At 31.9% G+C, this 106,961-nt stretch overlaps 3 protein-coding genes and 1 long non-coding RNA gene across 6 annotated transcripts; 1 reads left to right on the forward strand and 3 right to left on the reverse strand.

Moving 5' to 3' along the window:
* The first annotated feature begins 4,586 nt into the window (after positions 1 to 4,586).
* LOC127720046 (pleckstrin homology domain-containing family M member 2-like) lies at positions 4,587 to 42,358 on the forward strand. Its single transcript, XM_052226452.1, has 16 exons — positions 4,587 to 4,712; positions 6,576 to 6,685; positions 7,125 to 7,234; positions 9,587 to 9,711; positions 10,578 to 10,640; positions 12,323 to 12,454; positions 13,763 to 14,850; positions 16,599 to 16,668; positions 18,212 to 18,367; positions 20,779 to 20,867; positions 21,213 to 21,339; positions 22,077 to 22,285; positions 24,041 to 24,275; positions 30,437 to 30,610; positions 33,225 to 33,344; positions 38,804 to 42,358. Exons 1-16 carry the CDS (start codon positions 4,641 to 4,643, stop codon positions 38,903 to 38,905), a joined length of 2,982 nt encoding a protein of 993 aa, XP_052082412.1. The 5' UTR covers positions 4,587 to 4,640; the 3' UTR covers positions 38,906 to 42,358.
* On the reverse strand, positions 30,771 to 32,768 carry LOC127720056 (uncharacterized). Of its 3 annotated transcripts, none has more exons than XR_007990600.1 (4): positions 32,473 to 32,768; positions 31,922 to 32,306; positions 31,587 to 31,754; positions 30,771 to 31,419 (listed from the first exon to the last, which is right to left on the reverse strand). It is a non-coding gene; the product is annotated as an uncharacterized LOC127720056 (long non-coding RNA). The 3 variants fall into 3 exon arrangements; XR_007990599.1 differs by having other exon boundaries at positions 31,922 to 32,089; positions 32,257 to 32,766; XR_007990598.1 differs by having other exon boundaries at positions 31,922 to 32,766.
* Positions 42,359 to 48,536: 6,178 nt separating the features above from the next.
* LOC127720066 (proteasome subunit beta type-6-like) lies at positions 48,537 to 58,469 on the reverse strand. Its single transcript, XM_052226462.1, has 6 exons — positions 58,367 to 58,469; positions 54,805 to 54,872; positions 53,863 to 53,994; positions 51,274 to 51,403; positions 49,321 to 49,465; positions 48,537 to 48,742 (listed from the first exon to the last, which is right to left on the reverse strand). Exons 1-6 carry the CDS (start codon positions 58,451 to 58,453, stop codon positions 48,612 to 48,614), a joined length of 693 nt encoding a protein of 230 aa, XP_052082422.1. The 5' UTR covers positions 58,454 to 58,469; the 3' UTR covers positions 48,537 to 48,611.
* A 3,826-nt stretch (positions 58,470 to 62,295) lies between these two features.
* Positions 62,296 to 78,120, reverse strand: LOC127720075 (uncharacterized). The gene is made up of 10 exons (XM_052226472.1): positions 77,747 to 78,120; positions 73,877 to 74,003; positions 72,598 to 73,166; positions 71,752 to 71,899; positions 70,340 to 70,441; positions 69,811 to 69,897; positions 67,746 to 67,885; positions 64,770 to 64,829; positions 63,497 to 63,659; positions 62,296 to 62,629 (listed from the first exon to the last, which is right to left on the reverse strand). The coding sequence occupies exons 1-10, from the start codon at positions 77,948 to 77,950 to the stop codon at positions 62,346 to 62,348; spliced, it is 1,884 nt and encodes a 627-aa protein (XP_052082432.1). The 5' UTR covers positions 77,951 to 78,120; the 3' UTR covers positions 62,296 to 62,345.
* Between the last annotated feature and the right edge of the window lie 28,841 nt (positions 78,121 to 106,961).

Raw genomic sequence — 106,961 nt, forward strand, 5'->3', positions numbered from 1 at the left:
AGACAATCCTGTCATTAAAATAACAGATAACCATGCAGAAATATTGTATTAATTTTAAACTAATCTAGTTTATATGTAACATATCTAAAGTTTTGTTGGATTGCTGTTGATATTGTTTTAACTGACTACATGTAACTGTCTGGTGAATTTTTATTGTACATATTTGAATAAAATTTTATCAAGAGAAAAAGTAGTCCAACTACAGTATCACTAGCCAGTCAACACTGTGGTTGTGAGTTCGAATCCTGCACGGGGCTGGTGCACTCGACTCCAATCTTAATTGACTAGGATTGTCAGTTTTCCTACCGACGGTCGGTGGTTCTCTCTGGGCTCTCCGGCTTCCTCTACCAATAAAAACTGACCGCCACGAAATAACACAATAGTGTTTAAGTGGCGTTAAACACCAATCAATCAATCTTTAAATGTAACCTTAAAATCAGTAATTATGATAGCTAAAACTGCTCTGTTGTTTGATACTTTCAATTGTTTAGGTTGTGAATATTTCATTCTATAAAGTGATTTCAGGCATTTTGTAAAATGTCTAATTCTTATATGCATTTTAGAGAATGCTTAAAGTTTTCAGGCATTTTACAAAATCCCTAAATTTAGAAAATGTCTTTAACATATATATTTATATAAATTGGAACCAGTAGCGCAGGAGTGGTCTGAAAAGAAGGAACAAAAAAGTCGCAAGCAAGCAAAAAAAAAAACTAACTATAGTCTGATGGTCTAGGAGTTAGCCAGTATCTTCTTTCATTTTCATGAAAAAAACTTGCCAAAAAGATGAGGGGAACATAGTTTGAAAGTGGGGGCATTAATTACTCCTGTCTTTTCGACACCCTGGCTCCTACGCCAGTTGGAACAGTGGGAACAAGAATGGTTAATGTCAATGTGAAATCATGCACATAACTAAAATACAAAAAAACTAAAATCTTTGAATATACATATACACCACAAAAGTATATGTTAAAATCTACAGACAAAGCAAAATATATTGGCATTATAATTACCATCACAAATGATCTAACACGGAACTCGCGTATAAATGATATCACAAATAAAGAAAATGCATAACTCAAGTATAAGATTTATCAAAAAGAATATTAATACCAACAGCATACATGACACCTTTTTTCATTTGTTGTTTTTATAACTATCTTATAAAACATATATCAGACTTAAATCAGAATAATGTAGTGTTGTCTGGGTCGATTCCTGGCATAAACAACAAATAATAGAAATGAAATGATCAAGAGAAGAGCAGCCAGGTATACATTAAATCAGAAGTCCATTACTAGAGCTCTAGTAATGGACTTCTGATTAAATCAATACAACTACGAAAGTAGTGTACGTGCCGTGCTTGAACATCTAAGCTGGCAAACATTTCAATAAAGAAGAAAAATTGCGACAGTCACTATGCTCTCCAAAATTCACCATCAACTAGTTTCATCTCAAACACTTTCAAAAGAACATAAGATAAGATAAGAAAATTTTATTTTGATTCGGCATTTATAAAACTGTACAACACAAGCTTAAAAGAGCGTTAATTTGTCTGAATATAAAAATATACAGACAACATAAAAACAATAATAACAACATGCATTACATACACAAAATTTTGCATTTATATGTGAAAGACTTAAGGAAGATTAACAGTATACCACCATGATCTTGGATTGGAAAAAAGCAGTACACGATCGGTCTAGTTTTTTGTTCAAATCTGAAAATTTTGAGGCAAATTGGCAATAAATGTGTAAAATATATATTTAAATAAGTGAAAATACATGATTTATTGCGTTATTTTGACTGTTTGACAAATAATAAATATATGTGTTTGTTCGAATCAGTTTTTCAACGTAGCCATTTAAGGGGAGATAATCCAAACAGTAATTCTTTTATACTGGAATGTTAAAGAAATTCTAATTTTTACTGGTAGCAAGAATACAAGATTGGTGACACAGTTTTTTATTTTTATTTTCTTAAAGCATATTATAAAACCTATCTTCTCATATTTTATTTCAAAACTCTATCTCATAGATTTCTTTTAATTCACAAAAAAGTGGTTTTTTTCATGAATAATCTATGCAAATTTAGGCAATTTTTCACGACTTGTACCATGAAAAATACTTTTTAGTATGGTTTTTAAAAAAGCATGGTAAAATCTACATTTTGGCAAAGTATAAGAATATTTTATCTGAGGAAATCTACACCGATCATCTACCTTAACATGTTTTAGCAAATTTGACGTAAGATAAAAGTGTACCTTCTAAAAAATTTGGAATATATGCACTAAGAAAATATTAAACTGTAAGCAAAGAGTCTGCAGTAAGCAAAGATTAAATATATGTATTAAGCGAAGCCAGACTACAAATTTGTGAACATTGAAAAAAATAGTGAGCTGAACATATATCCAAGCGGGGACCCATGTGGCAATCGCTTCTTTCAATCTCCGCTTAAAAAGCTATACACAGAGAAATCCGATGTTTTACAGTGTGACAGGAAGCAAACAGCAGATTTTAACTTTCTGCAGATTGAGCAACGGCACTTCGAACCATTCCAGGACTGAAGCAAACTCTTGAAATGAGAAAAAGTATGTTCAGTCCTGAAATGGTTTTGCAAGCTATTCCACAATGAAGCGGCTGCATATCTGAATAATCTCTTACCGCATGTATACTAGTTCTTATCGCTGGTATGTCCAGGATGTTACTATATGTAAAATTATATTTTGAGTCCTTTTGATTGACCAAGTCGCTCAAACACACTGGAGCTTTCCCGTTAAGAATTTTGTAAGCCTCAAGTGCTATTATCCTGATTCTTCTCAACTGCAAAGTTATAACCTTTGAAACATCCAGCAGGGTTTTATATGATGAGGTATAATCCTCAAATACAATACGGAGCGCTCTCTCTTGCGCTTTTTTCTAACTACTTAGAGTTAGTGCCCGTGCAGAAGTGACACGCTAGAGGACTAAAATTAAAATTACTTAAAATAGAAATATGGAATATGATCAGTTTACTAGTATTTTAGTCTCGTTAACATATATCCAAATCGTTTCAGTATATGCAGTTGTTGTGACGCCTTTCTGCACAAGCTACTGATTTGGGCATCACATTTCAGTTAATAATGGATATCAATACCAAGAAACTTGACAGTTTCCTCACAAGAAAGAACATTTTCTTAAATTTGAATGCTAGGATTTTTTACAAAGTTTTTTTTTCCGACGGCAATAACGTTAAATTTATCTGGATTGGCTGCATTTTGTTTACATTGAACCAGTCTATAAGCACACGAGACTCAGATTCAAGATGGATATAAGCGAATTGTAATCAGGACTGATGAAAGACAAGGTATTATCATCAGCATAATTATATAAAGAACTTTGTTTCACAAAAAAAAATCGTTTATGAAAACATTAAATAACAGAGAGTCTAAAGTTGAACCTTGATGTACACCTTTCCGGATGTCAGCTCAACTACTCAGAACACCATTGACATTAAAATTGTTGTTTTCTGTTAGAAAGATACGAAAGCAAGAGGGATACTGAATCATGTGAATGAGTAGATACGTCATAATCTAGTAATTTGTCTAGTAAAATATCGTGAGGTAACTCGGCAATCAAATTCCTTTGAAAGGTCCATGCGTACAGCTATAACAAAATGTGTTTTATCTAAAGCTTGGTGCCAGTCTTCTTGTAACTCTGAGCAGTGTAGTCTTACACCCGTGACCCTTCTGAAAGCACATACATATTGATTAAATATTGAATAAAAAATACATACAACTGTATCTCAAAACCTTTTCATACACTTTAGAAAAAAATGGATAAAACACTTACATAGCGATAATTTGATTTTGAAAGAGGACCATTCTTTTTATGCAGCGGTATAACGAGCTTTTTTAGTCTTTCTGTGAAAACACCTGTATCAACAGTCAAGTTTACTATCATAAGCCGTTTGTCAGCTGATTTACAATCTAAAATTTACTCTCCCTGAATATTTTCTCTGGTATACCGTCTGCACCCAATGCCTTTTTAATGTTGACCTTAATCACATTTTTTTTAAATTTATCCGGCGTCACTCTTTAAAAACTGAAGTTTGTATCTAGTATCTCATTACATACATTTGTGCAGCCATTATCTCCCCTAAAACACTATTCGTTTTCACTTTTTCCGAAGGCAAGTGGGATTCTTAGCCAAACCCTGTAGCCAGTAGCCTTATGTTGGTCCATAAAGTTATTGACAAAGAATGAAAATCATTGCACCTTCCGGGTTGGGACGTGTCCGGAACTTTAAGTATACTTTTAGTAAAACCTATTTCTGATAATATAGCTAAAGCCCAACTGTTGAAGATACTTGTAAGTCAGTATAAAGTAAGTAAATTTTGCATAAATTACCTGACAAAAATGTTTAAACTAGAATAAAGTTTGGAAATGAAATGCAACAAAAAATTTATTCTCTTACATAGTGAAAATAAAAATAGGATATTTAAAAAAAAAAAGTATTTGATATTTAACTTGATTTTGGGTAAATAGTCAAACTATTATATTGACTGGTTTATTTACATTTCATTAGTACTATTTTTGCCTTTTCCAATTTTATCGTACCAGAAAGTCAGCTGAGAAACTCAAACATGAAAGGGAAATTACGATGTCAATAACAGTCAATCGTTCTAGCTTTAAAGACAGAATTGTTGAAAATGTAGCAAAGGCAATAAAATCGGTTAGAAACACACACTTTAGATAGATATATCATATTGGTATTCTTTGCTCCAAGCAGCTTTAAATGGTTATGACTGCGGTATGGGTTTTGCTCATTGTTGAAGGCCGTACGGTGACTTGTAGTTGTTAACTTCTATGTCTGTTGGTCTATGGTGGAGAGTTGTTTCATTTGCAATCATACCACATCTTCCTATTCTTATAAATAGACAACTTTCACATATGTGCATTTCTAGTACATTTTCCAATGTTACGATGCTTAGTTTATCATGTCACAGTAAAAGCTGATTGATCAATCACATCATTTTCACACAATGACCTTGTAGGGTTTTCTTTTAGGTGAATAAAATTGAGAATGGAAATGGGGAATGTGTCAAAGAGACAACAACCCGACCAAAGAGCAAAAAACAGCCGAAGGCCACCAATGGGTCTTCAACACAGCGAGAAAATCCTGCATCTGGAGGCGTCCTTCAGCTTGGCCCTAAACAAAAATGTGTTCTAGTTCAGTGATAATGGACGTCATACTAAACTCCAAAACATATTTATGAATGAACTAAAATTCAAAATCATACAAGACTAACAAAGGCCAGAGGCTCCTGACTTGGGACAGGCGCAAAAATGTGGCAGGGTTAAACATGTTTTTTGAGATCTCAACCCTCCCCCTATACCTCTAGCCAATGTAAAAAAAACAAACACACAGCAATAGGCACATTAAAACTCAGTTTAAAAAAAGTCTGAGTCCGATGTCAGAATAGGTACATTTTGTAACAAAAGAAACTAAGCAAAATGACAATGATACATAAATTAACAAAGGACTACTAGCAGTTACTGACATGCCAGCTCCAGACCTCAATTAAATTGATTGAAAAGTTATGTCTTCATCATATGAAAATCAAGCACAATCCCTCACGTTAGGGGTTTAGTATCATACCATCATTAAATATATGAGAAGAACATAACCCGTATCATGCCAACAACTGGTTTTAGAATAAATGTGTTTATTTCCGATGCAAAGACCCTATGAGTGAATCAATATTAATACCAAACATGCCATCTTTAATGACCTGACAACAGTATCGTAACTATATCCCTTCTTAATAAGTCTGTTTAAAGGTTTGGTTAGCTTTTGAGGTGAATGCCGACATTTTTGTGCTTTATAAAGTATAATACCATAAAAGATTGGATGTGAAATACCTGAACATTTAAGAATACATGTTTCCTAGGCACATGATTTTTATTCTGGATGTGCCATTTTGTAAACCCCTGCATCAGCGTCGGAGATCCCTCGTCATTTATGCATGCTGAGCCTGTCATCATCAGAATTATCTCTCCACTATCAAAAAGTATTTGTAAACCTGATTCTGCTTTATGATAAATCCGAAGAGTCCAAATATAATTATAACTGAAGCTAGTGGGATAAAACATGTAAAAGCCAGGAAATATCTAAATCTGTGTACAAAAACACATCGTCAATCTGTTTACAGACAATAGGTGACAAAGAAGGCAATTAATTAACAAATAATTACAAACCAATATATTTAGATTGATAATCATTATGTAACACCAATGTTGTAGACGAAGAAGGGGATTAGGTCTAGTTTAATGCATATGACAGAAGAAATGTTTATAACAAGGGTAAACTACAAGATATTATGAAGTGAAAAAAATAATAAGTGCAATATATGCACTGACCTTGGTCAACTGGTGTAACTCATTCATGAAGCAAGATTTGAAAATTGAACTCTTATTTATCTGTCAATTTTTAACTTGTTTAGTTATATCATTGTAAAAAGAAAAAAGTATGGCCTCCTGAATTTGAAACTTTTATTTTTCATAATTTCTTTAATTACATATGTATATTTTTCAGATTCAAGAGATTCAGATTTACCATACATCAGATGAACCAGTGGTACTAACAAGCGACGACAGACCAGCCAGAAAACTATTAGAACATCTTGATCATGTTTTCTTACATGGGTAATATAATGTGGATTTAATGTACACTAAAAGAAACATAAATGATATTTTAAGTATGGGAAGAATGAAAAAAATAATTTCAAGTCTAATGAAGGTCTTGAAATTATCAAACATAACCCCATGCTGTAATAAATTGTTAAAATTGAGAATGGAAATGGGGAATGTGTCAAAGAGACAACAACCCGAACATAGAGCAGACAACAGCCGATCTACTTTACATGACCATATAAAGTTGTTTTTTCTTGAGCATACTTCATCAGGGTAGTTCCAGTTACACATGCCTTGTGAACTAAAGTTGAAAACACTAAACTCTTAAATACAAATTCAAACAACAGTTAGAAACACTGACAAGATTTAATGGACAGGAACATAATAATGATTAGATTATCTAAAGTTTTGTGGGTTCTCAACCATCCCCCTTTTTTCTTTTACTTTTTAGGTTGAGGCATATCACAAATGGATATTTGAAAATTGTATCAGAATTTAGTACTAAAAGTACAGTGAAAGATATTAAAAGATTGACTAATGTAGCCACTGATTTAGGGAGAGGTAAGATCTAGTATAAACATTATTTAGTTACTGTGACTTGATTGTAAATATATTTTTCATTGTCTTAAAGTTTATTTAATATTTTGTATGGGTCAATGATGTATGATTTGATAGGTCAGGTGACCTAATGTTTTGTTATGCTAATTTGTTTTTCGCGGGTTCGTGAAAAATAAAATTGTCTAGGTGGTTATTCTAGCCGTAGACATCGTACACTTAAAACTTCCTTTTTTGTATAAAAAATTGTTTTTTTATATAATCATGATCATGATGAAGTACGGCATCATTACCCAGAAACGGTTCTTGCATTGCTCCGTGACGCAGGTTTCCAAACTATATAAGTTGTTTTCATAATATGATATTTAACATTTGGAATGTTCTTGGAAGTTAATAGATATTTATTACTATTGTTACCGGAAGTATATTTTTTGGTTCACAAAGTTGTGTGTTAAATTACTTAGTATAGATACTATAACTGTGTTATCTATGATGTTTGCATATGTATATGAGATTATTGTATTGTATTGAATTACAAATTTGATTAAATGCTGGCTCCAGTCTGTCTGCACTGCAAAATGCATATTTGAGTTGAGTCTAATTTAGTTGGCCAAAATTATTGTGTAGTTAGGACATGTTTTTCTCCACATATTGCAGGTCATTCAAAATTCTGACCTAATTGCAATTTGTTTCTTTAAATCAATCTGTCCATCTGTCTGTATGTCCGTCCGTCGTCAACATGTCAGCCATTAATTCAAAAACGCTTTAACCAATATGCATGAAACTTTGGTGAATTGTTTATATTTATTGATGTGAGTTCCCTTTCGTTTTTTATAAATTTCAGATTTACCATTTCCGAGTTTTGGGGTTTTATTCATAAAAAAAAGGGGGGATTTTCCAGTTTTTGGACATTAACTCAAAAACAGTTTCACCAATTGCATGAAACTTTTGTGAATTGTTCATATCTATTGATGTGATCTCTTTTTTGTTTTTTATAAATTTAGGATTTTCTGTTTCCGAGTTTTGGGGTTTTATTCATTAAAAAAGGGGGGATTTTCCAGTTTTCGGACAATAACTCAAAAAAAATTTCACCAATTTGCAAGAGAAACTTTTGTGAGTTGTTCATATCTATTGATGTGAGCTCCCTTTCGTTTTTTATAAATTTCGGATTTACCGTTTTCGAGTTTTGGGTTTTTATTTATTAAAAAAGGGGGGATTTTCCACTTTTCAGACAATAACTCTAAAACAATTTCACCAATTTGCAAGAAAGTTTGGTGAATTGTTTATTTCTATCTTCATGAGCTCCCTTTTGATTTTTATAAATTTCGGACAATACGTTTCCGATTTATGGGGTTTTATTCATTACAAAAAAGGTGATTTTCCAGTTTTCGGACAATAACTCAAAAATGCTTTCAGCATTTTTTATGAAATTTTGGTAAATTGTTTATATCTATTTTTGTAAGCTCCCTTTTGATTTTTATAAATTTTAGATTTTTTGTTTCCGAGTTATAAGATTTTATTTGTTTAAAGTCTGACAACAGATTTTCTAAGTATTACGCAACAGCACAACAGCAAGAAATCTTTCATATAACCAATTTCAAGTTCTTTGACTACATTTATTCAGAAACCTATCATATATCAAATATTTAATTACAATCCAAATTCAGACCTGTATCAAACTTGAATATTGTGTCCATTTTTGCCCCAACTGTTCAGGGTTGGACCTTTGCGGGAGTATCCAGCTGCACTCAGCGAAGCAGTTTATTTCTCTTTTTTTTCTTTAAAATTTTCCATTTAAGTTGGTTATTTTTTATTTATATATAAAAGCAAATAATAATGATATGGTTTGATTTCATCAAAAATTGAAATATTGGGGTTCTTTGATATGCTGAATCTAACCGTGTATTTTGATTCTTAATTTTTGGTCCCGTTTTCAAATTGGTCTACATTAAGGTCTAAAGGGTCCAAAATTAAACTTAGTTTGATTTCAACAAAAATTGAATTCTTGGGGTTTTTTGATATGCTGAATCTAACTCTGTATGTATTTAGATTTTGGATATTGGACCATAATAGGTAAATTAAAAATTTTTAAGTTCTTAGACCACATTCATTCTGTGTCAGAAACCTATGCTGTGTCAAATATTTAATCACAATCCAAATTCAGAGCTGTATCAAGCTCGAATGTTGTGTCCATACTTGCCCCAACTGTTCAGGGTTTGACCTCTGCGGTCGTATCAAGCTGCTCCCAGCGAAGCAGTTTATTTTAACCCTTGTAGTAAAAATGTTTAATCTTAATAAATGTCCAGATGGGGGAGCATCAGTTGGCAGTGACAGCTTTATACTTGTTTTATGTTACAGGTAGAGCATGGCTGTCCATAGCTTTGAACGAAGGTCTGATGGAAAGTTATTTCAGATGCTTTGAAGGAAATATAAAACTAGTAAAGAGATCCTATGTGAGAGATGCCTTAGTTTTAGACCAACAGGTAAGTCAAGTAGTATAGGGCATTGTCATTCATTATCATATATAAATCTTGAAAAAATATACAAATAAGAATTAGAAGAAATTAATTCATTTGTTCTATTTCTTAGTGCATTTAAACCTGTTCTGACCAGTTTGACTACACATTAATGAAATCGTCTTTGTTTGATTACCCACCAAATCTTCTTTCAATATTATATATCATGTTTGCAGTTATTTATTTAATCATAAGAGAAACACATTCTACTAATGTAATCTATGATTAAGATTATTTTTAATTTTCGAATTATAGATTGTTTAGCAAGTATTACATTTTAAATTTTGAAATCTTACAAACATAGTGGATACAAATGAAATAAAATCAAGAATTGTGGTAGAATCTATAAACTGTTTTCATTTTCCTTAAATAATTTTTATTTAAACACATATTTAATAAAAAAAAAATCTTTTCCAAGCAAATGGTTCTGATACTTCACTTATAAAAAGTTGACAGTTCATTCAACTAATTGTATAACATGTTTTGGGCCAAAAATAAAAAGAAAAGCATTCGAAAAATGATATTATGAAGTTGTTCATCACTTATTTTCTTGGTTTACCAGCAGGTGTTCAAATTAGTGCGGGTCCAAGGTCCAGGACCTGTCTTTTCTAGGAGAGAACTTTTCATGGACCTACCATTCTTTACACTGATGCTTTATACATGACCATTGATTTCATATGGAGGACCTTTCACTCAAAATTTCAAATGGTCCTGGACCTTTCATTATTTAAAGCAAATTTGAACCCCTGTTACCAGTTTGTTTCCTCCGTACCTTGGTTGGAAGTTATATTTAACATGAATAACGCTGATTGTTTTAAATTCTCATCTTTCAGAGACTAAATGTGTTGATAACACTTATATCTGGTATTGAATTGGTAGTCTTCCAGTTAGATTATGTAAGTTTATCTGCAGTATAAATGATGTTAGAATTAAAATCTATATAAAGCTGTTTAAAAAAATGTCCAATTTTTAAGGAGAAAGGGAGAAAACTTTATTCATGTACTGGTATGTGTCCACTACTTTAATTCAACTGTGAGAGAGAAAGTTCTCAATATACAATTAAAAACCAATTGTTCAAAGAACAATTGAAGGTCTTTCCACATCAATTTTCTAAATAATTGATGAAAAGATAATTCTGGTTTACTCAAAGCTACTATTGGCGTCCAATCATAGGTTTCTTCATACTGATTCAATAAACATGGTTTCTATATACTTTTGCCTGAAATAAGGGAGATAATTGTCAACATCCGGTTTAGAAAATGTCACTTCCGGTCTCATATGATAGCTTTATTTACACTGATTCCAAAAATATATGGTTTATATATACTTTTGCCTGTAAAAAGGGAGATAATTGGCTACTTCTGGTTTAGAAAATGTCACTTCCGGTCTCATATGATAGATTTATTTACACTGATTCCAAAAATATATGGTTTATATATACTTTTGCCTGTAAAAAGGGAGATAATTGGCTACTTCCGGTTTAGAAAATGTCATTTTCGGTCTCATATGATAGCTTTATTTACACTGATTCCAAAAATATATGGTTTATATATACTTTTGCCTGTAAAAAGGGAGATAATATGCTACTTCCGGTTTAAAAAAATATCACTTCCGGTCTCAAATGATAGATTAATGTATGACCATTCAAAAAATATATGGTTTCTATGTACTTCTACATGAAATAAGTGCAAAAATAACTACTTCCAGTTCACTCAAGGTCACTTCCGGTTGACATTTTTCAAGGTCACATGTCACTTAACATTTCTAAAAGACCGTATTGCTTTATCATGTACCAATCTGAAGTAATAATCAATTTACCTAAAAATAAAACATTTCAGGGGCAATAACTCCAATAAGATGTCGCTGGATTGTCTCAGACCAAATGTATCATATCTTCATCACAATATAACAAACATTTTGCACTTGTTCTTTAATATATAACATTAAAAATATCGGAGAAAATGCAAAAACAAGCAAAAGACAAAATTCAGAGTATGACCTTGACCTTTGACCTTGACCTTATTTTCGAAGTTAGGATCCAAGGACCTTAAATAAAAAGACTATAGGTTTATACGGCTTACAGTTTATGAGTAACAAAAACATAACGACAAATTTATTTGATAAAGGTAGATAACTCCTATAAAATTTCATCGAATCGCTTCGATCCAAATTAGCCAAAAATTCCTGAGGATGTAACGAACAATTTGTAAAAAGAATTTTGTCGATATCTTTTTTTGTTACGAAGGAGATGCACACAGATGATAAACAGTGAATAGGGAGATAACTCTTACAAAGAAAATGGTTCGGCTTAGCAGGGTGAAATTTAAAAGCGCATAAACTATACGATACAATATGAGAAATATCTAAGCGACATATTGCGAAACAAACATTTATCGCAAGAACAAAATTTGGCGGAAGAAAAAAAAAAAAAATAATAATAATAATAATAATCAGAACAAATACGATAGGTCTTTCCACAGAAAAGTGGAAAGACCTAATAATTTTAGATATATAAGATACACAAAAAATTAATAAACGCTTGTAACATTTTTATACATGCTTTATAATTTTTCTATAGGATGTGCCATATCTTGACCTTGGAACAGCACCCCCTCAAAGTAGAAGTAGGGCAGACTCAGAGGAGTCTGAAAGTGACAGGTTATCACTTTGTAGTATGGACAGTGTTGCTTCCAATGCTAGTAAAAATATGGTAGGTACAAATGAATTATTTGTACTTTAATTATATATTCATTTAATATTCATGTCAGACATTCTGTTATATTTTGTCAAAGCTGTTTTTGCATTGATTGATTCGTATGACAATTAGTTTTATCATGATTTGTTGAGACATATGTATGCTATTCCAGTGTTGGTAACAGCAGAAACTATTTGCATAACGCTTTATATTTCATTTTCATGGAACACTGACATAAAAAAATCAATACTAAGTGTTTTTGTTTGGTTTGATAATAATTGGCAGTTAATATTGGTCAACTGTATTCAGTTTGGAGAATCTTTGAAAAATGTACATATTCATTTGACAGGGTTTACCTGACCTTGACTTTCAGGTTCAATCAATGATGTTAAGTTTTTATGTTTAGGTTTTCTTTTAGTTGCTATAAGATAAAGGTCCCTTATTGATGGTCTATTGAATCATTCTGACGTGTATTTATTAAAATAAGGAGATGTGGTATGATTGCCAATGAGACAACAATCTACCAGTGTCGTTATTACATAGATGTATGCATCTATAGGTCACTGTACAGCCTTCAACAATGAGCATATAGTCAGCTATTAAAGGATTAGACATGAAAAACCAGAAACAAAAAAACCAGCACCCTGATTTATGTACAAAACAAAAAGGAAAAAGTAAATAGGATAGACAGTAACCAGCTATAACCACTGAATTACAAGCTCCTTACGTGGGACAGGAACGTGCAGAATGTGGCAGGGGTTTACATGTTTGAGAGTACTCAACCCTCCTCCTTGCATGGGACAATGGTGTAACAGCACAATATAAGAACTAACTGTAAAAATCAGTTGAAAAAGTCTTGGCTCATCAGATCATTCATGTATTTGCAACAGTGGACACTTATACATAACCTCATATTCACGGTCCTCTGATCAAAGTATATTCGTCATGATTAGAACAGTTTCTTACTTGATAAGTAATATTTCAGCTATATTTGATGTATAGAAACATTTAAAGGGGAAGATGCTAATTTGATAAATCAAATGACCATGCACTTATTATAATGGTCAATTTATCAATGTTACATTGTAAGTTTTATGATTAGGTCTGTGTTTCAGTTAATTTTGAGTAACAATTGAACTTTATTTGGGTTTAGATTAGCTGTAAGATGGTGGTTTTGCAGGCTGGAGGGGGAGGGATACTTGTGATTACAAAATTCTTGTTTTGTTTTTTTATAATTACCAGTTATTTAACATTAGTGTTTACATTTTCAAGATGGCCAAGATTTATTACTAATATATTACTTGAAAGAAATTTATTTCTTAGATAATATCTCGAGACAGTCCCATCACAGTTGATGATGATAGAAGTTATAGCACACACATGAATGGGTATCTAGGACAGATCGATGAAAATATTGAGACCAAATTTGATAGATTGGACAGTGTAATAACAGAAGATATTGAACCTGAAGACACCAGTATAGAGGTCATACATGTAAAACGTGGAAGTGGTAAGGCAAAAAAACCAAAAGGTAAGAAAAACAAGAAGGAACCAGTTATAGGAACAGATGAACAAAGTACTACAATTTCAAATGTGAAAAGACCTAATGAGTTAGATTTGACCACTGGCGAAGTTCATGAACAATACCAACAAATTGAAAATTTAGAGAAAGATGTAAAGCCCTTCTACAAATTAGCCCATAGTGTGAAAGAAGATGACTTAGTAACACCGGATGAAACGAATCATTTAAAGTCAAATAGTTTAGTTAATGAAAATCCTCCTTCTGGTTTGCCAGATGAAGAAAAGACCGATTTCTATGATAAATCATTAGATGTTTCGGAAAAATCTGTGAGTGATGATGGTGATCATTTTATAGAAGATGATTACGTTCAGGAATTTACAAATCTAATTAAACCTTGTGATAATGATCAATTTGCAGAAAAAGTTATTAAAAAATTCCAAAATAAACACAATGTTACTCTTTCAATAAATGAGGATTTCTATAATAGTGGTAGTAAATTTGTAAATGAAGCAGACGGCATGAGGAATGATGTCGATGAACTTGATAATTATACTCATAAAAGTGCAATATTTGAACATCCTGGAAATGGAGATGTTCAGACTACATTTAAAGAACATTTAGTCCCACAAAACCAAGATATTAAATCAATCGATAATTATGAAAATGATAATGCAGTCAGTAAAAATGAAGTGCAACCTACCAAAGAGGAAACAGACCATTCAACCAATGAGAAGTCTTCTACTTCCCAAATGCAGGACCTTGTTGACAATATGATTAATAATCAATCAGATACTATGTTAAAGCATCACATGTATGAAGAAGAGCCAGAAGATACCAACCTAAATGACAACATGAACAATAGTAAAAGTTTAAGTGAAGGAGAACTTAAGTAAGTGTTCTTTTGTCATAAGTATAAATCATACAGAATGTGATGTCATGTGAAAGAAAACTTAGGATATAGTTTCTGAGTGCCTAGTGTTCCTAAAATGACCTTCATCAGGTATACTTATTTCCAAAAGTTTACAGGCTAAAAATATAAAAAGTTTTTGGACGTCGAACTGAAAGGCCCATGAAAGTTACGTAATGTAAACTTTTGCTTGAAATCCAGAGGTAACAGCCATATAATAATAAATGTGTAAATGTGGGTTGTGAACAAGGGAAACGTTGAGAGTATATACAGCCCGCTAAAGTTGATACAGTTTTATGATAAAATAATTCTTATTTTATTGAAAATAACAAGGTTTATCTCCCCCTTAATATAGTGATTTTGCTAGCATTGTCATTTTCGTCATTTACGAAAAAGTTTTCAAAATAACGAAAGTTTTTCAAATATTTTGCTAGCACTTGTCATTTTCTTCATTTACGAAAAAGTTTTCAAAATAAAGAAAGTTTTTCAAATCATTTTCGTCACTTAAATTTGAAAAGTGTAAAAATATTTTCGCATGAAAATACTATAATTCTACCAGTCTTCATGTTTTTGAAAAAATTATGACCCTCATCTAATTAACGTTTACAACAGGTGTTAATAGTTGTGATTACAGGTAATCCGCTTATCGCCATCGGCTGGGTATCTAATCCGTTAATTAATAAACCTCATAAATTATTGACCATCATAATTATTTTTCCCAGTAAAATCGGTCAGTTGGCATTTCAATTTCAATATTTCTCAAATGACCACAATTTGCAGTTCGTTTATCATAGTTTCATTATTTGAACAAAATGTTTTCCCCCGCATTTTAATATCAATTTTTCTCAAACGATCACATTTTGCAGTTTGTTTGTCGTAGTTTCGTCATATGTAGGAGTTTCCGTAATATTTTATATAACTTTCCATCAAAAACTTTCAACAATTTCGATTAAAGAGAAAGAACTTTATTCAAAACATTCAGAAATATTTCCACGAGTCAAGCAGGTGCTTCCTTTACTATATACTGCGCATGTGTGAAAGTATTCTTATAAATTAGACATTAAAAGGCAAAATAAGAAATTATTTAGTATATAAATAAACGAAGGAGACAAATATTTTTCTTACTAAGCAACTTGATTAAGAAATATGATAATTTCCTGCCTTTTATTAAAAACAAACCAATCTGTATATGAATCCGGATTCTTCTGAATTTATTATCCTCCAGTCACTTCCAATTTTCATTTCGTTTAAAAATCAAAACTAAATGTGATCTATTCTTGATTAATTTACAATAATGAATATGCAGTCATTAGAATCGTTCCATTAAGGATTTGTACAAATTTCCCAATTTTGAAACTTCAGCAGGAAGACATGTCACCCTTACCATGCTTACTAGACATATTATTCTGACTCAGAGCCAACCAGTTTTTCTCTTCCTCCTAAATGCCATGTGTTTAGCGGAGAAGCAGCAAATTTCAAGTCTTTGGTATCTATTTGCCAAAATCCTATCATACAATGCCTTAATAACATGAGAGAGATGTGCTTAAATATTAAAGAAAAAGTTATTGGCTTTTATTAGCTGCTCTATATTTATAGGCTTATGCATTTTATAATATAATTTTTTTTTCATATATCTATAAATATTTTTTACTTTACATTTAAATGATATCTTGATTTAAGAATGGACAAAAATGTCAATATAAATATGTAAATGAATTGTTATATTTCAGATTAGACAATAATACTCTGTTATATTTGATGTTAGATGTATTTGATACTTCTGAAGAACAGTTTGTCAAGGTATGTCACATATGTATCATATTAAATAAAATGCATGAGATAAGAATATATTATATTCTGTATTGCAAAAAAGAAGTTACTCAATTGAAAAAAAATTAGTAAAATGCAACAAAATAACATTATCAAAGGAATATTACATTTTCTTCATCTTGTATCTTGAACAAACAAGTAAAAGCATTTTTTAATATGTTGAATTCTTTTAAATTTTATCCATAACCTATAGCTATGCTCTTCAGTCTTAAAATTTAAGAAAATAAGAACAAAACACATTACAGAAAAAACTAAAGTTTGAACAATAGAAACTCTATAAAATATGCAGGTGAGCTGGGTTGCTCATGAAGGATAGCCAGTTCCTGCTAGTTTTACTCATATCATTACCAAAACTACATCAAACAAGCACATCATATTAGAACACAACCAGAAGTCTTATACAAAATTGATAAATTTTGGCTACAGATTAAGGAATTATCAGCCTTTCCCTTTATCAGATATCATAGGATTTCATAGAGCACAGTTAAATAGGATTATCCTAAAATCCAGATCTGGAAGAAACAATTTATAAATAGTTTATTTACTGAAAGGCAAATAAGAAAAAAGATTTCTTGAGATGCATGCATATGAAAACAAGACATTCTTTGATGTATCAAAATTTGATTAAAAGCTCATATAGATTTATCAGAGATTTTTTTTCTCAATGTTCTTTGAAATATATTTATCCTTATTTGCATAACAAATATAGTGTGCAGAAAGATTACTTGCTTTGCACATTACTTATAACATTAACATTTATAAAAAAAAATAATGCTCTCATGATAATAATGTTCCCTCTACATGCACTAGTTTTCAGTTGGGTGCACATATTGTTTAAATATAGATTCTACCACTGCATCGAGTGTGATACAATATTTATCCACTCGAGACAGTTAAATTTTCAAATTTAAAACGCGAGGCTCGCCAAGCGTTTTAAATATTTAAAATTTAACTGTCGAGAGTGGATAAATATCGTATTACACGAGATTTGGTGGTGGAATCTGTTTCTCTAATGATTTTCAAACAATACGCAGGCAAATTTATTCCTTCTTTTCGAATGATCTGCAAAAAGATGTGTTCTTTCTGTGTGACGTCATCAGGCATGGTCGCCTTTTTTCATGCCGTCACAATAGGAAATTCAGAGGAAAGCAAGAAAATTCGACGTCATAATGGGATTTTAACCAATGAAGAACTGAGATCAAACAAACCACACGTTGATTAAATTTTTTTTATACAATGGGTGCAGAAAGGGATGAATTGACGAAGAATTAGAGAAAGCTATTTATATCTCTCCCCATGGTCATCCTACAGCAATTGTACGTACCTTATTTAAAAATTTGCAGCAAGCTAAGGTAATGTCAAAAACTCTTGCTTTACTGGAAACAAAAGGCAACTTCTAATTGTGAATGGTGATTAATTACATTTGTTTTATACATGTTAGAATGTATTGTTACTGACCTACCTTTAAATAAAGTATCATGTTTCTGATACAATTTTATATCTTATTTTTCAGATATTTGCCACAACCCAAGGTCACACAGATGGAGAATGTATTCCGGTATTTTTAACACTCACAGACAGATCCATTTACTTTCTCAGTCAAAAACAGAGTGATCATAGATTTTACAAAGACATTTCTATACCATTTTCTTCAGTAGATTTTATCAATGTAAGTAACGATTCAGGGATATGTAACTTAGAATAGACACTGATTATTTTAATTTAATATCATATTTATATAGCATTGATTTTCAGCAAATAACAATCAATCAACCATGTACACATTTATATTATGTCATAAAAGAGAGACGAAAGATACCAAATGACATTCAAACTCATAAGTTGAAAATAAACTGACAACGCCACGGCAAAAGGGAAAAGAAACAAAATTTTTATTCCTGCTACTTAACACAATTGGTTATTAATAATTTAATTTCTAAAGTTCTAAATGAATGAATTTGTAGATTTTAAGGAAACTTGAGGCTCCAACTAAAAATATGGTAGTAAAGATTGTACATGATGTTCTTGTATTTGGAAATTTCTGCTTACATGTATAAATTTCTTTGTTTTTATTTGCAAATGCATTTTTGTTATCATTTTTGAATGCAAAATTCTTCCAACAGTACAATATTCTTCACTTCTGTGATGTCACAAATATTCATTCTAGGTATTTTGATGCAAAACAGATCCAATTGTGTATGAAATAGCAGTGAACAAGTAGATTAAACTTTAATATATTAAACATTATTCCCATAAAAAAAAAAAAAAAATTGATTCTGCTTTTATGAAATAAGTAAATATCATCATGATATTCCAATTCTCTCAAACAGATACATTGTCATGTCATCTGTAAGAATCTGGATAATTTTACCACAAATTCTCTTTCCCTGCTTCAGTCCCCACAACAAAATGTCAGAGGAGGGACCTCAAAGGGTGACTGGGGAATAGAAATATGGTTACTTTAGTCTTCTTCCGACTGGCAGTAAAACCCTCACCGAAGTCGAACATATGTTTGGCTGTTTTTTGGATGTACAAGTATGCAGCCACTTCCGGTCAGAATAAGGGAAGTTAGATCCAGTGTCTTGTGTAAAGAGAGTGCCACTTTATCTGCATTAAGAAACCTTGCAACAACTCTTTTAAGGTTCAATAGGTGACTTGTTGCAAGGAAAAATTTCTGTCCCAATCCAGTATACCTACATTTTCCAGTAGCAGTCCAAATTTCCACGATATTCATCCTGGACGGCCTCTTTTACAGGACCTACCTATTGTATTTATTGTTAATTTGTTTCGTCCTGAACATGCATGAAACATTTGCCACTGGACATAAAGCAATCAATCAAGAGGAGGGATATTTTGATCAATATTGAGGGTACATGATTTATCGGGTATTAAAATCCTCCTACAGTTTTCAAAATTGATCTTCTATATTTTGCAGAATGTTAGTATTTACTAAAGGTTTGGATATTATCTATATTTTTTTGTTGTTAAATTTTCCACAAATGACAGGATGTTGAGCTTTGTCAGTTTTGCTGAAATTATGCATGAAGTTACATGACTTGTCTTGATCAATATATTACAAATAAAGCAAATGACAGGATGAGGAGCTTAGTCATTTATATGCACCCGTGACAAACTAAGGTCCAGTAGTTTACCTTTGTTATTGCACAATGCCATAAAAGTGGATTTATGATGACTTTTCATCTGATGAATAGAATTTTCAGTTAGTGTTTTCACATTAGTCCCACATTTAACAAGAACATTTGGTTACTGGATATTGTGATTACCATGAACATTTTGAATTATTAACATTCACATTTTTATGCCCCACCTACGATAGTAGAGGGGCATTATGTTTTTCGGTCTGTGCATTCGTCCGTCCATCCGTTCGTCTGCTGTCCCGCTTCAGGTTAAAGTTCTTGATAAAGGTAGTTTCTGATGAAGTTGGAGTCCAACTTGAAACTTAGTACACATGTTCCCTATGATATGATCTTTCTAATTTTAATGCCAAATTAGAGTTTTGACCCCAATTTCAGTCCACTGAACATAAAAAATGATAGTGTGAGTGGGGCATCTGTGTACTATGGACTCATTCTTGTTTATCTCCTGTTATTAAAATTTGTTACTATACAAAACTTGAAGTTTTAAAGGACTAACAACAACATTAATTTTTCTTGCTTTACGGAATAAATAACTATGGTCAGAGAATCAAAGGAGTCTTTCAAAGACTTAACCATTTCAAGTTCTTCTTCAATATGATTACTGAATACGGTATGATGTACTCTAAATTCAGATATGATTGCGTGCATTTATTAATGCGATTTTTTTCATTTTAGACTAAAACATTTGTAAAATGCTATTTTAATTTTTGCGATATTGAAAAAAATCCTGTTTAATTCATATAAAAAATTTCAAAATGCGAGTTAAAATTATTGCGATTATAACCCTGTCTCATTTTTCACAATAATAAAAACATCGCAATAATTTTTGAATTTACAGTAATACAACGTAAATTCATGCATATGGCATGGGACATCATATTTGTCTTTTTAAAAAGTGTATGTAACATTTATTCCCCCACAGCTTGGTTTTAATGGTCAAAGTTTTCATGTGGTGTGTACAAATAGAAGAAACCAGTATTGGATTACAACAGGAAACCAGGTATTAACCAGGTAATTTTGTTAAAAAATAGTGTTGTATGAAATAAAATGTAAACACAAATACTAATTATTTGGTTTTAATTCCCTGTGATACCATGAAAAGACTTATTGGATAACTTTCCATCAAAGTCTCAAGGAATGAATCTTTATGACACAGTCAATAGATTTTCTTTTTAAATTATATGACTTTTGTAGAATATCAGTGGTTGACAAGATATTATGGTTTTAAGTCAGCTTATCAAGATTTTTCCAAAGTAACATTCAACATGTATTTTATACTAAACATTATATCTGTCAAATCATCCAGAATCTTCTTTTTTTTCAATGATTTATTTATACATGATTTGGTTTTTGTAGAGCCATTATAGACTGCATAACAACTATCTGCAACCAGAGTAGAATAACAGCAGTCACAGTTGATGATAATGCTACTACACAGAAAATAGCACTAAAGAAATATATTAACAAAGAGTGTCCAAATGAGGTACATGTAGGTCAATTTAAGCCAAAAAGTAAAGAGAGTTATCTCCCATGAACTTTCTGGTTACAGTTCTTTTAACACAGTTTAGATCTTTAGTTTGCAGGATACAAAAATATTTTTGGTTTGTTTCTTTTTGAAATTTCACCAAATGGGAATAGATATATACAGTGAATTGCTAAGTATGTGGAGGCAATTCCTGAAACAGAGTTTGAATAAAAATGAAAAAATAAGTTTAAGCTTAAATTCCTGAAAATGTTAATTTTAATGATACTTTGTTCCCATTGAAACTCAAGAAATTTGATGTGTACTTTTTGACTCGTTATTGTATTAAAGCCACTTTGGGGTTACATTCTTCAAAATGCTACATGTAGAAACTACCTTACTCTTTCAATTCTTTGTTTTGAACAGAAATCCTGACCAGGAAATGAGGGAATTTCACAGCAGTACCGTAAATTTAATGTGTGCATTTATTATTACAAATCCTTGACCTCTGGCAAAAATGTGAAATATAATTAAGGCGATTGCAAACATTTTATGACGGAAAATCACTACTTAAATTATGAATGTGAGTTTTTATTATTGCATCCTGATACTGTCGCATTTTTCGTATTAATAAAATCATTGCAATATTTTCTGAATTTACAGTTTATTAAAATCTTTTTTTTTTGTTAAAGTGGCGTTTTTAAACTGTCACCCTGGCTGTTGTGTCTAAATAAAATGATGATATTTTGCTCCAACAGGAAGCTACTATATGTTGCTATTCACTGGTCCATTGGGACACTCCTTCAACAAAGGGAAGTAACTCAGAGAAGTTACACAGAGAAGGACATTTATTGTACAAATTACATGAACCACCTGGAGGTTTTATGGCTATGGGTAGTCAGTATTTACAGAATCCAGTCTCACTTATCTATGGTCAGTCATGGAAACCAGCTTATGTTGAACTCAAGTTAGTATACATTTGCACCAAAACAGTTACTTAATTTATTAAATTTCTTAAATATATCATACGTATATGTAAACTTCATTTTTATAACTGAAAAAATCTACTATATGGCAGATAATTTGGGTAAGTAAAATTTTAGTTGTAAAACGTCAGAAAGTGGGAGCTAAAAATCCCAACCGTTTAGGAATAAGGGGCCAAAAATAGCATTTTTCTAGTTTCAGGACAATAACTTGTGTACAAGTATTTTGATTGCTCTGAAATTGTACCACAAGGTCCAATACCGCAAGTAGAAGGATGGGATTCATTTTGGGGGTAATTGCCTAAACTGTTCAGGAATTAGTGGCCAATAAGGGTCTAAAACAAGCATTTTTCTAGTTTTCAGACAATAACTTGTGTTTAAGTGTATGGATGTCTCTTAATTTGTACCACATTTTACAAAAAGAAAATTTCTTCAAAATTAATTTTTTGGAAATGGGGAGTAAATTTTTTTATTTTTTTTTGGGGGGGGGGGGGGGGGGTCAATTTTTTTCCTCAAAAGAAAATTCTCTTCAAATATTTTTTTTGGAGGGGGGTAAAAAAAAAATTTTTGTGGGGGGGGGGGGGGCAATTTTTTTTCCCTCAAGATTTAAGAAATTGTCAATTTTACAAAGATAAAATTGGGGGTCACAATTTATTTTGCTAATTCTTTGTATATAGTCTGAAAACAGATTTACTAAGTATTGCACAACAGCAAGAAATCTTCAATTGAATATAAATCATACAACCAATTTCAAGTTCTTTGACTACATTTATTCTGTGTCAGAAACCTATAATGTGTCAAATATTTAATTACAATCCAAATTCAGACCTGTATCAAGCGCGAATATTGTGTCCATTTTTGCCCCAACTGTTCAGGGTTGGACCTCTGCGGTGGTATCCAGCTGCGCTCGGCGAAGCAGTTTATTTCTTTATGAACAAGCACTATAAAGTTAATAATCATTCATTTGAGTATCTTAAGTATCAACAAATGTTACGTATTTTTGTAAGTCAAGAACTTCTTTAATATTGGCAGTAGAGAAATTTTTAATAAAGGTCACTGTAACTTAACTAAAATTTAATCAAACCACTCAAAAATCAGCTTATACTGTGGATTCATTCTTATTCACCACATTTTCGTGGATTTGATGGGATTGGTACACCACTAATTTTAATATTGAAGAAGTACAAATTTCTAATGGCTTGAATGCAGACTTGGCCAAAACCTTGAAAGCAAATATCAATGAAAATAATTTAGAAAATGGTATCCACAAAAATAAATAATTCCCCAGTACAAAATAACCAATTTTTTATGCCCCCGCTGCAGTGGAGGGGGCATTAAGTGTTACCCTTGTCTGTCTTGTCCGTACGTACGTCCTGAAATTGGTTTCCGTTCTCTAACTTTAGATTGCCTCAACCCAATATTATGAAATTATACACAATGTTAATCACCACAAAACACAGATTAAGTTTGAATTTGGGTGGTGTCACTTTTACCGTTCTTGAGTTATGCCCCTTTACAAATGGAAAATTTCTGAATTTTTTTATTCCATTCTCTTACAAGTTTGCCTCAACCATTTGTTATGAAACTTATGCACAATGCTTATTACCACAAAACTCAGATCAAGGACGAATTTGGATGGCATCACTTTTACTGTTCTTGAGTTATTCCCTTTATAATGTTATATACAAGCAGGGGCATCATCCATGGACACATTCTCCATTTATTTTACTTTATTCTAGGGATGGACTACTGTGTATTTACAATGACAAAAACGACAGTAAACCATTACTATTTGTACAAATCGGTGGGGAGGAATGTAGTGGATGTCGGAGAGCTACAGATACAGACAGGGATCATTGTATACAGGTCATCAAATCTGATGGATCATCCATACAGCTAGCTCTAGCATCAGGTCTAGAAGCCAGTGATTGGTTAATGAGCTTGTGTCAGGCAGTTGCTGAGGGCATTGATTCAGTTAGTTTTTTGGTATAATTTAATTTACATTGTATCATGATGAAGAATTCTCAACAGGTCTTGAAACCAGTGGTTGCTTAGAATGTTTCAGACATTATCTAACTTGTCTGATTGGATTATTCATGGCTTGTGTTTCAGCCCATTAACTACATTGGTTGCAATGAAATACTGTGTCTTCCGAGTTAAATAAAAACTGATAATTTCACATGTGAAATAAATCAGATAAATCACTCATCCAACAATGAGTGTTGTCAAGACATTGATGATGATGTTGCATCAAAACAAATTGGGATTCGTTGATTATTTATTCTATAATTAGTCCCCTACCGACAAAGTCAAAGGGGACTTTAGGTTTGCACTCTGTCTGTCTGTCTGTCTGTCTGTCTGTCTGTCTGTCTGTCTGTCTGTCTGTCTGTCTGTCTGTCCATCCATCCGTCAGTCTGGCAAATCAGTTTTCCACACTTTTTTTCTTCGTCCTTGAAGATATTGATTTGATATTTGGTCTACTGTTTTATCATGACAAGTTACAGATCAAGTTCGAATTTTGTTCCGGTCTGATGATTATGTGCAGAGTTATGGTTCTTTGACTTATTATTGTATAATTATGATATTTATATATATATAATTATATCAATGATATTTCACCATTACAGTAAACAACAATAGGTATATGTGGGTTCTACCATAATCAGCCTTGTAAAGTCCTCACTGGTACATTGTCCGCATCCCCCTTTTCGCCATGAGAATTCAGGAAAAAAACATTTTGCAACTGCTTGAAAACATCTAATGAATCTCTGGTAATTTCAAATCGTGTGTGATCATTTGAGGTATTTTCATGGTAAACCCTGTTTTCCATCAGAAAGTAGAAATTGAAAATGCTTGTAAATGATTCTAGACCACTCTACTATAAGTCAAAATCACGAATAAATAATTGGGAAAGTTGTGTTTCATATTAACTGGATGTTTGTATAACATGTGGGAAAAATAATTACGGTGAGAGTGTGCGGATAATCAGTACTTCATAGTTACTACTAGAATACGACTTTGAAACTAAAACTGTTCTGTTCTTTAGTTTAATACTATTTTAATATATCAATAAAATGAATGTTTAAATACTCTTCAGCTAAAATAAAACGCATGCGTCATTATGAAACACCAACATGGAACAAATAACCTATTACGTTTTGTAGTTTTTATCCTGCAATTGGGTATCGTATTATACAGATAAAGCCCAGCAGATATCGCTACGCTGTATCTGTATACTATAGAGATATCGCTTTATAGCTCTGCCCACTGCCGGACTACGTTTGTGTATTGCTGTGTTGTATGAACCTTCGTCACCTCAGAATGTGTATTGCAGTCGCATTCCAATGAAGTATGGCTTGACCTTATGTGAACTATAGATTAATTTACGTTCTGTCTGTTTTCAAGTGTTTTTTAGAGCAATATGAAATAAATACATTTTCTGCTAACAGACAAACATGAACAGCAGGATTAATTAGATATAAGAAGATGTGGTATGAGTGCCAATGAGACAACTCTCCATCCAAGTCAAAATTTAAAAAAGTAAACCTTTATAGGTCACTCCATTTTCTACGGTGCCAATCATCGAGTGAAACAATTGAATGTGTACATGTGTAACAGACAAAAAACCATGTGCAACAATGTCAATTTCAGCATGTTCAGTGAATGTCATGTTCAGTTAAAAATTTTGAAGCGTAGAACAAATCATACTCTTTTGTTTTAAATCGGACAATGTTTTGTTATTTATTTTAACTGTTGGAAGTAGTTGTTATGTTATGATAAGTAATTATTTACTTTGAGCGATGTATTATTGTTGACCATACAAGATTCTTTTCTGCGAACCCATCTTCAGCTGAATGTGTGATTTTAATATTACTAGGCGGGCCTCAAGGGATTTTAAATCGAAAATAAAGACAATAAATGTGAGTTTTCTGTCTTTCAAAGCAAAAACAAAATACTATATTAATTGCAGGATAAAGACAATAACTGTTTAGTGTCTTTAAATATCAGCTCGAAACAGGAGTAATAGCTCGCTAAAGCTCGCATTACACACGTTTCTCAGCCTCGTACTAATACAGCTGATATTTAAAGACAATAAACAGTTATTGTCTATATATATTGTAAAGCATAAGCTGGTTTCTGGCTGATTTATATACTTTTTATACGCCTGTTTATGGGACGTATTATGGTATACCTCTGTCCGTCAGTCTGTCCGTCCGTCGTCAACATGTCGGACATTAACTCAAAAACACTGTAACCAATTTGCATGAAACTTTGGCGAATTGTTTATATCTATTGACCAGAGCTCCCTTTTGTTTTTTATAAATTTTAGATTTGACATTTCCGAATTTGGGGTTTTATTCATTACAAAAAGGGGGATTGTCCAGCTTTTGGACAATAACTCAAAAACGCTTTCACCAATTTGCAAGAAACTTTAGTGAATTGTTTATATATACTGACATGAGCTCCCTTTTGGTTTTTATAAATTTTAGATTTTACCTTTTCGAGTTATGGGGTTTTATTCATTACAAAAAGGGGGATTTTCCAGTTATCTTATAATAACTCAAAAATGCTTTGAGCAGTTTTCCTTAAACTTTGGTGAATTGTTTATATCTATTGACTTAAGCTCCCATTTGATTTTTATAAATTTCAGATTTTACATTTACTAGTTATGGGGTTTTATTCATTAAAAAAAGGGGGATTTTCCAGGTTTTGAACAATAACTCAAAAATGCTTTCAGCAGTTTTCATGAAACTTTGGTAAATTGTTTATATCTATTGATGTAAGCTCCTTTTTGATTTTTATAAATTTCAGATGTTACGTTTACTAATTATGGGTTTTTATTCATTAAAAAAAGAGGGATTTTCCAGTTTTTGGACAATATCCTGCAAGTGCTTTGAGCTGTTTTCATTAAACATTGGTGACTGATTTATAACTATTAAGATAACCTCCCTTTAGTTTTTTTATAAATTTCTGATATGACATTGAGAAGTTATTGAACTTTATTCTTTGAAAATGTGACGGGCGTATCATGCTCTCATGGCGCAGCAGTTTATTTCATTCTGGTAAATACCAGCAGATTCCAGTTTATGTTATGCAATGCTAGGAAAAGAAACTAGTAATTTGTAATGAAACATTTAATTTTGACATTTATTGGTTAATATTGGATTTAGAATTAAATTACATATTAATATGGATTAGATAAATTATTAGTTTTGAAAATTAAATGGGCACCCTCTACATTTTCAGTGTTCCCGCCTGCCCTAAATAGAAGGGCAGCCCGCCCTTGGTGCCCTTACCCCCACCCTTCTGCCCTCCAAAGTAAAAGAATGCCCCCCTCTGCCTTTTCAAAAAAATAAAATTTCCAAATTTCATGCCTACCGGTAAAATTGTTACCGGATTGTGTAACACTAATTAACTGACAATGGGATTAAGTTAAATACCTAATACTTTGGCAGTTTTATCAACTTTGTTAATGATTGTTTACTGCTAATTAGTGGATTTAAGATAATTGAACAAATACTAGATATTTAATACAGAATGAAATGTCCACATGTTATCCATTTGTAATGTTTATGTTCAGCATGTGCACCTAAAAAAATTTATTTGAGTAGGCATAACATAAAAAAAAAATCTTAAACAATTTCAAAGGCATACATAGTTTTGACTTAATTGGTAAAAAAATGTTTTGTTTCATAACCATGAGTATAAAATTTAAAGAAGAATCAAAGAAATTTGTACTTTGAACATAACAAGATTCACTTCCTGTTTTACTTCTTGTATTTTATAATCCTCCTGACATAGGAGCACTCAACAAATTTCTTTTAACAATGATGGAGAAAAAAGTAACTGTTACCATTTTTTTCTTAAAAAGTCCTGTACCAAGTCAGGAAAATGGCCATTGTTATATTATAGTTTGTTTCTGTGTGTTACATTTTAATGTTGTGTTTTTGTTGTGTCGTTCTCCTCTTATATTTGATGCGTTTCCCTCAGTTTTAGTTTGTAACCCGGATTTGTTTTTATCTCTATCGATTTATGAGTTTCGAACAGCGGTATACTACTGTTGCCTTTATTTATACCTTCTGCAATATATTATTGCATCAATATGATATGATCATCTCCTGTCTTGTCACTGAATAGAAGTTCCTTCATAATATAAGTTCCAAATGGAAACAATATTCTGGAATATTATTTCCACTGGAATAAATATTACAGTAAATGTTCCTAACGGAATAAATGGTATAGAATATTTGTTCCAACAGGAACAAATATTATGACATTGTTTATAACAAAGTTTCCACTGGAACTTCTGTTAGGGGGAACAAATATATGTTGACAGTCTCACCTGTTATATTGATAAAACTCCTTACTGAGGAGCACTTTGGTGTGCACTTAAAAGTACTTTTTTGTAACAATTCAAATGATAATAAATAACTCTCAATAACATATATACTATATGTTTGAACAAGTAATTTAAATGTAGATAATTTAATTACATTAAACATTCAATTTTGCATGTATAACTCCATCTTTCAAAACTACTTGTTTATTTTGTATAAGTTATAAAACATTGAAATTTCTGATGATTATTTTCCTTACCAAATGTACAAGTTTGTTTAGATTAACATCAAAATGATATGCTTTGCTTCATGGTATGATAATTTGATAAAAAAACAAATTCTTACTGGAACCAACATAAAGAACACATTAATTTCTGAATATGGTTTAAATACAACTAATGTTCTCCAGCTGAGCCTAGCAATATTCAAGGTAATTTATACACTGTCCAACATTGCCCTTAAAATCTTGGTTATAACGCTAAATTTAGTGCCCTTTCAGACAACTAGCACCCTTCTGCCCTGAGATTCAAGCTGGAACACTGATTTTCAATAACAAACATGGCAGAACGGAAAGTAACCCCACAAAATCAAGTTTTTCTTTTATTTCTTTGCTTATCGTACTTTATAATCGCACCCCTACCTTGCAATTTTAATTTTGGAGAAAAAATGCAGACTATACAAGCCTCAATACGGTACATCAATGAGCCAACAACCCAGATATAACACAAAAAAGGCATTTAACATACAGTGCAACAATAGACAAGCGTCGATACAATATGTCAAGGTCTAAATGACAAATTCTAGAAAAGTTGTGAATGAATTTAACAGAGACAACCAAATATCTACCATAAAGCATTAAGTCAAACACTGACTTACTTGGAATAGGCACATGAACATGTGGCAAGGTTAAGGATGTACTTAGGTGAAATAAAACAAATCTAGAATTTAAAATTGATACTATAAGTCAGAAGAGCATTAGTTAAGGAACAAAATAAGCTAAAAATATTGATAGGTTATGGAGCTCCTTTTCGAGATATTTTATTTTTTTTAAATGGAGGGAAAAGGCTGACTCAGACTTTTACCTTATAGTTGCATTGGTATTATTTGGGTCTCAAATGGAAAGAAAAGAAATCTAGAGTCTGCTTAAATTTTGGTAAATGACCTTTTATGAGCTATTGAAGTCTTATATGAAAAGAAAAATGGGTGTTAAAATATTTTACCCTGTATCATAGGAAAAAAACCAAGGAGTCCAAACATCTGACAAAAATTCCTAAACCTGACCTAAGTACATCCTCAAACTACTTTTTGTGCATCCAAAGCACCCAATGCTATCTTAGTCATTAGAATAAACAAGGTGCAAAATTTAACATTGTTCATTAAGATTTGGGTCCGGCATCATGATTCCCATTTTATTCATCCTAACTCATTGTATAGATTTTATTTGTAACATTATATTGTGATAATTTTTCATCGCCACAGTCCAAATATATCACAATGTAGTTATAGTTTTACAGTGGAGTAACTTCAGTTAAGCCTTGTATTTAGGTCTATTTTTTTCAAAACCATGTTGATAATTAAATAAATCACATTAGAAAGTTCAGCTTGTATTGATAACTATTTCCAAATTTCATTGTTTTTGTAAATATTGCAAAAATCAATCTGTATTTGTTAGGTGGGTCTAGGTTAAAAGTGAAAAGATAGAAAGTCAATTTCCTCTTTAAAAGTTTATTTTACTGCATTAAACATGTGAACTTCAATTTAGGCTTTATGCAACCATTAATTGTATTATGTTTACAGAAAGATACAGAGAAGATGGGATGTATGGCATGTTGTCTAGTTATGTCACAACAAAAGTTACTCATGTGTCAGGAAGATCTACAATCTAGTTTTTACAGAACGCTTGGAAGTGCTAATGTTGTAGATGTAACATCTGTACTACAGGACCCTAATGTTAAAACTTACTGTGTTCTTGTAGGTATTTAAGTTAATGGATCAGCAGACTAATGGATCGGCAGAATAATGTAAACCATCTTAATTTAGCAGATACTTTATTTCGTGTTTAGCCATATTCAGCCCACTTTGCAATGATTTAATTTCAAAATTTTCAAGTTTACTTGATGTATTTAGATAAGGGAAAATACAAGTTTTACTATTGGCGATGATTTGAATTCGTGTTATTTTATATGCAAGAAAGTCACGAAAATTAGTTGGTTCACAGTATACGCTAATAGAGTAGAATATAAAAATAAGTAAATGTGGTATGATTGCCAATGAGACAACTATCCACCAAAGTTCAAATGAAGTGGATGTTACTTTAGCATTAGAACATTTCATGCACTTGTTCTAGTTATACCCCATGCAACGAGTTGCGGAGGGTATAATGTTTTTGACCCGTCCGTCTGTCCGTCCGTCTGTCCGTCCATCCTTCCGTCCGTCAGTCCTATTTCTTGTCATCGCAACTCCTCTCAAACCACACAACAGAATTTCACGAAACCTTTTTAGATAATAAGGACATACTATGTTGTTGTGCATATCAACAGGAAATTACGATTCAATTTTTTTCTAGGAGTTACGCCCCTTTGAACTTATTTACTTTAATGTACTACTGCAACCTTTTGTCATCGCAACTCCTCTCAAACCACACAACAGAATTTCATGAAACCTTTTCAGATAATAAGGACATACTACGTAGATGTGCATATCGACAGGAAATTACGATTCATTTTTTTTTCCAGGAGTTATGCCCCTTTGAACTTATTTGCCCAATATACTACTGCAACCTTTTGTCATTGCAACTCCTCTCAAACCACACAACAGAATTTCATGAAACTGTGTAGATAATAAGGACATACTATGTAGTTGTGCATATCGACAGGAAATTAGATTCAATTTTTTTTCTAGGAGTAACGCCCCTTTGAACTTATTTACTTTAATGTACTACTGCAACCTTTTGTCATCGCAACTCCTCTCAAACCACACAACAGAATTTCATGAAACCTTTTCAGATAATAAGGACATACTACGTAGATGTGCATATCGACAGGAAATTACGATTCATTTTTTTTTCCAGGAGTTATGCCCCTTTGAACTTATTTGCCCAATATACTACTGCAACCTTTTGTCATTGCAACTCCTCTCAAACCACACAACAGAATTTCATGAAACTGTGTAGATAATAAGGACATACTATGTAGTTGTGCATATCGACAGGAAATTAGATTCAATTTTTTTTCTAGGAGTAACGCCCCTTTGAACTTATTTACTTTAATGTACTACTGCAACCTTTTGTCATCGCAACTCCTCTCAAACCACACAACAGAATTTCATGAAACCTTTTCAGATAATAAGGACATACTACGTAGATGTGCATATCGACAGGAAATTACGATTCATTTTTTTTTCCAGGAGTTATGCCCCTTTGAACTTATTTGCCCAATATACTACTGCAACCTTTTGTCATTGCAACTCCTCTCAAACCACACAACAGAATTTCATGAAACTGTGTAGATAATAAGGACATACTATGTAGTTGTGCATATCGACAGGAAATTAGATTCAATTTTTTTTCTAGGAGTAACGCCCCTTTGAACTTATTTACTTTAATGTACTACTGCAACCTTTTGTCATCGCAACTCCTCTCAAACCACACAACAGAATTTCATGAAACCTTTTCAGATAATAAGGACATACTACGTAGATGTGCATATCGACAGGAAATTACGATTCATTTTTTTCCAGGAGTTATGCCCCTTTGAACTTATTTGCCAAATATACTACTGCAACCTTTTGTCATTGCAACTCCTCTCAAACCACACAACAGAATTTCATGAAACTGTGTAGATAATAAGGACATACTATGTAGATGTGCATATTGACAGGAAATTATGATTCAATTTTTTTTTCTGATACAATTTTTTTTTCTTACACTTGTTTTATTTCTCCAATGACAATGTGGGGACGTGGGGTATGTGAGCGCGCTCACTAAGGTTCTTTAATTTTTAATGCATACCCTTTGGACTTTCTTTGAATTATAAGATGTGGAGTATTCGTCAATAAGACAGCAACCCAACAATATAAAAACCCAAAGAGGTCAACATGATAACAAGCCATATTGATGATAATCTGATAGTGCAGTGCTCTCTGATGTTAACTTACAAAACTCTATTTATAATGTCAAAAATTTAAAGTTGTGTTAAACAGAAGATGGCTTAACAGTTATGCAGAATAAGAAATTACTTAATCATGTCTACATAACTCAGCTTTCACAATTAAAACCTAAAATTTTATGAAAATTGTTTTAGAATTGGCATCTGAATATTAAAAGTAAACAATATATAGGATATGAAACTTAGAGTAACATTTTAATTGTTATTTTCAATGTTACCATGGTACATTTTTCAGTAGTGTTTGTTTTTTATTAAAAAGTTTATTTCTTTCTAACATGTTCTAATGCAACCAAATTGTTTGCTTGGGATAAGAATTTGAATAATGAAAACCATTCTTTTAAATTTTTAAAACAGATGATTAGAATTTAATTTAATTGGTAAAACAGCTATTCTTTAAGACCTCTTAAAAATATTTTCAGGTTTTTGAATCCCATGACACTAATGTTAGTAATGAGCAGTGGGTTCTTCACTTTAACTCAGAACAGGAGAAGTTACGATTTATCAAATCGCTGTCAGATTGTTGGAAAACACATTTTGAGGTAATTTAAATGTAAAAAAAAAATTGATGGATAAGTCATGAAAGATTTTTCAAGCTAGTGTTCTGCAATCAGCTGAAAATTTAAAGTTCTTAATGAAGTTTTCAGATCAAAGAGATTACACACAGTTTCATGAACACTTTCTGGGCTTAAAGCCCAAATAGACTTAAAAAGTACCCTTGATATGGATAAAAGGCTATGCTGGGTTTCCATCAAATAACCGGGAGACCTCAACAATTAGTTCTCATTGGGTCAATTTGCACAATTTATTCCAGGTAATGGTAGCATTTTCTTTAATTCCTCTGAACATATCATTAACTTGGATATGTATGATGGCTTGTTTCGAAGCTGAGACATTTTCACTTATGAGGTTAAATTTTTTAGGTACAAAGTGTGTATAATTTTTCTGCAATTTTGCATACCCCAAAAAACTCTTTTTTCACAAAAAAGTTCTCTGAAAATTCAGTACTTGGCAAACATTTAATTACTCTTTAGTTTCTACACCATTATTCTATAATCCCGGCTCCTCAAACCATCACAGACCGCCTTTGTGGTCTTGAGGTAGCGTGTTTGCACTCAGCGTGTCAGTCTAGTACAAAGCAGGGTTAATATTCATATAACATTAACACGTTCTCGTCCTGAATATGCATATTAATTTGACGCTGGACATTAAGCAGCCATCCATCATCATCATCAAACCATCACAAATGTTTATGGTCAGTCACTTTTTAAAAATAGCAACATAGCGTCCATATCTTAGATACTATAAGCAATAGGTCTTCTATATTTGGTGTATGGAATGATTGTAAGGTGTATATGTCTGTCTGGCAGGTATCATCTGACCTTGACCTCATTTTCATGGTTCATTGGTCAATGTTAAGTTTTCATGGTTAAGTTTGTTTCTAAGATACTATTAGCAATATATCAACTATATTTAATGCATAGATTGATTGTAAGGTGTACATGTCTGTCTAGCATGGTTCATTTGACCTTGACTTCATTTTCATGGTTCATTGGTAAATGTTAAGTTTTCCTGGTTAAGTTCGTTTCTAAGAAACTAATAGGTCAACTATATTTGGTGTATGGAATGATTGTAAGGTGTACATGTATTTCCGGTTTGGTTTATCTGACCTTGACCTCATTTTCTTGGATCATATTTATGTGATACTTGTAGTAAAGCTTTATATTTAGGACTATCAACATAAAATCAATGGTCAGTAAAGCAGGCGAGACATTTTAGCGTGTGCACTCTTGTTATATTTCAAAAAGAAAAATTGAAAAATATGTTTACAAAAAATAATTTTCAAACTATTGGAACACAATTTATTTTGAGTTGGATGGTGGTCATTCCTGTCTTAGTCATGGGTACCAGTCAAGCTTAATGGGCTGTCTAAAGAGTCTTGTTTTCTAAAGATAGTAAGATTTGGCATTTGCCTACTTACAAGTTTTTCAATCAGCTAAACCACCAGATGATAATTATATTCATTGATATTTAAAATTATAATTTTTACCATAAAACATTTGGTATTTAATGTTCATCCTTCCAGAAATACAAGAAGACCATGTAGAAATTGGACTTTGAGGCTAATTTGTTGTTTTTGAGGAAGTCTTTCCTGTAAAATGAGGCATATATTTTTTCATTTACTTATCATTTTTTTTTTTTTTTCATTTGCACTTTAAGTATCCTTGAATTCTTACGGAGAGTCGTTAATTGTTTTGTAAAAAATCTGAAATGTCATTTGTTAATTATTAATACAAATTTTATTTCAAATAAAGTTATAGTTCAACTGTTTTATCATATTTTTTTAAGGTATGAAGCTTTGTGTTATATTTGTTATATTTAGATAAATCTTGTTTGATTTTACCATACATGTAGTTCACTTCAAATCAGTTCTTTAAAAGTGAACTCCTTTCAATAGAGATTGGTCAATTAAAACGTATCCAAATTATCCGATATGTTGACGTATACACATCTAGGGGAATATTCTAAAATAATTATCCCAATCGAATAAATTACTCGGTGTACTATTTTGAAGAAGTGGTAGACCCCCCTGTTTTCCTAAAACAACATCATCACCAATCTAGAAAAAACTGTATTTAATTGTTTTGGGTCCCCATGAAATAAAGATCTTTGAGATGCAACATTATGTACCCTTTTGTTGTTTCAATGCTAAATATAAAAAAGTTGTATATTAAGTTGAAGTGAGGCATTCAGAAATAAACAGATGCAAATTAATCAGTGCCACAAAGTTTGATTCTCGTTATTCTTCAAAATTGGTACATTGAGTAATACTGTCGATCAGGGTAATTATTTGAGCATATTCCCGCAGATGCGTATATGTCAACATATCGGATACTTTGGATCCGTTTTAAATTGACCGACCTCTAATACAAGCATCAGTCAGGAGCAATGTTCTTGAATGTATACTTAAATGTTATCCCTGAAATTTCGTTCATTAATAATCAAATGATAAACAATGAAAAGTTAATACATTTCTGTAAATGTGTTTGTCTGTTATATGTGCTAAGATGTAATCACTGAAAATGTGTTCAGTAATAACTAAATGACAGTTAAATGATATTTTAACAGTGTTTGTCTGATATATGTGTTAAAAAGAAATCACTAAAAACATGTGTTCATTAAAAATGAGATAAAAGATGAATCAAATGTGAATAGTTTTTAACAGTGTTTTTGATTGGTGTTTAGTTATAATTCAGTTCTCTTTATTTGTTTGTAATGACTTGAAAAAAATAGACTGATCTAGAAAATAATACTCATAACACCTTTTCACCTGTTTTCAACATGAACTGATCTGTTATGGAATAGACCATTTCGAACTATATTTACATATGGGTTCTTTTAAGTGGACTGAACTACGTGGGATAATCCATTTCATGTCAATGGATTCACCCTCTTTAAAATGAGTTTTTAAAAAAGGATTTAACAGTACAATGGAATAAACCACTTCTATCTAGATTTAGTATGGGTACTCTTAAAATGGACTGAACTATTATGGGATAATCCATTTAAAAATGGATTTGTCCTCTTTTTAATGAGTAAGACTACTATATGGAATAAACCATTATCTGCACTTTTAAAATTATAGTAAATTAAGGATAAGGAATTAAATTCCAATTATAAGAATACCGTTCATTTTTATATTGTATGACGTTGGCGTCGTCGTCGTCCGAAGACACATTGGTTTTCGCACAATAACTTTAGTTTAAGTGAATGGATCTCTATGAAATTTTACCATAAGGTTCAATACCACAAAAGAAGGTTAGGATTGCTTTTAAGGGATTATGGTACCAACAGTTAAGGAATTAGGGGCCAAAAATAAGCATTTTTGTAACTTCCAGACAACTTGTGTGTAAGTGTATTGATCTTTCTGACATTGTACCACAAGGTTCCATATCACAATGGGAAAGCTGGAACTGAGTTTGGGGGTAATTGCCCAAAATGTTTAGGAATAAGGGGCCAAAAATAAGCATTTTTCTAGTTTCCAGACAATAACTTGTGTTCAAGTGTATGGATCTCTCTGAAATTGTACTGCAAGGTACCATACCACAAAGGGAAGGCTGGGATTGATTTTGGGGGTAATTGCCTCAAAATTTTAGGAATTAGGGGCAAAAAACAAGCATTTTTCTAGTTTCAGGACAATTACTTGTGTGTAAGTGTATGGATCTTTATGAAATTGTACTACAAGGTTCCATATCACAAAGGAAAAGCTTGGTTTGAGTTTGGGGGTAATTGCCCTAAACATTTAGGAATTTGGGGCCAAAAAGTGGCCAAAAAACAAGCATTTTTACAGTTTCCAGACAATAACTTGTGTTCAAGTGTATGGATCTCTCTGAAATTGTACTGCAAGCTACCATACCACAAAGGGAAGGCTGGGATTGAGTTTGGGGGTGAAGAATCATAAGGGGGTTCAACAAATTTGGGGGGGGAATATTTTTTCCTTTTTTTCCTTTTTTTTTTTCTTTAAAATTTTCCATTTTAAGTTGGTTATTTTTAATTTATATATAAAAGCAAATAATAATGATATGGTTTGATTTCATCAAAAATTGTGAAAAATGGGGTTCTTTGATATGCTGAATTTAACCGTGTATTTAGATTCTTAATTTTTGGTCCCGTTTTCAAATTGGTCTGCATTAAGGTCCAAAGGGTCCAAAATTAGACTTAGTTTGATTTTAACAAAAATTAAATTCTTGGGGTTCTTTGACATGCTGAATCTAACCGTGTATGTATTTAGATTTTGGATATTGGACCATAATAGGTAAATTAAAATTTTTTAAGTTCTTAGACCACATTCATTCTGTGTCAGAAACCTATGCTGTGTCAAATATTTAATCACAATCCAAATTCAGAGCTGTATCAAGCTTGAATGTTGTGTCCATACTTGCCCCAACTGTTCAGGTTTGACCTCTGCGGTCGTATCAAGCTGATTCCAGCGGAACATTTTATTACAACATACATTTTAGATTCTATTGGGAAGGACAGCTTCACACATTACACCTTTATTCCAGGTTGAAGCTTTTGTAATAAGTCCCCAATTGTTGCCATTTCCATGAAAGATTGGTCAGTTTGAGAATGAAAGGACCGAAAATTTTGCATACATAATTTTGTTAGCTATATTGAAAGCCCTCTTACATGTACAGTTCTCATCAGATGTCAGTAAAGTCAAAGGTTTACATCAGCAAAAGAAAAGGACATTGTATTAAGCACTCTTGTGCCAATATTTCTCAATGAAGATAAACGAAATTTATGTAGAAGATTTATATTGTCAATATCTTTGATGAGTTATGTCCCTTTTAAGTGTAAATAATATGGAAAAGTGGAAAATCAACATTGTGACTGGTCTCATACCTACATTTCCCATTTCATTTGAGATTTATGAAATTTATGCAATTGGGTTTGTAAATCGAAGTTGATCAAATATTTTTTTAGGAGTAATGCTCCTGTGAAATGTAAATAATATGAACATTTAACATTGTAAGCACTCTCAAATCAATAGTTCTCATTGCAGTGGCGGATCCAGAAATTTTCATAAGTGGGGCCCACTGACTGCCTAAGAGGGGGCCCACTCCAGTCATGCTTCAGTGATTTCCTATATAATCAACCAAATTTTTCCCACAGAAGGGGGGCCATGGTTATCCTCAGCATTAAAAATATGTTAGAAAACTTCTTAAAGATGATCTGATTAAATATGTTTGCCCCTTTGAAATTTAAAGAATATGCAAATTTGTAATTTTTTGGAGTTATGGCCCTTGGATAGAAAATCAATGCGAAAATTCCTTTATATTGGAAAGGGGGATATATGGCAATGAGAACATTTTGTGTAAATGGTCTCATCTGAGTAGAATTAGGATGAAAATTGATAATTAATAAGATTATGTCATAATTGTAAACTATTAAATAGCAACAGAGTATTATATTTAATCTTTTGTTTTTTTCTTTATAGGTTGAAATTCCTGTTTTTCCTGTAGATGACTTTGCTCTTATGAAGATTTGTCAAGAAATGGCACTTTTACTCAGAAACAAATTGACTATAAAGAAGTCGTAATGCTTTAGAGAAAATGAATTATGTTGTTGACTGTGATATTACTCTTTTATGTCTTTAAAAATACCAAACTCTGACAAAGCAATATGTTTATAGGATAAAATACTGTATATGTACTAATTTTTGCTGTGTATTTATTTTTACGAATTTCGCGGTAGGTATATTTTCGCGAAAATAAATACACGCGAATTCGAATGCAGATTTCATGCATATAAAAACCATTGAATAAATATTGCTGGAATTCACAACTGTATATGCATGTTCACCTTGTTGTCTTCAGATAAACTCAATTGAACCATGAAACTGTTAAACAACACCAGTTATTTTTACAGAAATTTAATTAAGAATAAAAGGACAAAAGGTGAAAAATAATATCCCAAACTAAATATGACAGCTATATTAAGTAATTAACGACATAATCAGGTTACTGAACATCTATCAAAACACAGGACTGATTTTATGATTGAATAATCTTTGTTTATTTTGTTTCATATTGTTAAATAAATGAAGACCTAATTAATGAAAATTTTATGAATTTTAAGTCTGTATGTAATTTATGTTCTGATATTTTTGGAAATACCGCGAAATTAAGTACACGCAAATTCATCGACAACAAAATCGCGAAAATAAGTACTCGCGTAAAAAAGTACATATACAGTATATGAGCTGCATCAGATAGAAATCAATCTTATGCAAATGAATATCAATACATCTGTTTACCTATTTCGGGTTAAAAAAATTCTCTATGCAAAGTTTGTAACTGTTTGAAAATTGAGTTGATTAAAGAACCAGACCAAAATTTATCTTTTATTTCGTTTTTCAATGTTCCAAAATCAATCAAAGTCTTATGCATGTACAGGGATACATGCACTTGCTTAAGGTTGATTTCTATCTGATGCAGGTCATATGTTTATGTCTCTCATGCTAAGCTTTCAATATATATATGTAGTCCCTAAAGTATCATATTTAACAAATACAAGAAATACAATGAAAGTTGAACCATACAGCTAGGTCAGAATGCAATGGCCCTTCCAAATTGATTCTTGATGTTTTTATGCTCAACTGCTGAATTTCTAGTCAAACGTACTTGTCATTGACTGAAAGTTCACATAAATAAAAAAGCTTTCAACAGAAATTGTAATTTTTTAGCGGCATAAGTACCTTTATGTTTGCTTTTAATTCATAAAAAAATCATGCCATAAATTTAATAGAATTTTGCAGTACAAATGTACTTCTTTCTATGAGCCAAACAGTTTACCATCAGTGTTTTAGGTTAACATATTTGGTACCAGTAGAGTACCTAGACATTTTACGGATATATTATTTTATCAATGTTTGTTATTTTAATGATATTATTGAGCTTTGTAATTAATGGCTGATTAAGTTGATTTTATTTTAATCCATGGCATTTATTTTGAAAAATACTCTTACATACTTGCATACATGTTTTCATGTCAATTTAATGAATATAAAAAGCTTATACTATGTAGGTATATGCAAATAACTTTTTCATCTGAGTACATTTACAATATTTAGCACCATATTTATAAAACTAACCAATTATTAAGGCATAACCATTCAATCGTTCATGCAACATCATTTATTCTACTTTTTGAGATGAAAACAAGACAAAATTTCATTGATTTCATTGGCGACCTATATGACACGATAACCATTCAAACAAAACTTCTCGGAGTGTTTATACATCACTTTTACATTTTTCATTTTTGTTTGTTACCTTCATGTGGTTTAGGTTTTGCTCATTGTTGAAGGCCGTACATCATTTGGTCTCATTGGCAATAAGACCTCATCTTGTATTTATATTATACAGGGTCTTCAAATCATTAATCCTGTAATGTGCAAGAATATTTAGCCTTGTAGCTTCAGGTGAAGAATATTTAAAAATGCAATTCCTTCATCCCACATGTTATTTATTTATTTGTTAAAAGAAGGGTTTTTTTTTATAGGCTTCCGTAAATTTCACTTGTAATGTGTTTGTACACAAGCTAAGGTCAGTCAGGAGTACAAAAGTAATATTTTGATTTGGATACATAAAACAATAAAAATATAAGCTCTTAGCTTTTTAAAAGAAAAAGGCAGTCATATTGGCCAAGTAGTTTTAAAGAATAATATTAAACACTGGTTCAATGAAAACCTGTTGCATTCTGGGTATAACACCAGATGCTTCATTAATGTGAACTTTGTTTACTGCTGATACACAGAACTAACATTCTAAACCACTAAGGGTAGAATTGTTTGCAAAGGACTTATTGTATTCATGGTTGAAGTTTTGTATTTGTCTGCAAATATTTAATTAAGCTTATGATTGAGTTGATCTTTCTATGCAGAGCCCTTGGACAAATACTGATTTTTTTGCCAATGGTTTTCCTGTATTTTTATTTGTAAACCAAAACATTTACAATAGATAATTGTACTTATAAGTTTTTACAGCTATTTCACAAAATAACCTTGAAGTTCTAAACTGCAGTATGTACTTATTGTGAATGCTTTCATGTACTAATTTTGCATAATGTAAATCAATGAAGGTGGGACTTGGTAGAAAACTTTGTATTATGTTCAAATATTAATATTTTCATATGACTGACTTTTGACTTTTGAAATCAACTGTTTTCAAATGATTTTGTAGTGTATAGAAAACATAAACTATTTAATTTTTCCCAAATTGCACAGATTGTAAGCTTGATTTTATTTCTTTTAGTTGCTTTTACATTATCAAGCCAACCCTGCAAGGAATTTATAGCCAGTCAAGGTTGTTAAACACACCCATCATCATCATACTATCGAGTATCAAATTGTCCTACCACAGAGTATGTAACCTGTCAAAATTATATTCTCGAGAGTGAAAAGTCAGTAATATGAAAATAGTCTACTGTGGATTCATTATTATTCGTTGGATACCAATTTTTGTGAATTTCGTGGTTATAGGTTAACCACGAAATTAAATGTTCAACAAATGGCAAATTTACTAAAGGCTTGTATGCAGACATAGTCAAAACCACCAAATTAAATATCCACTAACATGTAAGTTTTCCTTAATCCACGAAAATTGGTACCCACGAAAATAAATGAATCCACAGTATTAGTTTTTAATTGAATTGTTACAAATTGAATATTAAAGCATAGCTGTTAACAACTTGCAACCTTTGAATCATAATTCTTAGATAGATTTAAAATAAAATATTTATTTTCCACAGCTAGAAGTGACATCATAGATATTACATAACAAAGAAATACACACGATACACAGTATGAACACACAACTTTATTGTCACAACAACATACCCACCCACCTGTGTGGCCATGCAATTTGATTGGTTTACATTATTCATACTTCTTATTTTTGTTTTTTATTTATTTATGTGTTCCAAAATATTTATTTTTAAATATTTAAAAAGATTACTATTTAATAAAAGTTCATGATTATGATTGAATTAATTTTAAGTGTTGAGTGGTTTTTTTCAAATGTACTTCTGAAATAGCAGAGTATTCTATTAAAACAAATTTACTTGCAACAGGTCAGATCAATTTGAACTTTATCCTAAACAGTATTTTTGTATGAGGAATTCTTAGAAAAGTTAACAATGGACAACGATGGACACTAGTTAATAGCAATAGCTCACATGGCTCATTTTAATACTTGTGAGCTATGATTTAAATGGACTCAATTGACTGGTTTGCACCACCTTTTTATTTAAGGCAGATTAATACAAAAAAAAATAGATCAAAGACTCAAATGGCAGGGTGGAGCAGAATGTTTCTTACACAATGGAAAATGCTCTATACTGAACATTTATAATATTTGGAATATGAAATGTAAAAATTCCTCAAACAATTCCTTATTAGCAGGTGCACAACTTCAACATGTGCAATCTTCCTGTGAAGTTTCAGGGATCTGTGCCAATGCTGATATAAATGCATAACAAATACCATTGACATGATACTAGTGGTTCCCCAAAAACTGACCTTATCACAAACTAATACATGTAAACTAAGCAAGAGTTTGGGAGTGGGGCCAAATTATCTCTATGGAAATGTGATGTGCCAATGCTAATACAACTGAATATCACAAACCGACCACTTGTGGTTCCCCATAAGCTGACCTAATCACAAACTAATACATTGTTGACACCAACGCGGCTGGAAACAGCACGCCCAAGTTTCTTTTTTCGACTTTGTTTAAATAAGACAATAACTTCAAACTAGAATGATGATGGTATTATATGTGCATCTGTTGTTCTCAATAGATTTTGTATGTGGAAAAAAAAATGTTATTAATTATCAACAATTCACGATCATTTTTGTCTCACCTGTATTATGAGAGACATAGGTATTACAATCCGGCAGCAATGGCATTAACTGAAATGAAATACTGTAAATTCAGAAATTATTGCGATGTTTTTATTATTGCGAAAAATGCGACAGTGTTATAATCGCAATAATTAAAACTCGCATTTTGAAATTTTTTATATGATTTAAACAGGATGTTTCTTATTATCGCAAAAATTAAAATCGCATTTTAGTCTAAAATGACAAAATCACAATAATAAATGCACGCAATAATTTCTGAACTTACAGTACTCACTTATGAGTTATAGGATAACTATATTTGGTATATGGGTTCCTTGACATGTCTATCAGGTAGTGGTCACCTGACCTCTGTCTATCGGGTAGTGTTCACCTGACCTCTGTCTATCAGGTAGTGTTCACCTGACCTCTGTCTATCATGTAGTGTTCACCTGACCTCTGTCTATCAGGTAGTGTTCACCTGACCTCTGTCTATCAGGTAGTGTTCACCTGACCTCTGTCTATCAGGTAGTGTTCACCTGACCTCTGTCTATCAGGTAGTGTTCACCTGACCTCTTCCTCATTTCATGGATTATTCATCAAGGTTAAAGTAACATGGTTAAGTCCACAATATTTGGTGTATGGAATGATTGTAAGGTGTAAATGTCCGTCTGGCAGGTTTCATCTGACCTTGACATTGGACAATGGACAATGTTTAGTTTTTGTGGTTTGGTCTATTTTTCAGATATATAAGCAATTGGTCAATTATATTTGGTGTATAGAACAATTGTAAGGTGTACATGTCTGTCTGGCAGGGTCAATATTACCTTGACATCATTTTCATTGTTCATTGGTCAATGATAAGTTTTCATAATTTTGTCAGTTTATCAGTTACTTTAAGTAATTGGTCAACTATATTTGGTATATGGAATGATTGTAAGGTGCACATGTCTGTTTGGCAGGGTTCATATGACCTTGACCTCATTTTCATGGTTCATTGGTCAATGTTAAGATTTTGTTGTTTGGTTTGTTTTGCAGGTACTAATAGGGATAGGACCACCATATTTGGTGTAAGGTGAAAATGTCTGTCTCTCATCGTTCATCTGACAGTGACCTCATTTCCAGAGAACATTGATAATTTTAAGTTTAGTGATACTTGTAGTAAAACCTTCATATTACAGACTTTCAATGATAAGTAAAACAGGAGAGACATTTCAGATGAGCACTCTTGTATTAGTATAGAGTGGTTTATTCCATGTATGGTCATAGTCATACTCATTCAAAAGTAGGTGAATCCATTTTCAAATGGACTTTCCCACATAGATCAGTCCATTAAGAAGGACCCAAAGCTAAATCTAGTTTATAATGGTTTATTCCAAAACAGTTCAGTTCATGTTAAAAACAGGTAAAAAAGGTCTATGAGTACTTTTTGATGGATCAGTCTATTTTTTTAAATCCTTTCTAACCTGTAAAGAAAACTGAACAATAACCAAGCACCAATCAGAAACACTGTTTAAAATTATTCACTTTTGATTCATCTTTTATTTAACTATTAATGAGCACATTTATAGTGATTACATTTTAACCCATATAACAGACAACCACTTACATAAAGTTACTCACTTTTGACATATTTATCATTTATTTATTTACAAACATATTTCAGTGATATCATTTCAGCACATATTATAGACTGATTCCTAATGAACATTTATTAGTGAGCATTGTTCTTGATTAATACTCATGATGAAAATAGGTCATTCTTAAGAAACTGAATGGAATTGAGAATGGAAATGGGGAATGTGTCAAAGAGACAACAACCCGACCATAGAACAGACAACAGCAGAAGGTCACCAACAGGTCTTCAATGTAGTGAGAAATTCCCGCACCCGGAGGCGTCCTTCAGCTGGCCCCTAAACAAATATATATACTAGTTCAGTGATAATGAACGCCATACTAAACTCCAAATTGTACACAAGAAACTAAAATTAAAAATAATACAAGACTAACAAAGGCTAGAGGCTCCTGACTTGGGACAGGCGCAAAAATGCGGCGGGGTTAAACATGTTTATGAGATCTCAACCCTCCCCCTATACCTCTAGCCAATGTAGAAAAGTAAACGCATAACAATACGCACATTAAAATTCAGTTCAAGAGAAGTCCGAGTCTGATGTCAGAAGATGTAACCAAAGAAAATAAACAAAATGACAATAATACATAAATAACAACAGACTACTAGCTGTTAACTGACATGCCAGCTCCAGACTTCAATTAAACTGATTGAAAGATTATGTCTTCATCATATGAATATCAGGCACAATCCTTCCCGTTAGGGGTTTAGTATCATACCATCATAACATATATGAGAAGAACATGGAAGTCGACTATGATAAATCAAAAAAGATTCATCTATTAAAAAGAAATTTCATTTGATTTAACTTTTGAACTATAGAATTATTTGAAATAGCATTTATATTTAATAAATAACATTTCACAGTATCTGTAAGAATTCAGACAATCTTTTTTTAGGATATTTTTTTCTATAATGAAAATCTTTTTAATGTAAATTGTTGCGGAGACGATTTGAATTGTGCAGTGGAGTAAATTGTTCATATGAAGTTCGACGATTTGGGATTTGGGAGTTCGACGATAATGTTATACCAATAGCATTATTATATCCATAACATATAACTAACTCGAATGTTTGCTAATAACTGCGTTTTAATCCAATATTTACAATATTTACAATCATTGCATATTACAATTTCACAACATTGTTTTTGATGTTAACTTATCGCATGATAAAGACGAACTGTTTACGTCTGAACATTAGACATAAAATTTCACACTAATTTAACCTGATTCCCAGAGATGATCAAAACAAAGTAATTAAATCGCCACAGCTGCATTTGCAGACGACTATTATTTGAACTCTAAATGACTAGACTGACCGACTGAAGGTGTCATAAAATTTAGGAATCCCGTTAAGATTAACAATTAACTTTCTACACTGTAATAAATTCTTTGGAAAATACTGTTATCTTTAACTAATCTTAGCAGACGAAAATGTAACTTTATTTCAACATAATTGTATTGAAAATTAACGATAAAAATAAACTTGCAAAAATATAAGTGCAATTAAAAAAAAAAAGAAATCTACTCTATTGAAAATCATAATTAAAAAACAATCATACTAATAAAAACTAATAAAAACTATTGTCTTCAATCCATAAATGAAAAAAATCCTCTTTAAATCTTTTCATATACGGCATCCAGAAATAGAAAAAGAACAAGATAAAAGTAGTTAATCTCATTGCTGATCAAAATTAATGTCAAGCTGAAGGTACCTGTAATCCTCACTATACAGCTACTCAGCAAATAATAAGCTCAATTTTGTGATGTATGACCAGAATAAGTGCTAATTACAATATTGTATTATTTCTTGCGGATTTTTTATGTGTCTCAAAATTTTGCTTTTATCTGCTGTTTTTGGAGATGTAGCATTGTTCTCAGAAAAACTTTTTTTAAGAAGTTCTTGTGTACATCCTTATGTTGTGTGTGTTTCAATCATGTTAGGAATTTGTAGTTTTGTCGATCTTGAATTTATGATAATTTTCTGCTGTTAACAGGTCCTGTCATATATATTTAATTTAAATTAAAAGGCAAAATGCTAAAGTTAGTCAAACATCCCAATTTAAGGAAAATAAATCATACAAGAAGTCAGATAATTTTAACATTATGAACATTCCTATCCCGTCAGATTTTTTGGTATCTATTTTTGTTTCCAAGATATAACTATTACTTTCATTTTACTTTGTGTGTTCCTTTTTTTGGCATGGTGGCCATGTTGTTTAATGGACCAAAATGTCAAGTTTTATTTAATTTGGTTTTACCATTTTGGAGGAGAAGATTTTTTTTAAATTTACACATTAGATAAAAGACACTTTGCCAAGCGAAAGCAAACGCCCACATGAGCTAAAATGAGTACACATGCTGAAATGTTGCCCATTTTACTTATTTATAATTGAATTAATTTTGGAATAAAATTGAGAATAGAAATGGGGAATGTAAGTCTGTCATATGAAGGATTAAATACATGTATCACATAAACTTGACACTACCAATGAGCGTTGTAAATGAGGTCAATGTCAGATGAACTATGCCAGACAGACATGTATACTTTACAATCATACCATACACCAAATACAGTTAACCTATTACTTATAGTATCTGAGAAACATACCTAATTGTGAAAATTGAACATTGCCCAATGAACCATAAAAATGAGGTCAAGGTCAGTAAACCCTGCCAGAAAACATGTACACCATGCACCAAATATAATTGACCTATTGCATACAGTATCTGAGAAACAGAAACAACCATGAAAAATTGATATTGACCAATGAACCATGAAAATGAGGTCAAGGTCAATGGACCTTGCCAGACAGACTGGTTCATGTCTGTTATATTTGTTTTTCATGAATTGTTTTGTTATAATTAAGTCCTTTAGTTTTCTCATTTGAATTGTTCAAGTCAGGGCTTTTTATTGCTGACTATACAGTATGGGTTTTTCTCATTGTTGAAGGCCGTACGGTTGCCTATAGTTGCTTACATCCACTTCATTTGAATTCTGACGGATAGTTGTCTTATTGGTAATCATACCACATCTCCTTATTATTATATTGTACACCATACAATCATTCCATACACCAAATATAGCTGTCTTATTGCTTATAGTATCTGAGAAACAGAACAAACCACAAAATTTTAACATTGAAAAACTAACCATGAAAATGAGGTCAAGGTCAGATGAAACCTGTCAGTCGGACATGAACAAGTTTCAATCATTCCATGCATCAAATATAGTTGACCTATTGCTTATAGTATCTGTAATAAGGACTTAACCTTGATCAACGATCCATGAAATAAGATAGAGATCAGATGTACCATGTCTGACGAAAATGCAGACCTTGCAAGGATCCTATATACCAAAAATAGTTTTCCTTTTACTCATAATAAGCAAGTATTTTAAATGACACAAAAACTATACATTTTTTTCTAGCAGTCGCTGAACCATGAAAATGAGGTCAAAGACAATGGCCGTATGATAGATAGAAACTTCATAACATAAGGCATCTACAAACATTTATGAAGCATACAGATACAGATTTTCTTCCTTCTGAAATATAAAGCTTCATACAAAAAGTATGCGCTGTTGCTGCTGCCGGACTGTAATCCCTTTGTCTTGCATTCTGCGACTTTCCTCACAAATGAAAGTAGCGGGTGAGACAAAAACTAAACTGAGGTAGTATGAAATAAACAAAAAAAATTACAAAGAAATGATGAAATTTAATATTAAATCATGAAACACAGCTAACATGACACTGTCATTATAATTATAACATTAGTAGGCATCAAAGACTTTAGGAATGTCCTTTCCTGTTAGTACAAATCTTTCCACACCTTCCTTGGTAATACACGCCATACGTATAACTCCACCACTAGATCCATCTCTACTCATGGCTAATGCAACACCTAAAATACAAATTGGTCAATTTATGAAGTGAAATATTGATATTTGTTGGTGTTTTAACACCTCTTTCAGCACTCTTGGGATATAAAATTGAAGCCAGTTTTATTGGTTGAAGGAGCCCAAGTATTCAGAGAGAACATACAACTTTCAGCAGGAATGAATAGAAAGAACTTCATATAAATTTATGGTTTGCATATAATCATAGAACTATTCTAAGTTAAACTTTTCAAATATAATTTGAGAAAATTGTCAAAATTTATCCTGTGATAGCATATGTGTAGCTTCTAGGCTTATGAAAAAAATCAATTTTCATAATGATGCTTCCTTATCCAAGCCAAATTATTGCCCCATATATTGTTACAATTGGATTTATTTCCAGGGAAGAGAAAACCAAACAGAAATTATTCATTGCAGTGAGGATTGATTTTTTGGTCAGCGTTGAAGGCCTCATTGTGACTTTGAGATGAAGAACAGCAATAAAACCAATATTACATTGATTAAGTTTTGTTAGGTGTGTATAGGTACCAGAATTTTGTTTCATGCATTAAATCACCACATTCCTTCTTTTATATAATTTTACCTCTAGAGATAAATTGTAAGCATTCGTCTTTCGACATATTTTCTTTGTAATGTGTGTCGACGTAACCATACACATATGTACTTCCAGATCCTCCTGTAGCAAATGGCATACGAGTCAACATTCCTCCTAGAGGTACAGTATATACCTGTAAAAAAATAAAGGAATAAGTATATGCATATATATCATGTTACAAAGTCCTCATTACCATGATTACAATAGAGAAATTTTGATCTTGAAAATACAGTTTGTAATTGTATAAACTTGCTTTAGTCAGAATTTCTAGGATATGTGCATGGGAGGTTTAGCAAGCTATAAAACCAGGTTAAACCCACCATTTTCTATGGAAAATACTTTTATCAAGTCAGGAATATTGTAACGAAATGTGGGTCCCCTGAAATGGAACTTGTTTCCCCTAAAATTGTGTGATGACGTTGTTTAAATCTTACCGATAATTGACTTTTCTTATTATATATTTCTTGTGTAACTATGTTTAAACATTGATAACTCTAAAACTTTTTATTATTCTTGACTATGTTTTTACATAGGAACACCTGTGTATTGTGTACTCAATATGACGTACAATGACATCAGTTCCGGTTTTGGTAATTTAGGTATTTTCCGAAATGGTAAATGGTAAACCAAAATGGTAAACGGTAAACCAAATCGGTAAATTGGTTTACCTAAGTATAAATACGGCGGAGAATACAGATAAGTCTTCAGCACGATTTTACCCTGGGCAAGTAACACTCGCTAATTCCAAGCTATTTTGATATACGTACAGATACCATGTACCATACCAAGTAGTAACCAGACAGCCAACACTATTACAATGTCCGAGGAGACGACGTCCGTATAATGTGGGTTTGTTAATTCCTTTACAAGTTACATTTAGGGAATAACTTCTTGAGAGAAACTTTATCTTTTGGCATTGAACTTGATTTACCATTTGCCGATTACCAAACTAATATTAGTAAACCTTCTGGGAATAATTTTCCGCTATCCATTTTCTTTATTTCACGATATTCTAAGGTTTATAAAGTATTTATTTGTTAGATTAAAATGCTGTTAAGTTATTTAATATTTATATGTATTGTTGATATTTAATGCATCTTAAAGTTAATACAAGTTGATTTTTATTCAACGAGTCTGTTATTCTTACAAACATCGAGAGTTACCATACAAAAACATATACTCCAATCTACCCTTTTATATCCGAGTCATTACCTTACAAGAGGAACCAGCCTTACCAGTATGTATTCAGAATACCAAAGTACCACACAGTACCATGATACCAGGGTACCACGATACCAGGGTACCACGCTACCAAAGAAGGGTCACCAGTTATAACTTTTATTTCTTATATACTTGTACATTCTAACAAAACACATTTTTATAGCAACGCACTAAGGGATAAACAATTATAGTTTAACACTTAGGCCCGACCGCTTGGTTTTCGTTACAATATGACAGTTGTTTCCCATTCTTTCCGTTGGTTGATATAGTCTAACATTTGATTTTGTGTCAGAGGTTTTATGAATTTACCTTGGAGTTTGGTTGTTTGTAAATACATTTTTTCCCACTTCTGGTCTGCGCAGATTTCTAGGGATTACATGAGCTTAAAAAAGGCCAATCCTGAAATTGTGTTGCATTATGGGAACATCACGATCACTGACGTTCTGAATGGTCCAGATGCTTTTTAAGAGGACATCCAGACTGCAATTCATCATACATTTTGTACAAGGACAGAAGATTGAAGATTTTTTCTAACAGAATTATTTCAGCATCTGACTTTACTGCAACTACCTGCTAGGCTGCTATAAATTTCATCCATTGGTGTTGTTTTATTAGTGGAAGCATTCAGAGTACCAATAAGACTGATTATTTTTTCTTTCATTCCAATAACTTATCAAACATTACAAGACCACCAAAACTGTTTGATATACAGCATCTCACCTGTCCTCCATTGACTTTATCCCAGCCAGCTACCAGTATACCTGCTGACACACTATCTCTGTTTTGATAACATAACTCTCTAAATACATTGGCTGCTACTTTCACCTCAGGTTCTTCTCCAAAATCCATTCTGAAAATCAAAATACAGGCAATTACATAATGATAATCTGGAAGGTCATTTTGGTCTCATTTTTAAAGTCCAAAAAATCAATAATTTAATTTTGGATGAAACATGTCTTCTGATTGGTTGAAAGTTTTTTGTCTGTCAGCTCATAGACATAATTTTGTCGTGTGACCGTGACGTCATCAACGTTTTTTCATGATTTACTCCTTAAAATGGAATTTAGAATTAAATTATAAGGAATGACTGTAATATTTTTTCTGTCTATTTGAAATAACCTCAAAAATGTGGTGCACACTTTTAAATACCCGCACAGACCGAAAAACATAATGCCCCTAGGTGGGGCATAAAAATTAAATAAACTAAAAACTGAAATTCTTGTAAGGAATATTAGTTTATCACTTTATACACATATACAGAGATCATGACATTTAGATAAGTGTGCTGCATAAAAAGGAAGGAAGGAAGCTAAGGATGTAAAATTTCTGCTCATTATTTGCATGCAATATCAGTCATGAGTCATTGCTTCCAAAACGGTTGTATTGTCCAAACTTTACCCCTAAATTATATTTTTGACTTCTTGTGCTGAGCCTGAACTGGACATATAACCTGGGTTTGCCATTTTAACAAAATTCAGATAACTATTGAAGTTTTAGTGATATTTTCGACCTCACCTTCTGCCTTCAACAGCCACACATTTCGAGTCATAAAAGTTACATGACGAATAAGTACTATCAAAACAAACCCTACTTTAATATTATCTCATTACAATCAAGGTTAATTATTTGTCTGACTGCTGGACATTGCTCAGTCTATTGAAAGTTATTGTCTTAAATTTCAGAGGTTTGCATCTAATTAATGTGGTCAAAAAGATTAAGTTTATCAGAAATACGTATATAAATATGATTTGATGAAAAATTTGAAACAGTAGTAATAAAGGTTTTACATGTTTTAAGTGAAAAATCGTCAGAACCACATTGTTTGAACTAATACACCATGTACACATGTGCGCAGGTGTGAGATTTAATTTTGCATCTGAATTCTTCAAAAATGCTAAAATTATCATTGATACCTTTATCTATGTTTCATTTCAAGTATTTTCTTGAAGAAATAACATGGACAGAGCTACCTAAACTCAATCATGCTTTCTTAACATACACGCATTGTACGCATCAGTCTCTGGTCCATGTTTTACCATTGTCAAGTCAACATCCGGTATTAGGAAAATTTGCTTTTTATAAACGAAAGTTAAGTTTTTGACAGCATAATTTTGCACAAATAAATAGTCTTAGGCAGATATTAGAACGCTGATGTTGCACACTTCGAATGATGCCCTGTCAATTTAACAGTTAACTTCAGAACATCAAATGTATCTCAAAATAATCAAAAGTCAAGTTAAATATCGTTTTTATGTCAATCATTATTGATGCCCAACTGATTATCATGATTGCCTTTTGTTATCATGTCATGAGGGATTAAAATCAAGATAAAACAACAAAAAAATATGGTCATGACTTGTGAAGTTCAAATAAAATAAATGTGGATAGCGTCCACTTGTGGACACAGATGATGCCCCCGCTTGCATATCATATGCTTTTAAACAAAGTATCAAGAAGTACTTAACACAGTCCTGATAAGATTATATTTTCTACAATGTATTTGTATATTCTTTTATTTTTATTTGTATTTGATTTTTTGACTACATGTACATCTTGAACAGCCTTATATCTTATCATGTTAGTAATATTACATTGAACTAATTGACTGTAAATTAACTTTGTGTAAATATCTGTTTTTGATTGTATTGTAATTTGTATGTGAGGGCCTCAGGGAAGATTAGTTTATTGTAACTAACTGAGTTTACCCTCTTTAAATAAAAGAATTTATATAGTTATAAAGGGACATAACTGAAGAACGGTAAAGTGACGCTACGCAAATTTGAACTTGATTTGAGTTTTGTGGTAATAAGCATTGTGTGTAAGTCTCATAACATTTGGTTGAGGCTAACTTAAGTAGAGAACAGAAACTAAAAATTCAGCAACTTTTCTATTTGTAAACACGCATAACTCTAGAATGGTTGTGTATAAGTTTCATAACATTTGGTTGAGGCAAACTAAAGTTAGAGAACGGAAACAAAAAATTCAGCAATTTTTCCATTTGTAAAGGGGCATAACTCCAGAACGGTAAAAGTGACGCCACCAAAATTCATACTTGATCTGTGTTTTGTGGTAATAAGCATTGTGTATAAGTTTCATAACATTTGGTTGAGGCAAACTAAAGTTAGAGAACGGAAACCAATTTTGGGACGTACGTACGTACGTACAAACGGACAAGGGTAAAACTTAATGCCCCCTCCGCTACGGCAGAGGCATAAAAATCAAAGGGTGTAGAAAAGCTGTCTAACAATCTGCCTATTACAAGTAAATATTCTGTGGTGATACATGATGTATATATATTCTTGTACTTACTTATAGAAGTTAAGATGATAGTTAACTATATCTGCTATTGCCTGTGTATCAGCTGCAGAACCAGATCGACAACAATATATTTTATCTGTTACTTTTGTCAGTTTGTCTGTTACTCTGTTAGCAATGTAAGATCTGAAAAAAATATTTGAAATCAGTCTAGATAAACCAAAAGTTTTGAATAACTAGATCAGTTTTCATTAATTAGAATCTCAGACAATACTTTTTTACCAGAAAATATTACTTACTGTCTAATAAAACTTCCAGAATTGCCATACATGTACAGTTGTATGAAACAATATAACATTTGAAATGAACAGAAAATTATGATGTCATCTTTCATAATATGATTGACAATATTTTATAGCTTTCTTTACTACATACATTGTATAAATATTCATGTATAAATACTGGCCTTACAGGTTTCAGCACTAAATAACCACAACAAGAGAAAATTTAAAGTATTTGCAGACATTTCTTAATCTGCACTACACGTTTGTGAAGCTGAATTAAATAGCCAATCTCTGCAGAGATTCTTGCAGTATGACATGTAGGATTTCAAAAATTCAATATCCCAGCACTTTTTAAAAGTCAATCTAAAATTACTGGAAGTTGACTACAAAATATATAAATTTAGAAAACTATAAAATCAAATTCAAATACACCAATGAATTAATCACACATATATATCATGTACAAATGATGTATATACATTGTATATAGGATTGATTTGTATTTCCACACTTTCAGTAACTTATATAGGAGGGATGTCATCCTGATTCTCAAAAAAATAATCATTAATTCCAGAGTCCTGTTTAAGGGTAAATCCTAGATTCCCGCCAAAAAATAAAGACCCAATCCCAAATTCCCTCTAAAATAAAAGCCTAATCCCCTTCATCCCAAAAAAGGTACTTCCGCCCCTCATACATTTGTGTTTACACTTACCCAGTGGTAGTTCTTGAATCTGCACCAATTACTACACCTCCATCAAATTCAACTGCCATAATTGTTGTCTGGAATTATAACATGCATCTTTTAAAATAATGTTGTTCAATTTAGTATTTAGATCCTTCAGAAATAATTGGGCATTATGGAAACAAATGGTTTAACCCCTAAAGATGACTGAAGGACACAAGCCAATTTAATGATGTTTAGATAAAATTGATATAGTTTCTTCTTTTGTTGCAAGATTGAAATGATTATGATATTTATCTCCTCCAAATAGTCAAATTTTGAAAATTTGCACAACAGATTGAGAATGTTTTCTCTCCTATGTTTTCAGTCCATTTCAAGTAAAAACCTGCTATCCAATTGGACAGCAATGGTGCTGTTGCCAGTGAATTATGTAATATCTGCTTATAGATTTGTACTATTATGAAAAGTCCATCACTTTTTTAACTGATTACTAAATATCACTCTCCTTTGTAAACACAAATAATGTGCAATATAAAAATTAAATCATAAATTTATTTCATAATTATTGCAAAAAACTGCAGACATTTCTGTATTTAATGAAAAAAAAATCATTCAATTTGGACAAGAAATATTGTCAGTCGAATTTTTATTAAAAATGTGTTTTTATATGAAGCAATAGGTGAATTTCCGATAGGTGAAACACTTTTGACCTAAGACTGTACATCAGTCATTCCCAAGGGTTAGGCCCATTGGACTTGGGCAGATAGGTAAAATGTTTTATTTTACAAAAAGTTTTATTCTTTTCCATTATTGGCATCAGAAAAAGGTTCCTAATCAAATCATTGATGTCCCACCCACTGCCTGATTCTTTACAGCAGATTCCATTGAGTGTGTAGCCAAAGGTAATATCTTTGGTTAGCTTGCTTGTTAGCTGAACCGTGAAGTCATTATTAGGTCAGGTATACTACCCTCCTTTCGAAGTAGCATAGTCCAACAGACAGATCGATTGGTTTTCTGTCGGACAAGTCTATTCTTAAAGTAGGGTAGTTTACCTAACCTAACAATGACTTCACGGTTCAGCTAACAAGCAAGCTAACCAAAGATATTACCTTTGGCTTCACACTCAATGGAATCTGCTGTAATATTACTAAGAATAAAACCTAAATCTTAACCTGTTTTATTTTCTGTTTTAGTTTTGAGTCAGAAATATGAAAATAAACTTTATGCAAATTTAATGCACTTCATAGGTCAAAATACAACAAATATGTTCTTGATAAATTATCTTAAACCAAATGGCAGTGAAAAATTATGGTATGTTATTATGTCATGTATGTAGGGCCTCTTTGAACCTAACAATTTAAATGACACACAGGATGTGTGTGAGAAGAATATTACCCCTTGAAAACATTGTGAACTGATGCTAAGCAGAGGTTGATTATGTTTTATTAAAGGGTTATACTCTAACCTTGCACCCTCTTTATCTAATTTAAAGAGATGTGTTTTGATGTTTGACAGAATGTGATCTTAAAGAGTGGGTAGTTCTGACAATATTAAAATTCCAGGTTTTGAGAAGAGTGAGAATGTGAAATCTTTGTCTTATTAATATATACTGGTCAAATAAATTGCAGATATAAATATGACATGACTTTTTCTTCCTTTTCTTGTATAAACTGTTATGAACCAGCCATAAATCAATTAATTAATTCAGTTAAATTGTACTTTTATTGAGTAAATATGATATATATATTTCTAAATTATAGACTTTATTATTTATACAAGAGTGCACACGCTGAAATGTCTCGCCTTCTTTACTAATCATTGATATTATGTTGATAGTCCTAAATATAAAGCTTAATTACAACTGCCACATAAACTTAACATTAACCAAGTAAACTAAACATTGACCAATGAACCATCAAAATGAGGTCAAGGTCAAATAAACCATGCAAGGCAGGCATGTACAGCTAACAAATCTTCCATACAAAAAATATAGTTGACCTATTGCTTATAGTTTAAGAAAAACAGACCAAAACACAAAAACTTAACACTGAGCAATGAACCTTGAAAATGAGGTCAAGGTCAAATAAAACCTGCGTGACTGACATATAGATCATAAAATATTTCCATACACCAAATATAGTTGAACTATTGCATATACAGTATTAGAACAAAAGACCAAAACTCAAAAACTTAACTTTGACCACTGAACCATGAAAATGAGGTCAAGGTCAGATGACACCTGCCAGCTAGACATGTACACCTTACAATCATTCCATACACCAAATATAGTAGACCTATTGCATACAGTATAAGAAAAACAGACCAAAACACAAAAACTTTACTATAACCAATGAACCATGAAAATGAGGTCAAGGTCAGATGACACCTGCCAGTTGGACATGTACACCTTACAATCATTCCATACACCAAATATAGTAGACCTATTGCATACAGTATAAGAAAAACAGACCAAAACACAAAAACTTAACTATAACCACTGAACCATGAAAATGAGGTCAAGGTCAGATGACACCTGCCAGTTGGACATGTACACCTTACAGTCCTTCCATACACCGAATATGCTAGACCTATTGCTTATAGTATCTGAGATATGGACTTGACCACCAAAATTTAACCTTGTTCACTGATCCATGAAATGAGGTCGAGGTCAAGTGAAAACTGTCTGACGGGCATGAGGACCTTGCAAGGTACGCACATACCAAATATAGTTATCCTATTACTTATAATAAGAGAGAATGTAACATTACAAAAAATCTTAACTTTTTTTTCAAGTAGTCACTGAACCATGAAAATGAGGTCAAGGACATTGGACATGTGACTGACGGAAACTTCATAACATGAGGCATCCATATACAAAGTATGAAGCATCCAGATCTTCTACCTTCTAAAATATAAAGCTTTTAAGAAGTTAGCTAACGCCGCTGCCGCTGTAGCCGGATCACTATCCCTATGACTATGTCGAGCTTTCTGCGACAAAAGTCGCCCGCTCGACAAAAAATAGTATTACTCAATATATATTAACATTTTCGTGTATATCACTATCTGTTCTCAGGTTCATATAATTTGAGTTTTTGGGAGTTCTCTGGAAATCGTTGTACTGGATCTTCTTTGTTTCAGTGACAGTGGGTTGCAATGCTGTCTTTACATCCTGAGGTTTCAGATTCAAATCCTGCTGATGGCTGTTACTATCTATTCCTTTTTATGAATACAGTAATGCCTATTTGGGATTCAAGGGAGAAAGCTGGTTTTTTTTCTGATTTTATTGTGTTGGTAGGCAGCAAAATTAATAAAAGTTCTTAATCCTAAAATTTAGATAATTTCACACCAATGAATCTCCTGATGTGTTTCAGACGAAACAAGGAGATAACTGCTGCTTCGTTAAGTGATGGGCTGTGTGAAAATGTTATATGGGGAAAATACAAAGCATTGGTCAACTTGAACTTGGTGTACAAGAAAAGAATTTTTGGAGAAACTGATCGACGGAACTGAGGCTTGTAACTTTTCGTATCAATGTGGACATAATTTGTTACCCTGATATAATCATGTTAACAAGGTAGCAAGTATCATTTACCCCTGTTTCATGCTCTGCATTCAGCCAGTCTGGAATAGAAGGCGAATACATTCCGGCCGGTGAAAAGTTGCTAGTCATCGTTGCCATTTTCTACAAATTTTAAAGGGAATTAACTACGGTTAGGCGAAACAGTTTAAGACCATTAAAAATATTGTGAAACCTAGTACAACAATGTACCAATAAATGATAAAAACTTGAAAAATCCTTTGTTTTGCAGTTTTTCTTTATATATAGTAATGAAGATAAAGTGTATGCAGTGATAAATTTTAGAAATAAAACAATCAAACTTGTCTCAAGTTTGTTTTGGTTATTTAAAGAAAATTTAAAATGGTTGTCTCCCTTGACACAATATGTTCTTTTTGTAAAAAAATATTTAAAGCAACTTGATCTATATTAAAGTTGCTTTCATACTTTTATTTCTTTTTAAATTTTACACATCAAATAATTATCTGCTCTAGACAATTATCTAAGCAACAATATTGTGAACACTTTAATGAGCACTTTGGAACTTTAGGAGTAATACCACCATTGTTTTTCCCCTATTAGTCTTTGTTAAATTGGCATTTTCCAAAAAATTGTGCAAAAAATTACCGGGGTGTCTTTGTTTCAAATAAAGAACTACTTGGCACGAGTAAAGTTTTATCCTGTCCATTACTACAGTGAAAATATCACATAACATTCATTGCATACCATAATAACTATCACTGGAAGTAAACCAAACAAATTTTCATCTCTTTTTTTCCTGTTTACAAGCTTTAGTAACCATGTCACATCAAGTTTCCAAAATATTTTATAGAAACACCAAATGAAAAAAAATGGTGTTTTGAAACACCCAAGATATATGTTTATGACTTAAATTTTTTTTACTGCAATGAAAAGTAGGATTTATTTCCTACAACTGTCAAACTCAAGGGAATATTTTTTTTTACCCTTTTTCGTATGAAATGGGATGTGATGTACTATGATTTGGTGGTATTACACCTGTAGCTGAATCCATTATTACCAACCCCAAATAAAACTTTGAATCACAAAAGAAAAAAGAGTTTATTGAAAGAAAAGTTTGTGACAACTATTTTGAATTTGATTATTTATCTCCAATAGAAGTCGTTGATGAACTATTAAAAGTCAAAATTAATAAATCAACTGGTCTTGATGCTGTTGGTCCTAAAATTCGTAAAATAAGTGCTCCAATAATTTATGAATCTTTTGCTCATATTTTTAATTTAAGCCTTTGCACATTTATTTTTCCCTCAACCTTAAATGTGCAAGACGTATCACCAATCCATTAAAGAAAGATATGAACAACTATAGACCAATATCCGTACTTTTTAATTTTATCAAAGATTCTTTATTCCCAAATTTACAAATATTTGATAAAACTTGATTTGATTTATAAGTTCCAGTCTTGGTTAAGACACTGCCATTCTTGTCACTCAGCTCTAAGGAAAATTGTTGAAGAACTGTTCATTAGTATGGATCGAGGAAATTACACTGGAGTTGTATTTTCAGATTTTAAAAAAGCTTTAAATATTGTAAATCACTGAATTTTATTATCAAAATTAGAGATGTACAAGTTTGATATTCTTTTTTTTTTAAATGATTTAAATCATATTTATCCATAAGATCTCAATCACATTTGTGCTCTGGCTAAAGTAATAGTTACCATAAGAACATTGTCAAGTAAAGTTCAATTTGAATTACCTTATGAAGAGTACAGCAATTTAGTTGATCTGCCTCTTGAAAAAAGAAATCAGAAAAATTTGTTGTATCAAGATGTCTTCTGTTTATTTGGCAATGCAAACAGTGTGTTCATTTAGGTAATAAAACAAGAAAATGTGTCAACATGATACTTGTGCCCTGCTGCTGATTATCACAATCATGTTCATTGAACCATGGAATCTGGGTCAAACCCTAATACATTTGGTATATGATTTGGAAAGTTAACATCATAATAAACATGTGTGCTAATTTTCATGTTAATGTTACCGCAACATCATAGTAAACTACCTAAATTCAAAACTATAACATTAGAATTATCAGATTTCAGACGATCACATTTCCATGTTCAGTGAACTGCTAAATCTGGCATCTAAGCACACTAATTTGGCATATATTTTTTAAATTTTATATCATAAGGAACATATGTACCAAGTTTCATACTAATGTGACTTAAAATTCACATCAAACTACCTTAAACCCGAACTTTGACCTGATAAGGAACGGAAGAAGTGCATGCAGACCAAAAAAACATTTGCAGACAAGGGCATAAACAAGATTTCAAACAGGTAAATATAGTTTTAAATATGGCAGATTTTACCATTTGGTGGATATTCCTCATGAAAATTAAGCTTGAAGAAAAGAATTGAGTTATTCTGGATTGTAAACTACTGTGTGTAGGACTTACTAAAAAAAGAGAAATTTTTGATGAAAAGAAAAACCTTTATTTTGCAATTGTGTTTCAGTAAAAAATCCAAAAATGAATAAAAGGAGATGTGGGGTAAACTAAATGACAACTAGAAGTCAACATACGGCCTTCAACAATAGACAAGTGTCTATACAACATGTCTAGCTCTAAATCACATATAGCCTAGATAAGATGTGAATAAATTTAACTAACTATCAAAAGTATGCCATCACCACCCAAATAAAGCTAGATTGAATAGTATATCCACTCTGACAGACCAATTCTTGTACATACCTCATCAAACTTAGTTTACAGGTTAATAACCTATGACAAAACATTCACTCAAACCAAGTGCTAAGGACTGTAATGAACTTGCAGTAAGATGTGACATTTGGTTCACATGTATTGAAAGCCTAAATGTATCTTTTGAGAGGAAGAATAACATTAATAGCACTTTCCCTTTGCTTTAAATTATATCAAGTGTGTGTAGGAATTTTTTGTCTTGAATTAAGACAACATATCCTTTTTTAATTTCATTGACAGAGGTTATTTCTTGAGCTGAGTGGAGATAGCAAACAGTGTCCTTAGGTTTTTTTAGGTATTTGCTGTCTTTGTCTTTTCAGTTATGGCATACAGTTATTTATTCCAGAGCTAACTTGTCGTCTTCTTTTTCAATTCTCAGGTCCGTATGTTTATAGAAACTGCTATTTGGATTATTCATACATTAATTCCTGCCAATCTATCCAACAAATTCTTGATGACACCAGTAGTTGTATAAATGTTTCAAGGAGATTTTTGTACAAGCTATGACAGTATTTGTTAGGTTTGTTTGACTGTACATGTAATAACTTGTAATTTGTTTATATTACCCAGCAATGTGTGATTCAATGAAAACTTCTATCAAATTATTCTGCTCAAAGGTTATCAATAGGTGCTGTCTGTGAGTTTTCAGTGAGTTGTGAGTTTTTGCTCCTTATTGATGGTCTCACTGTGACTTTGAGATGAAGAACAGCAATAAAAGTGCTGCTCTTTTGCTTATCACGTGAGTGTAGGAATTTAATGTTACGAACTATTGCAGGTATTAAACCATATCCCTTCTTTTACATTATACGAATACACAGTTTCATAAATATGATTTTATTTCAACTTAAATAAACATTTGAAAAAAAAAAAGTTTTATGTAACGATACATAAAACAAATTTTATAACAATATAATAAATAAACATTTATATTCATAATTTATAACAATTAAGATTTATACTTATACTTGATAACAATTAACAATTAATTAAACATTTATATCTATAATTTATAACAATTAACATTTATATTTATAATTTATAACAATTAACATTTACATTTATAATTTATAACAATTAACATTTGTATTTATAATTCATAACAATTAACATTTATATTTATTATTTATAACAATTAACATTTATATTTATAATTTATAACAATAACAATATAATGATTTTCTAATTGTTTTAAATAATAACAAAATAAGAGATCAAAGGCATAATTTGATCGAATGTAATCTCTAGAACAGGTGAGTTTCAAGTACTAGTTCATCAAAAACTAAAAGAGAAGTTGTTTTCTTGTATTTTCTCTTCTGGTTTGCTGCCACCAAACAATGACATTATTGAATCACCACCAGATTTATCTCCCATTCCTCCAAAACTAAATGCAGGACTTCCCCCTGACTGGTCCCCTCTGCCTCCTCCAAAGCTAAAAGAGAAACTGGTTTCCTGTGTATCGTCTTCTGAATTACTGCTACCAAACAACGACATTATAGAACTTCCTCCAGGTTTATCTGCCCCTCCAAAACTGAACCCAGAATCTGCTGTGCCCAAATCTGTCAAATAAATAAAATATTAAATACATTGTTTAGCGAATCTTAAACAGGTTACATTAGAAAACTTACTGACTTTTACACGTTATATGGGAAAACAAAAAATCTGCAAAAGTGTAGGATGTTCAATCAGTAAGCACTTGACAGGTTAAAAGGGGGATGAGAATATCCATTTCATGTGGCCCTCATGATGACTTTATAATCAGTTCCTATGTAGTATATGTAGGCCTAAATGTAATATTTAATGATTATAAAGTGCTCCTTTGCTATACAGACCTTCTATAATAGTGCATGGTCTCTCATTTACTCTCACTTAGTGCTATAAGTCCCCTTTTCCTAAATGTATGTAGCTTTCATATACATTTCTCCCTTGATATACCAACAGCCTCACTTATCACTATCATGTCACTTGGTTAAAAAGGTGGCGATAATACAAGGTTTATTTTCTTGAAAACCATTATGAAACTAGAGGCTGTCAATTTGACAGCAAACTAGATTTTTATTACATTCATTGGTGTCATTGTTAAAGCAGTCAAGGGCCATAACTCCTGAACAGCAAAAGTGAATACTGTTAATTAGAAATTTACCTTAATGTTGTCATCAGTAAAAACATATTAAAATTTAATTGAAAAGTATTTGTTAAACAGTTTTCAAAATATAACACAGGAAACGACATAAGTACAATTTTCCATTCAATCAAGGACCATAACTACTGAATGACAAAACTGAAGATGATTTATATTGAACTTGACCTCCATTTTGTCATTAGTAACAACATATTAAAATTTATAAAGCATTGGTTGAACAGTTCATACGTAATTGTGTAATTGAATGGAAACAACAAAAAATTTCCCAATATTTAATAATCACCTGGTGATTTGCTACCAAAGAAATTGGATTTGTCACCACCACCATCTGCAGAACTAGAAAACATGTTACTTCCACCACCAGACTGAAACATGGACAATTCTGTAGCAAATCCACTAAAGTTCATGTTGGTGTCAGCAGCACTGCTATTCTTACTGGTATTCTTCTGTATTATAAGATAGAAAAATATATCTAAACAACTTGCAAGTCATTTCTGTAAAATCTGACAAACATTATTTTACATACTATTTTATCATTCTATGAATACAAACACGTTGGTGTATTTTTAATTTGTATTGTATAAAATATTGTCTTATAGCTATACTGTATCATTTTCTTGGTAATTAGTTATACAGAGAACCATATATCAATGTTAATTTCCAGTGATTTTTGACTTCCCCCAGGAAGCATCGGCAGATTTATGAAATTATGGTACATGTCAAAATATAATTGTTTCCATACATTTGATTACTTTCTTTCACATAAAATGTTGATTGATTTTAATTTTTAAAACACTGTAGAAATGTCAATATACATAATATCTGAATGTTTTTATCATAGACAAACTCTAAAAGTTCATGTTAAATCTGATTAGATAAATGTTACTTATTAAGATTAATTATATTCTAAATGTCTAATCAAGACGTAAAAAGTGCTATTCTATGTCCAAGAGCCCAACCATCCACAATGTCACTTAGTTAGACGAACTCAAACTTAATCTGTAACTTCTTTTGATATATATACACGTACCACATATCTAATCAATAGATTTAAGCATTACAGGAAAATGTTTGTTAAACTTAAGGGACAGAAGGAATGGAGGACTGACAGAAAGAGAAGAAACGTCATATCTACAGTGTTGGACAAATAAAAGGAGATGTTAGATCTTTGTCATTGAGACAGGAGCCCAACAATATTTAGAGGTCAACAAACAGTTTTCATCAAGAGACAGGTGTAAGTTCAATGTGATGTCAAGCTGTGAATCTCTCTTAGTCTAAAAAAGTTATGAATAAATTGAAAAGAGTATCAAAGGTCATCCATCAATTCGAAAAACCACATCAATATATATGATATAAGACACTCTTAACTTAAGGATTGGACAGGCACATGAACATGTGTTGGGGTTAAATTAGTTTTTTGTGATTTTGACTTCTATTTCTATTTTAATCTTGATTAGGGCACTAACAATTTATATTTTAAAGGACAAAAATTAACAGTCCCTACAGAAATAGCACTGAATATTTAACAATCTATAAGCCCCCCCCCCCTTACTTACTGTGTCAAATATGCTCTGAACACCCATAAATATCCCTGGTTCTGTTTCTTTGCTTGGATCCTGAAATGTTTATTTAATTCAAGCATCATGTAAATTCTGTCATGAAACCAATAAACAGTTTGCATTATATCAAATATTTTTTTCCTTAATCATCAAACTAAAAGGAGCAAATGAAATTTGTTGGAATTACATCAAAAAAAGAAAATGAACATGAATAAAATTTAAGTAAGACAAAAAAACCTCACTTTGACATCTTGTCATAAATATTTATTTATGCTCCAATGTCTTTAATAGCCAAAAAGATAATAATAATAATAATAATAAATTCTTTATTTAAAGAGGGTAAACACAGTTAGTTACAATTACTAATCTTCCCTGAGGCCCTCATATACAATACAAGTAAAAAAATAAAAATAAGAGAAAAAAAGCAAACATACAACATATTAACACATAGTCAGTTCACAATCGTATAGTCATGATAGTTCAGTGTACATGTACCATTAGAACATATAAAACAGTTCCAGAGTGCATGAAGTAAATAGATATTATATACAAATCAAAATCATACAATCTAAAAAAGTAATAGTTGCAACCATTTCAAGACTGAATATTGGGACTGCCTCAAGTATCGTTTTATAATTTGTTTAAAATAAAGAGTGTTTTGCACTTTACGCATTTCATATGGTAGTCTGTTCCATAAAACTTATCCAGAATAAGCAAAAGATTTTTTAAACAGTTCAGTTTTCGGCTTAGGAACTATCAAATTACCTTGAGTAACACCCCTTAAAGCATAAGGATTATTAACAGATATAAGTTGAAACTTTTGAAGTAGGTACTGTGGTGCTTCTTTCCGCATACATTTATGTAGCAGTAAATATTTGTGGTATTTGATTCTATTTTCTACTGTCATCCATCCAAGTTCTTTAAATAAGGGGGCTGATGGGAATAAAGGGTCTGCATCAAGAATTAATCATGCTGCTCTTTTTCGAAGTTTTAATATTCTTATTATCCCTTCATTTTTACATTCTCCCCAAACAATACAGAAGTAGTCAATGAGCGGCAGAATATACCCATTATAATATGCTTTCCTGGCATTAATATCTACAAATTTCTTTAATTTAGAAAGAAGGTATATTCTTGATGAAATGCTAGCACAAATTTGATCAATTTGATTTGTCCAGCTAAGTGTGCTGTCAATTTTAACACCTAATAATTTTTCACATGATGAATTTTGTAGTGTTTCTGAATTCATTTGTAAATTTGGTTGAAAAGATTGAGTTGATAACTTCTGACTTGTTCCAGTAACCAAACATTTTGTTTTTTTAGTATTGATGAACATATTATTCATTTTGCACCATTCTTCAACTCTGCATATATCTTCTTGTACATCATCATGTAAATTTTTTATGTTTTTCCCGGATTTATGAAGAGTAGTATCATTCGCATACAAGTCTGTTTTACAATTTTTAATGCAAAGGGGAAGGTCATTTATAAGTAAGACAAATAATGAAGGACCTAGTATAGATCCTTGGGGGACACCAAATTTAACATCTTATTTATCAGAATTAACATTGCAAATGTTAACTTGCTGTGTTTTATTACTTAGGTATGACCAGAAAAAACCTGCTGCAGACTCACTGAATCCATAAATAGCAAGCTTTAAGCAAAGAATGTCATGATCTACAAGATCAAATGCTTTTTTTGAAGTCCAACAGTATTGCTAGGTTTAAATTACCATCATTCATTTCTTGCAGCCATTTGTCAATGATATCAATAAGTGCAGTTTGACAAGAATGATGTGGCCTTAAATCTGATTGTGTAGGATGTAAAAGTTTAAATTTAGTCAAGTACTTGTACATGTTATTTGAGACATGCCTTTCTTATACTTTTGATAGAGATGGAAGAACAGATATGGGTCTGTAATTTGTTGCTAAAACCTTGTCACCAGCTTTGTAAACTGGTGTTACCTTAGCATTTTTCAGTAATGAAAGATATATACCAGTATCTATCATTCTGTTGAATATATATGTGAGAGGAGAGGCAATATATGGGGCACTTATTTTAAGGATTTGGGGTCCAATATTATCAGTTCACTATGATTTATTTACATCAAGTTTGGTTAACTCATCAAATAGATCATTTATCTTTATTGGTGGTATGGTAAATTTCTCATGTTTTTGTTGTTTTAATTGATTTTTAATGAATGTGCTAAGATTATTGAAATCTGCCTTGTCAACAGATGTAATGTTTCTTTGCTCACTTAGTTTTTCAGCACAGGAAGTAAAGATAGGTTCCTACAAGCTTACTTGTACATAGATATTGACATGATAAAATATCTATTTTGGTAAACTCTTTAGTAATATTTAGTTTTGCTAAAACCTATGTGTAAAATGGCTGTATTGCAAGTAATATTTCTGCACTAAATTGCATAATATAGTTGTCTCATGTAATCAACCCTAATCAGTTGTTTTTCTAAAAGTGTGTAAGCAAGCATTCTGAAAGTATTGCCGTGCAATACATAGTCCCCTACCAGTTAAAAATCTATTGTACTGGAACAAAATGACGAAAAAAGTGCGGAAAACTGATTACTTGCGCATATTTTCTAAGTCTAAGGATCCTAACTCTGTAAAAAATCATCTGAACGGAACAAAATTTAAACTTGACATTCAACTTGTCATGATTAAACTATACAACAAATATCAAATCAAGATCTTCAAGGATAACAAAAAAAAGTGTGGAAAACTGAATTGATGATTTGATGGACAGAAGGAGGGAGTGCAAACCTAATGCCCCTTCGTCTTTGCCAGTATGAGACTAAAAACCTTCAATAACCTTTACCTTTTATATGTTTACTTCTGGAATAATTTGAAAGTATTCATATTTTTTTCTGCAAAAATGACTACCTGCACTTAAGTCCTTTAAATTGTGTGAATTTCTTTGTTCAGTTTTATAAATTTAGGTGAAATATATATTTACCACTTTTTCAGCTGAATACATTGGTCTAGCAGCTCTCATTGGTTGTCCTGGTGATTGTTTTAACCTCTGGAGCTTCTGTCTGTGTTTCTCCATATCAAATGGACTAAAGTCACCAGATCCTGTTTCTACAGAGATGTGTTCTGAAATTATGGTATCATATTTCACATTTGAAATATAGGCAAATAAATACTGTAAAATCAGAAATTATTGCAAGGTTTTTATTAATGTGAATGATGCGATTGAATGAATATTGCAATGATAAGAGCTCACATTCTGATATCTGTTATATATATCTGTATGCAGATTTTCTTGAAATTGCAATAATTAATTACAAATTTTATTCCATTCTTTAAAATTCGCATAAATAAATGCATGCAATCATTTCTGAATTGGCAGTATGCAACTCCTGACATTTAAATAACAATACTACGTAAGATATTGACCTGTTATTTCTTTAGTCCTGTAAAAAAGAAGCAAGAGATACCAAAGAGATAATCAAACTCATAAGTCAAAAAGGAACTGACAATGCCAAAAAAAGAAAAACGGCTAAAAGACCAACAACAGTATACATAACACAACATACAAAACTAAAGACTGAGCATCACGAACCCCACCAAAAAGTTGTAAGCTGGTGCATTTAACGTTAAGTCACTGAAATGCATGGACTTTATGGACAGACCAAATAAATTAGAGGCAACAGTTGTTTATCCCTGTTCAAATCTCAATAATCCATTTTGAAGATACATATCAAGGTAAATAAACTGTTGACACAGAGATATGTCTCAACTGTTGGCATAAAATTCAGAAAAAGACAATCTGATGGATTGCAACATTGTTTATTAATTAAGTCGCTGGACCATTGATCTAGTGGGCAGGGCCTCAAAATGGTCGACAATCTGAGATGTACAGACAGTAATGTAACTTAATAGAAAATATCGTTGTCTATTGTAAGTAGTTCCTATCCTTCTAACTTAAGCAGAAAACTTAACATTGAAATTGCTAATTAATTCAATTTCACATGACCATGACCTGATAGTAATGCAACTTTATAGAAACTATCAATAACCTATCACAAGTAGTTCCTATCAAACTAACTTAAGAATAAAAAATAAACATTGTTGAAGCAGTAGCCGTTGTCGCCAGAAAAGCAATTCCCTATGTCTTGCTATTTGCAACTTTCTTCCCATGCGAGACAAAAAACAAAACTGAGGGATTCACATTAATTCCAAAAGGAGCGAGCGTGGTTGGGTCAATAGGGTAAGCTTCTTAAATAGATATTTTGATGATATGTATAACCTCTGGTAGCAAGAAACAATAATATCAAGTGTTATCAATTTTTTTAGAATAAAAGTTTTTGTTTTATTTTATATGTAAAATTTTCAATGAAATACCAAAGAATCAACAAAACTTATTATTTTGTTTGATTAGTGCATTAGTTGGTAAAACAAACAAATTTCTTTGTCTCCTTACATGAATATATAAAGCCTGGATGATCTTACAATATAGTATACATAATGTTGTTAAACATGGAAAACAAAACATTTTAAAACATTTATGTACAAGCTACATATAAAAAGATCTCTAAATTGTAAAATTGCTGGAAATCTAGTTAAAGAAAAGAGATTCTCTAATTTTTGTGCTATTTTCACATTTCTTGATCGGTGTGAGAAAAATATTTCTCCTCACTAGTGAAATATCTGTTCTCAGCAAATGATTGGTCAAATTTCATCATGACGTCAACTATTCTTGTTTTCTTCTGAATTTTCCTATTGTGACATCATGAAAAAAGGCGACCATGCCTGATGACGTCATATATAAAGAACACAACTTTCTGCAAATCTTTGAAAAGGAAGGATAAAAATCACTAGAGAAACAGATTCCACCACTATAACTCTTGTATTACAATATTTCTCCACTCTCAACAGTTAAATTTTGATTATTTAAAAAGCTCGGCAAGCCTCACGCTTTAAATATTAAAATTTAGCTCTCTCGAGTGGAGAAATATCGTAACACACTTGTTACAGTGGTGGAATCTATATTTTACTGAAGGACGTGCAGGTTATACCTGGTGTCTTTGGTGACTGTTGTTGATTAAAGTAAGGTGTCTGTGGATTTCCATTTTCATCGAACTGTTCATTCTGTTTGTTTGATCCTATCAAAACATAAAATATGCCTTAATATGCATAAAGAGTCAAATTTAAAGTAATTGTACATAAAAATTAATTAGAAGTTCACAAAAGCATCATTTCCATATCGGTTTTTAAAGTTGCAACTCTATTAGAAAGATAAAATTCTGCGTCTATCTTATAAGTAAAAATTCAATTCAATTTTTTCATTGTTTTTCATTGAAAAACTAAATTGCATTCATCAAATCAGATAATAAGATGAAAGATCCTGATTGGCTTGACTTCCTAGTAGATTCCCATGCATAGTTTAAACACTTCTATCTTCAATGCAGCATTCATTGAAATTTAGTATCATGGTAAGTTATTCATATTCAGTTTTTTATTTTTTTTTCTCAAATGAACTTTTCCTTGACTGCCAACAAAAGTTGAATTCATTAACTATTTTCACTTTTTATAATGATAATGTACCAGCAGTTGTTGTTGATAGAGGCTGATGTTGTGGTTTCCTAGGAGATTGGTCTTGGACCTGGGACCCAGGATTGTTTGATGGTGCCATTTTCCTGACATGATCTGAAAGCAAAGACCTGACAGTACTCATTTAGTTAGAAAACAAAGTAGTGTCACACTAAATATGAAGTCATAGCTGTCAACTGATCTGTATTCTGAGGGTTACACCTGAGAATTTCCCCTTCACACAGGATTTTTTAAATACCCGCCAGATATTCAAATAACCCAGGATTTTAGAAAATGACCTGTTTTCACCCGTATTTCTGACTGGTATTGTTTCCGGTATTTAGACGTCAAATCTACTTTCGGTTTTTTCAGCGTTTTTCCTTTGAAAAGGTAAACAATTGAAATTAGAATTTGCTTATTTACCGTGCCAATGACAGCTATCAAAACATAACATTTGATTGAAAGTAACAATTTCGAGGATTGTTTGTAAATTGTACCCCAGAAAGTTGAAGCCAGTCAAGCTTGACATACAATTCTATGTCCTGATTAAAAGATTTGCCGTTTGCAAATATCAAATATCCTGTAAAAATCATTTGAAAACAATTTGAACCTTTTAATACATTTCTGTTGGAGAGAATAATTTTGTTATCACTTAGTTGTAAAAGCTTTAACTCAAATCCATATGCTCTAGATATTACACTGAAAGAAAACGCACTAACTTCTTTCTATTTATCTTCCTCCTGTGTATAGGAGCACATTAGCTATAATTGATTTCTAATTACAATTATAGCTAGGGGTTATGACATTCATTAATAAAAAGAAGAAAACTAGTGTGAAATAAAACAATAAAAGGGCATTGCTTTAGAAAGATATTTAATTAATGATAAATATTTATATACTTAACAAATACAAAAGTGATTATTTTTAGGTAACTCAGTGGTACATGTTTATGTTATACATTATAGTATATAAAAAAAAACCCTCTCAAAACTAAAATTGGACCGCGTAATGACCTAACGTTTTCTTCTTCAATGCAGGTCATATACTGCATTTCAGTTTCAGATGCTGACAGGTATGATAAAGTAACTTAGAATTTTGACATACAAATTGTTGTAAATAATTCTAAATTCTATTAATTAACTGTTTTTAATGTTGTTACCATGTATTGATTGTTGAAGTCTGCATGTATGTTGCCCTCTACATCTTTTTTGGTTATTTTTTTGGGAGTGGGAGTTTGCTGTCTCATTGCAGTATACCCCACATCTTTTTTTAATAATCTCTTTTTTTTTAAGTACAATATAATATCTTGGGTCGAATTCCTTTATTTAACATCTTAAATAATTTTAGAGTTCTGCTACAAAATTAATCTATAAAACAGTGATTTGATGAACACCAATTTAGGCATTTATTTAGAGAAAAATGTGTACCTGTTAGTGGGAGTTTTGTAACATTTGGAGTACCAGGTCTCAGTATTACAGGGAATGGCCTAGTTGGCATTTGTAGTTGAGGTGTCTTTGGTGCTGCAAAAGTCTGTGGAGATTGTATTTGTGGAGCTACTTGTCTATGTTTTGATACCTGTCAATAAAATATTTTCAGCGTATAAGTACAAAGAATCTTATTTAAATCCATTTTATCTTAATTATAAAAACTGTGAAATAAAACAACATATGCAAACTTTTTAATAAAAAGTTTTTATTTCAAAAACTTTTTACTATTGATCGTTCAATACACATTATTTGTCCATCTTAAAATATATTTTTTGTTTTACTGATTAAAAGTACTGCACATTGTCAAAAATATTGTTGAGATCTTAATTTATAAACACAAGAAAGATGATGTGATTCCGTGACATAGATATAGTTTCTGACTTTCTGTATTGACATTTAACCAAAAGGAGCTATTTCATTAAAATTAATTTATGAGAGTAAAAAGAGAAATTAAATTTTTGGACATAGGTTCTGGGTCATTAATATGGTTGTATGTCCATTTGATATATAAAAATTACTCAAAGTATTATGTTGTGGGGTGTTTTGAAGGGTATTCCTGTTGTACGCTATTTCTGCTTGCATTTATTATTGTAATTGTTGAACAATGGAAACAAATGCTCCATGAAAATAATGCCAACAAAATAATATGCAAGTTTTTATTTTGGAGAAACCCACCCTGTCACAATTCTTAAATCATAAATACATGGCAAAAAATTTTGATTTTCAGTACCAAATATACTGTCAATCTATCACATTATATCTGATGTTTTTCATAATCAAACTTACTGAAGAGGCTTGCTGTAAAGATCTTGTATTCTGCTGATGTACATATTGTGGTGTGTCTGGCTTAAGAACTATCTGTGGACCAGTTGACTTTGTGATAAACTGGGATGTAATCTGTGGCGCTGAGTTTCTGTACATTTGCTGATCAAAATTTTGTAGCGCTGAGTTTCTATACATCTCCTGGTTAAAATTTTGTGGCATTGAGTTTCTGCATATCTGCTGATTTAAATTTTGTGGAGCTGAGTTTCTGTTCACAGGGCTAAAAGAAATTTGTGGCACTGAAGGCCTTGTGACTTGGGGTGTACTTTGCGGCACAAATGGTCTAGGTGTTTGTTTCTGTATTGTTTGTCCCAAAGAAGACATTTCACTTTTGTTTAAAAGCGGAGAAGGAACTTGAGGAACATATGGTCTTCCAATCTGTTGAGATTGTATCCTTTGTTGTCCAGATTGTTTGTTAAACTGCTGTTGCGATTGTGACGTTTGTTGTCCAGATGGTCTGTTAACCTGCTGTTGTGGTTGCGATACTTGATATGTCTGAGGTTTAACTTGTGGCTGTGAAATACTATGTTGACCTGTAAAAAATTATTAAAGATAACTAATCCAAGAATATAAAAAAATATTCAACAAGTGACCAAACAACACATTATGAATAAAAATAAAATAAGGGTACTTATACAACTAAACCCTGAAATAATACCATTAAAATACAACTTTCATAGAATAAGATAATCTTCACATGTTTTCATTTTCAATTTTTTTTTTTTTAAATGAGTTATCTCTCCTATTCATTATCTTTTATTTATTTGCATCAAGATCACTTCAGCGTAATTAAATAACTAGAACTTTCACACATTTTCAAAACTATCAATCCCCTTTTTATGGATTTTTTTTGTGACAATATTTTTTTTGTGTTGACTAAAACATATTTTATAATAAAATATTTTCCTTATCCTGAAAAAATTATAAAAAAAAATATGTTACTTCTCTCAAAATAAATTTTATTAAGTGGATTCAGGAAAATTAAGAATTCCAAATTTTCATACATTATGTTTGCATAGAATTCTTATGTTCATTTTTTTTTTCATTTACATACATAGTATTCAGGGATGTCACTATTGAAATAAGGTACCCATCCATTAAATTTTTTTTCACATTTCTCTTTCATTCCGAAAACAAGTTTTCTGCACACTTCTCAAATTTAGTTGGGATTTCTATGTGCCAACCTAGGATCCAATGTATACAGGTATATTTAAATGGAACAGCCATTAGTAATAAACCATACTATGTCTTTGTAAATCTAAATTCTTCATTTTGGCATTTTGAACACCAAACTCTAGTTGTATTTGGCCAGGGCTAGTGTCGTCAGTTTCCATAGGTGATGATTGTTCACCATTTCCTGGAGAGGTAACCTGCAAAAGGGAAAATTATATCTATCATCTCCAAAGTAACAAATTTCTAAAGATATTTACATTTTTTAGCACATTGATAATATAAAATCAACTGATGCCTTTCTTTGGCAAGATGTTCATTTTCAAGGGAAGTCAAGAGTTTTAACAAGAGTAAATTAGTTTTACAGAAAAAAAACTGTTTATAAGCTTAATATACAATTATTTCCTTTATATAGTTGGCTCTAGTAATCCGAAACTCTTTAATCTCAAAATTCTTATTATCTCAAAGTAAAATGTCTGTCCAAATTTATACATTTGCATAATATTTACTTCTAGCTCAAATTATTTTTGCCAGTCTGATAAACTTTGAAATAAGAAGTTGTGAAATAGCTGTTTCAAGCTTCGAAAGTAGGCACCTACTGTCCTGTAAGCTGATTATAAAAATAATCTGAGCCCTGAGGTAGACAGCAATCAGGAATTGCAAACAGGTGAAAATCTGCACCTACAGCCTACTTCAGAAAACCCTTTTGAAAAGGTGCTATTTAACATTCTCATACATGAAATCAAAATATCATTTTGTTTTTAACCCTGAAAATGCATTACTTGTAAAATTATTTAGAAAATTGATCCACCAAAACTGGTTTCGTCCACTGAATGCTAAAATAAGGTCTTGACATACCAGACTCCAAAATATTAATTTATGAATGTATGAAATGTATGTTATAAATCATATTGCTGACTAATGGGCTGATGAAACCCTTGGAGACTTAGAGTCCACCAACAGCTAAATCTAACCAGTGCTAAAAAATGAAAAGAGGAAACTTGTGACAATAAATGACAATTTTAATCAGGTTGGAATTAGGTGTGATAATACTAAGATCAGATAATACACATGTAACCTATTGTTGATGATCATGGATTGTTGGTTTACTGTTATACAGATTTTCAAAATTTATTCCAATTTAAGGTGAATAATGTAAACCAACTATTTTCTCTGATATCATTTTTAGCTCACCTGGCCCAAAGGGCCAAGTGAGCTTTACTCATCACTTGGCATCCTGCGACCGGCGGCGTCGTCTGTTAACTTTTACAAAAATCTTCTCCTCTGAAACTACTGGGCCAAAGTTAACCAAACTTGGCCACAATCATCATTGGGGTATCTTAATTAAAAAATGTGTCCAACGACCCGGCCCACCAACCAAGAAAATAAAATAGAACATAGGGGTAAAATGTAGATTTTGGCTTTATCTCTGAAACTTAAGCATTTAGAGCAAATCTGACATGGGATATTATTGTTCATCAGGTCAAGATCTATCTGCCCTGAAATTTTCAGACAAATCAGACAACCCGTTATTGGGTTGCTGCACCTGAATTGGTAATTTTAAGAAAATTTTGCAGTTTTTGGTTATTATGTTCAATATTATTATAGATATATATAAACTGTAAATAGCAATAATGTACAGCAAAGTAAGATCTACAAATAAGTCAACATGACCAAAAGGGTCAATTGACCCCTTAAGGAGTTATTGCCCTTTATAGTCAATTTTTAACAATTTTTCATAAATTTTTGTTATCTTTTACAAAAATCTTCTTCTCTGAAACTACTGGGCTAAATAGAATCAAACTTGGCCACAATCATCATTGAAGTATTCAGTTTAAAAAATGTGTCCGATGATCCCACCTGCCGACCAAAATGGCAGACATGGCTAAAAATAGAACATGGGGTAAAATGCAGTTTATGGCTTATATCTCTGAAACTAAAGCATTTAGAGCAATCTGACAATTTGTAAAAATGTTCATTAAACAAAGTTCTATCTGCCCTGATATTTTCAGACGAATCAGACAACCCATTGTTGGGTTGCTGCCCCTAAATTGGTAATTTTAAGGAAATTTTGCAGTTTTTGGAAATTATCTTGAATATTATTATAGATAGAGATAAACTGTAAACAGCAATAATGTTCAGCAAAGTAAGATCTACAAATAAGTTAACATGACCAAAATTGTCAATTGACCCCTTAAGGAGTTATTGCCCTTTATAGTCAATTTTTTACAATTTTTCATTTTTTTTTGTAATCTTTTACAAAAATCTTCTCATCTGAAAATGCTGGGCCAAATAGAATCAAACTTGACCACAATCATCATTAAGGTATTTATTTTCAAATATGTGTCTGATGACCCCGTCTGCCAACAAATATGGCCGACATGGCAAAAAAATAGAACATATGGGGTAAAATGCAAGTTGTGTCTATTATTCTGATAACCGTTATAAAAAGAGGAAATCTGAAAAGGATAAAATTGTTCAGAGTGTTGAGCTCTACCAATTATCCATATATGTCAAAACTGTCAGAAGATTTCCTGTAGGCCTCATTGCCCTTAAATGACAAATTTTACCACTTTTTTTTTCGATTTTTGCCTATCATCTTGAAAACTATAATAGATAGAGAGAAACTTTAAATTTCAAAAATGATCAAAAGGACAAGTTCTACAAATATTTCTTATGGTTGAAATCGTCAGTTGACTCCTTTTTAGAGTTATTGCCCTTTGATGACGATCTGTACAATTTTTTTGCGTTTTTGTCTTATATCTTAAAACTTATAATAGATAGAAAGAAACTTAAGGATACAAAAATTATCAGCAAGACAAGATCTACAATTAAGACAAAATGGCAGAAATTGTCCGACGACTCATTATTGGAGTTATTGCCCTTTTATTACGATTTTTTACCATTTTTTTTGCGTTTTGCCTTATATGATAAAAAGTATAATCAATAAATAGAAACTTAAATAATCAAAAATGATTAGCAAGACAAGACCTAATAACAAGTCAAATTTTGCTGATATAATTAGTAGACTGTTACCCTTTATAATTTTTTTTACCCTCCTTTTGTGTTTGGAGCAAAAGCTAAATAAGATCATGAAGATAGAGAGAAACTAATCAGGATTACATTCACATCAGTCACAGTCATTACAACTGAACGGACGTGCTGGGTCAGCTCTCCTTTACCCGCTATCTTCGATGAGGGTTTACAGTTAGATGGATCAACGACTTACTACTTTCGATGACAGAAACCAATCCAACGCTGTACAGACTACGTTAGGCTATAATCCGCGTAGGGGCAAATTCCCGCGTCAACATACACTCCAAAACCCATTATGGATGGGGGAGTGGTATGCCGAGTGACGTCCGAGGGCTGTATCCTAGGTGTTAGATGATGGACCGCCATTTCACTGTCTCACGACTTTGGTCCTGATAATGCTTTCTGTCATCGTTAATACTACGTCCGAGACTCATCTACCAGTACTCCATCAACGAGGTTAGCGGGCTGCCAAGCTGACCAATCTGGCCCTGAAAGCAGCCGTTGTGAAGACATAACATCAAAATAGTCAACAAAAGAAAAACCAAAACAACTCACAAAACCAAGATGGCGGCCTACCAAAATGGCGTCCTCCACCTGTTCCTGACCACTGGCACAAAAGTATTTAAACGCTCACCAAACGCCTTCGGGCACCGAGCCGACCGTGCAAGGGATGTATATCCAGTCAAGGTCGTTAAAAACTTCCATTTGTTGTAAACTAATCAGACTTCAATGATAGATACAAAAAAAACAGATTTTTGTCATTAATTCTATTTTTGTCTACAATGTTGGAGAGAGTCCTTTGTTGAATATGCATTTAGACCAAAGTGAGCGACACAGGCTCCTGAAAGCCTCTAGTTTGCTTTTAGCACTAAAATAAGTTGGTTAATAAAACTGTTACACCACTTACTTTAACGGTTGATCTTTGAGGTGCCGTCACATGATTAAGTCTTGCAAACTGTTCTGCAAATGATGTAGAAGTCTTTCTTGCTCCATCAATGGGTTGTTCCAATGGATGTGATAAAACATTGGACTGTTTCTCAATAATAAAGTTACCATTAATATCAGCATCATTCATCATACTAAAATGAGAAACCAGTTTTATTGTATTCATTCTGAACTTAACAATACATAATGTTGGGGTCTTTTATAGCCGACCATACGGTATGGGTTTTCTCATTGTTGAAGGCCATACGGTTGCCTATAATTGCTTACATCCACTTCATTTGAACTTTGGTGGATAGTTGTCTCAGTGCATATTTTCATAAAATGTAACAATTTTCAGAAAGATGAAAAGTTTTGAACTAAATGTAAAATACTTTCAAATTCATAATTTTTTTTTTTTAAAACCAACATTTTTCAAATCAGCAGACTTCTTTGAAACGGAAAAGGTATAGTTCTTCACTAAAACATTCCATTTTTTATGAATTGGAAGACATCCCTTACTGTGGATTCATTTATTTTCGTGGGTACCAATTTTCGTGGATATTTGATTTCATGGTTTTGCCAAAGTCTGCATACAGCCCTATAGAAAATTTGCAGTTCGTTTGAACATTTAAATTCGTGGTTCACCTGTACGAAAATTGGTATCCAGCGAATTATAATGAATCCACAGTATTTGTAATACATGTAACTAAGGGCTGTTCCATAAAAACATGCATGGTACCCAGGGAAGGCACTTTCATAATGGGGTAACCCCCTATAGAGACAAATTTAGAATTTCAATTACATTTCCACTGTATTTGGCACCCACCCATAGTAGAGATTTCAAAGTTCCTTCCCTGGTTCCCTTGTATGTTTTTTATGGAACAGCCCTAATTCCAAGATAATGAGAATATAAATATATAATTTAACTAGAATTGTTAGTGAACTCACAAAATGATATCATACCCCTCCCCACAAATTTGATTATCTCCCCTTTAACATGTTGGACAGGATTACAGTTCACACACATCCTCAGGTGGTGTTATACAACTGTGTAAAGTTTTATCAAGATCCATCCATCCCATTAGAAGTTGCACTTATCAGGCACATGGACAAGCAGAAATTGTTATTCATATACTCCCAAAAATCTTTGTTTGCAGGGGGTATAGATGTATGAATATGAATTCAGAATGTGAAATCTCAAGTAGCTACATCACAATTTGGAATACAAAATATTTCAAGGATTCAACATCTATAATAGAAACAAACATTATAATGATTCTAAAATCTATAATAAAATTAGAAGTATTGGTACGAAATGATAGCCCCCGCCTACTGATTAATTGTACAATGTACATTTATCGGAATTATCTATATATATATATATATATATATATATATGAGTCTAAAAGATTGAAAAGATACTGATAAATAGATGGAAAACAAAACACTAAAAAGTGTTGAATATCATCGCACAAAGATGGAAAAACTGAACAGATGATATAAATTATACAATAATTGCAAATATTTAGGCTCAACAAATGGCCTTCCTCTCAGTGTTAAAAGTTTTAACAATACTGATATATAATGTATAAGGTGTAAACATAGATCAATAATAATACAGGTAAGTTTTGGTCGATTGATTTTAATCCAAAATCCTGAATATCATAATATAAACATTAGACTGTAAATTTAATTATTTCTTATATATATATAAACAAGTCTAAATTGAAAATAACGTTCAAACCTATGATTGCGTTGGATAAAAACCGCAATTTTTATATGTGTGCACGCAAAACAAATTTCTTGGTAGAGGGGTCTAAATACAGCACAAACAACTTTTTCCAATAGACCAAAAAAGTGAAAAAGTATATTTTTAACAAAACGCAACGACTAGCAGGTCGAACAACGGATGTTCTTAAACCCTGCTGACTGCCATTGGCAATTGCCAAATAAATGGATCACCAGATGTAACAAAATGGATCTTAACTACTAATTTAATACCAAACAGAAAACAATAAACTTGGGGAAAAGATGGTATACCGCAAACAAAAGGTGCAAACATTAGTACACCATATCCGGATTTCGACAATTAATGTCTCTTCAGTGATGTTAGGAATCGAAACGGTATTTGGAAGGCCATATAATTTACCTCAATTTAGGATAGACTCTTGAATTTTGAAGAGTCTAAATAGGATGAACGGATCATATAAACCCGAAGGCAAATATAATACAAGCCCAATATATATATATATGTAGAACAAAATAATTTGCTTCTGCAAATTTAATGATCTAACATTGTTGGGCTGTTGTTTAGACGAATTATATATACAGAATGTATTTTCAGCCTTGTATCACCATCACTGCTGGTGATCCGATGGATAAAATCTGTTGCAGAGTCGTCACTGGTTCAGACGTAGTTATAATATAATTATTTCTGTGACTGCATCTTACATTAATTTGTAGGATCCTTTACAATAGATAATTCAGCTGATCTGTAACAATTCTATCTTCATGCCTTATATATCATGTACTGACGCTAGATAAAAACTGACGAGGAAAGGTAACACCCGGCCACCGAAAGCTTTATTATTATAGAGCCTAGGTGGTTGAGTGGTCTAGTGCGTAGTACAAGGTCATTTGGTGCCATGATATCTCAGTAGCATGAGTTCGAATCCCAGCCAGGGAAGAACAAAAAAATTTGCTTCCGCAAATTTACAGATCTAACATTGTTGGGTTGTTGTTTAGATGAATTATATAGATATACAAATCTAAATTGAAAACAATAGCCATTTATTCAAGATAAAAGGCATGAATTTGACAGTGTGAAAAGTGAAAAGTGTGGTACACTTGTGACATGCAATGGCAACAATGGATTTATAATGAAGTGAATAAGTGAAACTGAGAATTTCATTATGTATTTGTAAAATGGTAAAAGTTTTTTCTTTCTAAATATTTGCTTGCTATTCCCTTTTTTTCCCTGTAAAATTTGACATTACTTCATAAGAACATAGATACAAACATTGAACTTTTCTCTCATTGAATATTTCATTATTTGTGATCTGCAATATTATTTTCAAACCTTATTAGTGTTGAAGATTCAGCATTTTCTTGGCTTGTATCTTTTTCCTCTAATTCCATACTTTCATTCAATTTTTCTTGTTCAAGTCTTGTAGCCTACATAAACATGATAAATTTAAGTTATAGAATGTATAAAGTACTTCACATAAGGGATAGTTTATAAAAGTCATTTTATATTTGCATTTGAAATTCTGCACATGGCAAAAAGAAAAAGAAAAAAGTTTTTTTAATGGTTTATTTGATCCTTCTGTTATTTCAACCATGATTAATTAAAATATCTTCTTTATTGCAGATCATTATATTAAATAAAATTCTTATTCAAACAAATATCTAGTGTCTGACTGATTGATCTTTCTAACTTTCAAATTATATACATCATATGGAACTTTTGCCTTTAAAGTCAAATTATTTGATTTCATCATTATTATTGCAGACAATAATCTTGATTAATTCCAATGCAATACACAAGACCACTTTTGATTCAATAATGTCTGCCCTGGCCTCAATTCACAATTAACTGTTGTGGGCAAGGGCAGCAATGTTGCACAATCGAAGTCTGCATTTTCATGATAGTTGAAATGTAATCAAATATTGCACAAACAGGAATGTACAGTACTGTATTTTTAGAGTTGCCACCATCCTGTTTTACTTCTCCATACTGTCTCATGTAAGCTTGCAATTGTGACCCTCAAATCCCTAACTATCCCTAACTAAGGGTGGCAACTCTTCAGTACCGTGTGCTTTTCTTTAATTACTATAGTTACACCATAAACAAATTTCATCTTAATAATTAAGGTAGGCACTGTTGAAATCATCCTACCTGCTTATATGAACAACAGAAGATATAGGTTAGAGGTCAACATGGCAATATCTCCACAAGATTTAAAAAAAAACTAAATACATTAAATTGTTGGTATGAAAAATGAATCTAAAAGTAAATTTTGCCAATCTATCAAACATGTTTTTACCCTCCTTACTTTATGAATTATATGTAAGAACAATAAAGCACATTCAATAACAGTTTATATATAATAGTCTTCTTCTGCTTCTGCCTGATAATGGCCACAATCAACGAGCTGATTATTATGCCATGACTTAGGTGCGCATACAGACCCCCTCCCCCCACCCCTCAGTTTGATAATTTAGTTCAGCTTTGTCAGCAAGGCTTTAAAGGCCTCGACTGACGGTGCTGATGCTACCCCAGGAGGGAGAGCGTTCCAATCCCTGATCGTTCTCGGGAAAAATGAGTACCTCCTGTAATCACTTCTGGATGCTGGAATTTGGAAACTTTTGTCGTGCATGTTCCTCGACAGTCGTTTTGGTTGCATAAGACAACCTTCCTTAGTTACAGCCACTTTGTTGTTTTCAATTTTATAGAGCATAGTTAGTCTAGCGTCTTTTCGGCTTTTTTCCAAAGATGGCCATTCCAGGTGCTCAATCTGGCATGTCGTTGATGTAAAACAAGAATAATGCAGGACCAAGTACAGAGCCTTGGGGAACTCCAGATTCTACATCAATATGTGATGAGCTCTCTCCATCCACTACGACTGCTTGCGTTCGATGGGATAAGAAGCTGGCAATCCATCTATTGATTTTACCACTGATACCGTAATGTTCTAGTTTGTGTACCAGGAGACTAAGACTGACTTTGTCAAATGCCTTTGAGAAATCCATTATAAGAACATCTGTCTGTTTACCTGCACTCATATTTTTAGTGATGTCATCCACGAATTCGATTAGTTGGGTTTCGCACGAGCGTTTACTACGGAAACCATGTTTTAACGGATAGAGGATTTGATGTTGATCAGCATGTTTCATGATATGGCTTGTAACTATATGCTCTATTAGTTTGCAGCAAATACAAGTTAGAGAGATTGGTCTATAGTTTTCTGCCTTATATCTTTCTCCTTTCTTGTATACTGGTGTTACGTTCGCATTTCTCCAGTCAGGTGGTACATCCCCAGTTTCTATCGATGTTTTGAAAATGATTGTAAGGATTGGGGCTATTTCTGTGGCTAGTTCGTTGAGTAGTTTAGGTTTTATATTATCTGGTCCAGCTGCTTTATTTGGATTTATTTTTGTCAGAAGTTTGAGTATACCATTTTCTGTGATGTTGAGTTCCTCTGCTGAGGGATATTGACCTGGCATATTGCATCTGGATTTAAACTCGTATTCATTATATGTGTCCTTGGTGGAAAAGGCAGATTGGAATTGCTTGTTTAGAATGGTTGCTTGGTCTACAGGGTGTGTGTGTAGTATACCTTCACTGCGAAGTGGTGCAACTCCATTGCTTTCTGTTTTCTGATGTTTGATGTATGTCCAGAACCGTTTCATACTACTATATTGGTTGTTTTCCTCCTTAGGTGTTACGATGTTCTCAATGTAGTTCCAATATGAACGACGGAGCTCTCTTTGTACCATTCTCTTTGTTTCTTTAAGTTTGGATGTTATTGAAGGATCAGCTGACTTTTTATGTTTTTTGTACAATCTGTCACGGCGTTTTATTAGTTTGCGTACTGAAGGTGTGAGCCAAGGCAGTCTGTCTTTCTGTTTTGCGGTTTTGTGCGGGATGTGATTTGTCACACTCTGGTTTAAGTTGGTCTTAAAGATTAACCAGAGCTCTTCGGCTGAACTGCCGTTTGCAGCTAGTTCTTTGATCTTTTGATGGGTGTCCTGTTTAATGGTTTCCCAGTTTGCTTTTCTATATAGGGGAATTCTCCTTGGCTTTTGTTTCCTTGATATTGGCTTGGTGTCTATTTCGCTAAATACAATATCATGGTCTGACAATCCAGGTATTATTTTGGTACGTGTAAAGCGTGATGGGTTATTTGTAATAACTAGGTCCAATGTGTTGGGGCCTCTTGTTGGTTCATCTACTAGCTGTACAAGACCATTGTCGCCCAGGATATCACCAAACTTGTAGTGGTTTTTTTGGCAAGTGGAGTCTGGTTTTAGGGTTCTTGTTAACCAATTCCAGCCTGGCAGGTTGAAGTCACCACCAACTACTATGAAGGCGTTTTTTGTGGTACTCGCTCGTTCTAGACTTATTCCAAGTTCTTCAATACTGTCTTCGTTTGATGTTTTAGGGTTATAGTATGATGCCAGATACATATCTTTATTCCCGACTAGGCTTATTTTGGCCCATACAATTTCGCAGTTGGTTTGGAGCTCAGGCACAGGTGTGCTCAGGTGGTCATTTTTTATGGCTATTAGTACTCCTCCTCCTTTCAGGTTGCGATCATTCCTGTATATATGATAATTTGGTGGGAAGATCTGATTGTCTGTTATAGTTGGGTCTATCCAAGTTTCAGTTCCTAGGAAAATATCAGGCTGTGTGCTTTCTACTAGATTTTTAACTTGTCCTTGTTTAGATTTGATGGATTGGAAATTCACAGTAAGCATCTTGATTGGTATGTTTTTAGGTTTTGGTCTATAGCTTTGGTTTTTTTCTCCCTGGTGTGGATGCATGAATGGGTTTGATACAGTCTGATGGAAGTGGACTTTTGAGTAATGTATCAGACAGAATACTGAATGAATTTGATGTTGACAGCACTAGGTCAAAGCATACTGAGCTGTAATTCGGACAGTCGCAGATGAGACAATCCCAGGCTATTGCACTGTCCTCTGCAAGGATGTTGTATGTTCTTGAGATCATAGACTGACAGGAGACGTGATACCACTGGTTGCAGGTATCACACATTATACCTTTTTCTGCCCATGTAACAGGTTCGTCACAAGTTCCACAAGGGAAGATTGTTGTATCTGGACCAGGGTTTAGGTCTATGTCATTTGATGTGATAATGAGCAGCAATGATAGGTATGCAAGATGACATGGTTGTTTACATAGTTTTCCATGAGATATTCCTGATTTGTTTCTGAAGCTGATGTACATTCTTATGTTTGCTAGTACAATATCTTGTTCTGAACCATCGATGTTGTTTATGATTGTAAGTTGGTATTTACGATCTTTCTGGTGAACAGGATGTGTATTTTTTAAGAGTTGTCCAGTAACATTCAGAGTTAAGAATATGATGAGGCCTAACATGATTATAGCACTGTGATGAAGAAGAATGTGGTGATAAGATGAACTCACCTACACACACCTTCTCAAACTGCTTGGTCGCTGTTAGTTCATATTTGCCGCCATCTTTTTCTTTGTCGACATTGGAAACTCGGGTGAGGAATTAATTTCTACTCTAAGAATTTCTTGTTTCGATGGATAAATGGATTGGTGATTACTTTGGTAGTGTTATGGAACGATCTTACCCTCCTGAGGAAGTAATAATGAAAGTATACAGTGAAAAATTTGGAAATTTAGCAGAGACCAAAAGAGATACGTCTTCCGTTGTCACGCATGCGCACCATTTCAAATACATTACTGATATCTTCACCCTCTAATTAGGCAACCAAACTAAAATGATAAGGTTTATCTAAGGTGTGTAACACATGCATAATTATTTTATATTTTCTTTCATTGAAAACAAAGATACCATTTCTTGAGATAGCTTTTTCTCTTTTGCTTGTTTAATTTCTTCATCAATGCCCTTTTTCTCTTCATATGCATGCTTTATCTTTCTGATAATTTCTGATGTACCAGTTTTAAGTTCTGCACTGTTGATTATGTTAAGAAGTTGTAAATAAATATTTCAAATTTATGAATAAAATCACTGGTATTACCATCAAAAGCAAGAAATGAAATTCATTATCATAACATCTATTAACTAGTTTGCCAATAAGCTTGTAAAAAGGTATATTTAAGATTAGTAATTTTAGTTGAAACTAGGTGGAGCTGTTTTATTGGACTAAAACTAATGTCCCCCCTTCACCCATAAGAGTCACTCCAGAAAACAAAAAGCCCCAAAACACTTTATAGTACTTTAAAGGGGCTTTTGTATGTGATTTGTTTGGGGTTTTTTTTCATATGTTTTTAAATCATCGTGAAAAAGAGTCAGATTTGAACTTTACCTTAAATGTGGAAAATGTGTAGATTTCATGTAGGAGTCTGCCGTCAATTTCACAAAAAAATCATACAAGAAAAATACTTGAAAGTCATGAAAATATCAGTATAAATTATGACCAATTTTAGTTGTTAAACTTCTGGTGAAAAGGGATACAGATCCCTCTAAAAAGCTTTCGTTTACATGCATGATTATTTCATTTGTCTTTTAAAGTGTCTGTGTTTTTCATGGGAGATAACTCTTTAACCTTACATTTCGATAGAATTTACCCATTAGACAGCTTGATAAAAATGAATTTGGTGTTTAAACGCCACTTTCAGCACTATTTGCTATTTGGTGGCTGCCAGTTTTTATTGGTGGAAGAAGTGGGAGTGCTGAGAGAAAACCACCTACCTTTGGCAGGTAAACTGGCAATCCTAGTCAATTAAGATTGGAGTCGAGCACACATGCCACATGTAGGGTTCAAACTCACAACCTCAGTGTTCACAGATTAGTGATACAGTAGTTGAACTACTTTGACCACTAGGCCACCAAGGCCCCTCCCATTAGACAAAAGAAAAAAATTATAATGGAGGAATATTGTGCATACAATTCATTTTGTCAATACTTTTTCAGTGTATTTTAAATAATTTCAAAAATAGTGAGGTTTTAACAGGAAAATGGATACATCTTGATAATAAGTTTTTTCATATCTCTGAAGTCAACATCATGGTTACCTACAATGATAAAATACTTTAAATTTTTAAATCTATAGCTTAATTTGCTATTTGTAATCAAATAATAATTATAGTACCAACTAGTAAGCATATTCCTATGTCTAGATATTTTTCTAAAATTTTATGGACAGCTGTAATCTTTAAAGGACTAAAATAACAATTAGTGTTTCAAGTTGATGAATAGAAAGTAAGCAAATACAACAGAACTATTTGTGCTGAGCTATTATCAGAAAGTGCAGACATTTACACCCCATATATGATAATGGTCAGTTAATATTTCTGTCCCTATCAGATTTTCTCTTTCTATAGCAGTTTTAAAGATAATAGACAAAACTTGTATTTATCCTTATCTTCTGCAATGCTGGTTGGCACGAGGGATCATCATTTTTAAAACTAGATACCCCAATGATGAATGTGGCAAAGATTTGTTCTAATTGGCCCAGTAGTTTCAAAGGAGAAGATTTTTGTAAAAGCTAATACTGTGGATTCATTTATTTTCGTGGGTACCAATTTTCGTGGATTAGGGAAAATTGGTATGTTCGTGGATATTTAATTTCGTGGTTTTACCAAAAGTCTGCGTACAAGCCTATACAAAATATGTCATTCGTTGAACATTTAATTTCGTGGTTCACTTGTAACAACGAAATCAACGAAAATTAGTATCCAACGAATAATAATGAATCCACAGTAGATAACGACTTTGGGTCAGGTGAGCAAATAAAACAAGAAAATCTTCTGTCCCCTTTAAATGCATAGTAAGTTGACACATATGAGTTTGAAAGTGCAACACATGACATAATCTAAACAAAAAAAATTACCTGGGAAACATATCATCATTTAAAATCATTACAACACTATTAAAGGAAAGGATGATTATATTCACATACGTCTGTGAAAAATGTCATGGTTATTGTAAATAATCAAATTTAAGTAATCATGTCAAAATTTGGCTGTGCATATGGCGACAAAATATTGTTGTATTGATAGAAACTCATTATAAATTTACAGAACTTCTGAAGATTTGAAAAAAGTCTGATAATATAGATAAAAGATAAGGAGTTACCTAACAAATTTAACAAAAGACCTCGCCAGACAAACTAGCATATTCTTCATAAACAGGGTTTCCCCATGGTCAATTTTCTTTTCACCATCTCTTTCGCCAAAAAATATATTTTTCGCCACTTTCAATTTTTTTTCGCCAACTAACATGACTAACATAAACATACTTTTTGTTTGAAATTTTCCTTCTTTCTAACAAAAAAAAAACCCAGTTTGCCGCATTTTTGTCCATGATAATTCTTCAATTTTTTTTTTTAATCTTTTAATCTACATTGTAATAAATAAACACTAAACATTTACATTTTAAAAGATACTGTAAAATTGCAATATAGATCATTAAATCGTCATTTTTGACTTCTGAGAACTATCTTTCAAATACGTGCGTCGCCAAAACAAATCAATTAATTAGATATCAAAGTTAAAGGATAAAAGTTTAAAGTCGGAGATTTTCTTGCTTTTGAACATTTTTTTATCATAACAACAGTTTTCTTTTCTGGACCATCGTTAAAAGAAAAAAAGGAGACGCCAATTTTTTTATTTTTTTTGCTAAATACGAAAATGGTGACCACCAGCAGAAACCCTATTTATAAAGAATGTCTAGATATGGATAATAAAAGCAATGTTTACTGATGGAGTAGTTCTTTTAAATACTCATCACAGCTAGTATATTTGTATAATAAAAACAACTTGCTATTAAAATCTTGAATCTGTTGCTGTAAATTCCTGACTCTCTGTTCAGTTTCATTTAATTCAGTCTGAAGAATCCTGACTTTCTGTTTCTTTGCCTCTAACTCTTGAGCTAATGGGAAAGATTTGTACTTTGCTTCATAGTCTTTCCAGACATCTCTATAGTGCTGTAGCATAGTTTCTCTCTCTTTCCTAAAATAAACATTCACATTTTTAAAACTTTCTTTATTCCACTTTCTTGCTGATAAATGTCATCAACGAAAAAAAGTAAGAAAATCAAATGTTTCTTGGCAGCATACTTTTAACAATCAAAATACACTGTTTCTAAACAATTAAATGGTGAAATAGGAACTTTTTTTTACAAAAGAACACAATTGACATAAAACATTTACTTTTTATGCCAGGCTCTCGAAGGTATAAAAAAAAAATTCTGGTTTGATTTAAATATTTACTCAATCATTTTGAAGAGATTTTCGGGCGATTTCTTTATAACATTTATATCAAAATCAACCAGCCTTTACACATATGTTAAAAACATTACATACAAGTGAGTTCCTTAAGATGTAAGATGAATGAGATTGAAAAAAAAATATGGGCTGCCAGTTTGTAACTAAAACTTGTAGAATCTGCTTTTATTTCAATTAGCTGATAAAGTTTTCTTTCATATTCTGTTTTTTTTAATAATAAATTCCCGACTTTTTCAGGGTTTTGATTCAGATTTTTTAGCTTGCCTTCAGTTTGAATATGTTCTGTGGGAATCATGTATGATCTATCATCAAAATCATTCTTACAGATATGTATTTGGTAAATGACAATCATTAGATTAATCATTTAAAGAAATAAAGACTTATATACTATATAGTAATAAAAAAAAGAAAACTTGTTAAAATCTTATACAAAAAGAGCTGTATCCCACCAAAATTACCTGGTTTGGTTGCCATTTTCTATCAAACTTTTCAAGGTTTTCTCCAATGCTATCTCATGATCTTTCAAAACTGGAATTGTTTTCTTCAAACTAAAGAAAAATGAGAGATTACCTTAATAAGCAACAAATTATTGGAGAATATTTGGATGCAAATTGAATTACAGATTGCATAATCATTTCTCTTAATTAAAATATCTTTGTTTACTTCTAATTGGCTTAGGGCTGTTAAAAAATATAGTTCCCTCCCCCATCTCCAGGGAAGGCAATTTTTTTTAATTTTATGTGGGTGGTTGTATTTGAAAAACCAAAATGCAAAGGGAGTGTTGTTCTAGTATATCTTTATTTCTGTGGGTGGTCGGGTTTAAAAAAAGGTGCCGTCCCTGGGGGAGTGGGGGGTGGGGGGACATAGTATTTTCTGGAACAGCCCTTAAGCAGGATTATGAGACTGAATGCATAATCGCATGCACATAATAAATTAAACTGTTTTTTAATTACAGCTGTTAAAAAAATATGAGTATAAGATATTTCTAACAGGTTATAATATGATCTAAACAAACAGTAAACATAATCAGAATATTCTGAACCTTTTGTATCTTATAAAACAGTCAGCAAAAAGTTGATTCTGAACTGACAAATGTCATTTGAGTTTCAGAATCAACAAGTATAAATGAATGTTCCTTCTTTATTTGTTTTGATTGTTACTTCCTGGTGTTAGCCATTATTATAACTAAATCTACATCCAAATGAACTCATGAAGTTAAGTGTCAAAATCAACTTCAATTCAAAAAGAGAAAAAATTTGACCATGTCTGTTATGATCTTAAGACACAATAAAATAATTTACATGTAATGACAATGTGATGGTTTTGGACCCTCACATCAACGTTAAGTTCCATCTAATATTTTCCTGATGAATAACCGATATACAACTGAGTGGTAAAGCCTTCACAAGCACTCATTCTCCTCAGACCATAAAATACTTTAAATTTAGAAATTATTTGGTGCGATTAATTTTGCAGTTGTTGATCATTGTCATTTCAGAAAATGTTGCATGCAAATGGTGTTATCCAAATTAAAAATGCTAGTTCTAACAAAAAGGATCATCACATATCAATGAAAAGTTTCCAAATTAACAGTTAGGGCTGTTCCAGAATTGATGGTAGTGGGGAAATGGGAGGCAGTCAAATCGATTAATAGTGAGTTGTTGCATTTTCCTTAGAATTTTGTAATAAGTAAAATGAAAATTTTATATTAAGGGTAGTTGGGATCTAGAAAAAGTGCCTCCATTGCCCTCAATGTGTTTAATTTGAAGCTAAGAATATAATAGTAATCATATGAACTTTTCAACATCATCTGAAAATTTATTAGTCACTCCATTTCACACAAGGGAAAGATGACTTTATTCACTTAATTACATGAATAATGTCATAATTATTGTGAATAATTAGATACAAGTAATTGGTGTCAAAAATGGAGACAAAATATTTTTTTATGGATAGAAACTGTTTATAAATTAATATTACTTCTGAAGATAATTTTGCTGAAAAAATCAGATAATATAAAAAGATAAGGAGTAACCAAACAAGTTTGACAAAACACCAAACCAGACAAATGACCATGTACTTAATAAAGAATACTTAGATAGTCAATGGAAAATTGTATGTTATGGGTGGTTGGGCTCTAAAAAAAGTGCCTTCCATGTGTTTAATTCTGGAACAGCCCTTACAATAAAGCTAAGAATAATTGAGTAATAATATGAACTTTTCAACATTATCTCTATTGTGCATGAATTGCTTGTGTGCTCTCTTTGTATCTTCATCCAGCTGGGCTATCTCATTTTGTAAAGTATCTGCCTGGCCTCTTTTCACGTGGATATCCAATTCAATAGCTGAAAAAAGATAAAATTCTCAAAATGTAATGAAGCATCTACAGGTAAAATTGAGAATGGAAATGGGGAATATGTCAGAGAGACAACAACCCGGCCAAAGAGCAGATAACAGCCGAAGGCCACCAATGGGTCTTCAACCCAGCGAGAAAATCCCGCACCCGGAGGTGGTCCTCAGCTGGCCCCTAAATAAAAATGTGTCTACAGATGTTTACTTACACTTTCTCTTAACAATACATATAATCACATCATGTCCACATTTTAATGAATCTAGACTATTATATATGATTTAAGGGTGGTCGCACAGCTGAAACCCTGATAAATTCTTTAAACATGTTAAAGTCTGACACCTAAACAATGCAGTCATATGCATATATATATTTTTTAAATTCATAATGATGCATTTTGCAGTTGGTAAAAACTATAAAACACCTTGTCAGTCTAAACAATTAAATAGAGTATGTCACCATGGAAGACATGGATTTCACATTCTGATCTCATCAGCTGTGTCAACATTTAGGTTTAGAATGTTGTTAATAATTTTTTTTTTCAAATTTGTCAATTTTTACAGAATTTTCTGAAACTTGGACTGAGGCTTTCTTCTTACCAAAAGACAGTATCCAGAACAAACTTTTGAAATTTTTTTTTTGTATTTTTCCTTATTTTACTCATTAATGGACTTAAATTTTTTTGTATTTAACATTAAGATACAGTCTGGGTTGAAGTTTTTCGAATATCAATAACTTTGTCAAACTTTCTTTAAAAACTGTATGAAACTTTACATCTGAAATAACATCTGATGATTAAAAAAATTAAGATTTTCTAAAATAATTTTGTTCATATATTTTACCAAAAAATGGAAGTCAACATCACACTTTTACTTTAGCAATAGCAAGCAAGACACAGGGTTCTTTGAAACCCTTTACAAATTTTTCATCCTAGTTTAATAAGATGATGAGAAACAGTAAGCTAATAATGTCACATATATACCTTCAATGTGTTGACTTTCTTTCTCTATCAATTTAATATACTGTTGGTTTTCATATTCTAAAATTAAAAATACAAGCACATGTCCAATTCGTACTTTATCAAAATATCATATCAAATGTACATTGTATTGTTGATGTGGTTCATAAGTGTTTCTCGTTTCTTGTTTTTTATATAGATTAGATCGTTGGTTTTCCCGTTTAAATGGTTGTACACTAGTAATTTTTGGGGCCTTTATAGCTTGCTGTGCGGTGTGAGCCAAGGCTCCATGTTGAAGACCGTACTTTGACCTATAATGGTTTACTTTTATAAATTGTGACTTGGATGGAGAGTTGTCTCATTGGCACTCATACCACATCTTCTTATATCTATTGTATCAAGAAACAAATACATGAATTAAAATATATAAAAGCATTACCATTATTTCATTTTGTTTAAAATACTTTTTCTGTTCGGTTATTTTAGGTCCATATTCTGGTCTTAAAAACATAACATGTGTCAATAAGATATATGTACTGGATATATTAAGGTATTTTATGTGATAAGCATTAGTATCATTCCAACTAATGACCAGTGGTTGTCTCTAAAGCTTTGTGGATGCTTAAAATAATTGAAATCATGTTTGAAGTTACCAAGAAACTAATCTTTTTTTTTGCCAATTTAGGAGTGTTTATTTGTAAAATAATTTCACATCATTATACACTATTTTTATCAGACATCTAACTTAAAATTTAGGCAGTGTTGTAGTTTAAAATCAATCATGCAGTCAGTCTTGCTGATTAATTGACTATTTCAACCTTAATATTCTTTGCAAGTTTCCTAAAAAGTTAATGAACATATATGCCCTGTGATTGTCTGTTTGTTTGTTATGGCTGTGTAATGGTTAAAAGTCCTGTTGATCAAGCTAGGTATGATTCAGTTTCAATTGTAAGAAGCTTTACTAGTTTCCTAAGCAATTTACTGATTTCTCCAGAATTTCTTTCTTCAAAAGCATTATATATATTGGATATCCATAAACATGAACCCTTGAACACAAAATTCATAATGGACTACAGTTTTGAATTTGCTGTAAAGTTTGACCCGTTTACACATAGCTGAAAATCTTACAGCAACTGTTCCTGAGGTGTATGAGATATAAACATGTTTATACACATAATTATGTAAGAGGTATTTCATGGGATTGTTGTGTTAATAAAATCCACCCCTTTTACTTTCTTAAACTTTTCTAATCTGAACAACACTCACCAAAGCTTTGAATAAGATTGTCTAGCTCTGCTGCATTACTCATTTTCAATTACAAGACTACGTCTTGTTTGGTTCTGGAAGACATAAAATGCAGATTTAACAAAATGTATGGATATATGGTTTCCATTAACCACTCTTCACCTTGACAGAAAGGGAATATATGTTGTTTTATAATATCTGCATTCTACTAACTGGAAGAAGAGATAGAGATCTGAAACTGTGTGCATCTGTACAGCTATAATCCTGATAAAGCTTGGTACTACATATGAAAAAGCAGATTCTGAGAAAAATGTGACAGAATTGTACCAGATGCATGGGTGCATATGATTAAAAACTGTATAACTTAGAGTTCAATCAAAAAAGCTCCTCAGTAGGATGCCTCCAATGTCTCTAAATCATGTTAAGGGTGGATAAATGAAAAATCTGACAGCACCAGTAATAGCACAATTTAAAATAAACTATAAGTAGGTAGTTATAAAATTATTGCCCTTTCACATGCTCCCAAAAGGAGAATAAATTGTACAAAGTTTGATTTGGGTCATACCAATAGTGTTCTATAAGACCTCCAACAACATAGCTGCAACAATTGTCAGTCGATAAAACTGTTCTAATCTTTTCTTTCCTTTTTAGGATTTTTGGTAATAAATATCATAAAGGAGCACAAAGAAATTTGTATATACGGATCATATGATTTCCCACTAATTTATATATCTGATAAGCGAAAAAGTATGAAGATAAACTAAAACTAATATGTGCCACATATAACCTTCGGGAGCTCATCAGGGAATCCAGGTCCGTTCGCCCAAAATCACATTCACTGCCATTCAATTTCCCCCCTTTCACGTTCACACTCTTTTTATTGGTTTTGTGTTGAATAATTTTTCAAAATCGTGTTTTAGTTATCGTATTGCTATAAATATCGTGTTTTAGTTATTGTATTGCTATGAATAAGTTTTTTTATTGTTTCAAAGTAAAGTGACATTCTAAAAACGTAAATAGGTTTCCTACTTCATGCACTTCAACTTTACACAATCATTCAAATCATGAACTATTTCATTTCAAAAACCGCACTAAAATGTGTAGATTCAATACTTTATAAAATTTAAAAGAGCACTAAATTGACTAAATATTTTTTAAAAAACCTGAAGCATCACATTATACACCATTCGCACACCAATACTATCTAATATGCACTTATATAAACAGTTTATTTTATACACCATTCGCACACCAATACTATCTAATATGCACTTATATAAACAGTTTATTTTATACACCATTCGCACACCAATACTATCTAATATACACTTATATAAACAGTTTATTTTATACACCATTCGCACACCAATACTATCTAATATACACTTATATAAACAGTTTATTTTATACACCATTCGCACACCAATACTATCTAATATGCACTTATATAAACAGTTTATTTAAGAATAAATGTATTAAATTCAAATAACAGTCACAATTGTTAAAAGTCTTCTGTGGCTGAAAATCGTCAACTGGTTTGTCTGATGGTCCATACAGTCTTCATTAAATCAAGGAATTGTATATTTAAAAGGAATGGAAACCGGCGGACTTCAAAGAAAATTACATTATGCATCTCTGTTTTGGGCGATGCGTTAATTACATCCCGTAGCTCTTACTGGCTAATTACTTGTCTTGCATCAGTTATTGAACTTGGTCATTTAATCTGACACCAGTTGTCGGACTTTGTTGTAAATTATTGGTACTTTTTATAAAAACTGTGCAGTACGAAAGGAGTATATTGGGTGATATATCAATAATGAATAAATATATAAATAAATGAAATACACAAAAAAATGAACAATGCAACCACATGCAAAGTCACTCATGAAAAACGCTTTTATCTTTGTTTTCATCTTGATATTTCATGATCTTTCATGAATGTATGGAATATGATGGGATGAAATCAGACATATATACAAGTTTCATCCTAAACAAAGGCAGAGACATATATACACAAAGGTAATGCAAAAAGTAAAAAAAAATTCACTCTTTCAAAATATGGTTTGTTTTGGCAATATGACTGGTGTAAAAAAGTAGTTAATCAGTTGAAAGGAAGATGATCGTAAACATATGTAGAAAAGAAATTTAGAGTACAGAGGTGTTATAACAAACACTGGTATTGGTTATTCCAATTTGCAGGTATAATCTAACATTTATACGAAAAACTTAACAGGATAAAGGTATCATTGTTATGCTAATTCGTGTCGTATGTTGAAGATTTGAAAAACAAATTGTGACGAACACACCTTTTAATTAATGCCTTGGTGCAGTAAACCTTTTCATTAGAAATAGTTTAAAATATCACACATTCACACATTTAACATTTTTTTTAACACTTGGGAATTAATTTACGGACCTCTAGACTATGCTGTCTTGTGGTAATTTTACAGCAACGCTTAACTGTGACATAAACTGCAATATCAAATAATGATTAAGTATATTTTAAAAAAAACCAAATGAATTAAATCGTGTATAAAATAAAATCATGAATTCCAAAGGGAAAATCTATTATATCTATATATTTTGTCTGTACTTTCAGACTTCGTCCGTATGGAACTTGACTGAACAAAATACTAGGTTAAGCTTTTGAATTGTATTTCATTTACATGTCTAGTTCAAGTAGTTGTTTAACCTTAACCAGAATAAAGCGTGAGGGTGTAATTTTTTACGCACAACTTAAAATTTTCAGCATGTTTCGAAAGCAAATCATTTACAATATACCAATAACATTTAATATTCGTAATTTACACCAAATTGTAGCAAAATATTCCTTCTTCAAAATGTTCTTTTCTGCTTTTCAATATTTTGAAAATTCGTACTACACTGCCAGATTGAAAGAACCGTTTTGACAGAATAATGAAATGTCAAATTGAAAATTTTGAAAATCGTAGAAAATTCAGAAATTATACCAGAAACATAAAGAACAGTCCAAGTTCTAGAATAATGTTTCAGCTTCATGATAGCAACTATTTTTGTTTGCCTTACATGGTTGTCGAGCCTTTAGAATAAAATCAAAACACTGTTTTGTTTTTTTTTGTAATCCGGATGAAACTATCGCATATTTGACGAACGAGGTCTAGTTTAATATGACTTTTTATTAAAAGTTTATTGCAAACATAGGTCAAAAAGGCGTTAAAATTATGTAACATATAATACTGTCCCCAATAGAATATTGTTCGTCAGACAAAATTTCATATAAAATATTGTCTGTGGTCACTATTCCATAATGAAATACTGTCCAGGACAATATTTAATTATGAAATAGTGTCCTTGTCCAAGAAATTTTGTCAACTCCTTCTGGACAATATTTCACTATGAAATTCTGTCCATGACAGTATTTTACAATAAAATACTGTCCATGAGAATATTTCACTATGAAATACTGTCTATTATGACATTATTTCACTGTGAAATTCTGTCCATGACAATGTTTCACTGTGAAATACTGTCCATGAAAATATTTCTTAATCAAATTATTACAAAATTATAATAGTACACAAGCATGCTGTATAGATTTATATTATAGATAAAACCGTTGGTTTTCCCGTTTGAATGGTTTAACACTAGTAATTTTTGGGGCCCTTTATAGCTTGCTGTTCGTTGTGAGCCAAGGCTCCGTGTTGAAGACCGTACTTTGACCTATAATGGTTTACTTTTATAAATTTTGACTTGGATGGAGAGTTGTCTCATTGGCACTCATACCACATCTTCTTATATCTATGCATGCACATTTTTAGATTTCTAACTGAAATTATTTTGTAAAGTAAGTATTTTATATTTCAAACTAATATTTATTTTAACATAAGCCAGTTTCAAATTTTCATAGACGCTTTATAAATGGTTAATTATAGATTTAAGAATTGTCCGTATGTTCCATTGTACATTATACTGTATAAATATTTGTAATGAACCGACAATCACTTGTTTGTGTTCAAAGTTGAATGTACTAATAGTTTTTGTAAATACTAGATTGGTAAATCTTTTTGCGACAGTGTTTTGGAGGTACAGAAGTACAATGTAACTGAAATATTAATTAGTGTTTATTTGTTATTATCTGAGTCAAATACAATATCATTATCCAACATGAAATATGTTGATAACCTCCTCTTCGTGAGACAAAATTTCATGACAATCTGTCTATGAAATATTGTCTCAATACACACAAAATATAACCTCCCTTTAACAGAACAAAATTTCAAAGTATTCATCTGTGAAATATTGTCTACATACAGACAAAATTTCACTATGGAAATTTGTCCTTCTCTGGACAATTTTTTCATAGGTGAGGACAATATTTTATTTTATTATATTTCATGATACATAGTCATGAAATATTGTCTTGGGGACAATATTTCATAGAACAATATTTTGCTTTACAATTACACCTAAGGGATTCCCTTTTACACGGGACAGTAGTTTCTACTTGTCTTGGTTTTTATACTCCTTTATATCTTCTCAGGGAAGATGACCCTGTGAATTTAGATGACAGATAAATATAATGGGAAATGTACCTCCGTTATGATTTGTTTTAGTTATCATACTTCAGACAAAAACAGACATGAATTATCATTCCGCGGGAGTCCCGATTGATCTCAAACCGCGTTTCCATTCCTTTTAAATATACAATTCCTTTGGTACCCCCGTTTCCTGAGGAAAGCAAGAACTAATTAATATCCCAAGGACCAATTGATTTGTCCCCAAAACTTGATTTTACATGGTGTTATACTACTTAAAACAATATTAAAAGTATATAATTTTAAGATATTAGTCATGTTTACTCAATAAAAGTGAAATTTAACTTCAGGCAATCAATTAGCATGTCTTGTATGCAAATTCATTGTTGAAAACAATATGGTGGACGTAATTATTCAAAAGGTAGACAACTTTAAAAAAATAAAAGTATTAAAAGTACTGCAAGAATAGATTCTTTTAAACACCTGAAATGATGAAAAGTTAATACATTATTGGAAACCATATAAACATACAGTTATCATAACTTCATTCGGGTAATGAAACTTATCGGAATAATTCCTTTATTTTACATTCATATGATAAACTGATTGTTGTTAATTAATATTTTTAATGCAATTAATTATGATTCGTCATGATGTTTAAAAAAACATGTTTCCAAATCTGAGTAAATTATCTTGTCATTGGAAGGTAACATTATGTTATACATCTTCACAAGGATTAAAGACACATGTCCAACACCTTTTGTAATAACTTGTTAATTAGTATACACAATTATGACATGTATATTGATTGTTAAATGATTGTGCTGACCACTGTTCAATTTGTTATTTGATAATTTATAAAGTAATGTAAAATCATAATTTATCTTAAAAAAAAATACTAAAATTCAACATGAAAATAAAAAAAATATAAATTTATGATAAAAGAGATGATTTTTCATTTCCTATTGTTAATTATCCATTTTTAGATGGTGACGTCCCCTTGTCTCCATCTTATGGTGTTTATATATCTCAACCTGTTCAATTCGCTCGTGTATGTAACAACGTATTTGATTTCAACGAAGAAATCTCTGTATTACTGAAAAATTATTACACCAGGGTTTTCGATATCACAAACTAGTCAAAACATTTACTAAATTTTATCATCTGTACATGGACATCATTCGTAAATATAAATCAACATGCAGACATCTTATACGTTCAGGTATTTCACATCCAATATTTTATGGTAATATTCTTTACAAAGCACAAAAATGTCGGCATTCACCTCAAGAGCTAACCAAACCTTTAAACAGACTTATTCAGAAAGGATATAGTTACGATACTGTTGTCAAGTCATAAAGGATTGCATATTTTTGTATTAATATTGATTCACTCATAGGGTCTTTGCATCGGAAATAAACACATTTATTCTAAAACCAGTTGTTGGCATGATACGGGTAATGTTCTTCTCATATATTTTATGATGGTATGATACTAAACTCCTAACAGGAGGGATTGTACTTGATTTTCATATGATGAAGATATAATCTTTCAATCAGTTTAATTGAGGTCTGGCGCTGGTATGTCAGTAACTGCTAGTAGTCCTTTGTTTATTTATGTATCATTGTCATTTTGCTTAGTTTCTTTCGTTACCTATTCTGACATCGGACTCGGACTTCTTTTAAACTGAGTTTTACTGTGCGTACTGCTATGTGTTTGTTTTTTCTACATTGGCTAGAGGTATAGGGGCAGGGTTGAGATCTCACAAAACATGTTTAATCCCCTCGCATTTTTGTGCCTGTCCCAAGTCAGGCCCCTTTGTTAGTCTTGTGTTTTTTAATTTTAGTTCATTTATATGACTTGGAGTTTAGTATGACATCCATTTTCACTGAACTAGTACACAATTTTATTTAGGGGCCTTCGGCTGTTGTCTTCTCTTTGGTCAGGTTGTTGTCTCTTTGACATATATTCCCCATTTCCAGTCTCAATTTTATGTTTCAAAAATTTATCGGAACTATTTCAAATAATGTAAAATTTTTAAATTATCCCTATAAAATGGTAAAATGTAACTCTATCAGATACATCAATAAATTTATAAAATATAAATAATTTTTCCATAAAAAATACTAAAATTTATTTAAAAAAATAAAATATAGATAATGTTTCAAAACTTTAATTATTCTAATTAATTTAAAATTATAATTTATCTCTATAAATTAATTAAATATAATTTATATCAGATATTTCAATAAAATTTTTAAAATATAGATAATGTTTCAAAACTGAACTATTATAAATAATGTAAAATTATAATTATCTCTTTAAATTGGTAAAATGTAATACTATCAGATACTTCAATAAATCTATAAAATATAGATAATTTTTCAATCAAATTAAAAATATACTAAAATTCATTTAAAAAAATAAAATATAGATAATCATAAGGACATCATTCGTAAATATAACTCAACATGCAGACATCTTATACGTTCGGGTATTTCACATCCAATCTTTTATGGTAATATTCTTTACAAAACACAAAAAGGTCAGTATTCACCTCAAAAGCTAACAAAACCTTTAAACAGACTTATTAAGAAGGGATATAGTTACGATACTGTTGTCAGGTCATTAAAGATTGCATATTTTGGCTTTAATATTGATTCACTTATAGGGTTTTTGCATCGTTATTAAATATATTTATTCTAAAACCAGTTGTTGGCATGACACGGGTTATGTTTTCTCATATATTTTATGATGGTATAATACTAAACCCCTAACAGGAGGGATTGTGCCTGATATTCATATGATGAAGACATAATCTTTCAATCAGTTTAATTGAGGTCTGGAGCTGGCATGTCAGTAACTGCTAGTAGTCTGTTGTTATTTATGTATTATTGTCATTTTGTTTATTTTCTTTTGTTTCCTATTCTAACATCGGACTAAGACTTCTCTTAAACTGAGTTTTACTGTGCGTACTGTTGTACGTTTGTTTTTTCTACATTGGCTAGAGGTATAGGGGGAGGGTTGAGATCTCAAAAAACATGTTTAACCCCGCCGCATTTTGCGCCTGTCCCAAGTCAGGAGCCTCTGGCCTTTGTTAGTCTTGTATCATTTTTAATTTTAGTTTCTTGTGTATAATTTGGAGTTTAGTATGAAGTCCATTATCACTGAACTAGTATACATATTTGTTTAGGGTGCGGGAGTTTCTCGCTGCATTGAAGACCCATTGGTGGCCTTCGGCTGTTGTCTGCTCTATGGTCGGGTTGTTGTCTCTTTGAAACATTCCCCATTTCCATTCTCAATTTTATTAATGTTTCAAAAATTTAACTTAACTTTTCTAAATAATGTAAAATTATATTTTTTTCTATAAAATAATTAAATATACATGTTTTTTCTATCAGATACTTCAATAAATTTATTTGATTTCTTGTATATTAAACCATTGGATACATTGGCTATGTACTTGAAATAAATAATCTGATCTCTATATATCTTATTTGATATATCTGTAGAGAAACATATGTAATTGTGGTATTATGTCAATGAAACAATCACAAATTCATTCATATAGCATCAACACAGTTGCAAAATTCTTTCACTTATTCAATTTATCACAATTAGATAATACAAATGCATCAGTTCCCAAATTAATTGTGCCAAAATTCAACAACAAAAAACTTCAGTAAGCCCAGTGGGAAATCTAGTGACAAAATATTACCTCCCCTGTAAATATTGAAAACTAGATCTTCTCAATGTTTGTCCCATTTTAGCAAGGATGCTATTAATTATGATTTCACAGGAAAACGTTCTGGTAAATAGTAAAAATAGAAATAAGTTGAAATAAAAACAAAACTTCCATTCAATGTTATCATTTCCCTATGTAGCAAACGACGAGTATAGCAGGCTACAGAGGCATGATGTAAAATTGATTTTAAACGTTGCTATGCGAATAAATTCCTGCAGTACCAACTTCAATTCATTTTTCTACTGGCTGTATAAATTTCTGGAACATGCTAATTATCAGAATATATATACAGCTAGATCAGAGAAAGTCAGGGAAAAAATTCCAAAGGAATCTTTTGATATGCAGCAAAGATTGGCACTTCTGAAATTAAGTTACTAAGCAAATTCAAACGGACCTGATCTTGATGTAAACATTGAATCTGAATAGATCGAGAAGACTGCAAAAACATGTACAAAAATCGAGACGACCTTTTCTTATAATTGTATAAAAAATAGTAAAAAGATACCTACTTTATAAAAATAGTTATTCTTAATTTCTTAACCTGCGCAGACAGACTTAAAATTTTGTATTTACAAAAAGACAATATTTCTCTATTGAATGTACATGTGACAAGAGCAAACCGGTGTGTTTGATTACTTAGGTGTGAAAAAATAAGTATACTTTGGGAACTTGTAACATGCTAAGTGCTTTGTGGAACACTCCAAAAATTGGTGCTCTGAAAGATCTTTAGATTTTGTATGTTCATGATTTTTTCCAATTTTTAATCAATATGCAGTATAAAAGATTGACTGTTTTTAAATTTCAGTTTCACAAGCTTCTAATGCAATTATCTTGTTAAATACTTAACATAAAACATCGTGTATTTGCATATTTCTAGCCAGAGTTTCAATGTTTTCATACACAGTTGAGTCAAATCAAATCCCCCCCAAAATATTTCATTTTGAAATTCCCAAATTTTTATTAATGAAAATATAAATAATTTGATTTATACATCTAAAAACCGTCTAATAGTTCAATCAGGGGCGTGTATTTTTGTTCTTCAGTAGTGTGCAAGAAGATGTCCATTTCTGTTTTTTTGCATTGGGAAGATCTCCTGGCTCTCTTCTACCTCTTCCTTTTAAATAGGTGGTTTAGACGGCAGAGACACATAACAAACATGGCGTCGCTAAGTCTAAATGACATTAATAAATTTATGAATGCAACTATAATATATAAATGTGAGCTTTGTGATAAACATTTTTATGGTATGGCAGCCTTAGTAGGACATCCCTGTGGGGACAATAATTAAGCTGGATAAATATAAGAACTACACAGACAATAACAGTAAGGGGACAATTATTTGATATTCTGGGGATGGTAGGGGCAGGACGATTTTTTGCAGATTTATTATTCATTTTGATCTGTCGCTAATCATGTCTATTTTTTCAGCTCTTACCAGGCCACTATATTCATATGTAAAATCCTCCTGTCCCCCACCCCACCCCCCAAAAAATATCAAATGGTTTTCCCCTCATTTAACACAAGTTTAACATGTTTAAATTGATTTATTGTTGGTGGCTTATTTTTAACATCCAGTGACAAATATTTCATGCATGTTCAGGAAAAAACGAGTTTAAAAGTCAGGTATATAATATAAAAAAGCCTTTAAAGGAGATGTGGTATGATTGCCAATGAGGCAACTATCCACCGGAGTTCAAATGAATGGATGTAAGCAATTATAGGCAACCGTACGGTTTTCAACAATGACAAAAACCCATACCATATAGTCGGCTATAAAAGTCCCCGACATGAAAAATGATAAACAATTCAAACGAAAAATCTAACGGCCTAATTATATATAACAAAACAATTTGCAAAAAAATCAAATATGATTCGACAGATATGAACCAACGACAACCACTGAACTACAGACTCCTGGCTTGGGACAGGCACATAAAGAATATGGCAGGGTTAAAATATTTTATGAGCGCTCAACTCTCCCCTAAACTGGGATAGTGGTGTATCAGTACAACACTCGAAAAAACTGTAAAAATCAGTTGCAATTAGATTAACTCAAAAGATCGGTAGTACGTACGATACTCAAAAAACAACTAATATTAAGACAATATAGACACAAAGCACCGAAATAGAAGTATTTGCAGCTGATGAAAGTTTGTTCAAAGCTATTTACAACTAACATTGAAATAAATCTCCCAGATTAAAGTATCAATCAGTACACAAGCAATGGATTTAGTCATAAACAGCCTGAGAAATACCATTACCTTGTATACCTTGTAAACATGTACATGCATATACAATTAAGGTTTTCGAAAGGTGGTGGTCCGAAGGTTTTGCCCATCGAAATTTTGCAATAGAAATAAGTTAGGACCAGCAGAATTTCTTCAAAAACAACCAGGGAAAATGATTTTGAGAACTCTGCGATGTCTGCTTTATACAAAAACAATTCAGTTTGGTCACTTTAAAAAAATGGATAGACAAGATGTCCTTTTCAATCATATGCCAGACAAACATTGACAAATTCTTGTACAGTTTAAGATTATTCCTGAAAGTCAAATGGTTGGGCTTTAAGCCGGATTTGTTTAGCAAAATTGAGTTAGGACAGCATAAAGAAAAAAATGTCTTGAACACAGCGATTTCTTCCAAACCATTTTTCTTTGTTTTTACACCTATTGTATAATTGCATCCATGCCAAATCAGAGCACACTATATTACAGTCGTGTCTATCGTATCGGAACTAACGTATCTTAATTTTCTAATGAATCATCGTAAACTTCATTTATGTCATCCAACATAAAAAAAAATCAGCTAGTTTGGATGGCAAATTGAATTCTTATTTTATTGCTCCTTCTACAGAATATCTCCAGAAGAGTTCCAGATTCTTTTTTTTGGACTCTTCACCAGAAGACATTCTGGAGATGTACAGAAGAGACCAATAAAACATGCCCCAGTATTTGAATAAAAAAAGGGTGAGAACGGACCCAGGGGGCGAACGTGTGGCACTGGGGTGCGAACATGTAGGGTGCAAATGTGTATTGGGAGACCCTCATCAGGTAGCACCTGCCTTTAGATCAAAAAGGGGAAATCTGCAGGGGTGACAGGCATGCATCCCCATAAAACTGCAAAAGCATGGGTTGCAAGTAATTAAAAAGATAGGGAGAAGAAAGAAAACAAAGAAAGAAAATGTAAACATGCAATGCCAATGAATCATGCCCTCGACCTGCTTATATTTGTTTTAGACTTCAATTTACATATTAAATTGTCAGATGAAAATGTTTTCTTACAGCCTTACACTAAATTCAACAAGATATTCAAATCTCCTCCTTCATCGTATGTGTTTTAAAATATATATTCATCAACAACTTTTCATTGCATAAATAAATTAAATTTGCCGGGTTGTCGTCGTCTGCTTCAAATCATTATCCTTAAGAAGTTTGTTAAGACCGATTTCACTTTGTTAGTTTCAAACATTTAATTGATGAACATATTCAAGAACCTAAGAAAGAGAACCTCGCCCGTCAGGATACGGATAAAATCCGTATTTTCGACCTAGGTTTAGTTTGCCATCTACCATGACTCGCATGAGTGTCGGTATGAGTCCTTGGAGAACTCCGCCATGGCTTTGCCCTTTTTGTTAGATTGTTTGTCATTTCTAAATACATTATCAATGTACTGATTATGCCTATAATGGGTCCTCTATTGGAAATAAAATTTATCTTATCTTATCTTATAGAGTTCAGATGGGAAATAGTCATGTATGATGATGTTTCTGAATCTATATATCTGTTTTATTGTATCAATATTTTCCAAGAGATTTTTTTAAAAATTTTTATAGACTGAAATTTATGTTAAGATCTTTAAAGGCACTTTCATATGATTTTTTGTTTGGGGTATACTTTTCACGTGTACTTATGTTGTGGACTTTTAGTAATTGGCGATGACGAGGCTGCAGGTGCACCCGGACTACCTATGCAGCCAAAGCGTGTTTGTAGGTTACCTATAGGCAACCAAACAAGTTTGATGTTTTAATTGTTGTTGAGTTGAAGAAACTTGTTGACTATTTCGGCATCCCGCACTGGATGCAGTGCCAACCTAAATTTCTGTTATTCACGTTACTACGTACGTGATTTTGGTATAAACCTTGGCAGTCTGTTTGAAACGAAGTGTCGCATGTGTCAGACTCACGCATACTGCTTTGTTTCCAAGTGACATCTTTATTGCAGACTCCACATGGCCATCTTGGTGTTTTAGGTCCTGGATTTGTTTCAGTGTCATAATATAGATATAAGAAGATGTGGTATGCATGAGTGCCAATGAGACAACTCTCCATCCAAGTAAAAATTTATAAAAGTAACCATTATAGGTCACAGTACGGTCTTCAACACGGAGCCTTGGCTCACACCGAACAGTAAGCTATAAAGGGCCCCAAAAAATTACTAGTGTAAAACCATTCAAACGTGAAAACCAACGGTCTAATCTATATAAAAAAGGAGAAACGAGAAACACTTATGAACCACATCAACAAACGACAACTACTGAACATCAGATTCCTGACTTAGGACAGGTGCAAACAAATTTAATGCAGCGGGTTTAAACGTTTTAATGGTACCAAACCTTCATCCTTTTTCTGAAACAATAGTGTAACATCACAACATAGAAAGACACACTATAAAATATCAACTGAAATAGCTTAACTCAATCAAAGGACATATTAACACCATTTCACATACACTGAACAAATAAATTTGACCTATGACACAATGTAAATACAAAATAAATAAACTAAGGGAAGAATAATAAAAGTAACATGTTATATCGGTAAGAAATGTTAAACAATTAAAGAAAAACAATATGCTCGAACAAAAATACCATCCATTTGCAATAACTTTAAACACAGGTAAATGAAAATAATTTTGTTGTCATGTATACGTGTACAGTACCAATAGAGAAAGGAAATATTATTACAAAATAAATAATTTTGATGTTCATAGTACGAAGTGAAAATTTATAGTTATACCAAACACTTATAAAAGCTGTATATAGACCAGATATAACCCTGAATAACATTAAATAACAAAAAAGCAATACAATTAGTATCAACAGGTCAAATAAACAAGAAAGTACGATTTGAGAGTACTCGCAGTTACTGACAGCTAGTTAAAAGCCAAAACAATTAATAATAAAAAATCATGCATCAGAGACTAAAATCAACTAAAACACATCCCAGGGATTTAGTATTTTAACGTCATGGACAGTCAAAGAAGAAATGACTAGTGCAATGCCAAAAATAAATGTATCGACAGACAGTAGGATAGTTAGGAGTTTAACCTCTTTATAGATCTAAACGAACGTGGGTGTGTCTTTATACATCCCACTTGAAAAAAATACAAATTTAGTTATGTTTTAATTTGCTGATGACAAAAT

The sequence above is a fragment of the Mytilus californianus genome, unplaced genomic scaffold (assembly GCF_021869535.1).
Source record: "Mytilus californianus isolate M0D057914Y unplaced genomic scaffold, xbMytCali1.0.p SCAF_11, whole genome shotgun sequence".
Classification (NCBI taxonomy): Eukaryota; Metazoa; Mollusca; class Bivalvia; order Mytilida; family Mytilidae; genus Mytilus; species Mytilus californianus.

Excerpts from the sequence above, each read along its gene's own strand:
- LOC127720066 (XM_052226462.1), bottom strand. The coding sequence starts at position 58,453 with ATGGCAACGATGACTAGCAACTTTTCACCGGCCGGAATGTATTCGCCT. Across the intron at positions 54,873-58,366 it reads ATGCAGAGCATGAAACAGGG|ACAACAATTATGGCAGTTGA; the intron begins GTAAATGATACT and ends TTATAATTCCAG. Across the intron at positions 51,404-53,862 it reads TATCATCTTAACTTCTATAA|AATGGATTTTGGAGAAGAAC; the intron begins GTAAGTACAAGA and ends TTTGATTTTCAG.
- LOC127720046 (XM_052226452.1), top strand. The coding sequence starts at position 4,641 with ATGTCAATAACAGTCAATCGTTCTAGCTTTAAAGACAGAATTGTTGAA. Across the intron at positions 10,641-12,322 it reads TAGTCTTCCAGTTAGATTAT|GATGTGCCATATCTTGACCT; the intron begins GTAAGTTTATCT and ends ATTTTTCTATAG. Across the intron at positions 16,669-18,211 it reads CTGAAGAACAGTTTGTCAAG|ATATTTGCCACAACCCAAGG; the intron begins GTATGTCACATA and ends CTTATTTTTCAG.
- LOC127720075 (XM_052226472.1), bottom strand. The coding sequence starts at position 77,950 with ATGAATACAATAAAACTGGTTTCTCATTTTAGTATGATGAATGATGCT. Across the intron at positions 74,004-77,746 it reads CTCAAAGATCAACCGTTAAA|GTTACCTCTCCAGGAAATGG; the intron begins GTAAGTGGTGTA and ends TCCCTTTTGCAG. Across the intron at positions 67,886-69,810 it reads ACAGTCACCAAAGACACCAG|AACACATCTCTGTAGAAACA; the intron begins GTATAACCTGCA and ends CCATAATTTCAG.